The 109,761-nt window shown below is 44.4% G+C and overlaps 1 pseudogene; it reads left to right on the forward strand.

The window, feature by feature from the left end:
• The first annotated feature begins 5,963 nt into the window (after window positions 1–5,963).
• LOC147725087 (zinc finger BED domain-containing protein 5-like) lies at window positions 5,964–105,912 on the forward strand (annotated as a pseudogene).
• Window positions 105,913–109,761: the final 3,849 nt, after the last annotated feature.

Consider the following 109,761-nt stretch of genomic DNA (forward strand, 5'->3'; position numbering starts at 1 on the left):
ATCTCATTCCTGGACCAGAATCAAGCATCCTAGGACCGGTTTCTGGTTATCAGCCGTCTTCAGCCAAGATAGCTTGACTCCAGTGGTGTGGAGAGCATGGGACTCACGTCTGAGCATACCCATCCCACTCGGGGTGACAATTGTAAAAACAACAGTTGATGGACAGAATGCAGAACAATGTCATACATTCACCCCAGTATAGAGATCTGGGCCTAAATCCATCGTTTTTTAGCATTCCACACCACCCCAGTTCAGTCATGGCCATATGCAAATCAGCCTTGACCCTGTGAGACGTGGGTCCCATGCTCACTAAGCCACTGGAGTCAAGCTATCCTGGCTGAAGACTGCTGGAACTGTTCCCATAAGGCACAGGGCCAAGGCTGATTTGCATATGGCCATGTCTGAACCGGGGTGGTGTGGAGTAAAAAAAAATGATGGATTTAAGCCCAGATCTCTGTACTGGGGTGAATGTATGACATTGTTCTGCATTCTGTCCATCAATTGTTGTTTTTGCATTTATCAGCCGTCTTCAGCCGGATAGCTTGACTCCAGTTGCTTAGTGAGCGCGGCACCCAAGTCTGGTCATACCCTTCCCACTTAGGGTGAACAGCAAAACACACAAGATGATGAACGGAATGGTGCACAATGGAAAACCATTCCCCCCCAGTCACTAATCTGGGTTTAATCCATCATTATTTTACTCACCAAGCCACCCCAGTTCAGAAATGACCATATGCAAATCAGTCTTGATCCTGTGCCTCATGGGAACCATCCCAGCCGTCTTCAGCCAGGATAGCTTGACTCCAGTGGCTTAGTGAGCATGGGACCCATGTGGGGGATGGGACTCCGTTACCCCATCCCCAGGTCCCACGTATCCAAAAAAGGCCCTGAGCCTAAAATGTCCCCAGGGCGACTAATGCGACTAATTAAATATAGGGAGGGCTGCACCTGGCTCCATTCCCAGAGCAGACCTGGGTCCCAAGGACCCCATCTCCTGTAGACAACATGAATAAAACAAGCATTGGATCAAGCAATTGATCTCAGCAATGGGAGTGTCTATTTACAGAGACCTTGGATTGGTGCTTCCTTTTATCTTTCCCAGCCTTTATGGGGTCCAGTAGATTCTGTGCAAGGTAAAAAAGTGTTTTTCTTTAAAGCAGCAGGTTTAACCACCAAGTAAAGTGTAGCGCAAGATACTTGCCATAAATCTGCCAGCTCTGTGTTCGACAAGCATCCATGCCATACACTATATGGTATTTTCATTTCTACCGGCTCTGCATCAAGAAGAAATTGATACCATAGGGCCACCTCTTTTTTTCATGCCGTAGCGATCTGAAGTTCCAACTCCATTTGTTTTGAGACTCGTTCCAGCCCGTCCAGACTATTAAGCCAGGAGTTGATCTGGTAGATTTTAAATCTAGATATTGCCCCATCTGTCTTGTCAAACCAGTAGCTCCAAGTTAACTTTGGTCCCTCATCTATAAGTTGACCCCACTGCCTAAAATATAACTTATTCAGTGGTTTTGCTAGGCTATCTAATAGACATTCAGAGGTGCCTGGAGAGTCCCATGTAGGGGAAAGTCTGATGTAATAGGGTATCACTAGGACCAATCTTATCTCATACCAAGCTTTTGCCGCTGGATGGAGACATTTTAGTCTGACTTTTTAAAAATATATTGAAGCCCATATTTATAAGAGAAACTCTCCTCGGGAAGGGCAACCAGCATAGATTTGAAAATAACCCCTATTAAAGAGTCATCAGGCCTTTGTAAAAGCATTCTGCCGTTTTTATGTTGGAACGCCCAGCAATAGATCTGGAGGTCGGGAAGACCGATACCTCCAGGTCCAATTTTCTGTCTCAACTTTTTCCACTAGCAGCGTATTCTTCTACTTGCCCATATGAAGGAGGAGATCTTCCCCTGCAACTTCAGAAGTGTTTTTTTTCCGAAGTGCAAGGGGATATCGTTAAATAGAAAGGTAAGTTTTGCTAGGATGGACATCTTCACCAAATTAATACGGCCATATATCGTAAGTGGGAGATTCTGCCATCTTTTTGATAGTACGTCTATCTCTTTTCCAACTTTCTCCAGATTAACAGCCAATATCTTCCCAAATTCTTTAATGATTTTAATCCCCAGTTATCTCAGTTCCTCCACACATTTTATTTCTCCGCTGTCTTGCTTCCATATCATTACTTCAGTATTTTCTTCATTTGTCGCATATCCTGCCAAATTCCTTCACTTCCCTCATGAGTTGAGGTAGAGTTGATACTAGGTCCGAAGTGTAAACCATAAGGTCAGCAGCATAAAGCGAGATCTTCCTAAATTATTTCCACAATTTCAAAGGGTATAATCTCATCATTTAGCCTTAATCTTTGAGCAAAAGGCTCTATGTAGATATCAAACAATACAGTAGATGGAGGACAACTGTTGGAAATGGCCCTTTTTGCAGGGTTATGCCCAAACATTTTGCTTGTTCCTCCTATTTTTCTCTGACCTGTTTGTGTTGGTTTTAGGACTCTGGGCCCTTTACCACTGCTATTCAGTGCAAACATGTACATGCTTTCTGTGTACATTGTGTTAAGGATTGGTCTTTCCATGATATGATATTTCATTTACCTGTTAGCCCCTAGTAAAGTTCACTTCATGTGCCAGGGCAGGTCAATCAAATGCTACCCGTGGGACTGCAGCACTGGTTGTGCCAAACTGTTTGTAGCCCTGAAAACGGTAACTCAGACCTGCCATTGCAAAGTCTGCACCCAGTTTGTAACTGCCATGTCGACTATGCCAGTGCACAAACTGACCGGTCCCTAACCTTCCCGTTTCTTACATGTCAGACATCCCTCAGGTAGGCCTAAGATACCCCTGTAGGCAGGGTGCAATGTATGTGAAATGTAGGACATTCCCTGGTGTGTTTGGCATGTGCTAATAGAGAATTACAGCCAATTTAGTTTTTCACTATTGCAGGGTTACCAGTTCCCCATAGGTTAGAATGGGAGTTTGTTTATAACATCTTATAAACTTAACTGGCTCAGAGAATTCGGTAAGAAAATAAAATGTAATATGCCTGAACCCAGAACCTAAAGATTCATCTTTTAGTGAAGGTGATTTTTTACATTCTGCGTTTGAAAATACCACTTTTAGAAAGTGGGTATTTTCTTGCTCAGTCATTCTGTGTGCCTCTGCTGGAATGTGGACTGCCTGTCTGGGTTTTGGATGACAGAAGGCTGGGGGCCAGAGGGGCTCCAGATAGTCTAGGTAGGTGAGGAAAGGGCTGAGTAGCCCTGGGCTGGGATGGGGATAGGGGGAGGATATTTCCTTGCACCTCAAAGGGCTTGGTCTGCCTCTGACAATGCCGTCTCCACCTCCTGCCAGGAATTCACACCAGAGAAGGCAGAACTGGTTCTGGACGGGCACAGGCCCTCTCTGCCTAAGAATCCAAAGGAGTTTTGGACAAAATCTCTGGGTCTCAGACCCCTGAACTTTAGAACCCATCTGGATCAGGAAAACTGCCAAGAAGAAGAGCCGGAGAAGCTTCGAAAAGGAACAACTGATTTTCTGCATGCTTTGCTGGGCTGACCTGCAGTGCCTGCTTCTGTCTTGGGCAGTGAAAGGCCTGGACTGGACAATCTGCAACCCAATTTGAGAGTCTCTCCAAGGGCTTGAGGTAGAGCTTTCCCCCTGTTCACAAAGTCTCAGGAACAACAAAGACTTCAAGCTCCTCTGCCCGCAGCACTGGGGACAATGTGTTTTGTGCTGCAAACAAGGGAAAAGCAACTCAACAACATCTACGATGGTGCTGCCCTCTCTGTGTCTTCAAAGCACTGCAGAGGGCACTGCGACAATGCGGCACTGCAACATTGGTCTCACCGACTATGCTTGTTGATGCCGCCAATGAGCCACTGCTCGCACCTCGACCTGTGGGCACCCTACTCCGCACCGCCTCATTTCAATCAGAAGCTTTGTCACCGCAGAGAGAACCGCCTCACCGTGACCTTGGTCTCACCGATGATGCCTGTTGATGCTGCCAACAAGCCGCTGCTCGCACCACGACCTGTGGGCCCCACACTATGAACCGCCTCGCTTCATGCCAAAGCTTTGGCACCGGCACAATGCTGCACGCCGACCTTTGTCTCACTGACGTCGCCTGTTGATGCCTCAACTGAGCCGCTGCTCTCACCGCAACCTGTGGGCACTGCACTCCGCACTGCCTCCCTGCATGCTGAAGCTTTGGCACTGCAGAGGGCACAGCCGCAGTGCCACACTGCGACCTCTGTCTCACTGATGACACCTGTTGATGCCGCCACCGAGCCGCTTCTCGCACTGCAACCAGTGGGCACAGCCCTCGGCACTGCCTTGCTTTACGAGGATGCCTTGGCCTCCCTGACGCTATTGTGTTTTTATCTAGGAACCTATATCGCTATTCCTATTTTATGCCTTTACACGGGTATAATCCATAATATCCCTATAACGGCATAAGAATTATATCCATATCTAGCAGTAGCCCGTGCAGTCATATTAAGCAAGGCTAATTCCCCGGACTCCTAGAAAGCACAAAGAGTTCTCTAAACGCATCAAACCTCCAGAAACCTGGGAAATCCCCGTTTGCCTTTGTTTTGATTTGTAATAGAACTCCTGCGAGCACTGTAAGAATGGCCAGTTCTTGGTGACATCTTTATTGACGTCTTATGTCCACACTTACGTCAAACCCAGCACCTTTCAGGTATAAATATACCAACGTTGCCTTAAGCAAACACGCGGTGGTGGTTTTGGAGCAGAGCAGTATCAACTTGCCCGAGAGCCCAGCTGATGCGAGAGCCCACGGATGCTGCCCCTCCTCTTTGACACGCTGAGAAAGACGCTGTCTTTTTCTCCAGCCGAGAAAATCCAGCTCAGGCGTTCCCAGCCTACCCTCGCGGGTTGCTGGGATATCGAGTCCTGACAAAGAGATACCGGACCTCCTGCTTTCCAATACCAAGGTACAGAGCTTTCTAAACCCTTAAAGAGAATTCTTGATTCAGATCCTTGGCAAAACAAACTTAACTTAAACTGCTACTTCCTTACTCCTTCCCCCGTATTAGGCTTAGGTCAGGTACACCGGGGTAGGCTTAGTTAGAAGCACCAGTTGAGTACGTTAGCCAATGTAAATATGTATGTATAAGATTTTATCCATTTTAAGTATTTTATGGCTAAGAAACAATATCAATGCTTTTACAGTATTATTTTATAATACTCCTTTTACTGTACTCACTTTACTTTACATTGAGTATTGCAATTGTGGCAATTCATTTCTCTTGCATGAGAAGGAAGACTGCTCAATAAATTATACCTTTTATTGAAAACGCCTGTCTCTCTCTTATCTGCACTCTGGTGAAACTAAGTACGCACAATTGACTGAGTGAAATAATTGTCTATTGTTTTCACACAACTCTAAAGATACACTCTTATTCTGGGAGAGCAAAGTTGTCATGTTATATGGTTGTCAGAAGCTAATCCCTTCTTGTCTATTCAGGAAGTTAAACTCTTCCTCGTTTATTCGAGAAGGTTTCTAGTGACCTCTGAGCTAGCTGGCGAAACTTAAGTCTAATATAGTCAGTAGAGACCTAGTCAACCTCAGTCCTACGTCTACACTGCTGAGTATATTATTCCAACGCGCAGAGCCTATTGGGAATATAGGAACTACACTACATGGCGCCCAATGTTTGGTAAGGCGATAAAACTAACGCAAGATGTTAGAGTAAGTCAGTCGTGCTTTTTCACACAGACCCTTTTTCCCGTAAATACTCCAATAGACGTCTGGAGTGGGTGAAAGGTTAAAATCCACCGGAACTTAGTAGGAAGAGATTCCTATGTATAGTTTCTGGTTTATTCAACTTTGAAGGATACAGTGTTCCAAAATATTGTGCACCTAATCTTTGTTTCCTTGAAACTTGATCTGCAAAAAAAAAACTTTCTGTCAGTAAAATGCCTGACGGAGACGAAGAAAGGGATACTGCTACAATAGCAGCTGAACCCCTAGAGGAGGACACAAGTCTCCTTCAGAGTGACCCGAATGCTATAATCATTCCGGTCCACGTAAGAGCCTTAACTCTTAATCTTATAAAACATTGACTGACATCACGAGGTGTTACAGTCATATTTGTGGTAGAGGCCCATGAATATCGGCAGACAGAGGTATTCTACACATGGATATACTTTCCAGCAGTAAACGCTGTCACACACGACTTCCACTATTACAAAATAGAGGAACCTCCGGAAGAATATACTCCTTTCGAGGATGGTGAAATCCCATTAAATTACCAAGAGCACCTGCTCTGGTTTAAAGGCGCCCTAAAACATAACGATCACATCACAAGGCTCGGTCCACTAGGGATCCCAGGAGCAACGTGGCCGGTTCTAGCCAGCTACGCACCAAACACCGACATTGATAAAATGTCAAAGAAAGAAGTCTTAGTTAAAATGAAAGAATTAACAAAGGCATTTAGAGAGTTATTTCAATTGGCAACTGTGGCTATCCGCCAGAAATTGAAAGAAACAGATATAACAGACCAACCAATTGAACTTGCCAGAATCATAGAAAAATGCTATGAAGAACTGGGTAGAGATAGTTTGGTTGGAAAACCAGTGAAACTTCAACTAATTGAAAATCCTGAAAAAGTATTTATAAAAAATAATCAAAATGCACCAAAAAAGTGCTGGGATGGAAACAAACAATCCACTCCCAAAGGGAAAAAATTCCAGTCCAGAGGAAGGTTTCCTCAGTGCCGAGAGCGATCTCTAGGCCGAGAAGACAAGTCTCTTTAAAGGGAACCCTCTGAAAAAAGATATAACCTTAGAAATAGGGACAATCTGAAGAAACCTGATAGATATCAAGATATTGATACACGTTCTTTTCAGACTTCCTCGCAGAAATCGGAAAGAAGAGGCCTTTAGAATACAGGGAAGAGCACGTCAAGTCCAAAGACAAGGAACCTGCTCAAAGTAAAAAATTACATTTTACGAAAAAGAAGGTAGCCAGTATTAAAGTAATCAAACATGCCGAGGATACTGAGGACACAGTTGAAAAACGGAGAGTGGGCTCAGACAATGCTAGATAGCGGAGCAGAAGTGACCATAGCTCACAAGACCCTGATGAATCTTCTGGAGACAGTGGACACAAATGAATACATTCAAGTGGAAACTGCAGACACACGAGTTAGTGTGCCCCACAAATTATATGACATAACATTACGTGTAGAGGGAGATAAAACCAGGAAAGTAAAAAGTCTATTTTGGGAAAAACTTTCAAAAGGCTATGATATTCTGTTAGCTGAGAAAGATTGGCCACCAGAGTTTGTCAGGGAGTGCCCTCATGGCGAAGAAATGATTATGCCTGCCTTCTCTGATCATATCCCAATTCATAAGAAATACACATATGCAAGAAAATGGGCAGTGGCCCAAGCACCTGCATTATATAAGAATCATGTAGGATGGGATGAGGACTCTCCTCCTCACAAGATCCAGTTAAAATGTCAACCAACTGCACATAGGCAGTACCCAATTAAGCAAGAAGCTAAAAACAAGTCAGGGAGATTTTACATCAACTTGAATACCAGGGGGTGATTGAAACATGCACCTCTCAAATGAACAATCCTTTGTTTCCTGTCTCCAAGCCAGACGATACAATTGTCTAGTCTTGGACTACAGACATCTAAACTCATGTTGCAAAACATTTGCAGTACAAAGCTCACACAGTGCAGCACTATTGAATAACATCATGCGCAAAAAATACAAAACTATGTAAGATATTTCTAATGGATTCTTTTGTCAAAATATTTCACCAGAAAGCAGGTATTTGACCACTTTCTTAATAATGGGGTCACAGAAAAACTTCTGTCGTCTCCCACAGGGATTCAAGAATAGCCCTGGATTATTCTCAGCAAGGGTAACAGAGTTACTTCAAATGTACGATGATGATGCACTATCCTATGTAGATGACATTTATCTCACAGATGACGACCTGGATACTCACTTGAAACGAGTGAACACCATAATACTTGGGTTCGCAGCAGAGGGTTACAAATTCAACTTTAAAAAGTCACGAATTGCCCATCTCACTGTCCTGTTTTTCGGATACGAATTATCAAGTGAAGGCAAAAGCCTAGCAGACAACTTCTTAGAGAAGTGTGCGGTACTCCAGGCACCAAAAACGCTGAGGAATTTACAATCAATATTAGGTTTTCTGAATTTCGGAAGAACGTACATTCTAAATTATGCGGAGAGGGTAAAACCTCTCTGTGAATTAATAAAACCTGATTTCAAACCAATCAATTTGACTCAGAAACACACAGAAATTTTGAGATCTTTGCAAACAGACAAGTTAGCTAAAACAAAATTCGAAACTCGTGACAACACACGCAACCTTGTAATCCGAGTCATCCCAGGAAGATGCAGATTCACATACCTGACCTCTAATGAGGGAGAAACTGTACCAATAGCTTACAAAACATATTTGTATACACAAGCAGAAAAAACATTCAGTATTTCAAGAAATACTGTGAATGCGGTTCGGACTGCTGTAACAAGAGAAAGAGCCCTAGCTGAAGGCAAAAGAATAACTGTTTATACAGCAGAATCAGCCTTTGAGGCGTTATTCAGCCCAGTTAATCTTCAAACTGTGGCGCTAGATCCAAAATGGATACAATGGGAAAATTCTCTTACTGCAGAAGACGTAAAGTACTATTTTGACCCGAACATGAAAAAATTGAAAGATTTGAAATTTGAAGAATATCCTCTGCCAATCGAAATTCTACCTCTCCAACAGTACTCTTGTATAATCTATACAGACAGATTTGTACAACATTACGATGTGGATAATAAATCCTACAATGCAGCAAGCGCGATCGTTAAAGGTCGCTGGCTCTGTGGTATATTCAGACCAAAAGTAACAAAAACTGCATCTACAAGAAATTGTTCAGCTCAGCGAGCTGATATCAGATGTTTAAAGATGGCGCTTGAAAATGCCGATCGTGAATTCCCGACACTAATAGTGTGCGATTTGCATTTCTGCGTAAAATCTTATAATCAGGACTTGCAGAACTGGGTTCAAAACGGCTACAAAGATGACACAGGTGCCACAATCAAGCATAAAACGCTTTAAGAACAAGTAGTTCTTTTACAGAAGGAACTACTTTAGACTCACGTGATACATACACTGAGTCACCAACGTGATGGCGTTCACGTTGCAGGGAATTCATTGGCTAATACAGCCAAAGCGGAAGCAGCTCAACCGGCTTCTATAGCCACAAAAATGCGTTCAGAAAAATACATTGACGTGGAAACCATGCTTGCAGTAAAAACGTCTTCAAAAGGCAACTGTGCAGAGCTACCCGTGAACTATCCACTCAATTATACATGCATCATTGATGCGAACTCCGTTCCTTTTGCTTGAATCCCTGAAGTGGGGTTAGAGTAATTCCAAACACGAACAGGAGAATCTTCCTAATAGCAGATGCACAAATGGGATTGGGTCCGAGGCACCAAGGGATCAAAGAATCACTGAGAGAATTACAATCAGAATACTGGTGGCCGGGGATGAGCGTGCAACATCATAAGTTTGCAATGAACTGCCAAGACTGCAGCGGAAATCGCAGTGGTGAACTTCCATGCCCCTTGGTGTAGTTAGCATAAGTCTATCTACACGTAAAACCCAGCATCCCATTAATCCCATTTTTAGTCTAATATTCACTTAAAAGATGTGGCCCCAGCGCTCGGCTGACGACGGAACTGTTATAAAAGATTTGCGAGTCTTTATCGGCATATACGCAATTGGCATGCTACATTCTGATCAAGGTCCTGCTTTTAGCTCTCAAGCTTATAAGGAGGCCATGACCAGCATGGGCATCGCATTGCGGTACTCTTGTCCCTTCCATCCTGACGGAAATGGGATTGTGGAAAGAAAAAAACGAGACATAAAGCAATCTATAACGGCAAAGGTATTAGGTTCGGGTGATGGGTGGGTCAAACATTTAACAAGTGTCCAACGTAGTCTTAACAATCTGCCAAGAAATTCTCTAATAGGTTTCAGTCCGTACGAACTATTGTTCGGTGTTAGAATGAACACTCACGACTTAGATAGTCAAATCTCAGTGGTAGATAAGAAATGCTTTGATATCAAAGATCGTTTGGCTGTTTTACAGGACTTAGATGAAACAAGAAAAGCTCTGAGCAACATAAAGTTAAAACAACAGCCAACAGCCACTGAAGATACACCACCTGTCCCAGCAAGGCCTGTCTGGATTCCAAAGATTGGGAATCTGGTCAGAGAAAAGATCGCAGTGAAGAAGGAATTTGGGCCTTCTTACAGAAAAGCAGTACCTGTCTTAGCCGTCAACGGAACAAGATCTGTCGTACTACAGCCCCTTGCTGGTAAAACGGAGAACCGAGTTGTATCCATCGACCTGGTAAAACCACAATCATGTGGCCAATAATAAATAGTAGGCCCAGTGGTCTCCCAAGAAGTAGCAGAATACCAAAATTTGCTACAATCCAAGAGGTTCAAACTGAGAGACTAATCACATTTGATAAACCTGCAGTGAGAGAAAAAGGACTATGCAATAATGCAATGAAACTTGTGCCTCTTGAAACCCAAATCACAACAGTTCATCATGAAACACCTGTCTACAACGATGTAGCCTCAGACTATGCTAATGGAAGAAGAGGTGATAAAGCAAATGAAAATTCAGAAGCAATTCTACCAATAGACAGAAAGGGATACTGCTACAATAGCAGCTGAACCCCTAGAGGAGGACACAAGTCTCCTTCAGAGTGACCCGAATGCTATAATCATTCCGGTCCACGTAAGAGCCTTAACTCTTAAACTTATAAAACATTGACTGACATCACGAGGTGTTACAGTCATATTTGTGGTAGAGGCCCATGAATATCGGCAGACAGAGGTATTCTACACATGGATATACTTTCCAGCAGTAAACGCTGTCACACACGACTTCCACTATTACAAAATAGAGGAACCTCCGGAAGAATATACTCCTTTCGAGGATGTTGAAATCCCATTAAATTACCAAGAGCACCTGCTCTGGTTTAAAGGCATCCTAAAACATAACGATCACATCACAAGGCTCGGTCCACTAGGGATCCCAGGAGCAACGTGGCCGGTTCTAGCCAGCTACGCACCAAACACCGACATTGATAAAATGTCAAAGAAAGAAGTCTTAGTTAAAATGAAAGAATTAACAAAGGCATTCAGAGAGTTATTTCAATTGGCAACTGTGGCTATCCGCCAGAAATTGAAAGAAACAGATATAACAGACCAACCAATTGAACTTGCCAGAATCATAGAAAAATGCTATGAAGAACTGGGTAGAGATAGTTTGGTTGGAAAACCAGTGAAACTTCAACTAATTGAAAATCCTGAAAAAGTATTTATAAAAAATAATCAAAATGCACCAAAAAAGTGCTGGGATGGAAACAAACAATCCACTCCCAAAGGGAAAAAATTCCAGTCCAGAGGAAGGTCTCCTCAGTGCCGAGAGCGATCTCTAGGCCGAGAAGACAAGTCTCTTCAAAGGGAACCCTCTGAAAAAAGATATAACCTTTGAAATAGGGACAATCTGAAGAAACTTGATAGATATCAAGATATTGATACACGTTCTTTTCAGACTTCCTCGCAGAAATCGGAAAGAAGAGGACGTTCAGAATACAGGGAAGAGCACGTCAAGTCCAAAGACAAGGAACCTGCTCAAAGTAAAAAATTACATTTTACGAAAAAGAAGGTAGCCAGTATTAAAGTAATCAAACATGCCGAGGATACTAAGGACACAGTTGAAAAACGGAGAGTGGGCTCAGACAATGCTAGATAGCGGAGAAGAAGTGACCATAGCTCACAAGACCCTGATGAATCTTCTGGAGACAGTGGACACAAATGAATACATTCAAGTGGAAACTGCAGACACACGAGTTAGTGTGCCCCACAAATTATATGACATAACATTACGTGTAGAGGGAGATAAAACCAGGAAAGTAAAAAGTCTATTTTGGGAAAAACTTTCAAAAGGCTATGACATTCTGTTAGCTGAGAAAGATTGGCCACCAGAGTTTGTCAGGGAGTGCCCTCATGGCGAAGAAATGATTATGCCTGCCTTCTCTGATCATATCCCAATTCATAAGAAATACACATATGCAAGAAAATGGGCAGTGGCCCAAGCACCTGCATTATATAAGAATCATGTAGGATGGGATGAGGACTCTCCTCCTCACAAGATCCAGTTAAAATGTCAACCAACTGCACATAGGCAGTACCCAGTTAAGCAAGAAGCTAAAAACAAGTCAGGGAGATTTTACATCAACTTGAATACCAGGGGGTGATTGAAACATGCACCTCTCAAATGAACAATCCTTTGTTTCCTGTCTCCAAGCCAGACGATACAATTGTCTAGTCTTGGACTACAGACATCTAAACTCATGTTGCAAAACATTTGCAGTACAAAACTCACACAGTGCAGCACTAATGAATAACATCATGCGCAAAAAATACAAAACTATGTAAGATATTTCTAATGGATTCTTTTGTCAAAATATTTCACCAGAAAGCAGGTATTTGACCACTTTCTTAATAATGGGGTCACAGAAAAACTTCTGTCGTCTCCCACAGGGATTCAAGAATAGCCCTGGATTATTCTCAGCAAGGGTAACAGAGTTACTTCAAATGTACGATGATGATGCACTATCCTATGTAGATGACATTTATCTCACAGATGACGACCTGGATACTCACTTGAAACGAGTGAACACCATAATACTTGGGTTCGCAGCAGAGGGTTACAAATTCAACTTTAAAAAGTCACGAATTGCCCATCTCACTGTCCTGTTTTTCGGATATGAATTATCAAGTGAAGGCAAAAGCCTAGCAGACAACTTCTTAGAGAAGTGTGCGGTACTCCAGGCACCAAAAACGCTGAGGAATTTACAATCAATATTAGGTTTTCTGAATTTCGGAAGAACGTACATTCTAAATTATGCGGAGAGGGTAAAACCTCTCTGTGAATTAATAAAACCTGATTTCAAACCAATCAATTTGACTCAGAAACACACAGAAATTTTGAGATCTTTGCAAACAGACAAGTTAGCTAAAACAAAATTCGAAACTCGTGACAACACACGCAACCTTGTAATCCGAGTCATCCCAGGAAGATGCAGATTCACATACCTGACCTCTAATGAGGGAGAAACTGTACCAATAGCTTACAAAACATATTTGTATACACAAGCAGAAAAAACATTCAGTATTTCAAGAAATACTGTGAATGCGGTTCGGACTGCTGTAACAAGAGAAAGAGCCCTAGCTGAAGGCAAAAGAATAACTGTTTATATAGCAGAATCAGCCTTTGAGGCGTTATTCAGCCCAGTTAATCTTCAAACTGTGGCGCTAGATCCAAAATGGATACAATGGGAAAATTCTCTTACTGCAGAAGACGTAAAGTACTATTTTGACCCGAACATGAAAAAATTGAAAGATTTGAAATTTGAAGAAGAATATCCTCTGCCAATCGAAATTCTACCTCTCCAACAGTACTCTTGTATAATCTATACAGACAGATTTGTACAACATTACGATGTGGATAATAAATCCTACAATGCAGCAAGCGCGATCGTTAAAGGTCGCTGGCTCTGTGGTATATTCAGACCAAAAGTAACAAAAACTGCATCTACAAGAAATTGTTCAGCTCAGCGAGCTGATATCAGATGTTTAAAGATGGCGCTTGAAAATGCCGATCGTGAATTCCCGACACTAATAGTGTGCGATTTGCATTTCTGCGTAAAATCTTATAATCAGGACTTGCAGAACTGGGTTCAAAACGGCTACAAAGATGACACAGGTGCCACAATCAAGCATAAAACGCTTTAAGAACAAGTAGTTCTTTTACAGAAGGAACTACTTTAGACTCACGTGATACATACACTGAGTCACCAACGTGATGGCGTTCACGTTGCAGGGAATTCATTGGCTAATACAGCCAAAGCGGAAGCAGCTCAACCGGCTTCTATAGCCACAAAAATGCGTTCAGAAAAATACATTGACGGGGAAACCATGCTTGCAGTAAAAACGTCTTCAAAAGGCAACTGTGCAGAGCTACCCGTGAACTATCCACTCAATTATACATGCATCATTGATGTGAACTCCGTTCCTTTTGCTTGAATCCCTGAAGTGGGGTTAGAGTAATTCCAAACACGAACAGGAGAATCTTCCTAACAGCAGATGCACAAATGGGATTGGGTCCGAGGCACCAAGGGATCAAAGAATCACTGAGAGAATTACAATCAGAATACTGGTGGCCGGGGATGAGCGTGCAACATCATAAGTTTGCAATGAACTGCCAAGACTGCAGCGGAAATCGCAGTGGTGAACTTCCATGCCCCTTGGTGTAGTTAGCATAAGTCTATCTACACGTAAAACCCAGCATCCCATTAATCCCATTTTTAGTCTAATATTCACTTAAAAGATGTGGCCCCAGCGCTCGGCTGACGACGGAACTGTTATAAAAGATTTGCGAGTCTTTATCGGCATATACGCAATTGGCATGCTACATTCTGATCAAGGTCCTGCTTTTAGCTCTCGAGCTTATAAGGAGGCCATGACCAGCATGGGCATCGCATTGCGGTACTCTTGTCCCTTCCATCCTGAGGGAAATGGGATTGTGGAAAGAAAAAAGCACGACATAAAGCAATCTATAACGGCAAAGGTATTAGGTTCGGGTGATGGGTGGGTCAAACATTTAACAAGTGTCCAACGTAGTCTTAACAATCTGCTAAGAAATTCTCTAAAAGGTTTCAGTCCGTACGAACTATTGTTCGGTGTTAGAATGAACACTCACGACTTAGATAGTCAAATCTCAGTGGTAGATAAGAAATGCTTTGATATCAAAGATCGTTTGGCTGTTTTACAGGACTTAGATGAAACAAGAAAAGCTCTGAGCAACATAAAGTTAAAACAACAGCCAACAGCCACTGAAGATACACCACCTGTCCCAGCAAGGCCTGTCTGGATTCCAAAGATTGGGGATCTGGTCAGAGAAAAGATCGCAGTGAAGAAGGAATTTGGGCCTTCTTACAGAAAAACAGTACCTGTCTTAGCCGTCAACGGAACAAGATCTGTCGTACTACAGCCCCTTGCTGGTAAAAAGGAGAACCGAGTTGTATCCATCGACCTGGTAAAACCACAATCATGTGGCCAATAATAAATAGTAGGCCCAGTGGTCTCCCAAGAAGTAGCAGAATACCAAAATTTGCTACAATCCAAGAGGTTCAAACTGAGAGACTAATCACATTTGATAAACCTGCAGTGAGAGAAAAAGGACTATGCAATAATGCAATGAAACTTGTGCCTCTTGAAACCCAAATCACAACAGTTCATCATGAAACACCTGTCTACAACGATGTAGCCTCAGACTATGCTAATGGAAGAAGAGGTGATAAAGCAAATGAAAATTCAGAAGCAATTCTACCAATAGACAGAACTGCATCTGGCTACTTCATCAACTTTGATAATTTTTCGGAAGATCCAAGTGAGCATGAAGAAACGCCAGCATCAAAAAGTTTTAAAGACAAAGTAATTGAACTCTTTAATCAATTTAAAGAAACATATCTGAATCCCCCATGGATTGAAGTATGGTTGGTGTTAGGTGTACTTTTCCTCCTGCTTTGACTCATCATGGTCCTTTGCCTGGGAAAATTCATTGAAGGGAAATACAGTACAATGGACACAGCAAGCCAGAATATCAACTTGGTCCTGAAACCACAGAAATCGTCTCACATCGAGAAAAGTGAACTTTCATCAGTAAATGTCACAGTCATTCCAATACCCGGCGGGGTAGCTTGCGACAGAACAGATTACGAAATATATGGCCCGGTTGAACTCTTGAAGTATCCATATCAGTTCAAGGTTTCATTAAGTGACTTTGTAAAACCAAGTACATTCTCTGATGATTGGGACTTTGAAAGTATAAATAATATGATGTCTGATTTAGTAATGTCAGCAAAATTTACAGAACATGATTACTTACAAGGTTCATCGAATTATGAACAGATGTATTGCTACAACCACTATGCACATCACTACTTGCATAAATCTGCACAACCTAGAAATGTTTTTAACTCTAATCAATGGGAACATTGTGCAGCTCCAACAAAAAGCAGTTCAAAGACATTTTATGAGAAATTTCCATACTTCTCAGGGTTTAACACAAGTGATGCAGAAATGTTTTATTTTAGACTGTCAGAAAAAACAGGGTTAAAAACAATGTTGACAAATACTAAATTAACATATTCAGAAACATTTTATGAAAAAATGATTACATCTGGTTTTGATTTTTGGAAAAACAACATTGGAACAAAAACAATCTGGGGTTCAAAATATTGGCAAGTGCAAGGTTTAGAAGCATTATTTAGAGCCTGCATGATCCCAGAACAAGTTATATTCCTGAATGACACCATTCAACAAACAACCGGTCTTGACCTAGCCAAAATTAAAGACTTGAATCAACCGTCTATTCCTAAACCAGTATCTGACAGTAATAGCACTACTGATATTGAGATAGACGTATCCGATATTTTACACCAAAACAGAACACATCCTGATTGGAAAAAATGGTTGATCTGGCCCACAGACACTAATAACTGTCAAGATAGATTCCTGAACAAAAAAGAGGGATTTAAAATAAACAGGCCAGAACCTAGGTACTCCCAGAGACAACATCCAGGGATAGTTACAACATATAGTGTAGGGAAACTATACCTTGAGTGGCTAGAGAAATCCACACTGGCTGAAATTAAGCAACACTTGACTTTACTTAAAGACGGTGCTGACTTGCGTGATTTCTTAATGGGACCACGCAAACAGCGTAAAAAAAGTTTCATAGCGGCCAGTATATACGCTGCATACAACGAAGCATGGAAAATAATGCAAATTGAAACTGCTGAGAAAATACGAGAAATTGATCGTATTAATTTGGAAAAATCACTTTCTGTTGTGGACAATGGGTTAATGACTCTGTCCTCCAGAATATATTCACTGGACAGTATTGTATCATCCGCTATCGATATAATAGATAAGGACTTACTAATGTTACAACACGGTCAGTCCCAATTACGTTCTATTGTACAGCTTGGCTGGACGTTGCAAAATCTGTGTTCAGGCTATGTGCCTTGGCGTTTAATCAACACAACGTCATTGTTCTCTATCTTTAACCTTACTGATAAACAAATCAGTTTGGCACAGAAAGGAGCAGACTATACGATTCTGAGCATTGAAAAACTTCAGAGATTAACATTGACAATGTCAGAAAGACCTGTTATTGAATGGATAATACACGGAATAATCACAATTCCGATAACTTTCCAATTTAAAAATTGCCAAGAGTATGAAAGGTTGGGTAAAGGGTACATTAAGTCATCATGGAAATTACCATATACACACACATGTTACAGTAACAAAAACCAGAATGTATTTCTTAGTGGTAACAATTGTAAACGATCTCTGAGCGGTATACTTCTGTGCCAAGGTATTAACTTGCATGGGGCCTGTGAGGGGACTTCAAATAACCTTTCATGCCACCAGCACGGCACACCTGCAGAACAAATAGAGCCATTCTTTAAACAACTTTCTAACAGGAGTTACGTTCTAATAACGGACCACAGCTGTTGTGGCATGGTGCCAGGGAAAGCCTATCTCATAAGTGTTAGTTCCATGGTCAACTGCTGTATGCAAGTATTGTATCCAAAGGCCTCTCCTGATACGGAGTCGACGATTTGGCCTTCTTTGAATATCTCTTCTATACGGATTGATACTTTAAGCAGAATGAAGTCTGTTTTCTTATAGACAACAGTGCCTCTTACGTCATCAAAAGAAACGTATGATCTGCAAGTCGCAAGGACAACAGCAGAGATACATACCCTTTTATCTACAAATTGCCCTGTGCATTTCGTAGAAATGCTTAGCCAAATCCTAAACATGTCAGATGCCAGTGGGATCGCACATGTATTTAAGACAATTTTTTCGGGACTGTTGACACCCTTCGAAGCAGTCCTGGGCATCTTTCCCAATTTTGTCCATTCTGTCTTTTTGGCGGTCTACCTCTACTTTTGGGACTCGTAGCAGGAATTCTATTTTTGATACTTCTGCTCCGATATGGCAAGCCAAGTTGCAGACAAGACTGCAGCATCGATGGAAGAAACGATCCTAGCCATACGCTATCGGGACCGCTTAACTAGAGTCCGTGGGTTAGCCTGGCTAAGAGATCTGAATGTGACCTGGTTTCTTTCATTCAGACCAATCTGACAAAATTGCATCTTACCTGTGCTTCGATGTATGCTATGCAGAGAAGAATGCGTGTTGGACACCTGTCTTACACTACAATCAGCAGTACCAATGGATATAGATACTTTGCTAAGTCCTGTAACGGCTCATGCATCGTGTTGTCCCCAGCGGTTACCAATCCTGATGACGGCATTAATTGAGACTTCACCACTACGATTAGTTGGGAGTGAAGTACGAGATGAGAGCAACATCACCCAGGTACGACCTTCTGTGATCATTGCTGATCCAAACATCGATGATAGCAATCATGCAGAAAATTGCACTGTTTCAGCATTTTCAAACTTAGTCGAACTTTCACCTGAAACTGTCAACTGCTTTTTTGCACATCTGTCTGAAATGATGTTCTCTCCTGAACAGAGAGAATAATTTTTAAAACGACGAGCACACAGCGTTCCTCTGAACTCTGAATTTGGCCTTCGATTTTGATAACAAAAGCTACTGAACACGTTTGGAACTTTTTTTTTCTTTTCCCCTGAAAACGTTCAAAACTTCCAAAATATTTACCTTTTTCCTGGCACATATTATCTGCTTAAAGTAGAACTATTCTTAAAGAACAGAGCTTCTATTTTTGGTGAACTCTAGAGACAATAAATTACCTCAGCCTCTAGCATATTTACAGCAACTGTATTTATATGTGATGGAATGGTCTCGTCCTTTTTTTTCTGTATTGAAGAGCCATTTCATGTGTAATTTTTGCAGATCGTTCAGCAGATATTTATGCAAAAATTTTATTTACTGAATGATTACCCTGCTTAATAAGCGTACAGTACCTATAATCTTTTCCATGTATTTCGCATACACTGTTTCAAATGCAAAAAAAAAATGTATTTTGGGGCGGGTTGGAATACACATGCACCTTTAATATGTTTACTATTGCTTAGTTTTAGTAATGATGGACATTAGATCGTGGAGTGTTTTTATCTAGGAACCTATATCGATATTCCTATTTTATGCCTTTACACGGTTATAATCCATAATATCCCTATAATGGCATAAGAATGATATCCATATCTAGCAGTAGCCCGTGCTGTCATATTAAGCGAGGCTACTTCCCCGGACTCCTAGAAAGCACAACAAGTTCTCTAAACGCATCAAACCTCCAGCAACCTGGGAAATCCCCGTTTGCCTTTGTTTTGATTTGTAATAGAAATCCTCCGAGCACTGTAAGAACGGCCAGTTCTTGGTGACATCTTTATTGACGTCTTATGTCCACCCTTACGTCAAACCCGGCACCTTTCAGGTATAAATATACCAATGTTGCCTTAAGCAAACACGCGGTGGTGGTTTTGGAGCAGAACAGTATCAACTTGCCCGAGAGCCCAGCTGATGTGAGAGCCCACGGACGATGCCCCTCCTCTTTGACGCGCTGAGAAAGACGCTGTCTTTTTCTCCAGCTGAGAAAATCCAGCTCTGGCGTTCCCAGCCTACCCTCGCGGGTTGCTGGGATATCGATTCCTGACAAAGAGATACCAGACCTCCTCCTTTCTAATACCAAGGTACGGAGCTGACTAAACCCTTAAAGAGAATTCTTGATTCAGATCCTTGGCAAAACAAACTTAACTAAAACTGCTACTTCCTTACTCCTTCCCCCGTTTTAGGCTTAGGTCAGGTACACCGGGGTAGGCTTAGTTAGAAGCACCAGTTGAGTACGTTAGCCAATGTAAATATGTATGTATAAGATTTTATCCATTTTAAGTATCTTATGGCTAAGAAACCATATCAATGCTTTTACAGTATTATTTTATAATACTCCTTTTACTGTACGCACCTTACTTTACATTAAGTATTGCAATTGTGGCAATTCATTTCTCTTGCATGAGAAGGAAGACTGCTCAATAAATTATACCTTATATTGAAAATGCCGGTCTCTCTCTTCTCTGCACTCTGGTGAAACTAAGTACGCACAATTGACTGAGTGAAATAATTGTCTATTGTTTTCACACGACTCTAGAGATACACTCTCATTCTGGGAGAGCAAAGTTGTCATGTTATATGGTTGTCAGAAGCTAATCTAATATAGTCAGTAGAGACCTAGTCGACCTCAGTCCTACGTCTACACTGCTGAGTATATTATTCCAATGCACAGAGCCTATTGGGAATACAGGAACTACACTACAATGCCGCCGCTCCATGCCAAAATGGATACCGCTGCTTGCACTGTGGTTTGAGGGCACCGCTCGTAATTTACACGACGGATCGCCCTCATCCCGCAACGCAGCCTTGGCTTACTGATGACTGTGCCATTGATTCCTGTTCATCGGCCGACGACAGTGCTTCAGCAATGACGACACCGCTGCTTGCACCTTGACCTGCTAGCACCATCGCGAGCACCGCCTTCATCTCGCATTGCGACCCTGGTCTCACTGACGACGCTGTCTGACGCTGTCACCGAGCCGCTGCTCGCACCGCAACCTGTGGGCACCGCGTGCCACACCGCTGCTCTTTGCACAGCATCACCCGATGCCTGCAAGCACCAGCACTCCTGATTCCATCAGAGAAGAGCTCAACCTGCAACCCGAGTGACTTTAAGGGTCTCAATGTCCTGCATTTCTCACAGGTACTGTTTGCGGGTCTTACTGACACCGTAGTTGGTCCGTGACCAGCCAGAACTGTTGAATTTGTTGTTCACAATGCCGTGATAGCCTCGGATGGAGCTATCGACATCAAGGAACTATTTTTAAAGCATATTTTGATAAGTGAATATTTTGAAGTATAGTATTGTGGATTTTTATCGTATTTGGTCTCATCTTAAGTATATTAAAATTGGAAATTTTTCTAAACTGGTGTGGTGTCCTTTTGTAGTACGTGCACTATTTTACTGTTGGTAATGTGCAAATACCTTACACACTGTCTCTAGGATAAACCTAGCTGCTCGTGCCAAGCTACCAAAGGAGTGAGCAGGGGTTATTTTAGGAGTGTAACTCCCTTATCCAGACTAGAGTGGTGGTTTCTGCCCAGCTTTGGTGCAAGTCTCAACTAGCCAAAAAACCCATTTCTAACAACAAACCTGTCTTGTTCCTCTCTCAATTCACACAGGGGTAGACAGGCAATCATTAACTGCAATATTAGCCTTTGGAGCTCTGTAGATTTTAAAAAAGAGTATCTATCAGATTTTTACTGAGACCAAAATATTCTAATGTGATCTTTAAATACTTCCAATTAACGCAATCACATGCTTTTGCAGCATCTAGTGTGACAATTGCAAGAGGAGCCTAACACTATAGCTAAATCTATAGAGCCAATCAGGGAGTGATTAAGCTCATACATGTATCTCCCAGGAAGGAAACCTTTTTGACCTTTGTGAACCAGCAGCCCATTACCTTATTCAAATGTGCGACCAAAGCCTCCAAAAATATCTTGTAATCATTATTGAGTAAAGATATTGGGCAAAATGATTGGCCATGTGTCGGGTTCTTGCCTTGCTCCCAGATTAAGGAGATAGCTGCTTCATTCCATGTCATCGAGATGGGGCCCCCATCTATCAGGAGAGAATTAATTAATATGACCAACACCGGGATAATCTCTTCCCGTAGTATAGAATACATTTTGATAGGGATCCCCTCTGGGCCTGCAGCTTTCCTCTATTTTTGCTTTTACAGAATGTCGAGAATTTCGCTGCTATCTATTTCTTGACCTATATAGAGGGCTTGTGCTTCTGTAAGTTTAGGAAATTACTTACTTAGGAGCCATCCTTGTATTTCTTGCTCGGTTACCTCTAGATCTTCTGTATACAGCTCCTGTGAAAAAGTTAGTAAATGCGGCTCTAATTTTTTTGCTTTCCTCAACTATAAGTGCTGTATCTTCTTCTAGGACTTTCCCTAGTTTCCCTAGTTTTCCCTAGTTTTGGTTTCTATCCAGCCTTGATTTCCAGGCCAGGAGCTTTCCACAGTATTTCCCTTGCATAATATCCCTGGATCTGCTCACCTCCCACTGTTGAGCTACTTTCTCATCCAATGTGGTTCTGAACTTCAGCTGTAGCTCTTCAAGCTGATCTACCCATTCCTTTATTTTTCTTTCCACGCCTTTATTATCTTTTAATAGATTTTCCATTTTACCTATCTGCTCCTTTATTTTATTAAGGTGTTTTTTCTCTTACCTAACCCAAGATACAGTTAGGTTTTTAACTAACCCGCTCAACCATGCCTTGTAAGTATCCCATACCGTATGCACGGGGCTGACCCCAAATTCCATGAGAAAAAATCCTCAGTGTTGCAACACACCTTCTCAATTATCTCAGGTTGTAGCAGAAGCCTTCAGTTCATCGTCCATCTACTAATTGTTTGGGTCTCTTTACTCTCAATGTTTAATAACAATGCTGCATGATCCGAAAGATGTATAGGCAGATGGTCTATCCCAACTACCAACTCCACTTCTTACTTATCCATACACAAGTAATCTATTCTAGAGAAATGCCTATTATTTTACTATAGAAGGAATAGACTCTGGTTTTATCATTGACTCTACAAAAGAAATCACACAAATTAAAATTCTCCATCATATCTAATAGGCATGCCCTCATCTTGGGTGAAGTAATTTGAGTCCTAACTGATGACTGTCAAGATCATTATTCAATCAAGCATTAAAATGCCCACCAAGAATGATAGGAGATTGAAAGTCAACCAGATTAGAGAAACGCTTAGTCAAAGGAGTTATGTCATCTGTATTTGGGCCATAATAGCTCGCTAGTGTATATGTAAAGCAAGACTGTTCAGGTACTATTTATTTGAAGGACTTAACACAAGACCACAAACGTCAAAAATCCACAATACTGTGCTTAAGAGTGACTTAAAAGATGGTAAAAGTTGCTTAGTTTAAGCTGGTGATAAATGTGACACAGTTCTCAACAAAGTACCTGGATGTGTAACGCAAAATAAACAAAAGGCTCGCAGAGGGAGATGCGTTGCTTCTGTGCTCCGGGGGAGTTGTTGCCTTGTGCCTCAATGCTTGTGCAGAGTAGGGAATGCATTGTGATCCTTACTGATGCAGGAGTGATGCGTAGGTTCTTGGCCTGCAGCCCGGTTGTGAGAAGATGATTTACAAAAAGGGGGTGGTGATGAACAGAGTGTCTGAGTTAAACAGACAGCTCTTACCCAGTTCAAAGATCAGGGCTTGATCCATCACCGTTATTTATCTCACTGCCCCATCCCAGCTCAGAACCTGGCTATATGCAAATCAGTCTGTCCCTGGCCCAGTGCATCATGGGAACAGGGCAGACTAAACTACCAAGCCAATTCTTCACCAGAAAGGAGACAAGCTACCGGGGACCGGTTTCTGGCATTTCAGCCTTCTTCGGCCCGGCTTGCTTGAATCCTGATGGAGCAGTGAGAAAGGGACTCATGTCTGAGTATACCCTGCCACACCTATAGTGGCCAAAAACGATTTACAAAAAGGGGGTGGTGATGAACAGAGTGTCTGAGTTAAACAGACCACTCTTACCCAGTCCAAAGATCAGGGCTTGATCCATCACCGTTATTTATCTCACTGCCCCATCCCAGCTCAGAACCTGGCTATATGCAAATCAGTCTGTCCCTGGCCCAGTGCATCATGGGAACAGGGCAGACTAAACTACCAAGCCAATTCTTCACCAGAAAGGAGACAAGCTACCGGGGACCGGTTTCTGGCATTTCAGCCTTCTTCGGCCCGGCTTGCTTGAATTCTGATGGAGCAGTGAGAAAGGGACTCATGTCTGAGTATACCCTGCCACACCTATAGTGGCCAAAAACGATTTACAAAAAGGGGGTGGTGATGAACAGAGTGTCTGAGTTAAACAGACCACTCTTACCCAGTCCAAAGATCAGGGCTTGATCCATCACCGTTATTTATCTCACTGCCCCATCCCAGCTCAGAACCTGGCTATATGCAAATCAGTCTGTCCCTGGCCCAGTGCATCATGGGAACAGGGCAGACTAAACTACCAAGCCAATTCTTCACCAGAAAGGAGACAAGCTACCGGGGACCGGTTTCTGGCATTTCAGCCTTCTTCGGCCCGGCTTGCTTGAATCCTGATGGAGCAGTGAGAAAGGGACTCATGTCTGAGTATACCCTGCCACACCTATAGTGGCCAAAAACGATTTACAAAAAGGGGGTGGTGATGAACAGAGTGTCTGAGTTAAACAGACCACTCTTACCCAGTCCAAAGATCAGGGCTTGATCCATCACCGTTATTTATCTCACTGCCCCATCCCAGCTCAGAACCTGGCTATATGCAAATCAGTCTGTCCCTGGCCCAGTGCATCATGGGAACAGGGCAGACTAAACTACCAAGCCAATTCTTCACCAGAAAGGAGACAAGCTACCGGGGACCGGTTTCTGGCATTTCAGCCTTCTTCGGCCCGGCTTGCTTGAATCCTGATGGAGCAGTGAGAAAGGGACTCATGTCTGAGTATACCCTGCCACACCTATAGTGGCCAAAAACGATTTACAAAAAGGGGGTGGTGATGAACAGAGTGTCTGAGTTAAACAGACCACTCTTACCCAGTCCAAAGATCAGGGCTTGATCCATCACCGTTATTTATCTCACTGCCCCATCCCAGCTCAGAACCTGGCTATATGCAAATCAGTCTGTCCCTGGCCCAGTGCATCATGGGAACAGGGCAGACTAAACTACCAAGCCAATTCTTCACCAGAAAGGAGACAAGCTACCGGGGACCGGTTTCTGGCATTTCAGCCTTCTTCGGCCCGACTTGCTTGAATCCTGATGGAGCAGTGAGAGAGGGACTCATGTCTGAGTATACCCTGCCACACCTATAGTGGCCAAAAACGATTTACAAAAAGGGGGTGGTGATGAACAGAGTGTCTGAGTTAAACAGACCACTCTTACCCAGTCCAAAGATCAGGGCTTGATCCATCACCGTTATTTATCTCACTGCCCCATCCCAGCTCAGAACCTGGCTATATGCAAATCAGTCTGTCCCTGGCCCAGTGCATCATGGGAACAGGGCAGACTAAACTACCAAGCCAATTCTTCACCAGAAAGGAGACAAGCTACCGGGGACTGGTTTCTGGCATTTCAGCCTTCTTCGGCCCGGCTTGCTTGAATCCTGATGGAGCAGTGAGAAAGGGACTCATGTCTGAGTATACCCTGCCACACCTATAGTGGCCAAAAACGATTTACAAAAAGGGGGTGGTGATGAACAGAGTGTCTGAGTTAAACAGACCACTCTTACCCAGTCCAAAGATCAGGGCTTGATCCATCACCGTTATTTATCTCACTGCCCCATCCCAGCTCAGAACCTGGCTATATGCAAATCAGTCTGTCCCTGGCCCAGTGCATCATGGGAACAGGGCAGACTAAACTACCAAGCCAATTCTTCACCAGAAAGGAGACAAGCTACCGGGGACCGGTTTCTGGCATTTCAGCCTTCTTCGGCCCGGCTTGCTTGAATCCTGATGGAGCAGTGAGAAAGGGACTCATGTCTGAGTATACCCTGCCACACCTATAGTGGCCAAAAACGATTTACAAAAAGGGGGTGGTGATGAACAGAGTGTCTGAGTTAAACAGACCACTCTTACCCAGTCCAAAGATCAGGGCTTGATCCATCACCGTTATTTATCTCACTGCCCCATCCCAGCTCAGAACCTGGCTATATGCAAATCAGGCTGTCCCTGGCCCAGTGCATCATGGGAACAGGGCAGACTAAACTACCAAGCCAATTCTTCACCAGAAAGGAGACAAGCTACCGGGGACCGGTTTCTGGCATTTCAGCCTTCTTCGGCCCGGCTTGCTTGAATCCTGATGGAGCAGTGAGAAAGGGACTCATGTCTGAGTATACCCTGCCACACCTATAGTGGCCAAAAACGATTTACAAAAAGGGGGTGGTGATGAACAGAGTGTCTGAGTTAAACAGACCACTCTTACCCAGTCCAAAGATCAGGGCTTGATCCATCACCGTTATTTATCTCACTGCCCCATCCCAGCTCAGAACCTGGCTATATGCAAATCAGTCTGTCCCTGGCCCAGTGCATCATGGGAACAGGGCAGACTAAACTACCAAGCCAATTCTTCACCAGAAAGGAGACAAGCTACCGGGGACCGGTTTCTGGCATTTCAGCCTTCTTCGGCCCGGCTTGCTTGAATCCTGATGGAGCAGTGAGAAAGGGACTCATGTCTGAGTATACCCTGCCACACCTATAGTGGCCAAAAACGATTTACAAAAAGGGGGTGGTGATGAACAGAGTGTCTGAGTTAAACAGACCACTCTTACCCAGTCCAAAGATCAGGGCTTGATCCATCACCGTTATTTATCTCACTGCCCCATCCCAGCTCAGAACCTGGCTATATGCAAATCAGTCTGTCCCTGGCCCAGTGCATCATGGGAACAGGGCAGACTAAACTACCAAGCCAATTCTTCACCAGAAAGGAGACAAGCTACCGGGGACCGGTTTCTGGCATTTCAGCCTTCTTCGGCCCGGCTTGCTTGAATCCTGATGGAGCAGTGAGAAAGGGACTCATGTCTGAGTATACCCTGCCACACCTATAGTGGCCAAAAACGATTTACAAAAAGGGGGTGGTGATGAACAGAGTGTCTGAGTTAAACAGACCACTCTTACCCAGTCCAAAGATCAGGGCTTGATCCATCACCGTTATTTATCTCACTGCCCCATCCCAGCTCAGAACCTGGCTATATGCAAATCAGTCTGTCCCTGGCCCAGTGCATCATGGGAACAGGGCAGACTAAACTACCAAGCCAATTCTTCACCAGAAAGGAGACAAGCTACCGGGGACCGGTTTCTGGCATTTCAGCCTTCTTCGGCCCGGCTTGCTTGAATCCTGATGGAGCAGTGAGAAAGGGACTCATGTCTGAGTATACCCTGCCACACCTATAGTGGCCAAAAACGATTTACAAAAAGGGGGTGGTGATGAACAGAGTGTCTGAGTTAAACAGACCACTCTTACCCAGTCCAAAGATCAGGGCTTGATCCATCACCGTTATTTATCTCACTGCCCCATCCCAGCTCAGAACCTGGCTATATGCAAATCAGTCTGTCCCTGGCCCAGTGCATCATGGGAACAGGGCAGACTAAACTACCAAGCCAATTCTTCACCAGAAAGGAGACAAGCTACCGGGGACCGGTTTCTGGCATTTCAGCCTTCTTCGGCCCGACTTGCTTGAATCCTGATGGAGCAGTGAGAGAGGGACTCATGTCTGAGTATACCCTGCCACACCTATAGTGGCCAAAAACGATTTACAAAAAGGGGGTGGTGATGAACAGAGTGTCTGAGTTAAACAGACCACTCTTACCCAGTCCAAAGATCAGGGCTTGATCCATCACCGTTATTTATCTCACTGCCCCATCCCAGCTCAGAACCTGGCTATATGCAAATCAGTCTGTCCCTGGCCCAGTGCATCATGGGAACAGGGCAGACTAAACTACCAAGCCAATTCTTCACCAGAAAGGAGACAAGCTACCGGGGACTGGTTTCTGGCATTTCAGCCTTCTTCGGCCCGGCTTGCTTGAATCCTGATGGAGCAGTGAGAAAGGGACTCATGTCTGAGTATACCCTGCCACACCTATAGTGGCCAAAAACGATTTACAAAAAGGGGGTGGTGATGAACAGAGTGTCTGAGTTAAACAGACCACTCTTACCCAGTCCAAAGATCAGGGCTTGATCCATCACCGTTATTTATCTCACTGCCCCATCCCAGCTCAGAACCTGGCTATATGCAAATCAGTCTGTCCCTGGCCCAGTGCATCATGGGAACAGGGCAGACTAAACTACCAAGCCAATTCTTCACCAGAAAGGAGACAAGCTACCGGGGACCGGTTTCTGGCATTTCAGCCTTCTTCGGCCCGGCTTGCTTGAATCCTGATGGAGCAGTGAGAAAGGGACTCATGTCTGAGTATACCCTGCCACACCTATAGTGGCCAAAAACGATTTACAAAAAGGGGGTGGTGATGAACAGAGTGTCTGAGTTAAACAGACCACTCTTACCCAGTCCAAAGATCAGGGCTTGATCCATCACCGTTATTTATCTCACTGCCCCATCCCAGCTCAGAACCTGGCTATATGCAAATCAGGCTGTCCCTGGCCCAGTGCATCATGGGAACAGGGCAGACTAAACTACCAAGCCAATTCTTCACCAGAAAGGAGACAAGCTACCGGGGACCGGTTTCTGGCATTTCAGCCTTCTTCGGCCCGGCTTGCTTGAATCCTGATGGAGCAGTGAGAAAGGGACTCATGTCTGAGTATACCCTGCCACACCTATAGTGGCCAAAAACGATTTACAAAAAGGGGGTGGTGATGAACAGAGTGTCTGAGTTAAACAGACCACTCTTACCCAGTCCAAAGATCAGGGCTTGATCCATCACCGTTATTTATCTCACTGCCCCATCCCAGCTCAGAACCTGGCTATATGCAAATCAGTCTGTCCCTGGCCCAGTGCATCATGGGAACAGGGCAGACTAAACTACCAAGCCAATTCTTCACCAGAAAGGAGACAAGCTACCGGGGACCGGTTTCTGGCATTTCAGCCTTCTTCGGCCCGGCTTGCTTGAATCCTGATGGAGCAGTGAGAAAGGGACTCATGTCTGAGTATACCCTGCCACACCTATAGTGGCCAAAAACGATTTACAAAAACGGGGTGGTGATGAACAGAGTGTCTGAGTTAAACAGACCACTCTTACCCAGTCCAAAGATCAGGGCTTGATCCATCACCGTTATTTATCTCACTGCCCCATCCCAGCTCAGAACCTGGCTATATGCAAATCAGTCTGTCCCTGGCCCAGTGCATCATGGGAACAGGGCAGACTAAACTACCAAGCCAATTCTTCACCAGAAAGGAGACAAGCTACCGGGGACCGGTTTCTGGCATTTCAGCCTTCTTCGGCCCGGCTTGCTTGAATCCTGATGGAGCAGTGAGAAAGGGACTCATGTCTGAGTATACCCTGCCACACCTATAGTGGCCAAAAACGATTTACAAAAAGGGGGTGGTGATGAACAGAGTGTCTGAGTTAAACAGACCACTCTTACCCAGTCCAAAGATCAGGGCTTGATCCATCACCGTTATTTATCTCACTGCCCCATCCCAGCTCAGAACCTGGCTATATGCAAATCAGTCTGTCCCTGGCCCAGTGCATCATGGGAACAGGGCAGACTAAACTACCAAGCCAATTCTTCACCAGAAAGGAGACAAGCTACCGGGGACCGGTTTCTGGCATTTCAGCCTTCTTCGGCCCGGCTTGCTTGAATCCTGATGGAGCAGTGAGAAAGGGACTCATGTCTGAGTATACCCTGCCACACCTATAGTGGCCAAAAACGATTTACAAAAAGGGGGTGGTGATGAACAGAGTGTCTGAGTTAAACAGACCACTCTTACCCAGTCCAAAGATCAGGGCTTGATCCCTCACCGTTATTTATCTCACTGCCCCATCCCGGCTCAGAACCTGGCTATATGCAAATCAGTCTGTCCCTGGCCCAGTGCATCATGGGAACAGGGCAGACTAAACTACCAAGCCAATTCTTCACCAGAAAGGAGACAAGCTACCGGGGACCGGTTTCTGGCATTTCAGCCTTCTTCGGCCCGGCTTGCTTGAATCCTGATGGAGCAGTGAGAAAGGGACTCATGTCTGAGTATACCCTGCCACACCTATAGTGGCCAAAAACGATTTACAAAAACGGGGTGGTGATGAACAGAGTGTCTGAGTTAAACAGACCACTCTTACCCAGTCCAAAGATCAGGGCTTGATCCATCACCGTTATTTATCTCACTGCCCCATCCCAGCTCAGAACCTGGCTATATGCAAATCAGTCTCATTGCACCATCAGGATTCAAGCATACCGGGCCGAAGACGGCTGCAATGCCAGAAACCGGTCCCCAGGAGCTTGTTTCCTTCCCAGTGTAAGAATTGGCTTTTGTAGTTTGGTTTGCCCTGTTCCCATCATGCACTGGGACAGGAACAGACTAATTTGCATACAGCCAGGTTCTGAAACTGGGATGGTGCAGTGAGCTAAAAAACGGTGTTGGATCTAGCCCTGATCTCTTGACTGGGTGAGAGCTTTCTGCTTAATTCAGAGACTCTGTCCCTCACCACCCCTTGTTGTAAATATTTTTGTCCACCCTAAGCGTGGAAGGGTATTCTCAGATGTGAGACCCTTGCTCATTGCACCATCAGGATTCAAGCATACCGGGCCGAAGACGGCTGCAATGCCAGAAACCGGTCCCCGGGAGCTTGTTTCCGTCCCAGTGTAAGAATTGGCTTTTGTAGTTTGGTTTGCCCTGTTCCCATCATGCACTGGGACAGGAACAGACTAATTTGCATACAGCCAGGTTCTGAAACTGGGATGGTGCAGTGAGCTAAAAAACGGTGTTGGATCTAGCCCTGATCTCTTGACTGGGTGAGAGCTTTCTGCTTAATTCAGAGACTCTGTCCCTCACCACCCCTTGTTGTAAATATTTTTGTCCACCCTAAGCGTGGAAGGGTATTCTCAGATGTGAGACCCTTGCTCATTGCACCATCAGGATTCAAGCATACCGGGCCGAAGACGGCTGCAATGCCAGAAACCGGTCCCCGGGAGCTTGTTTCCTTCCCAGTGTAAGAATTGGCTTTTGTAGTTTGGTTTGCCCTGTTCCCATCATGCACTGGGACAGGAACAGACTAATTTGCATACAGCCAGGTTCTGAAACTGGGATGGTGCAGTGAGCTAAAAACTGGTGTTGGATCTAGCCCTGATCTCTTGACTGGGTGAGAGCTTTCTGCTTAATTCAGAGACTCTGTCCCTCACCACCCCTTGTTGTAAATATTTTTGTCCACCCTAAGCGTGGAAGGGTATTCTCAGATGTGAGACCCTTGCTCATTGCACCATCAGGATTCAAGCATACCGGGCCGAAGACGACTGCAATGCCAGAAACCGGTCCCCGGGAGCTTGTTTCCTTCCCAGTGTAAGAATTGGCTTTTGTAGTTTGGTTTGCCCTGTTCCCATCATGCACTGGGACAGGAACAGACTAATTTGCATACAGCCAGGTTCTGAAACTGGGATGGTGCAGTGAGCTAAAAAAACGGTGTTGGATCTAGCCCTGATCTCTTGACTGGGTGAGAGCTTTCTGCTTAATTCAGAGACTCTGTCCCTCACCACCCCTTGTTGTAAATATTTTTGTCCACCCTAAGCGTGGAAGGGTATTCTCAGATGTGAGACCCTTGCTCATTGCACCATCAGGATTCAAGCATACCGGGCCGAAGACTGCTGCAATGCCAGAAACCGGTCCCCGGGAGCTTGTTTCCTTCCCAGTGTAAGAATTGGCTTTTGTAGTTTGGTTTGCCCTGTTCCCATCATGCACTGGGACAGGAACAGACTAATTTGCATACAGCCAGGTTCTGAAACTGGGATGGTGCAGTGAGCTAAAAAACGGTGTTGGATCTAGCCCTGATCTCTTGACTGGGTGAGAGCTTTCTGCTTAATTCAGAGACTCTGTCCCTCACCACCCCTTGTTGTAAATATTTTTGTCCACCCTAAGCGTGGAAGGGTATTCTCAGATGTGAGACCCTTGCTCATTGCACCATCAGGATTCAAGCATACCGGGCCGAAGACGGCTGCAATGCCAGAAACCGGTCCCCGGGAGCTTGTTTCCTTCCCAGTGTAAGAATTGGCTTTTGTAGTTTAGTTTGCCCTGTTCCCATCATGCACTGGGACAGGAACAGACTAATTTGCATACAGCCAGGTTCTGAAACTGGGATGGTGCAGTGAGCTAAAAAACGGTGTTGGATCTAGCCCTGATCTCTTGACTGGGTGAGAGCTTTCTGCTTAATTCAGAGACTCTGTCCCTCACCACCCCTTGTTGTAAATATTTTTGTCCACCCTAAGCGTGGAAGGGTATTCTCAGATGTGAGACCCTTGCTCATTGCACCATCAGGATTCAAGCATACCGGGCCGAAGACGGCTGCAATGCCAGAAACCGGTCCCCGGGAGCTTGTTTCCTTCCCAGTGTAAGAATTGGCTTTTGTAGTTTGGTTTGCCCTGTTCCCATCATGCACTGGGACAGGAACAGACTAATTTGCATACAGCCAGGTTCTGAAACTGGGATGGTGCAGTGAGCTAAAAAACGGTGTTGGATCTAGCCCTGATCTCTTGACTGGGTGAGAGCTTTCTGCTTAATTCAGAGACTCTGTCCCTCACCACCCCTTGTTGTAAATATTTTTGTCCACCCTAAGCGTGGAAGGGTATTCTCAGATGTGAGACCCTTGCTCATTGCACCATCAGGATTCAAGCATACCGGGCCGAAGACGGCTGCAATGCCAGAAACCGGTCCCCGGGAGCTTGTTTCCTTCCCAGTGTAAGAATTGGCTTTTGTAGTTTGGTTTGCCCTGTTCCCATCATGCACTGGGACAGGAACAGACTAATTTGCATACAGCCAGGTTCTGAAACTGGGATGGTGCAGTGAGCTAAAAAACGGTGTTGGATCTAGCCCTGATCTCTTGACTGGGTGAGAGCTTTCTGCTTAATTCAGAGACTCTGTCCCTCACCACCCCTTGTTGTAAATATTTTTGTCCACCCTAAGCGTGGAAGGGTATTCTCAGATGTGAGACCCTTGCTCATTGCACCATCAGGATTCAAGCATACCGGGCCGAAGACGGCTGCAATGCCAGAAACCGGTCCCCGGGAGCTTGTTTCCTTCCCAGTGTAAGAATTGGCTTTTGTAGTTTGGTTTGCCCTGCTCCCATCATGCACTGGGACAGGAACAGACTAATTTGCATACAGCCAGGTTCTGAAACTGGGATGGTGCAGTGAGCTAAAAAACGGTGTTGGATCTAGCCCTGATCTCTTGACTGGGTGAGAGCTTTCTGCTTAATTCAGAGACTCTGTCCCTCACCACCCCTTGTTGTAAATATTTTTGTCCACCCTAAGCGTGGAAGGGTATTCTCAGATGTGAGACCCTTGCTCATTGCACCATCAGGATTCAAGCATACCGGGCCGAAGACGGCTGCAATGCCAGAAACCGGTCCCCGGGAGCTTGTTTCCTTCCCAGTGTAAGAATTGGCTTTTGTAGTTTGGTTTGCCCTGTTCCCATCATGCACTGGGACAGGAACAGACTAATTTGCATACAGCCAGGTTCTGAAACTGGGATGGTGCAGTGAGCTAAAAAACGGTGTTGGATCTAGCCCTGATCTCTTGACTGGGTGAGAGCTTTCTGCTTAATTCAGAGACTCTGTCCCTCACCACCCCTTGTTGTAAATATGGTTGTGAGAAGATGGCGCCTTGATGCGACAATGTGATGACGATGCATAGACGCCCTTGCAGCCTTGCGACGACTCTGTACTTTGGGACCACGACAGGCCCTGCAAAACACTTCTCCCGTGATGCGATGGCGACTCTCTCAATGGCTTCACGCTTCTCTGATGATGCGACAGCAGACAGCTTTGATGAAGACATGCTTCCTGGGAGATGCGGTGGCGGCACACTTCTCTAGCGATGTGATGTTTACAGCTGCGGCGGTGAAATGCTTCTTATTGTTGCATCACGCTTCCAGCTCCCAGGGGCACGCCGACTTCTGCATTTAGAATTCTCAGCAAGGAAATTCAGTGGGGAGCTGGAGATGACGTCTTTTGTCCTGAGACTTCAGAGGGCGCCAAGCACAAGTTCAAACCCTTGGAGTAATATTCTGCAGGATGATGAAAGTTTTTTAAAAGTTCCTTCTCCTTTCCTTGGCAATGAAGAAACCACTGCAGGCCAACCCAGCAAACAACACACTGGTAGAGGGGTCCAAACTCCTGCAGCATCCTTGGTTTTCTTGGTTTTTCTCCTTGGCAAAAGGTTTGTCTTGTTCCCAGAAGTGATTTAAAGTCCTTGTGTCTGGGTCCCAATATTTATACTACTTTTTTCTTTGTTCTCGGAAGGCAGAGAAGCCTCTGCCTAGACCAAACCAGTTCTTGAGCACTTTGTTTACAGGACTCCTTCTCTCCTTTCACAGTGTAGGGCAGAAACATCAGACGCCCCACAGGAGGTGGAGCCAGCATTGTGGAGGGACAGCACAGCCCTGGAGCACTTTGATGACATGATTCCTTCTCTTTTTTCACAGTGCATCAGCTGTACCCAAGGGGGTGGAGCCAGCATTGTAGAGGGAAGGCCCAGCCCTATTCAGGTCCCATGTGCAACTCCTTCCTCCCATCTAGATGCAGATCTCCCTATTCACCATTGGGCTGACTCATTCTGTCTCTTGGAATCCCCCAGACCTGTCACTCAAACTCCAGACAAGGAATACACAACCTAGCGGAGGCAGGCTTTGGATATTTAGACAAGAAAATACCTACTTTCTAAAAGTGGTATTTTCAAACGCAGAATGGTAAAATCAACTTTACTAAAATATGTATTTTATCATTCTGAGTTCAGGCATACTAAATTCGAAATTCTACCATCTTCCCTGAGTCAGTTAGGATTATTAAGATTAGGACTAGGATATTAGGATTATAAGATTATAAAATGTAATAATCTAACTGCCCATTCTGGTCTATGGAGAACAGGTAGCCTTGCAATAGTGAAAAACGAATGGCCGTAATTCGCCATTAGGATGCTACACACTCCAGGGCATGTCCTACCTTATACTTACAATGCACCCTGCCCTTAGACCTAACATAGGGGTGTGAGATATGAAGAAAAGGGAAGGTTTAGGGACCGGCACATGGGTGCACTGGCCAAGTTGACATGGCAGTACTAGAATGCACAAAGTCTCTGCAATGGCAGGCCTGAGACATACTTTACAAGCTGCTCATTTGGCTGGCACAACCAGTGCTGCAAGCCCACCAGTAGTATTTGATTTACAAGCCCTGGGCACACATGGTGCACTGTACTAGGGTCTGACAAGTAAATCAAATTTGTAAGACAGAATAAGAAATAGAATGTGTACAGCATTAGCAGTATTATAAAATAATATTGTAATAGCATGGTTTGCGGCTATTACCTATTCATAAAAATACATACATAAATAACACAAGCTAACATACTCAACTGGTACTTCTAAAATATGCCTACCCTAGTGTACCTAACCCAGGTCTGGAACGAGAGAAGAAGAAGGTGTTGGTTTTAGTTTTGCCAAGAATTGCCAAAAGTTTCTCTAGGTTCTAATCAGCTCCATACCTTAGAATGAGAGAAGTTGGTATCTCTTTCCTGGGACTCGATCCCAACACCCCGCAAGGGGAGTCAGAAATACTGGAGCTGGATTCCCAGCAGGAGGATGGCAGCTTCTGTTCAGTGTGTCAGCTGGGAAGTTGGCTTCCTTCAGCACTAGCTGTGGCGAGCTGTGTCATGCAAGTAGGTAGTCGAACTGCACCGAACCACACTGTGCTTTGCCATAGCAAGTGAAGGTATATTTATACTTTGAAGGTGGTTTGGATACCTGCTTTGACCTAAAATTCAGGCATATGAACGTCATGAATGAACCCCTAAAGAATAGATGTTCATGTATAATAGCCGAGTTCTTGGAGAAATCAATATTCAAGCAGAAGGCTTAAGAGACTGTTTTTTCAATAAATCTTTCTGACGTGGATGAACGGATGTAAGTAGCCATGCCTGTATTTGGGTAGCATGGACTATGCCTAAATAAGGACTGAATTGCTATGCCTATATAAGGGCAACGTGAATTATAGCTATATAAAACCATGAATCGGGAAATGCATACGGAATCTAAATAGAAACACAACACCCACTCCACTTTCTTATGTATGACGTTACTACATTCTAAACCTGTGTAACATAACTAAAACATATCTAATTCATAAAAATGCATAGGTGATGTACTCATTAAATCAATGATCATTGTAAGCATATTTTCACGTTGAAATGCTAAATGAATGAATTATGAAGATATACAATTATGAAATGGCTCGTAAATTCAGAAGAAAAAAGGGCCAAACCATTTCATTTCAGATTACATGAAAAACTGTTTGTATGTGGACAAGGTAATATGTTGTGCCTGGAAAGAATTCTTGTTTTTCAAGAATAGTTCTACTTTAAGCAGATTACTTGTGCCAGGAAATGACAAATAAAAATATGGAAAAAAAATTAAGCATAGGAAAAGTTCCAAAGTTAGTATCTTGTTTTGAAAAAATGATGGTCAAATTCAAAGTCTCTCAGAACACTGTGTGCCAAAGTCAAAAGTCAGTGTTAGGGCTTGGAGAAAACATGAAATCTTCCATGTTTGTAGACAAAAAGTCATCTACCATAGTAGGTGAAAGTTGGAGTACCTCATTTAGAAGATGAACCGCACATAGATGAGAAGCATCGCCTTCAGCATTGGTTGCATCAGCAATGTTCGAATTGGTTGTTACCTGCTCACCTGTCAGAGAGTCTTACTTGCAGTATCCAGGAAACTCCTCAGTAACTTAATGACAAACTTTCTCCAATGCCCCTCCCCGAGTCTACCCCCACGCACCCAATATAAACCTAGCTGCATGAAAGAATTCCTGCGGGGGAAAGAGGATGGGACAGAGAAGAGACTGCTGGTCTTCTAGTGGATGTCTTCACAGCTACTCTCTAAAATGTTCTTGAGCGCTATTCTCACTGAAAATACATGAGCAGAATTAACTACACTACTCTAAGACTCTACTCTAAAGGCTACTCTCTCTTTACTTTCCCAAATGAACATTAACTACTAAATGCTAGACCAGTTTTTGCCTTTCTTCTTTTTGGATATAGTGGTTTGATGTTACATTTTTTCTTTTTTCATTTTTTCTAATGATACATTAGGTATTTTCTATATCCTGTAATTAAAATACAATTTAATTAGGGTTTAACCCTGTCTCTAATCTCTTTACTGTCTATTAATTAATGCAGGGAAATAATGTTATTGATTAACCTTGGTTTTTTCTTCCAGTTTTCTTGCTACTGAAAACAAACTTGGACAGACTCACGCTAGTGATAAGTATAATTCTTAACCAATGCAGACCTCACAAAGAAGAACCTTCCCAAAGTCAATAGTTTTACCAATGACCTTTTCTTTTGTTTTTACAGTGTGAACAGATGCTATTTTAAACAGGAATGCTGCAAGGTAAATATTTAGCACTCTTTGACCTTTTAAATGACTGAAGATTAAACACAGTTCTTTTAAACTAACGTCTTCTAAATAAATTCTTTCTTTCCACAGGATACTTGCATGACCAGAATATATTCAGGAAAGGTGCGAGGTTGCAGAGGTCAAGGTCGCCTGGAAAAATCTTCTGCCAAAAGCTGATCTCGAACACCGATGCATAGAAGAAGAAACTTACTACCGACGGTATGAATTTCCTCAAATTTATCGCCTTACTACACTATACTACACGAACGCAGGTTGAGGCCATCCGACCTCCGTAACAGTCTTGGTGAAGTGCGCGGGACCCAGAGCCTGCGCGAGCCTCAGCTGGGCTCTTGGGTCACGCCCCAATCACAAGGAATACTGCAACGCTGACTTAGAGCTGCGCCGCCTTGGAAAGGTATTTTCTGACCAAGGCGCGCCAGCTCTCATGCCCAGAGGACGGGGAGAAAAAGGTAGCCCCAACGCAAGGGCTTTGGCAAGGATTGAGTTTCCTGACATCACCTGTTCTTTCCTCTCGTACCTCAGCACAGCATTTTGCATCTGTGAGATCTCAATGAATGCCGTCATCAGAATTGGTAGCCGCTGGGGACAACACAGATGATGGGCTGTTACCGGTTCAAGCAAAGTATCAACATCCGTTGGCATGACTTATGGGAGTGTTAGACTAGCATGCATTCTTCTCCACATAGCTGGCAGCGTACTACAGGTAAGGTGCAATCTTGACAGATTAGTCTGAAAGACAGAAACCATGTGGCATTTAATTCTCGTAGACGAGGTAACCCCAAAATTTGGACGATGCGCTTAAAACACTTCATCTCAAATAGAGCTTTCTCTATGGTGCTTGGAGTGGTGCTGGTGATTTGGCTTCCCATATCGCAGCAGTAGGAGCAAAAAAAGTATCCCTGCAACAAGTCCCAAAAGGAGGGGCAGTCCGCCAAACACAGAGTGGACAAAATTTGGAATTATTTCGAGGACTGCTTGAAAAGGTGCTAACAGTCCGGAAGATACGTTCTTAAACCGATGTGCAATACCGTTCGTATCAGACATGTTTAGGATACGACTTAACATTTATGAGAAATGTATAGGGCAATTTGTATTCAAAAGGGCATGTATCTCTGCAGAAGTCCTTGTGACTTGTAGATCATAGGTCTCTTCGGCCGAGGTCAGTGGCACAGTTTTTTGCAAAAGAATGGCTTTCATTCTTCTTAGAGTATCAATTTGAATAGAAGAGATGTTCAGTGAAGACCATGAAGGTGACTCCCTGGCTCTCTTGGTTTTTGGAAAAAATACTTGCATACAGCAAGTGACCCTGGCTGACACAGTTACTAGATATGGTGTACCTGGCAAAATGCCACAGCAGCTGTGATCATTCAACATAATGTAACTTCCATTTGAAAGTTGTCCAAAATTTGGATCAATCAAAGCAGCCTGTGAACCTTGCAGGTGACAGGATAAGTTGTTAGAGGAACCATTGCAGTCCCCGTGTAAATTAATACCCTGACAAAGGAGAGAACCACTTAGTGCATTTTCACAGTTTGTACCGCTAAGAAACACTTCACGTCCCCCACTCCAACATTTATGTGTGTATGGTTAATTCCAGGAGTTATTGATGTATTCTTTACCAAAGCTGTCATGTGTTCCTGCTGGTATGTGTTTTAGGCAATACTGAAAATGAAAAATTGTAACAGGCAGAGTGATTGTACCATGTATTATCCGTTCAGTAGCTGTTTTTTCTGCTAACGTAAATGGCAATCTTTCCAGTTTTTAAATGCTCAGCACTGTTTAGTCTACTCCCCTTTGTGCCAGTTTGATCTGTTTATCAGTGAGGTTGAATTCTGAAAACTGTAACGTAGTATGGATTAAACGCCAATGAACATAGCCTAAATGCAGGTTTTGGAGCGTCCAACCTAATGGCATGATAGAACTTAGTTGTGACTGACCATGTTGCAGCATGACCAAGTCCTGTTTCATGATGTCTATGGCAGAAGATACTATGCTGACCAATGTACATATCCTGGACGACAGAGTTGTTAACCCATTGTCAACTACAGAGAGAGTTTTCTCTAAATGAATACAATCAATTTCTCGTATTTCTGCAGTCTTTGCTTGCATAATCTTCCATACTTCGTGATATGCAGCATATATACCGGCATATATGAAACGTTTTTGACACAGTTTTCTTGGTCCTAGCAAGAATTCCCTAAGATCAGCGCCATCTTTAAATAAAGATAAGTGTTGCTTTACATCCTTAAGTGTAGATCGTTGTAGCCAATTAGGGCAGAGCATCCCTACACTGTATGTTTTACTATTCCAGGATGCTGTCTTTGAACATTTCTTAAGTCTGTCCTATTGAATTTGAACCCTTGTATTGTATTCAGGAGTCTGTCTCAAAAGTTGTTTATTTCTGTGAGCCAGATTAACAATTTTTCCAATCTGGATCTGTTCTGTTGTGATGCAAAATAGTATGTACGTTGACCTTCCCCTCTGAAGCATTATTACTATCAGGTGTAGGTGTATGTATGGACGGATTGTTCATGTCCTTGATCTTGGCTAACCCAAGGCAAGACGTCTGTTGGACAGTGTCATTTAAAAACATAATTTGATCAGGGATGATGCAGGCTCTATTTAAAGCTTCTACCCCCTGCATTTGCCAAACTTTTGAACCCCAGACAGTTTTCGTCTCAATGTTGTCTTTCCAAAAGTCAAAACCTTGTCTAGACAGTTGGGAAAAAAAGGCTGCAGAATAAATCTATTTAGTATTTGTTAACATACTTTTCATTCCTGTTCTGTTTACATTTTTAAAGTAAAATGTTTCTGCATTTGATACATTGAACCCTAAAAAGAATGGAAACGTATTCGCAAAAGTTTTTGAGCTACCCTTTGGTGGTGTAGGACAATGTTCCCATTGGATATATATATATACACATTTCTAGGCATTGTTGATCTGTGCAAGAAATGCAATGATGACCATAATGGTTATAACAATACATTTGTTCATAGTCTGAAGAACCCACTAAATATTCATGATTTTTTGAATACTGCAGACATTTCTAAATATGAAATCATATTAATAACAGTCTCAAAGTCCCAATCATCAGAAAAGGTACTAGATGAAACAAAGTCACTCAAAGAAATATTGAATAAATGTGGAATTTTCAACAGCTCCGACGGCCAAAAATGACATATTCTGCTTTGTCCCAAGTTATAACATCAGGTATAGGAACAGCTGTGATGTTCACTGTTGACAAGTCTCTTTATTCACAATGGGATGATTTGTGTGGCTTGAGGAGTAAGTTGATGTTCTTACTTGCTGTGTCCATTTTTACATATCTTCCATTTATCAGCATACCCAGAGTTATTAGCAGAGTTAACCAAAGTGGAAGAAAAAATATTCCCAACATTATCAATAGTTCAATCCATGGTGAAACCAGATACGTTTTTTCCAGGTGATGAAAAAAGACTTGTGCTTGTTCTGTGAAAGTTCTTTTTACTGGCGTTGTTTCTGGTTCTCTGGGGTCCTCAGAAAACGTATCAAATTTAGTGAAATAGCCAGAGGCAGTTCTGTCAGTGGTTGGAATTGCTTCCAGATTTGTTGATATCGCTGGAACCACTTGATCACTTGTTACTTCATTGTGCATCAGGACAAACTGTTATTTGGGTTTCAAGAAGAACGAGTTCTATAGCTTTGTTGCTTAGTCCTTCTTTTCTCACTGCAGATTCTTCAATGGTGATGAGTCTCTCAGTTTGAACCTCTTGGCTAGTAGCCAGTTTTGCAAGAATCTTTAAGCATTATTTTGGGCTACTTTTGGTTGGCTTTGGCTCTAGCCCAAAGCCAACCAAAAGTAGCCCAAAATTGCTACTTCAAGGAAGAAGGGGCAGGGACAGCTTCAAGCAGGCTATGAATGCTTTGGAATTGATGTTGCAGCAGGCTGCCAAGTAAATGTTTGTCTAGTAAAGCCCTTTAATATAATACTTTGCTGGAGCGCTGTATATATATTTATAATCTGGCAACTAGCACAAACCGAAATGTTACTGCACAACCAGAAAAATATAGCCCAATTGTGTGTGATCTAGCCCAATCCAGCAACACTGATGCCAAAGACCCTCCCTCATGGCTGGTATACACACCCATACAGCACAGGCGTCACAGAACACGTGAACCTGCTAATATAAAAGACCAGGCGCACATGCTTTACGGCATTTTAGAATTGCTCGCAATGCATGCACTGTGGCTGGCACACTTACACCGCCACAGTGATGGCCTGTCCCGGTGGTCCGGACACCTGATGTTTTTATGTCCTCTGAAACCGCAGTGTAGGTCTGAGTCCAACAGCGAGGGCCTACGGCCACGTATGTGGCCTCACTTCTTATGAGTTAATAGCGCCGCAAGCACTGAGCAGGTGTACAACCTGCGATGATGATAGGTGCACTAATAAGTCCTCTGCCATGGCGATATCAAGACTCGGTGCCAAATGTGAGACCTGTTAGCTTGCCCTGAGGGTGCCCTGACTGTGAAAAGGCGCAGGATGGCCTTGGTGCGCAGTGTCCGGCAGAAAGACTGCAGAGCGATTTAGGCGTACGGACTCGTAAATACTCTGTCACAGCTTCGGATTGGTAACACGGGCACTGGTGCAATGCCCGAGAGGCAGGTGCTGAATTACAACTGTGGACTGCTTTTTGGAGCAGGCTGGCGGGCAGATTTTGGCGGTGTCACTGTTGTTTGGATATAGCCAGTGGCCCAGTGGGTGTCCAAATGGCCTTTGTGGAGGCAGAAGGGCGTCATTACCTCACTTGATTTTAAGTCACCAGTGTAAACAAATTAGTGCATTTTTTTGTATCTCCCCCACCCCCCTTTTTCAAATAAAAGTGTTTTGAAGAAAGGCAATATACAAATGTGGGCCACTTTTTTTTAGCGTGCCTGGGCCAATTTTGAATCCTAATCCAACGCTGTGCTACCATTACTAATTCTCTACTATCTTTCAGATGAGGGAGCTTGAGAGTTCCACTAAGTCCCGGCACATGGTTGGAGACAGAGCGGTGGCATCAAGGTAAGCTGTGACAGTTTTGTACACAGTGTCGGCACTCAGTGTCCCTCCTCATCTCTTTCTCTCCCTCACACTCTTTCTATCTCCCTGAACCTCTCACACTGTTTGTCTCTTTCTCTTCCTCTCTCTCTTTTTCTCTCTCTCTCACTCTTCCTCTGTTTCTCTGTTCCTCTTTCTCACACTCTTTCCCTGTTTCTCTCTCTCTCACTGTTTCTCTCTCCCTCTTTGTCTTTCTCTATGTCTTCCTCTCACTTTCTTTCTCTCTCTCTCTCTTCCTCTCACTATTTCTCTCTGTCTTCTGCTCACTCTTTCTTTCTTTCTCTCTCTTCCTCACTCCTTTTAAAGATGCATGACGCACAATCTTATCTTGCTTTTTATCTAACAGGCTGTGGATCACAAATCGACATTCACCCTCCCAACACCACCAGAGCTGAACGCGCGAAAAATCTGTGATGATTCATTGCCATCCTCAACGCATGAAAAAGTTTGGCACGTGGTGTACCCTCTTACATACACACCGGTGGCGGAAGGTGAGCAGAGAAACTTCTTTCCTCAGCAGCATGCAGTCACCTCTGGGCAGTGGGAGTAGATATTGTGCAGCAGTCTGGGTGCACACGAGCGCACAGACACCTCGGAGCAGTGGGAGTGGATGAGGTGCACCAGCCTCATTGTGCATTCCTAAAACAGACAATTACGCATGTGCAGTGTATGTACTCTGAAATTACTAATTCTATACTATCTTTCAGATCACTAAAATCAAGGGCTGCACAATCTCCTGGCACATATTTGGAGACACATCTGAGGCACAAAGAAGAACTGCAAAGATTTTATCCAGTGTCAACACTGCCTCTCCATCTCTTCCATTCTCTCTCTCACACTTTCTCCCTTTCTCTATCTCTTAGCCTCTCAATCAATCAATCAGAAAAATGTGTAAAGCGCGCTACTCACCCGCTAGGGTCTCAAGGTGCTAGGAGGAGGGGGAGACACTACTGCTCAAACAGCCAGGTCTTGAGTTGCTTCCTGAGGAGAAATGGTCCTGGGTCAGCCAAAGGTGGGTGGGGAGGGAGTTCCATGTCTTGGCCGCCAGGTAGGAGAAGGATCTTCCTCCGGCGGTGGTTCTGCGGATTCGGTGGATAGAGGCGAGGGCGAGGCTGGCGGATCGAAGCTGGCTCGTGGGTGTGTAGAATGTGAGGCGGCTGTTGAGGTATTTGGGGCCCATGTCATGGAGAGCCTTGTGTGCGTGGGTGAGGAGCCTGAACGTGATCCTCTTGCTGACGGGGAGTCAGTGCAGGTTTCTCAGATTGGCCGAGATGTGGTTGTGGCGGGGGATGTCCAGGATAAGTCATGCAGAAGCGTTCTGTATGCGCGGGAGTCTTTTCTGGAGTTTGGCTGTGGTTCCCGCGTGGAGGGTGTTCCCGTAGTCCAGTCGGCTGGTGACGAGGGCCTGGGTGACCGTCTTCCTGGTTTCGGTGGGGATCCACCGGAAGATCTTACGGAGCATGTGCAGGGTGTTGAAACAGGATGACGAGATGGCGTTGACTTGTTTGGTCATTGTGAGCAAGGAGTCCAGAATGAAGCCCAGGTTGCGTGCATGGTCCGTTGGCTTGGGGACTCCACCAGGAGTCGTCCCAGGCAGAGGGGGAAGGTCCCAGGATGAGGACTTCCTTCTTGTCTGAGTTCAGTTTCAGACAACTGAGCTTCATCCATTCTGCGACGTCTTTCATTCCTTCCTGGAGGCTGGTTCTGGCGGTGGTGGGGTCGTTGGTGAGGATGAGTATCAGCTGGGTGTCGTCAGCGTAGGAGATGATGTTGAGATGTGTTGGCGTGCGATGGCCGCAAGGGGGCTCATGTAGACATTGAAGAGGGTGGGGCTGAGCGATGATCCATGCGGAACGCCGCAGATGACTTCGGTGGCCACGGAGCGGAACGGGGGGAGGTGGACTCTCTGGGTTCTTCTGGCGAGGAATGAGATGATCCACTCCAAGGCCGTTCCTTGGATTCCGGTGTTGCTGAGGCGCTGTACTAGGGTGTGGTGGCATACGGTGTCGAAGGCTGCAGAGAGGTCTAGGAGGATGATGGGGGCTGTTTCGTCGGTAGCTGCGATGAGGGCGGTCTCGATGCTGTTGTTTGCTCGGAAGCCGAACTGCGAGGGGTCGGGGGATCCATATGTCTTGAGGAAGGCGGAGAGTTGTTTGTTGACGGTCTTCTCTTTGACTTTGGCAGGAAAAGGCAGGAGCGAGATGGGGCGGAATTTCTTGAGGTCCGTGGGGTCCGTGGTGGGTTTCTTCAGGAGGGTGCTGAGCTCGGCATATTTCCAGCTCTCCGGGAAGGTGGCGGATGAGAAGGAGCAGTTAATGATGTCCCGGAGATGGTGTGCAATGATGGTGTCTGCTTTGTTGAAGATGTGGTGTGAACAGGGGTCGGTTGGGGAGCCGGAGTGGGTGGTGTTCATCATGCGGGTGGTGTCTTCGGTGCTGACCGGGGTCCAAGTGCAGATGGTGGTGGTGGGGGGTGCTGGTTCGGTGGTTGGGTGCATGGACTGTGCGCCAAAGTTGTTGTGTATGTCGGTGATCTTGCGGTGAAAGAACGAGGCGAGTGAGTTGCAGAGGTCTTGCGAGGGTGTGATGTCGTTGTTTCCGGCGCTGGGGTTGGAGAGCTCTTTAACGATGCTGAAGAGTTCCTTGCTGTTGTGGGTGCTGTTATCCAATCGTTCTTTGAATGTTGTCCTCTTGGTGGTACAGATCAGCATGTGGTGTTTGCGGGTGGCGTCCTTGAGGGCTGACATGTTTTCTGGTGTCTGGTTGTGGCGCCATGCTTTCTCGAGGGTGCGGCAGGTTTTCTTGGAGTTTATGCAGTCGTTGGTTTACCATGAGGCCCTCTTGCTGCTGGCTCTGCTGGGAGGGTTCTTCAGCGGTGCGTGGTCATCGGCGCAGTTGGTGAGCCACTGAGTTAGGTTGCGGGCTGCTTCATTGGGTGGGAGGGTTCTGGCTGAGGGAGTTGGTGAGCTGGTCAGTGGTGATCTTGCTCCAGCTTCTGCAGGGAACCTGTTGCGGGTGGTGGTGGGTCGTGGTTCTCTCGAAGTTGAAGTGGACGCAGCTGTGGTCTGTCCAGTGTAGTCCGCTGGCGTGGCTGAAGGAGATGTGCTTGCTGGAGGAGAAGATGGGGTCTAGCGTGTAGCCGGCGTACGTGCCTCTTTCTAATTCTTTCTTTCTCTCTTCCTCTCTCTCACTGTTTCTCTCTCTCCCTCTCTCTCACTCTCTCTTTCTTCCTCTCTTTCACACTGTTCTCTCTTTCTATCTTCCTTGTATCTTATCTTTCTATCTTTTTCTCTCACTCTCTCTCTCCCTCTCTCTCACTCTCTCTTTCTTCCTCTCTTTCACACTGTTCTCTCTTTCTATCTTCCTTGTATCTTATCTTTCTATCTTTTTCTCTCACTCTTTCTCTCTTCCTCTCTCAATCTTTCTCTCTCTCTTCCTCACTCTCACTCTTTCTCTCACACTGTTTCTCTCTTTCTCTCTTCCTTTAAACAGAGAATTAAGCTTGTGCAGTTGTATGTACCCTACAAAAACTTAATCTATATTATCTTTCAAATCACTAAACTTGAGGGTGTGCTATATCCCTGCATGTGGTTGAAGAAACACCAGTGGGAAACAAAGGTGAGCTGCAAAAATGTTCCCCAGTGTCAACACTCCCTCTCCATCTCTTCCTTTCTCTCTCTCATACTTTCTTGCTTTCTCTCTCTTCCTCTCTCCCTCATTTATTCTTTCTCTCTCTCACTCTTTCTCTCTCCCACGTTCTCTCTGTCTCTTCCTCTCTCTCACTCTTTATCTCTCTCTCTTCCTCTCTGTCTCACTATTTTTCTCTTTGTCTGTCTTCCTCTCTCTCACTCTTCCTCTCTCACTCTTTCTCTCTCTCTTCCTCTCTCTCACACTGATTCTCTCTTTTTCACTTCCTCTTTTCTCACTCTATATCTCTTCCTCTCTCTCACTGTTTCTCTCTCTGTCTTCCTCACTCTCACACTGTTTCTCTCTTTCTCTCTCCCTTGTATCTTACTCTTACTCTCTCTTTCTCTATCTCTCTTTCTCTGTCTTCTTCTTTCCCTCACTCTTTCTCTCTTTCTTAGTCTTCCTCTCACTCACTCCTTCTCTCTTCCTCTCTTTCACTTTCTCTCTCTCTCTCTCTATCTCCTTTGCAGGACGCAGGACGCATGACGCACCATCTTATCCTTCATTTTGTCTTGAAGGTTGTGATTCACAAATGTACCAGCGATGACATGACACGGCTGTACGTAGTTTTATTTGTTGTTGTTTTGTATTAATAAAATGTTGTATAAGTAAATCTATACATGACTAAGATTCTTATTAGTCCAACCTCACAAGCATCTTCTTAGTAATAGTTCACAGCGGGACACTTCTGGGCCCAAGAAGGTTGTTGGGTGTATGCTGGTGATGAGGGAAGATGGTGCGTTACCTGCTAAATTGGGGAGACGCAGCGTGGAAGGAGTATCTCTCACAGAAAAAGCTCCGGTATGTTTTCAGAAATGCTTGGACAGATGCCTGCTGACGAACTGAATAACAAAATGGCTTTTCAATGCTCATATAGTGTGACTTATGAACAGTTGGAAACCAGGCTAGCAGAGGGACAACTGCGGCCTGTGTGCTCAACTCACAGAGGCAGAAATATGACCCGTCCGCTCCCAAAGGAACAGCAGCTTAGTAGATAACAGATGTAGAGGCACAGCAGCCAACTAGGTCGCAAAGGTAAAGAGCTGCGATTCGTCGGACTGGCTTCTAAAGGCATAGCTGTGAAGTGGTGATGTTGGGCACAGGGAGCGTGAAAGAGTTATCTTCCTACTGGAGTCATGGAGTGGAAGTTGTGCTGCCTGGCACTAACAGGTTTCTGTTTTATTTAAAAAAAATCATAAACCTTCACTGCGTCCAAATCATCATTGCACAGAGCTCCGCTGTATTAAATTGCCCCCAGAACCTTTAGAATATATTTTCACTTGATGCGAGGCACAAGACGGCTGCTAACACTTCCTGGTTTGAAGTGTTAGAAGCCAATCAGAGGCAAGCTCTTGCTCGACAGTTAGGCTCCAACCAGATATATATAAATATTTTTCCTTTAATATCTCAAAACACTACTGAACGGATTTACACCATTTCAACAAAAGCACGCTTTCTGGACCAAAACCTTTCTCCTGGCCAAATTTGTCATAATTCAGTTCAGCAGTTTCACCTGTAGCCTAGTCTAAAGTTTTGTATGGAAAATGCATTGAGAAAACACATTTTGGGACTCCCCTTTTTTCTCAACCCCCTTCACCAATCACCCCTAAACTTTCAAGGTAGGAGCTGATCAAAAAAGAGAAATATTTTGAAAAATTTCATAAACATTTGTTAAACGACGCGAAAGTTATAAGCACATGGAGGGCTCCAGAAGAGGGCCCGCGCAATACCCCACCCAACATGAGTAAACCTCGGCACTGCAGGGACCCCAGTGGTCCCCCGCAGCCCCAGCAAGCCCCCACTATTTTTTTTAAAAAAATCTGTGAGACCTAGCCCCCTGGGCTCTCATTAAAATAAATTGCAGGAACCTGCGACCCCAGCGCAAATTGCGCTGATTTATTTTCTCATAAAAATGCTTTCTTGTACCTGGGGGTCCTTCTGAGACCCCCTAAGCATTCTTATGGGGTCAGGATGTTTCTACCCTACTACCTTCCCTTCTTTTATACCTTTATTTCTCTGTTTTCTGGTGACTCGCTACTACCGAGTCACAAGATGGCTGCCAACATTTCCTGGTTTGGAGTTTGGAGTGTTGCTAGCCAATAACAGTGTAGGTCGTGCACAGGTCTTAGGCTCCGCCCAGATATCAAAACTTTTATTTTTCTATTTTCTCAGCAACTACTGAACGGATTTACACAATTTTTTTAAAAATAGGTCGCTTTCGGATCCAAGCACTACCTTTCTGCCACATTTGGGGTAATTCTGTTCAGTAGTTTTGGCTGTAGCCTTGCACAAAGTTTCCTATGGGAAATTGATTTTTTGACTCTTATTTTCTGAATTCCTCAAAAACTACTGAACGGATTTAAACCATTTTAAAAATGGCCGCTTTCTGTACCAAGTTCTACTTTTTTGCCAGATTTGGACTGATACAGTTCAGGCTATAGTTCAGCGCAAAATTTCCTATGGAGAAAACGCTTTTTGGTATCCCCTGTTTTTCTCAGCCACCGCTTGATGAATCACTCCCAAACGTTCAGGATAGGAGCTGACCTGGATAGACTTTTTAGGAGAATTTCAGGAAGATTCGTCAAACGACGACAAAGTTATTAGCAAAATCAAAAAATGCTTTTCCTATGGAAACTAGCTTCTAACTATAACTACCTACTGGCAACCGCCAGTAAGTTATATATATATATATATATATATATATATACTTAAATAAAGGAACATAACTTTAACCCAGGAAGAAAAAAAAACAGCAGTGGTATAGAAATGATACATTGAATTGGAGATATTCAGGGAGTCAAACATTGATGGAGAATGTTCAAATGATACACAATGTAACCCAATAACATCCCATTTCCTCATCATGCTCACAAAAACTGATATTTGAGAAGATTTAAGGTACTGTAGGCTTTAGTCGGGGGAGACGCTCAGAGGGATCACCTCCTTCCTCACTAGAAGAACTCAGAGAATCTACCACCCACCTTTCACCTCTGATTCCAAGGGGTCCCCTGTGGAGTTCCCCAGGGCTCATCCCTGAACCACAAGCTCTTCAGCTCATATATGACCCCGCTGGCCAACACTGAAAGATCCCACGGTCTCAACATATTTTTCTATGCAGAGGACACCCAACTCATCCTTTCACACACGGACAACACTACCACCACCAGAACCAACTGACACAGATGCATGATAAACGTCGCTGACTGGATGAAGAACAACTCAGCTGCACACAGACAAGACAGAGGTTCCCACCTCAGAGAACTCCACTGGCTCCCCGTACTGAAGAGGTGCAAATTCAAGCTGCTGACCCACGTACACAAGGCTCGACACAGCAAAGGACCCTCCTATATTAATCACCACCTGAACTCCCACCAGCCATCAAAAAGACTACACTCTGCCTCTCTTTCACTTGCCCATATTCTCCACATATACCGAAACAGAAGTGGAGGACGTTCCTTCTCCCACATCAAAGACCTGGAACAGCCTCCCCATGCACCTCTGGACCATTACCTCACTTCAGGCATTGAAAATGGCATTCAAGACCTGGCTGTAGAAGAGACCTCCTGGGCCTGTAAGCATCTGGATACCCTATCAGGATATTTGCCGTCCTTTTTAAATCCTGATTGATTTGAGTGAAGCCTACACACCCTCGTGAGAGAAGGTACGTCAGTGGTGTAGGCCTTTTCATGTATTTTTGAGTATATCATGGTCACCTTCTATTCCCAGAGATACAAACTCAATAACTGGAGATAGGCGGGCACCTAAAAAACAGTCACTACTGCAATCATTGAATTTAAATCCCAGCAGAGCCATTTCAAGTCACAGTCAGAGGATTGAAACTGAATTCATTTAGAAGGCAGCCAGGGCAGGGCATTGTCTATTGTTGAAGCACACACCCGGACAGATCTGGGTGGGGAGAGCCATTAATTATATCCTCGCCCTACATTAACATCTAACTTGAAAAAACAGTTTCATGTTTGAATGTGTGCTGGACAGCACAAGCAGAAAGGTTTGGGAAGGAATGGGTGCAACATCACCTGAGCAGAGTGCATCTGAGGCAGAAAGAGGCCAGTAATAATAGACATATCTATAAGTGCCCTAATCCACACTAGAAACTACAGACTTCTAAAAAATAATGTAGCCCTGCCAAGTTCCACGCATCAGGCGTTAAACTTTGCATTTCAGTGCAGCGGTCAAGCATTAATGCGCCTCCTCAGCTGTCAAGACTGGGCACTACGGTAATGCACCACTCTGACTGAAAGCTGCAGCAGCAGGTGCTCCCCGCAGGTTAAGGAGCCTGGCTCAGCTGTTCGCAGTTCTAGCTGCTACTAATGTACCTCGAGGTAACACTTCTATTGTTGTAGGAGTGAACACAGGCAATTTAGCATTTTTACAATTCTGTAGAAACAGACCCACGCGACTGTTTAAAATGAACATTGAAAAACCCTTGACCCCAGTCAATTTTTTCAATTCCAAAACTTTTATTCGATTAGCACTTAGCAAATCATAAAAAGTACATCATAATTACAGTACATGTTTAAATCATAGTATATATTACAAATAAAAACTGATTGACTTTAACAACTATAGATAAAAACAATTATGACAGTTTGTGAAGAGAAGGGTATAAAATCATGAAAAAGGTAGCTCAAACTGTACAGCGAATTTTCAAACATGATTTCAAAAAACGAGCTACGCATTTAGCGGCATTTTGTGAGTCTAACGACTGCAGGGCCAGATAAGCTGGACGAAAAGTTCTCAGGCCCATTGCACGAAGAAAGGGGATAATCCAGCGCTTACGGTGTTGTTCGTAGTATCGGCAGAACATAGTTACATGTAATGTGGACTGAGATGATATTCCATCACACGGGCACTTAATCAAATCGTGGGACCAGTTTAATTCAGTGGGGAAGGTAACAAGACGAAAGAAAGAATTAAAACGAAACCTGGTTAAGACAAACTTTTCATAGTTGGACAGGAAAAAAATTAAATATGGTTGAATACCAACAGTGGTATGGACCATTAAAATGTGCACATTAGTTGGTTTAATTGCTTCTTGAGAAAGCCGCAAATCTCTGAGATGGTTTAAACAGAGATTTTTTAGGGCACTCCTTGAGATGTCTGATGTTGAAGTGGGCTCCGAGAAGTAAGATGTGCAGTACAAATCCTTTAGAAAATTGGAGACATAAAAGAGCCAAGGAATTTTGCTCCAACAATCCAAGGATAAACACTCAGTTATTAATGAACGGGTTAAATGGCATTGCGGTTTATTCCAGATACGGTGCCTTAAAAGGATTGGTTGACATCTGATGTTATCTATTAAATAGTCGATGCCCAACTTGATGTGGCAGCCGTAAATTGGGGCGCTTTGAGGAAGTGCCAAGATGTATTTTAAAAACCCGTTTTGGACCTTTTGTAGATCGTCTACGGGAGCGTAGCCCCAAACACCTGCGCCATATGTTGCTACACTGTGACATTTAGTGTGGTAGATTTTAAGCAACTCGGCTGGAGCTGGTTTACCCAATTTACTTGAAAAGGAAACAAGAGCAGAAGTCGCTCTCTGATAGAGTAGCTTTTTACTAGACACTGCTTGTTTCCAGGATAGTTGGTCATACATTAAAATACCTAAATAGGGATATTCCCTGGCACGTTCCAATCTGACTTGTTCTATAAAAACAGGTTTAGGTTTCTTCGCCTTGGGCCCGAAATGCATAACAAATGTTTTGCTTTTATTTACTTTCAACCCCAAGGAAAGCATGAACTGGCAGTATTTGTCTAGTTGCCTTTGTAGCTGTATCAATGTTCTTGCTAAAATGACTAGGTCGTCCGCATATAATAGAGCGGGAATAGGGCAATGGTTGATAGATGGAAGGTCCTGGCTCCCTACTAGCATGGCCGCTTCCAGCCCGTGACCCCAGTCAAAGATTTGGGTTTAATTCATCATCATTCTTTAGCTCACTTCACCACCCCAGTTCAGACCCAGTCATATGCAAATCAGTCTTGACCCTGTTCCTCATGGGAATAGTCCAGCCTGAACTGTCAGGCCAGTTCCTCCCTGGACCAGAAACAAGAATGCTAGGACCACTTTTGGGATAACATCCCTCATCAGCCAGGTTAGCTTGAATCCAGTGGCAAGGTGAGCAAGGGACCCTAGTCTGGGCATACTCTGCCAACCTAGGGCAAACAAAAAAAACACAAGTAGATGATGGACTGGAAGCTGAAACTTTTCAGACGCTTAACCTCAGCCATAGATCCATCATCTGTCTTTAGCTCACTTCACAACTCCAGTGCAAACCTTGTCAATGTAAATCGGTCTTGACCCTGTTCCTGATGGGAACAGTCCTGCCTGAGCTGTCAAGCCAGGTCCTCCCTGGTCCGGAAACATACATCCTGCGACCAGATTCTGGGTAACTCTACCCTAATTATATTCCAGTGACAAAGTGAGCAAGTGACCCATGTCTGGGCATACCCTTCCAACTTAGGACAAAAAGAGAAACAGCAGGAGATGAGGTACGGAGTGCTAAAATGGCTCAGACAGGCCTTCCTCGACTTGAAACTGGCATCTTGTGACCGGTTCCGGGGTAATACCGCTCATCAGCCAGGCTAGGTTGCATCTAGTAGCAAAGTGATCAAGGGACCCACGTCTTTGCAACCCTGCCAACTTAGGGTGAACAAAGCAAACAAAAGGAGACGATGGACGGAACAGTGATACTTTTCAGACACTCATCCCCAGTCACAGATCTGGGTTTATCCATCATCATTAAGCATAGGCGGAAAATCCGTTCCGCTCGCGGATTTTGCGGATTTTTGGTAAATTCGCAATCAGCGAACGCTCGCGAATTTACCGAAAATCCGCAAATTCGCACGCAGCGGATTTTTTTTTCTTGGTGATACAATTTTGCGGCGTGCGGTGTAAGTTCGCAATTGCGAACATGTAGGTGCGGCGGGCAGCAACAATCTCGCACTCGCGAAATTACAAAAATTGCAATTCTGCTCAAGAAATCTACTAGCAAGCAGCATAGACCTTCTGAAAATGATGATTTTTATCAGAATAACTCCTCAGGTTGACATTTGCCTGCACTTTTTTGGGTTTGAGGCCTTTTGACTTTCTTTGGATCACTTTTGGATTAGAAATCAACTTTCTCAAGTAAGCTTGTTTGGGGCATTACAGTTGCTGTAATGCTGTTCTGCAGAAAAACGAGTTTTGCAAAAGTGAAAGCATTCAGCAGGTTCAAAAGTTCAAACTCATCATTAGTAACCATTCCCTGTAGTGCTTCCTGACAAGGGCCCCTCCAGAGTTCAGTTGCTAGTTGCAACAATTGTATGACCCTGCTCTGACCCTCACAGCAGGCTCATACAATAGCTACAAGTAGGCCACAAAGGTCCTGGAAAAAAAATTGCACTGCAACAGAAAGCAAATTACAGATAAGGAAGCAGGTGCCAGACTGGAATTTTAAAACAGTGACACATTAATAAATCAACCCCAAATTAATTCATGTCAGTTAAAGCAGGGCAGGTGTGCTTGCTTTTTCCCCCCATAATCTACAGTGATGATGAACCAGAGGGTGGCATTGATGTACCAGAGGGTGGCATGGGTGAAACAGAGGGTGGCAGGGGTGAAATAGAGGGTGCTGGGAACCTGTGATGATGAACCAGACGTAGAAACAACATAATCGCGACCGTTGCGAGCCGACATGTAAGTTCGCAATTGCGAACTGGTACAAAACCCTCGCGAACTGGCAGAAATCCTTGCGAACTGGCAGAAATCCTTGCGAACACAAAACAAAAAAATCTGCAAATTCGCGAGAATTCACGGATTTTGCGGATTGCGAGTTCGCAAATTGGCAAAATTTGCGAACGCCAGATTCGCAAAATTCGCCCATGCTTAATCACCATTCTTTAGCTCACTTTGCCACCCCAGTTCAGACATGACCATATGCAAATCTGTCTTGACCCTGTTCTTCATGGGAACAGTCCAGCCCAAAACTGTCAGGCCATAACCTCCCTGAACCGGAATCAAGCATCCTGGGCCCGGTTTTGGAGTATCATACCTCATCAGCGAGGCTAGCCTGAATCCAGTGACAAAGTAAGCAAGGGACAACGTCTGGGTTTACCCTGCCAACTTAGGGCTACCAAAGCAAATACAAGAGATGATGGATGGGGTGCTGAAACTTTTCAGACACTTACTCCCAGTCACAGATCTGGGTTTAATCAATCATCTTTCTTTAGGTCACTTCGCAACCCCCGTTCAAACCTAGTCAGTGTAAATCGTCTTGACCCTGTTCCTGATGGGAACAGTCCTGCCTGAACTGTCAGGCCAGGTCCTCCTTGGTACGGAAACATGCATCCTGGGACCGGTTTCTGGGTAATTCTAGCCTAAATATATTCCAGTGGCAAAGTGAGCAAGTGACCCCTGTCTGAGCATACCCTTCCAACTTAGGACAAAAAAAGAAAACAGAAGGAGATGAGGGACAAAGTGCTGAAACGTTTCAGACACTCACCCCCAGTAACAGTTCTGGGTTTAATCCATCCTTGTTCTTTAGTTTGCTTCGCCACCCTAGTTCAGACCCAGCCATATGCAAATCTGTCTTGACCCTGTTCATCTGGGTAACAGTTCAGCCCAAATAGTAAGGCCAGGCCCTCTTTGACTGGAAACTAGCATCCTGTGAACAGTTTCGGGGTAACACCGCTCATCAGCCATGCTAGCTTGAATCTAGTAGCAAAGTGAGCAAGGGACCGACGTCTGGACAACCCTGCCAACTTAGGGTGAACAAAGCAAACAAAAGGAGATGATGGACGGAGCGGTGAAACTTTTCAGACACTTATCCCCATTCACGGATCTGGGTTTATCCATCATCATTCTTTAGCTCACTTTTCCACCCCAATTCAGACACGACCATATGCAAATTAGTCTTGACCCTGTTCCTCATGGTAACAGTCCAGCACGAACTGTCAGGCCATAACCTCCCTGGAACGGAATCAAGCATCCTGGGACCAGTTTTGGAGAACACACCTCATCAGCCAGGCTAGTGTGAATTCAGTGGCAAAGTGAGCAAGGGACCCACGTTTGGGTATACCCTGCTAAATTAGGGCTAACAAAGAAAATACAAGAGATGAGGGACGGGGTGCTGAACCTTTTCAGACACTCTCCCCAGTTAAAAATCTGGGTTTAATCCATCATCATGCTTTAGTCTACTTTGCCACCCCAGTTCAGACCCAGGCATATGCAAATCAGACATGACCCTTTTCATCATGGGAACAGTGCAGCTTGAACTATCAGGCCAGGTCCTCCCTGGACCAGAAACAAGCATCCTGGGACCGGTTTCAGGGTAACAGCCCTCTTCAGTCAGGCTAACTTGAATCCAGCAGCAAACTAAGGAAGGCATACCCTGCCAAATTAAGGCAAACAAAGCAAACACAAGGAGATGATGGACGAAGTGCTGAAACTTTTCAGACACTCACCCCAAGGCACAGGTCTGAGTTTAATCCATCACCGCACATTGGCTCACTTTGCCATCCCAGTTCAGACCCAGCCATATGCAAATCAGTCTTGACCCTGTTCCTTGTGGGAACAGTCCAGCATGAACTGTCAGGCCAGGTCCTCCCCGGACCAGAAACTAGCATCCTTTAAACAGTTTCAGGGTAAGACCCCCTTATCAGTCACACTAGCTTGAATCCAGTGGCAAAGTGAGTAAGGGTCATACATCTGGGCATACTAACTTAATGAAAGCAAACCAAACAAAAGGAGATGATGGATGAAGCACTGAAACTTTTCAGACGCTCACCCCCAGTCACAGATCTGGATTTAATCCATCATCATTCTTTGGCTCACTTCGCAACTCCAGTTCAGACCTAGCTATATGCAAATCAGTCTTGACGCTGCGCCTCGTGGAAGTGTCTAGCCCGAACTGCCAAGCCAGGTCTTCCCTGGACCGGAAAAATGCATCCTGGCCTGCCAGGAGTTGCCTTTTCCAGTTCTTGGACTCTGGAGGTTGTACTTAATACTGGGAGCTGGAAGAAATTTGAAGAACAAGAAAATTGATGCATCGCTCTTCTTGCGGTTGTTTTTCTGACACAGCACAGCTGTGCAAGAAGAATCTCCATACATCATTGCACCACTGCCAAAACTGGTTGAGCGCCTTTCGTGCTCCAAGAACTGATCCATCTAGGGATCGCTGCTTACGAAACTGATTTAGCACCGTTGGCCGCAGCCCGCCACCGCCAAATCAATCACCACTGAATCCTGGATTGCCATGCATTTCACCTGCATTCTACCTGCATCATACCTGTGCGGCAAGTTTTTCCCAATGCATCACCCTCGGAAATGACACATCACTTCCCCCTACAGACTGGATTCAACACATCACTTCTGCTTGAAGCTGAACTGTCGCATTGCCTCCCCATGGACTCAGAAACGAATGCATCTCTCGGTTTCCATTTCTGTGGCTGGTTGGCCTTGTGAATTTTGACACATCTACAGGTACTTTGTGAGAATTCACACATCTATAGTTTTCTATGGACCAAGTTGTTTGAAGCCTTTTTAAAGTCATATTCTTATTTCATGTAAGTTATATTTTTGTCGTTTTGATCTTGTTGAGTTGAGATAAATATACTTTTTTCTTTCCAAAACTGGTGTGGTATTCATTTTTGATGTTATCACTGTATTACTGAGTGTTTTGAGAACAAAATCTTTACACTTTGTCTTTGAGATAAGTTTGTCTGCTTGGCCAAAGCTACCCAGGGGGTGAGCAGGCGTTATCTAAAGTGTGTATCCCCCAACACAGATTAGAAGCAAGGGTCCCTATGTGGACAAAGGTACCTACCTCTGTCACTTAGAGAACCCCATTTCTAACAGCACAAATATAAAAAAACATTAGATACGTTAAGTGGCTTTTTTTGCAAAAATATAGCACCTGAAAGCAGGTACTTGACCGCATTTACTTCCCTAGCATCACAAAAACAATTCTTCAGTTTGGCACAAGGGTACAAAAAAAGCTATTTTTTTTGTCAGGCCATTCAATAGAACTACTATAAAGATTGAACAATTAATTGATGACATATACCTTACAGATGATGACAGATGCCCATTTGGTCAGATTACATTGCATAATATGGGACACTCTTTATGGATGGATACAAATTAAATTTAAAAAATGTTTTAATTGTGTATCTCAGTGTCTGTTCTTGACTATTTTCTTGAGAAAAGAGTTTGCTAAAAATAGTCTATAGGATGATAGTCACTTACTTGACCCACTTCTCATGATGCTGCCACTCATGGCTCTGCGCCTTAGTGACGCACACTAAGTTTATGGGATCACAGAATAAAAATGTTCTACTTATAATACTGTATAAGGATGTGCTGTGAGGTTAGAAAAAGAGCCGACTTATGGTGCCCACATATTCTAAGCCCCTGTGCATCGTTGAACACCGCTGTCTTTACGAATGGTAGTAGTTGAGTTGGATTCTCAAAAGAAAGCTTGACTGTTGGGAAAGGTGAGTGAAAATATACAGAAAGTCAAAATATATAGCTAGTTAGAAAGTTCTGTGAATTAATAGCGAAAAATATCTATGTGTAGTTGATAAGTCACAGATCAACATGCAGGGTCCACTCAGCTTTTAATCCACCTGAGATTGAGAAATTGAGGCAACATTAACTGGGTCTCACTAAAACCTTTTATTTACAATATTGAAGTCACAAGAACTACATAAAAACATAGCCCTTACTCCCCAACGCACGGTAAGCAGAGGGGGGATCTACAAAATGCAAAGTACAAAAGATGTAACTTTTACAATACTGTCAAAGTAACTTGTTGTTGCGGTTCATACAGCTCAAACTCACTCCTATTTATAAGGCATGGGGAGATCACAACCATTCTTCCAGGTCATATGGAGGAATAAATGCTGGAATTGAAGAGCAGGACAGAGCAGCAAGTTACCTTGCTGCACTACCCTGCATCACTGGGAAAGGGCAGGAATGCAACTTATTTATCCAATATGGTGCATTCCTGTCCTTTCCTCCTGTGCTGTCTTCGCTTCAGCAGCCCAGCACCAATGCAGGCACCCTTGCACCTTGGTTACAGGCAGGATTTGTTTTGTTGAGGAGGGGCACCATCCTGCACACAAACAATCCATGGAGGCGCTTTCCTCTTTCTAGGTGTGCTACACAATGTACCACACAAAGAAAGAGGAAACCACAAGGAGAAATAAGCATATTTCTCTGTGTTATGCCTCATCTGGCGATGAGTATGATCTTGACACATTCCCAGATTTACAAGTCCTTGTGAATCTTAGAATCCATTAAAAACCATGGGAGTTGCATGGAAACACCCACTGCAACACCCATGGAACACCACATTTGTGCAGAACAAGACAACCCAAACATTTTTGCTGCTTTGCATTACTTAATTTTTTAAAAGACATTCAAAGCTATTCAAAGTGGTTGTGCGTGACTCCATAAATATGACTGAGAGGTTTGTGTCATGGATGTACCACGTTGTGAGGTGCTAGAATGAATAAAACACCACATGAATATGCCCCGGCATGTGGAACCCAGGCAGGTATTTTCAAACATGTATCTAATCGGCAGCTCTGGCAGTGATGCCACGTCTCATCCCAAAGTAGTTTTGGATTTATAATAGTAAGTTTATAAACATATGGTCATGCTTACCTTCACAATGTTGTGCAAATCAACAGACTGGAGTCAATATTGTTGCAGGTCAAATTTTTGTGTTTGATATTTTGACATACAATAGTCAGAGGATTGAAACTGAATTCATATAGAAGGCAGCCAGGGAAGGGCACTGTCTATTGTTGGAGCACACACCCGGACAGGTCTGGGAGAGGAGCCCCATTAAATATATCCTCACCCTACATTAAAATCTTACTTGAAAAACCAGTTTCATGTTTGACTGTGTGCTGGACAGCACAAGCAGCAAGTTATGACGAGGACTGGGTGTGACATCACCTGAGCAGAGTGCACCTGAGGCAAAAAGAGGCCAGCAATTATAGAAAGATCTAGCAGTGCCCTACTCCACACTAGAAACTATAGACTTCAGAAAAATAATGTAGCCCTGCCAAGTTCTACGCATCAGGCGTTAGACTTTGCATTTCAGTGCAGTGGTCAAGCATTGATGCGCCTCCTCAGATGTCAAGACTGGGCGTTGCTGTAATGCATCACTCTGACTGAAAGCTGCAGCAGCGCACGCTCCCCGCAGGTTAAGGAGCCTGGCTCAGCTGTTCGCAGTTCTAGCTGATACTAATGTACCTTGAGGTAACACTTCTAATGTTGTAGAGTGAACAAAGGCAATTTAGCATTTTTACAATTCTATAGAAACAGACCCACGCAACTGTTTAAAATGAACATTGAAAAACCCTTGACACCTGTCAAAGATCCGGGTTTAATTCATCATCGTTCTATAGCTCACTTCACCACCCCAGTTCAGGCCTAGACATATGCAATTCAGTCTTGACCCTGTTATTCATGGAAATAGTCCAGACTGAACTGTCAGGACAGTTTCTCCCTGGACCAGAAACAAGAATGCTGAGACCGCGTTTGGGGTAACACCCCTCATCAGCCAGGCTAGCTTGAATCCAGTGACAAAGTGAGTAAGGGACCCGGGTCTGGGCATACCCTGCCAACTTAGGGCGAACAAAGAAAACACAAGTAGTGGGGTACCGCAGCTTAACGGCTCTGCTGCGCAGGGTACGCCTAAAATCCCCGGGCTTCACCTGCCTTGTCAGAAACAGAGACACGGACTCTTCGTCTGGCGTAGAAGATAGAATTTATTAGCTGCAGCTAGTACAGTGGTCTTAAAAGTCGTTGGTGTAACGAAGTTCAAAAGAGACTGCCACCTAACTCCGTGGCGCACAAGTTTATATATGGTATAATACAATGCAAAATGCAATAACCTAAGAGCATGAGACATAGGCAAACGTTACAGACAATACTTTAAGTCTTAAAGCAACTCAAGTTCCCGGTTATGTTTGTCACTCGACCCCTTAAGTAAATTACAAACAAATCCACACAATCCAATTTACAAGCAGAGAAAATACAGCTGTATGTGGTCTAAGGACAATCGTGAAACAGGAGAATGCACGAGACGTGTAGCGAAAGACAGCAGATAATATAATTTGGAGGAAAGAATGATGTGAACCAACAGACAGTCCGGACGGGGATCAATTAGCTCAGACAGGAATTAGTGTACTCGGCCAGACCCTGACACTTGTTAGTAAACAGAGGCAGAGAAGCCACCTGACACGTAAATGCAGAAACAACAGAAACATCGCGTTCGCCACGCTGTCTGAGTGAGGGCAACACAAAATGGCGGCGATCACAAAATGGAGGCTGTGCATGAACAAATTCGTAATTTACAGAACCTCAGAACCTCCTTTTGCCATTACTCAGGCAAAAACAAACCAACTCATGCTAACCCGAGTCGGAATCAGCATCGATGTTCATAAAATCCTCAAGCTGTTGCTGCATCATCATCCTAATATTCTCTGTCCTCTGAGTTGCAGGTTGTGGAACACATAAAGTAGCCAACAGGCCACATACTGTTGGACCACATTGCACACATAGACAACAAGGGAATATGATGGCCAAAATTGCTCCAAGGAACGTTAAGATCTTCCATCCCCAAGTTGACAATATTCCCCAAAACCATCCCATAAAGGACCAATCCCCTTCGTCCTGATGAATCGACTCGGAGATTGTATGCAATTCGGAAATTGCCTGGTATACTGCCGGAGCGTCGTCTGGATTATAAATGCAGCAGCTAGTTCCGATCTATCTACAGACGCCTCCTCGGTCTGCTAAGATCACATCTAGCACAATTCGATTCTGCAACGTCATGAGACGGTCAGCCTGAAGCTCTGCTGTAATGTTACCTATTGCACCTGCAGTAACATTAATAGTGGTCTCAACCACGCGAGTCAATTGCCTGATGTTTCTGCTGTTGACCATGGGGCCCCAAAAGGGAAGGAATCCTTTAAGGAAGTCTCCTCCCTCTTGTCCTGCCATGTCCTTGGCATCAAATATACCTCGGCTGTATCTAACTTTGTGGTGGTCTGACGGAGCCGTATATGTAGGGGGGACAAGGAAAGCTATATAGCATGTTCCAGAAAAGTTGGAAGGGAGCCATGTATAAGCTCTATCGCTACAAACAAAATTTGTTCTTTGAGACGGAACCATCGGAGGGAAATCAAGGGATGAGAAGTTGTAAGTGTATGAACACCTTTGCTTGGGGTCAGCTTTCTTACTATTTATCTGGAGACAAAGATTACCTTGATGGGGTACAGTCCATACAGGAGAAGACTGACTCTTCTTAGTTTTGTCACCAAGGCTAGAAACATAGTGGGTAACATTCCATCATTCATAAGCTCTCTTCTCACCCAACGGAATCTTGCTCTTCTCTACAATCTTAGCCATAACCACTATACCTTTAATCAAGGAGCTATGGCTAAAGTCCAATCCATTCCCAGAAGTCTTCACAGGGCTTCTAAGTATGTTGCGGTATGCATAGTAAAGTAAGCCCAAGCTGAACCTTCATATGAAAAGGGAAGAACAAAATATGGCATCCCTTTTTTTGTATTGCGTGGCAAAAGTCCGCACACCCAACAGTCAGTCATATTAATAACCCACTAATGTTGGTGTAACAACTGAATGAACGTATTGTTCATATATTCAGCTCTCCTTATCTGTTCGTGAGGGGGTAGAGAATGCATTTTATGTGAGAAGACAGAAAGACGAGAAGGCAAAGAAGTCATAGAATTGGTGACATTTTTCGGTTGCAAAATATGTACGATCCACCTATGCAGGCTTATAAAATACACAAAAGCATAAAAACACACAAAGTTATGCCAAATCGACTACGCAATAATTTACAATATTTTAATCTCATTTCCTGTTTCCTATTTTCCCTACCTTTGATTGTTGTACCATCCATCTTTACCTGAAAAAAAATGTTGCTCACAGCAATCTTCCTCAATCACTCAGCTACTTACTTCTGTATAACCTGAGGCACTAGCCACTTGCTAAAGGAACAAAACCAGGTTACAGTCTGAGTCTCCTACCGTGACCCTGCGACGGAGACAGATGACACATCTAGTACTAAATATCACAAAACAAAAAGGTCAAAAAGGACCCAAAAGAATGTCTCTGGGCATTAAAGAGAAAACAAAAAATGTTCAAAGTGTTCAGTTCCTCTGATTAGCCCTCGGCCTCAGGTTGTAACGTGTTTTGCTCGACACGGTCTGGTCCTTGAACAAAGTTTGTGGATTGGTAGTGTCTATTCGACGATGCGCAGGCACAGCGACTTGAAGAATGTCATCATCTGCTTTTTCAGACTAAGTTCCATAAATTTGAGCGTCACTGAATGGCACAAAACAAGGAACCGCTGCAGTGTCCGATTCTCTCAAACCACTGCGAATCCACTGGTCAAAGGGTAACGGCAGTGGCACCTTCTTACAGTGTACGCCATGCACCGAGTTACGCTTGCTGACCACTTTCACAGCTGTGCGGGTGACGAGAAAAACTTGCGTAGGCGTAGACCAACAAGGCTCCAGGTTCTTAGTCCGCTGAAAATCTTTGGTGCGGACCCAGTCACCGGGCAAAATGGTTTGACTTGGGCCTGTGGAAGCCTCCGGCAAAGCACTTTGTACCTGTTGACGAATATTACTTAATTTAAAAGTCAAATCATGTAAATAATCAATCAACAAAGGATATAGTATGTCAGAATATTTCTTGGGACGAGGGACACCCCAGATATTAGCTGGGCGTCCAAATACCACTTCATAAGGGCTAAGTCCCATACGAGAGTGCACAGTAGTTCTGGTTGACAGAAGAGCTAGGGGTAAGGCATCTGGCCAAGCAAGACCCATACTGGCTTGAATCTTAGCTAGTTTAAGCTTGAGTGTACAATTATAACACTCAACTAAACTTGCTGACTGTGGATGGTTTGCTGCATGAAATTTCTGTCTAATACCAAGACCAGAACACACTTTCTGCATAATTTGACCAACAAATTCACTTCCGTTGTCACTCCAGACAACTCGCATCAAACCAAATATGGGGAAGAACTCTTTGAGTAACACTTTAGCAGTCGATAGACAGTGTTATCTTTCAAGGGGTAGGCCTCTATCCAGCGGGAAAAGGCACATACCACCACCAGAACATACTCAAGGTTGTTGCATTGATCCATATGGATGTAATCCATCTGAAACACCTCAAAAGGATATGATGGGGGAGCAAAATGACCTGCCGGAGTTGGGGTACCCTTTCCTGGGTTATGCATTAGACAAACAATACAATGCTTAACCACATTCTCTGCACATTTCGTAATTCCTTAGTTCTGCCACACAGGAGGCAAAAGTTTATAAATGCCTTTCGCGCTAATGTGCGGTGGACCATGAGCCATAGTTACAACCAGCAATACGTAAGCATCCGGCAATAACCATCGCTGATGTTCCGAAAATTCCATCCAACAACCCGTCAAGTCTAACATTCCCGTACTTTCTTTCCACGTCCTCAATTCATTCTCAGTAGCCTCTCCCTGAACGTTTTCACACTCTTAATCGTGTCTTCACACATTCCAATTTCCCCAACCCAATTTGCAGGACCAGCCACATACATTCGACTAGGGATGTCTCTAGCTGTAGTTCTTGCTACCTCATCTGCAAACGCATTTCCACGGCCCACATCATCTGTGACTTTCTTATGTGCACTGCACTTTATGATCGCTATCTGTGCAGGTAGGGTAAGTGACTCAAGAAGATCAGTCACTAACTGACCATGCTGGATCTTTGTCCCGTGAGAGGTAAAAAATCCTCTCTCCCTCCATAACTTACCGAAAATATGTGCAACACCAAATGCATACTGACTATCTGTATACACATTCACTCTCTTTCCCTTCGACAACACGCATGCTCTAGTTAAGGCTATCAATTCAGCTGCTTGAGCTGAATTATGTCCAGTACGTCCCGTCTCAACAATTGTGCATAAGGTGGTGACAGCATAAGCAGAAGTAGTTTCCCCATTTGGAAGCTTGAAACAAGAACCATCCACCCATAGGATCCCATCCGGGTCCTTGAGCGGAGTGTCCTTTAAATCAACCCTACCCTACGTTTCTTCTTCCATTCGAAGGAAACAATCATGTTTTTCTTGAATGTCTCCCTCCTCTGGGAGTGGCAACAGTGTGGCTGGATTTAACGTGTTACATCTTTTGATATGTACATGACTTGCTAAAAGTGTCAACTCATATCCAGACAAACGAGCACTCGTGAAGTGCTGCGTTCTCGTCCTATTCAGCAAAGTATCCACTGCATGTGTAACCATAACAATGAGTGTGTTATCCAACACCAATCCGGTGGACTGTCTAATAGAGATCGCCACAGCTGCCGTAGCTCTGAGGCAACCGGGCAAAGCTTTAGCTACTGGGTCTAGTGTAGCGGAGAAATAGGCACATGGCCTCTGCTTATCCCCAAATGGCTGTGTCAAAACTGATAATGCCCAACCCTCTCTCTCGTGTACGTACAGTGTAAAGGACTTGCTATAATCCGGGGTACCCAACACTGGAGCAGAACATAGAGCAGTACGTAGGTCAACAAAGCTTTACTGACATTCATCTGTCCAAGGGAGCGGATGGGGCGTATCTTTCAATGTTAGTGCCAGCAATGGTTTCGCCAAAAGTGAAAAATTGGGAATCCATTGTCTGTAATAGGAAGTGATACCCAAAAAGGCCCGCACTTCTCTCTGTGTGGTAGGTACAGACATCTGTGAAATAGCATGAATACGTTCTGGGGCCAATCGCCTTCCATCCTTCCACAAGAGATGACCTAAATAGGTAACCTCTTGGCGGGCATATTGCAACTTAGAGGGAGACACCTTATGATGTAGAGTAGACAAATGACGCAACAATGCAACAGTCACATGCTTACACACAATTTCCGTATCAGCAGCCACCAGCAAATCGTCCACATACTGAATAAGCGTAGCACCTGGAGGTAAAGAGAAAGCATGAAGTTGTGATTTAAGAGCTTTGCTATAGATGGAAGGACTCTCACAATAGCCTTGAGGAGCTCTCTTAAATCTGAAACTTCGGCCTCCTAGAGAGAAACCAAAGATGTCCCTACTTTCTTCAGCAATAGGAATACTAAAGAAAGCGTTTTTGAGGTCAATGACTGAAAACCAAGCTGCTGAAGCAGGAATCATCGTCAACAAAGCAGTAATGTCTGGGACAACAGGAAACTGTGGCACAACTATTTTATTGACCTCTCTAAGGTCAATAATAAATCGATAAACAGGGGGCTGTGAAGGATCAGTCCTCTTAAGGATCGGAAGAACGGGGCTGTTACAAACATTTCTAATAAAAGAGAGAGGGACCCTCTACCTAAGGGATGGGGTACCAACTATTGACTTTGTCAAGAAAGCAATTCCCTCTGGCCACATTAATCAAAACAACATAACATACAACATAAAATGCAGGCAAACTTAAGAGCAGTGCAGTAGTGACCCAAATTCTGAAACAACAAATAAATTACCAAATGCACAAGTTTATTTAAAATATTGTTAAAAACCGAATTAAAATTATATTAATCACAATCAAGGGAAAACAGACAATATAAGGAACAAATAATCTTCACAATTCATCACACAAGTTCCTAAAGTTCAAAGAAAGGAGGAACTCAGTAAGGTTATATTCAGCATCAGTCAGAATAGTCCTTAGTTAATATTGTGAATTCTCTCCCCCAATCCTCAACGCGTTTCGACGGGCCAGAAAAAATGCAGCCGTCTTCTTCAGGAAAGTTATTAGCTGTCTTCCCCAGAAATACTATGATTTAAAAGAGAAATAAGTCTCATCATCAAATTCAAAATTATAAACAAAAATTATACACAAGGCTAAAATCCATCTGCTAACCAGAATTTGAAAATTTTCACCACTGCTCAATACAATACAACACCTTTCATCGACATTTACATAATAAACATTACAAAACATATAAATAGTCATATCATTGCTGTTCTTCAGTTATTTCCAGTACATCACATTTTGGATAATAACAACATATAACCACTACCTAGTGTATTTTATAAGCCACCGTATTGTTCAATCGGTTACCACACAGGAGTAATATCAATGTGAGCGTTTCTGGCCCGTCGAAACGCGTTGAGGATTGGGGGAGAGAATTCACATTATTAACTAAGGACTGTTACAAACATTGCCTCTCGTTTGTTCAACCACACCCTTCTGAATAAAATCATCCACAATAGCCAAAAGTGCTCTCTTTCCATCACTTGAGATACGGTATTGGGGAATGCGTGGCATTCTAACATTCTCTTTAACAGTGACAACATATTGTGGGATCGCAAGGCGACCCACGTAATTCAGGCCTGTAGCCCAAAGACTTTCAGGAAGAGAAAGCAACTCAGGTGGAAACTTGTCTCGGGACAAATACATGGAAGATGTTAATTTCTTCCCTAACGTGAGATGCACACCAGAAGGAGAACAATACAATGTTGCATGTAGTCTTTTCAACAAATCCAAACCTAGCAAATTCTCGCCACAACCAGTTGTCAAAATAAGCGGAGAATTCATATCGTAGGGACCATTTGAAACGGGCAAGGGAAAAGAAACCGGATTACGGACTGGAGCGTCAGAAAATCCTACAGAAGTATTTATTAAGCCAGACAAAGGTGCCCCAGGGAGTTTAGAATGCATAATAGAACTTCTCATCGCACCAGTATCCAAAAGAAATGGTTCTGAAACACCCATAGTTTTAATAGTGACATATGGCCCATTTTGATCTACTGGAATCAACACAACTCCCTCACTTCGTCCATGGCAGTCCTATTCGATCTGAAAATCGCCAGCCCTTTCTTCACAATAATCATCATTATAATACTGCGTGAACTGAACTCTCTGTTGATCAAAGTAATTCGTAGTAGATGGAAAAAAAGAACGCTGGTCCTGAGAGGACACACCTTGTCCTCTACCTCTAGATCCCGTTTGATAATTACCACAACCTCGTGGAGCAGACATCCCATTATTACGCTGTAATAAAACCGGACAACCATTCTTGAAATGTCCCTCTTCACTACCATACGCACAATGATTAGGACCCAGCGAAGGGCGAGGTGCAAAATACTCAGGTTTCTGGAACACTTTCTGAAACTGTGGGTGTTGAGAGAACTGAGGCTGTGCAGGGCGCAGAGGAAAAGCTTGCTGTAAAAAAAACTTTGTTTTCAAATCCTTATTTTTCTTGTCTTGTTTCTCCTTCTCCTCCTTATCTCTATTCTCATAATACTGTGCAGTAGCCAATATTTTAGCAGGGGAAGAGACAGCCCATGCACTTTCAGAACTTTTTAATTTATTTGATAATTCGGGAAGCAAGTTATACACAAACTTATCCACGAACAACTACTGGCCATCCGCCACACTCAAATTCTGACCCCTATGATCAATAAATGTCTCTTCAAAACGAGTGAAGAAGTCTGAGACACTTTCGTCTTTCTTTTGTCTGCATGCAGCCAGCTTGTCCCAATTTACTTGCACCACAGGCATCATAGTTTTCATTAAGTCAATTATTCTGCCTGGTAGGGCTGTAATCAGATCTTCAGGCTTTGTGCCACCCACTTGATTAGCATCAGCAGCTCGAATAGCAGCCCAATCACCACCCAATTCCCCAGCATGATTTTCCCTACGAATCCGTGCCCACAATGCTTGCAGGACAACGTTTCCAAACAACATATCAATATCGGCCAAATTCATAATACATGCCTCAACTGTTTGAGACAACTCCTTATAATATCCATCAGGATTTTTACAAGGGTCCTGGAGAGTTTGCTTAAGCACCAATACTTCAGATCTTTTCCATGGTTCGTGAAACCATATACGCTGAAAATGAGCAGGGACAGGAGGCGGATCATTCACTGCTTCTCTCCATACTGGAGGAAGTTCATGCATCAGATAATTCTTACTACCTTGCTTATTAGTAGGATCAGCCTCGAAAAAAGACAGGGACAAAAACATGGTTCGAAACGCAATGAGTCTATTCACTGCCTCTTCAACTCACGGTCCTACAATAAAACCTTTATCAAAATCAGCTTGTAATTTCAGTAACTCTGAAGGGACCGTGTCCGACTCCATATCTTCCTAACCTCTAATAAGAGTCTGACACATAACATTAAAAACATATCTCTGCGTTGGCTCTACCCATTGATGGAAGCAATTCATAATGTATTTGGTACTATATTCTAATCCATGCTCAATCCATTTGCGAGCGAGGGAACCCAAAACTACTTTCTGGTTCGTAAGAATAAGTTGACAACGAGATTGTTGTTTAGAGAAAGCGGGAGACAGATTTAAAGACCCAAGAAGAGGAGAAAAGAAACTCGAAACAGCATCTGCTATTCTCCTCTGTGGAGTGGGAGAATCCCTCAAGAGAATAGGAGGCATGACAAATGTAGAACGCAGCGGAGACTGAAACGTAGCTGAATGAGGAGCAAGAGCAGAGGATTGTAGAGGAGGTGGGGGCTGAATTACAGACTGTAAGGACGGAGCAGAAGCAGGCAAGGAAGCATTAGTAGGCTGCGCCAGTTGCTGAACAATCGGTAACTGAGCAACCACAGGTTGAGCAACAGGAGGAGGTAACGGAGGTGCCTTAGCATTTTGGGCATAGGGCGGAGGTGAATTCAATAAGCAAGACATCAGGGAATCTTCTTCCAATTCCTTACTTTTATCTGAAGAGGAAGTAGGCAACATCAGATAGCATCTATCTATCGCCATGCGATGTTGTCTCTCCAGCATTTCATTCGCACTATCTACTTCATTATTTTTAAATTGCTGGGCAGCCTCTATAATCAACATATATTGCGCTTTCTTATCCTTTTTCGCTTGTTTAATGTCTTTCTGTTTGGCTTCCTTACGCCACAGGCGGAAAGAGTCAAACATTGCCGGCTGGGCTTTTCTTCTGAATAGTATCGTCTCCAAATTATCTAATATGGCGGGATCAAGACTACCATTTTGGGGCCATCTTAAAACTATTTTTCGTGTATCGGACCCATGTCTCGTTAAAGGTAATGGGACCAATACCATGTTTCGAATAGAGCTCATAAGTGGGAGCTCCAACCGGAGGAATCGGACATGATTCCTCCAACTGGGAATCCCTCGTACAACCTAAACAACAAAATCTTTTGAACTTACTCAGTCCAGGCATCGTTATTTCTCTAGACTGTTCCCAAACAACAAGGGGTATAAATCAAGGAAACAGTACAAACATACTTACCCCTTGGCTTCGGGTATTGCAATACCAGAATAAAAAAAACAAAAAACAAAGCAAAACAAAGGTTTGTGAGAGCGACCCACCAAATACTTAACTAAGGATCGTTCTACACCAGCGAAGGTCTGTCTATCGTCTCGCTTTACCAAATCTCATCAGAAGGGTGCAAGTCAGGGCGACAGTTAGGGCAGCAGTCATCAGCAGCCGTCGGAGAGTGTAGCCGCGCTGTCAAAGACCTTCGTTCCACTTCCGACATACAGGGGTTGATCGTGTGGTGCGCTTCCTCCGGAGTTTTCTTGCGGGTCTCCTCATGACCCTCGGGCTCAACCGCTACCGCTGAAGTCGCCCCACGTTGGGTGCCAGTTGGGTAACCGCAGCCTTAAGGCTCAGGGGCGCAGGGTACGCCTAAGATCGCAGGGATTCACCTGCCTTGTCAGAAACAGAGACACAGACTCTTCGTCTGGCATAGAAGATAGTATTTATTAGCTGCAACTAGTACAGTGGTCTTAGAAGTCATTGGTATAACAAGGTTCAAAAGAGACTGCCACTTAACTCCATGGCGCACAGGTTTATATATGGTACAATGCAATGCAAATGCAATCACACAAGAGCATGAGACATAGGCAAACGTTACAGACAATACTTTAAGTCTTAAAGCAACTCAAGTTCCCGGTTATGTTTGTCACTCGACCCCTTAAGTAAATTACAATTGAATCCACACAATCCAATTTACAAGCAGAGAAAACAGAGCTGTATGTGGTAGAAGGACAATTGTGAAACCGGAGAATGCACAAGACGTGTAGCGAGAGACATCAGATAAGATAACTTGGAGGAAAGAATGGTGTGAACCAACAGACAGTCTGGACGGGGATCAATCAGCTCAGACAGGAATTAGTGTACTCGGCCAGACCCTGACACTTGTTAGTAAACATAGGCAGAGAAGCCACCTGACACGTAAATGCAGAAATGACAGAAACATCGCGTTTGCCACGCTGCCTGAGTGAGGGCAACAAAAAATGGAGGCGATCACTAAATGGAGGCTGAGCACGAACGAATTAGTAATTTACAGAACCTCAGTAGATGATGACAGAGCACTGAAACTTTTCAGACACTTAACCCAGTCACAGATCTGGGTTTAATCCATCATCATTCTTTAGCTCACTTTGCAACCCCAGTACAAACCTAGTCAATGTTAATTTGTCTTGACCCTGTTACTGATGGGAACAGTCCTTCCTGAACTGTTAGGCCTGGTCCTCCCAGGTCCGGAAGCATGCATCCTGGGATTGGTTTCTGGGTATGGCTGGGTCTGAACTGGTGTGGCAAAGTGAGCTAATGTGCGATGTTGAGCTAAAGTGCAATGGTAGATTAAACCCAGATCTAATTCTAGCCTAATTATATTCCAGTGGCAAAGTGAGCAAGTGACCAACATCTGGGCATACCCTTCCAGCTTAGGACAAAAAAAAGAAAACAGAAGAAGATGAGGGACGAAGTGCTGAAAGGTTTTAGACACTCACCCCCAGTAATAGTTATAGGTTTAATCCATCATCATTCTTTAGTTCACTTTGCCTCTCCAGTTCAGACCCAGCCATATGCAAATCAGTCTTGACCCTGTTCATCCTGGGAACAGTCCAGCCCAAATTTTCAGGCCAGACCCTCCTCAACCGGAAACTAGCATCTAGCGACCAATTTCGGGGTAACACCACTCATGAGCCAAGCCAGCTTGAATCTAGTAGCAAAGTGAGCAAGGGTCCCACGTCTGGGCAACCCTGCCAACTTAGGGTGAACAAAGCAAACATAAGGAGATGATGGACGGAGAAACTTTTCAGACACTCATCCTCCGTCACAGATCTGGTTTATCCATCATCATTCATTAGCTCTCTTTGCCACCCCAGTTCAGGCATGGCCATTTCAAACTCAGTCTTGACCCTGTTACTCATGGGAACAGTCAGGTGCGAACTATCAGGCCATACCCTCCCTGGACCGGAATCAAGCATCCTGGGACCAGTTTTGGAGTAACACACCTCATCAGCCAGGCTAGCCTGAAACCAGTGGCAAAGTGAGCAAGGGACCCACATCTTGTATTCCCTGCCAACTTAGGGCTAACAAAGCAAATAAAATGAGATGATGGACGGGGTGCTGAAACTTTACAGACACTCTCCCCCAGTCACAAATATGGGTTTAATCCATCATCGGTTTTTAGCTCACTTCGCCACCCCAGTTCAGACCCAGGCATATGCAAATCAGACTTGACCCTTTTCCTCAGGGGAACAGTCCAGCCCGAACTGTCAGGCCAGGTTCTCCCTGGACCAGAAACAAGCATCCTGGGACCGGTTTAAGGGTAACAGCCCTCATCAGTCAGGCTAGCTTGAATCCAGTGGCAAACTGAGGAAGTCAGGGACATCAGGGTATACCCTGCCAAATTAAGGCAAACAAAGCAAACACAAGGAGATGACGGACAAAGTGCCAAAACATTGCAGACACTCACCACAAGTCACATATCTGGGTTTATTCCATCATTGCACATTAGCTCACTTTGCCACACCAGTTTAGACCCAGCCATATGCAAATCAGTCTTAAACCTGTTACTCATGGGAACAGTCCAGTCCAAACTGTCAGGCCAGGTCCTCACCGAACCAGAAACAAGCATCCTTTAAACAGTTTCAGGGTAACACCCAATCATCACCCAGACTAGAATGAATCCAGTGGCAAAGTGAATAAGTTGAATGGAGCACTGAAACTTTTCAGCCGCTCACCCCCAGTCACAGATCTGGAATTAATCCATCATCATTCTTTAGCTCACTTTGCAACCCCAGTTCAGACCCATCTATATGCAATTTAGTCTTGACCCTGTGGAAGAGTCCAGCCCAAACTGCCAAACCAGGTCTTCTCTGGGCCGGAAAAATGCATCTGGCCTGCCAGGAGGTGCCTGTTCCAGTTCTGAGCCTCTGGAGGTTGTACTTAATACTAGGGGCTAGAAGAAATTTGAAGAACAACGAAAATTGTTGCACCACTCTACTTGTGGTTATCCTGACACAGCACAGCTGTGTAAGAAGAATCTCCATATATCACTGCACCTCGCCAAAACCAGCGCAGCGCCTGTCGTGCTGCAAGTACCGATGCATCAAGGGATTGCGGCTTACGAAACCGATTTTGCGCCGCTGCCCGCCGCCCGCCCCTGCCAAATCAATCACCACTTTGTCCTGGATTTACATGCATGATATACTGGCATGCTACCTGCATCATACCTGTGTCAGGATTCACAAACGCTATCGCGCCTGCCTAGTGTTTAGAACTACATCTCCCAGAATTCCCTGTGCTTCAGTGTGGGATAAAAGAGGGGGCGTGGCATTGAGACATTGCACGTAATTTGTATTTGCTGGAGTTTTCCTGGATGAAGGTTGTGTCGCTGTATCCAGAGCGACTTCTGAGGACCTAGCAAAAAGAAGGGTAGAAGTTTCCTTCGGCTGTGGGAACGGAGTTCTGCCAGTAGCTGAAAGGTACCGTTGGGCGGACTGTGAATTGAACAGCCACGCTCTTTGCCAGCGTCTCGTTCTTCCAGAGCAGGAAGAAGGGAGGAACCTCTGTTGTGTGTTACAGCGGGCTCGCTGTGATTGTGCTCGATCTGTTCATCTCCGCACTGGTGACACGGTAAGCTACGCCAGTGTTCTTGTTTTCCGTGGACGAAGGGAGGAAGTAGCAACAAACACACCAGAGCGGAGGATAGTGGGGTAGCGCCCTACATTCTGCCGTGTTTGGTAAATTGGAACATTGTTCTTTGTACCTGGAGGTGTATTGGATATCTTATTTGACTGCATCGCGGATGATAGTAGTAGGAAGCTACATCATACCGTGTACAGAGTGTGGCAGCTCGTATTGATTTCTATTTGGGACAACAGTTCGTTTTCTTTGGAGCACGTTGTTGTGGGGGAACCACTTATCATTTCTAAGGAACTACTTCTTATAGAGTGGAATATATAATTTGGGAATACCTTCGATTTCACACATCAAACAAACCAGGAGGGTATGTATGGTTTTAGGTGTGGTCTTAGTTATACTTATTCCCGTGAATGTTTTCCGTAACAATAACATGTGTCTTTATTTCGTATAGGGGGCTGTTTATTCGTGATAGTACTTGGTGCTAATCAAAGAGTGGAGCAGAGATTTTCTATGATACAGGTGACTATAGGAAAAGGGGAGGGTAGGGAGAATGAAATGAGAGTAGGATTATTGCCTGTGTAGTAACCGTGTGTATTTTCTCATTTCAGCCATCCCTTCCCAGCTGTCCCCTTCCATCCCCTCCTGGTTATTGTTTTGTTATCTTATTATCCCTTGCTTGATCACTCGAACACCCTGTGCTCAAAAAGGGGTGTTGGTGCGGTCAGGAGGTGGACGCCAAATTGCTTCAATCGGATCCTGCGGAGTCCAGATCTGACAACCTGTGCAGCAAGTTTTTCCAAATGCATCACCCACGGAATCGACACATCACTTCCCATTACAGACCGGATTTGACACAATAATTCTACTTCAAGCTCTACTGTTGCCTCGCCTCCCCATGGTCTCAGGCACTGATACATATCTTTGTTTTTCAATGGTTTCCATTTCTGCGGCTGGTTGGCCTTGTGACTTTTGAAACATCTACAGTACTTTGTGAGTATTCACACATCAATGGTTTTCTATGGACCAAGTTGTTTGAAGCCTTTTTAAAGTCATATTCTTATTACATGTATGTTGTATTTTTGTTGTTTTGGTCTGTTGAGTTGAGATAAATACACTTTATATTTCCTAAACTGGTGTGGTACCCATTTTTGGTCTTATCACTGTATTCTTGATTGTTTTGAGTACAAAAACTTCACACATTGTCTTTGAGAGAAGTCTGTTTGCTCGAGCCAAGCTAACCAGGGGGTGAGCAGGCATTATCTAAAGTGTGTATACCCCTTACACAGATTAGAAGCAAGGGTCCCTATGTGGACAAAGGTACCTACCTCTGTCATCTAAAGATCCCCGTTTTTAACAGCACAAATATAAAACAACATTAGAGATGATGATTTAGATGCCCATTTGTCAGATTATATTGCATAATATGGTAATCTCAATGGATGGATACAAATTATTCAATTTTAAAATGTTTTAAATGTGATATCTCAGTGTCTATTCTTGGGATACTAGGTGCCAAATGAAGGCAAAAACTTAGCGCCACACCTCTCAGAAAAGTGTGCACAACCCCAATATAAATGTTCCATTCTCTTTTAGGTTTTCTAATTTTTGGTAGAACATACATACCAGATTATGCCCAACTGGTAAAACCATTTAAAGAACTGATTCATCCAGACTTCTCAATCACACATTGGACACCCAAACATACACAGATTGTTGCAAAAACATACACATAAGTATGAGCTCAAAAAACTTGCAGGATTCACAAGATACACATATGTCACATTCAATGAAGGTGACACAGTACCAATAGCATATAAATCTCATTTATATTCCAATGCAGAAATGCGTTTTGCACCTACAGAAAATATTCTGACAACAGTAAAGACTGCTGTATAGAAAGAGAGATCATTGGCTCAGGGGAAATGCCTGATTGTCAAATGTCATCACAGCCTTGAAGTCTGTCACAAAGGCCAATTTTTCTTATGCGAAAGCTTTAGATCCTAGATAGATACAGTGGGCCAGTTCACTCTCAGCAACAGAAGCAGATTACATATTTGACTCTACTCTGCAAACACAAGCTTTCCTACAATAGGAACAAAAATAACGTCTTCCCAGTGAAATATTGCCTATAGATCAGGATGACTTTATAATCTATATTGATTTTCTGCTCAGCCTGAGGTGAGAACAAAACACCAGTACTCTCCTGCTTGCTCATCGGTAAAAGGTAAAGAGGGATGGAGAATTCCAGCCTCTGAAAGCATTAACACAATCACTAGGTGATTGCCTTGCACAGGTGGCCAAAATGAAAGTTCTGATTCTGACACTAACAAATACAGATCGCAAATTCCCAAAACATATTGCATATGATTCTTATTACTGTGGTCAGTCTTTTAATGAGTCCTTACAGTATTGAAGTCAAAATGGATTCAGAATCTCAAAAGGTAACACTATCAAGCATATACTGTTTTGGTGAGAGATGGCAAACCTCAAAGTAAATTTGCCACAAGGTCATGATTTTAACACACTGAGCCACCACTGAGCCACACTGAGCCACCGTTGTGTTGTGTCTATCAGGTGTAAGCCAATTTTACCATGTTTTAGGGAGTGAGCACAAGCACTTTAGCACTGGTTAGCAGTAGTAAAGTGCAAAAAATCTTGAGGCAATAAAAGCAAATTCAGGAGTGGAGAAGGCATAAACGTTTTAGGGAAGATCACTCTAATACTGCCATGTCTAGGTCTAACAATTACTTTGTTTGATGATGTCACAGTCCAATGTACAGAAAAATTATCTTTTTAATTAGCCCTGCATAGCTAATAATCACCAAAGATAAATCTTCTGGAATGTTCAATTGTTTGATGCATGCTTCAGTAATGTGACAGCTTTTATTGCGAGGCCTTTAAAAACAATAATGCCTCTCTCAGATAGCAGAAGTACATGAACTAAAAGCATATAGAAATTGCAAATAAGGAACAGAACTTACGCCAAGAAAAATGTGATGCACTGAGTCGGATATATTCAAGGAGTCAAACATTAATGGAGAGTGTGGTAATGATGGCCAGCATAACCAAATAACACCCCCTTGCCTCCTCATACTTACACAAGATTTAGGAAGATTAAAAGTACTTTAGAGTACATTTAACCCCTTCCGTGCGGCCGCGATTTTTCCCGTGTGCGGCCGCCGGCCGAACACGGGCGGGCCATGACGAACCCCAGCCGTCATCAGCACACGAGCACCGTAGTGCATGACGGCTGGGGTTCGTCACCAGCATGGAAGGGGTTAAGCCAAAATATGGATAATTCCTTTTTGAAATATAAAACCAAAAGTCCAAATTGGTTTAGATAGAGATAGTCATTTAATTTAGAGTTCACCACTTTGTAGATCCATTGTAGATATTTTTCACGCTTTTCATGGTTCTTTATTAGAGCGTAATTTAGTTTTTTATGAAAAGAAGAAAACGGCCAACACATGTTTCGCCCTATGTGGCAAGTTTTGCAATCGCTTTTTCAAGGCTGTGAAAGTAAAAGTTTCAGTGAATAGCATTCCTTCTGCCTTTTAAATAATGAATAATAAATATATAATATTAAATCCTTTTCTTTACCATTTTTATCATCTTTCTCACTTGGGCACCAGCCGGTGTTTGGAGGTTCATCACCCTGTGATACTTAGTACTCACTGCAACTTTTTCTTTCACACCCTTGAGAAAGCCCTGGCAAAACCTGCCGCATAGGGCGAAACACGTGTCGGCTGTTTCTCTTCTTTTCACAAAAAACTAAATTACGCTCTAATAAAGAGTCATGAAAAGAGTGAAAACTATGTACAATGGATCTGCAAAGTGGTGAACTCTAAATAAAATGACTATCTCTATCTAAATCAATTTCGACTTTTGGTTTTATATTTCAAATATGAATTATCCATTTGATCTAAAAAGAGATTCCCTGCAATGGAGGAAGGCAATCTCCTATCCCTACTCTAACTAATACCCATTTGGAAATCCTGGGTGTGGTTTTCTCTATTTCCTTTTTAGATTATAAGGGCACCGAAGGTTTGTGATATTTTGTTAATTAAAGATGCAGTTCCCATAGATATAATTTAAAGTGCCTCACATCTGACAGGAGTCCAACATTCGAAACCCGCTCTACCTGAAGGTCCCAAGGTAGATACCAAATGGTAAAGATAAAGAAGAAGGAAAAAGGTGAGGCATTATATGGTACATTACATTATGATTATAACAAATGCCCAGGTAGAACCAGGGGACACGCCCACAGCAATGTGATGATTGCATACTTTAATTGATAGAAGCAGAAACAGATATCAACATTATTATAGAAGCACAAGTGATATCCCACAACAGATACATGCATTTTAAGAATAAACAGTCATTAGCATATCATAGTTGTCAATCATTACAGTCTTTTACAGTTAATATGTAGGCATTCATTCTAATTGATTCAATAAGTAGACTTTGACATAAAATGCTAGCTTGCTACACACTGGTGACCTGACTGTAGATCATTTGAATCCAATATTCAATATCCTTATACAGCTAATTCATCTCCCAATGCCTTCTCCTCTTGTCCAGTGAAACCAGTTAGTGTTCCGTCTCCTTAAAAAAGGTTTCTGTTCAAATCAGTGAGATGTATATCTAGTTAATCGCAGGGTGTTTTGCCCTGCCTCCCAGGAAAAACTCCTATCATGTAGGAAGGAATTACTGGCAACATATATTGTTTGCTTTGAAAACGCTTTTCAAAGTATATTCTAGTAAAAGCTACACCGTTAACACTCTCTCTGGAAACAGTTAAAGAGGGAATTCATCTTTGGGCAGAAAAAACTAGGGGGGCAGGGAGAGACTGCACAGGTAAGAAAGCAGCTGAGCCAAGATAGCTCTGAGGGAACAGGGAGGAAAAACACATTCATTGACATGGAAATTGGGCAGTAAGCAGGCTAGAAGAATACATTGGAGAAGATTTATGAGAGAAAATGTAGAGATACCTCTTAAGAGGGGGAGAAGTAAAGGAAAAGACAAAAAAAACAGATGAACATTTACAGAAGTGACTTGGAAGCTTGTGGGAAAGTAGGCAAATAGAAAATCATCGAATTACCATGGCAGGGAGTAGCTAAACCGTGTAGATAGATTGAGGGGCATGTAAAGAAGCAACTTGAAGGGATAGGGAGAGGAGAAAAATCATAAAATCAGAGGAGAGAAGCATTGCTAGTACATGTTATGTTATCTTATGTTATGCTATGTTCTATGTATTTGTGCCCTATCACCTGGGATGGTATCCTGGTGCTGAGAATGAGTGAGTCTGGCCTTTCTTTGTATCAGACAGCCGTTCCAGGCTTTAGGAGGGATATAGCAGAAGGTGCGACTGCCGGTTTCGGTACTGCATACGTGTGGATATGTGCAAGTTGAAGTCCTGCCATACAGAGATGTCTGGAAGATTTGTCAAAGGAGATACAGCTATTGATATAGGCTGAGCGGTATTGTGTAGTGCTTAGAAGGTGTGTGAAGAGTATAAGCTGTGTGCTTTTTTGTATACTGGGAGCCAGTGAAGCTCCCTAAGGTGCTGTTTGATGTATGTGCAGTGCGGAAGGTTCAGTGTGTTTCTGGCTGTCCAGTGCTGATTGGTTTATAGTTGTAGGGTGAATTTTTTGCTAATCATAGCATTGGGTGTTCTTGTAGTTTGATTTGCTTGCAGTGATCCAGTGGTGACAGTTTTGGGGGACCTGTTCTGAGGCCATTTGAAGATTTACCTCAGCATCATCAGTGCGAGAAAACAGTAGGTTGTGATGTTTTGAATTGGTAGGTTTGAGTTTGCTGTCTATTACGATCCCGAGGTTTTTATCGTGAGTACTGGGTGTCGGTGAAGGTCTGAATTCAGCCATACACCAGTTGTAGTCAATAGCGAGGAGTTCTTACTGAAAATCATGACTTATTTGGGTAATGTTTGAGACAGTTGTTCTCTAGTCTTTGAAGTCGGTCATGTGATATCAATGTCGTGGGTGCGGATGATACTAGCAATTGGGATCATGTAAGGATCGAAAAAAGTCAAGCTCTTGTGGCACTACACAGGTAGGGTTGCGGGCAACCAAAGATTGGGTGGCCAGGCTGACTGACTGTGTCCTTCTGGTCAGGAAGTAGCAAATTCAGTGGAGAGTGGTTCCTTGGATTCCTATCTTGCACATGCCTAAGGATAAGGATGGGGTGGGCTACCATGTTGAATGCTGCAGAGAGGTCCATCAGTATAAGGGCTGACATTTCTTCTCTTTCCAGGAGCTTACAGATGTTGTCTGTGACAGCGATGAGAGCTGTTTCTGTGCTATGGTTGGTGAGTTTCTCTAGTACTTAAGTCAGGTATGGTAAAAGGGAGCTGGGTCTGCATAAAATGGTCTGAAGATGGCTTTTTTAACCTGATTGAGAACTAGTTCATGATTCATATCTGGGCAGGTGGCCAAAGAAGCGGATGCGCACAACATGAGAGCTGTACTGACGGGTTAGGTCCACTATGAGATGCATGGTTGGGGCACCAGTCTGCTGAGCCTACGGAGTGGATGGATTGCATGGTTCGGAGGTTAGTCTGTGAAGAAGGTAGGCCATATAGTCAGAGACATGTGTGTGATGCACAGGTCCAGTTAAGGGCTGATGCTGGTTGAGGTGGCCTCCGGTGAGATTAATTCTTTCACAATGGTACAGATCTATTTGCAGCTGTTCAAGTAGGTGTCAATGTGGGCTATGAATGCAGAATGTTAGATGATCTGTAAGTGCTGTGCAGGTGATAGCATCCTAGGGTGGTTTGAAAGGTGTTCATGTCCGCATTGATTTAACTCATTTTAAATATGGACTGCAGTTGTGTGTAATGTTGCTTCGTTATCATGAGTTCCTGCGTGTACAAATTGGTAGCTTTGGTGGGCATGAGGTGTGGGAGAACATGTCTTTAGTGTTGTAGGGTGCCGCGAGAGGCGGGCAGGATAGAGAACATGGAGGGTCACAGCAGGGTAGCGGTTGGTGTGTGAAGGACTAGGGTTCCTGGAGCTGAATGCAGTTGGGAAATGGATGGATAAAGATGGGCTTTCCTGTGGCTTGCCTTCAATGCGGCCGCAGCATGCCAGGTGTGTACATTGGTTGCTGCTTCATTCTGCTGCTGCCAATAAGTATGTCCATCAAAGGGGGTGGAGAGCAGGAGGCAGTGGCAGGACTGCAAATAATAGGGGCGTTGGAAGAAAGATAAAACTGGAGGTGGAAAAAACAGCTAAGGATGGCATAGAGAGGAAGGGAGAGGAAAAGAGTGGGAGAAGGGGAGAAAGAACAAGAAATAGCAACAAAGTTAAAAAGAATAAAAGTGGCAAAAGAAAAACAAACATGAGTTAAAGTTTGTAAAGAGTGGAATAAAGTATAAATGGGTGTGAGGTGTTATAGAGAGAGAACTTGGTGAAATGAGAAGAGAAAATGTGAATCGTGAGCAGAGATGAGGGAGAAAGTGGCATAGAGAAAACCAAGCTGAGAATATCCAAATAGAAAGCTGTAACAATAAAGATCGAAAGAGAAGTGGATGTTGTGTTAATGAAGGGACCGGCATGCTTGGGCAGATGGTACAGGGCAATTAGAAAAGGAGAAGGAGGTGAATTGGAAATAAGCAGAAGGAAGCCTGGAAGAAGTAGCTGACTGGCAAAAAGGAGCAGGAAGCATTCAGAGAAGGATGTGGATGAGAGCAGAAGTGTCAAAAAGCACAGGGAGAAGGATCTTCCTTGGAAGAGAAGTGCAGTGAGATTATGAGAAGGCAAAAGGTGAAAAGCAAACAGGAGCTTCAAGGAGAGACCGTTTGTAGACGCAGAACAGGTGGTAAGCAGAAGAAGAAGCAGCTCTAAAGGCAGATAGAACGGGTGGAAATTAGCTGAAATAAGGGAGAGCTGCCTCTGAGGAGAGAGAGAGAAGCAGTGGGGATTACTGAAGAAGTAACCCAACTAAGAGTAGACGGACAGCATAATTGGGCACTGCTGAACAAGGGAGAAGTAATGGTGAGCAAGAAGTCATCCACTAAAGGAAAAGAAGCAGAAGGGTAGAGGAGCAGGCTGGCACAGCGGAACACAACAGCCAGGGAAGAGAGCAGCAGCAGCCGTCATGGGTAGAAGCATCAGTGGGCAGCAGACGTGTCTCATAAATAAGCAGCAAAATAAAGAACCATTAATGGAGTGCAAGGGGTGATGGCAAAAGGGAAAACAGCACAGTGTATAACTATGGTATAGGAAGTGAAGGGAAATTTAACAAAGGGCGGAGAATTAGTGGTGCAACAACCATAAAGAAAGCATAAGGACATGCAACAAAGGGTGGAGAATCAATAGAGCAACAACCATATAGAAAGCAAAAGGACATGCAACAAAGGGTGATAATCAATGGAGCAACAACCATATAGGAAACATAAGGAAATGCAACAAAGAGTAGAGACTTATAGGGGCTACATCTTTAGGAAGGTGGATATCTGACTATATGGTTGCCCCAACATTTTGCCTAGTGTTTTGCTGGTTATCAACTTAGTTGGCCTGGGATCCTGCTATTTAGGGCCCCAGGCTATCAGCTATCCGTATAAAATGGACTCCATGTACTTCAGGTACATACCATATTAGTTACTGGATCACCTTTGTTAGCCCCTGTATAGTGTACCATAGGTACCCAAAGCATATGTGCCTCCAAGCCCTACCAGGGGCTGCAGCAGGTATTATGCCACCCCTGCTGGCCCTACAAACTGACACCACAGGCTGATCACTCAGCTTGGGTAAGGTGGTGTAATCACCCCTTACTTATATATAGTATATCTATAATCTACCTTATATATAGACACATAGTTACCTATAAGTGACTCCTATTGTAGGCCTCGACAATCCTGGAGGCAGAGTGCTTGGTTTTATGTGAGAGGGTGCCCTAGCATGAGCTGAGCCTCTCTGCAGCTTTCGGAACTTATAGCTGTTCTATGATATAGTCATACCACATACTCTTAAGTGCATTATAATCCTCGCAGTTAATGCTAACTTTGGTTTGGCTTTATCGAAACATGTCCTGTAAGGTATCAAAGACTTTAGAATACTACCCTCCACCAGTTCTGGTGGCGGGGGTAGCATTCCACACTTCTAGAGGGAGAAGACATGTAGTTACTGCTAACTTCGGTTAAAGTAAAACAGAGCCTCAGCATCACAAAATGGATGCTGCTGCAACAGACACGAGTCTGACCTCCTGTTGCTAGGGGAAACTCCAGCAAGAGCAGCCTGGACAATAGGTTTCCTGTCCAGGAAGGTGCCAGCACCTCCCCAGAAGGGTTTTGTGTATTGGGCCGGGGGAGGCTGCATCAGCAGATGCTTTTGGAGACACTGCCTGGGACACACAATGTGCTCCATGCGTAGCCCAGTTCAAACCAGTTAGGGGGTACTCCAGCCCTGCTCTGGCACGAAAATGGACAAAGTCCACCCATAGGAGGGACCTAGCAGGTAATCCAGCCCCTAAAATCAGTATAGGTATAGGAGGTGTGTCCCCAGCACTTTGGATTATCATGGAACGAAACTTTGAAACAGAACTCTTGGACCTTCGACATTCTATTCTGACTAGAAGATGGAAGGCATCTTCCTTGTGGTCAAGGAGTGACCACCCTGTGCAAACAGGCACAACCAGTAACTTGCCGGTCTGCTTTGTCGACGCTCCCGCCAAAACCCAAAGACTCAGCGACATAAGAACTGGACTTCCAGACTTCTTTTACTCCGACCCACATCCACAGCAAAGTTGAGACCCGTGACAGACACGAGAGTTTTGGGACCGGACACCCTGGACATCCTGCATTTTGCTAACTGAATCGACTCTTGAGGTAACTCAAAGTTGTACATTGGAGTTCAAGAAGCCCCAGACACGAGTACCATTTGCACCAAAGCTCAGCCCTCCACACTCCACAGGTGCCGCGTGGGGCCCGCTCTTGCATTTCAACTCGACGTGACTTCCCAGTTGCTAGCCCATTGGCTAGTAAGCCTCTTGAAGACATTCTTTTGAAACCAAACTGCTTTCCTGGTTGCTCCAGGCTTGCTCCAGATTCCTAGCAAAGACCTTGCTGGTCTGCACCAAAGCCAATCTTCACTTTCTGCGTGGGATGCATTTGCCAATGCTTGTTGGGTCCAATCCAGATACCGACACAGCAGTCAACTAGATCCTTTGTGGGATAGCTCGATTACAGCTCCTGGTTGTCGTTGACACCTCCTGGTCCTCGTGGCTACAGAGACAAGCTTCACCTCTTCACCTCTTCACCTGAGACCATCGCAACATCACCTGGTTCCTTCCTGGTACCTTCCTGGTCACTGGCTAGTGACCCAGACTCTGTCCACTCTGCTTTCAGGTTCTTCACATCTTTGATCGACCCTTGGATCCACCCGGACACTTTTCCTCTGGTCGTCTGCAGCATTTCTTTGCAGATCTCCATAGAAAACATCGACAAAACCCGACACCAAAAGGCACCTATGCTCCCGGCTTCCCTGGGTGAGGTAACACAAGTACTCCGGTGCTCCCGTGGGTATTGACTCTCCAAGTGTCCTACTCTAAAGGGGTTTTGTTGTAGTCCATCTGGAAGTGCCCTTAATCAGTAACTTTGTAACTTTTACGTTTCCCATTATAAGTCAGTGGTAACTCGCAACTATGTTTAGACAGTGCACGCGACTCCCATGGGCCTCCTACTTCCTAACCTTTGTTTTTTTAGTGTAGCCGCAGCGATTCTATAGGCCCTAGGCCTACTCACTATTTCTGTTGTGGTTCTTATACCACTATTTTAGTATATGGTTCGTGAGGTCTCTAGGGCAATACCGTTTTTTGTGCAACTTATCGTATGCTAATTGAGTAACTTGTGATGTACTTTTACCTCCGACCTCATAACGAGTACAGAGGGGTTGTGTTAAGAATAAATACATATATGTTTGATATATACCTTGTGTGGTGTCCTTTCATTTGGTATTCAAGGGAATATAATTGGTAAAACAGCTTGCTTTACATGCTCTCTGCAGTCTTAGCCTATGACTGCTGGTCCACACTACCACTAGGATAGTTTGTCTATAAGGTTGACTTTACAACTACCATCAATAAGGTTTGATTAGACTGGTGCAAGGTGCCCACTAGAATTAGTGGACATCATATGCCAGGTTAACTTCTCACAACATCCATATAGGAACCATAAGGACATGAACAAAGGGCGGAGCATCAATCCGGCAGCAAACATATAGTAAGCACAAGGACATGCAGCAAAGGGTGGAGAATCAATATGGGAACAACCAGATAGGAAGCACAAGGACATGAACAAGGGGTGGCTAGGGAGATGCAGCACAGGGAAGAACAGTAATTTGGGAAGGATGAGGGAAGTAGCAGTGGGTGGGGAGATATGCGGACACAGAAAACATTGCAGCAAATGATGGGGAATCATTGGGGCAACATTTGCAGCAACGAAAAAGGTTGCAGCGAATGATGAATAAAAACTGGTGTGAATCGTCTTCGAGAGGAGTAGCAAACTAAGCTAAAACAGTGGGTTATATGGGACGTGGAAATGGGGAGTAAGTGTACAAGCATGTACAGAAGCAATCATGAGTGGAACATCAGTAGGAAGCTGGATAGGTTGGGGAATCAGTAGACAGGGGAAGCTGCAGTGGATTGAGAAACAATGAGGCAACATCGGGAGTAAGAGTTGGAAGAAGAATCAATGAGGGAGAATATAGAGGACAAAAGAGGATATGCTGATGAACTACCAGTGCTACCATCAGGAACATACAGACCACTCCACAGCCCAGGGATCTGTCCAAAATCAGTGTTAGAAGCCATGCTGAGTGTAAAGTGAAGGAACATTATTGAGAAAGGACAAGGATCAAATATGAAAGCTACAGAAAGAGGGCTGGTAATGCGAAGGAAGGATCAAGGCACAGAGAGATGGAAGAAATGTAGGAACAAGCATTGTTGGAGTTAGAAAAGGGGAAAAAAGGCATGCCTGGGGCAGTGGAAGGGAGCTGTGCCATGCACACGAGAGAGGCAAGGATGTAGGAATGAGAAACAAGACAATCAAATGGATATATGTCAGTGATTGGGAGGGAAGGCAAGTCTAAAGCAGCATGAGACATAAACAAGGCCAAAGGAGAGAGATGCCTGCTTTTACTCTGTCTGTCAAACAATAACTCAGGACCTACACATGTTCACAATTCTAAATCTTATGGAAAGGAATTATTAGAATGCAGATTCCCATAAACATCATCCCAGGCAGAAGACACACAATGGAATCAGTTTGTAAAATGATAATTGTGGGTGTCAGTAGCAGGTCCATATCTGGCTTTGGGTGTGGTCAGTCCTCCTCACAGCAACCTGAGACTCAGCAGTGCCAGCAAGGAGCTCCCTACCACGGCCAATATGGAGACATCTGGAAGCAAAAAGGAAAATGCTCATGTGATGTCTTGGTACACAAGACAATACAAGTGTCTTAGAACACACCAGCTTCATCTCCTCAGCCTTCCCTTTGATGTCTGCAGCCCCAACCCTTTGCCTATCCCACCTCAGTAGGGTTTGTCCTTTAGGTTTTACAGTCCCAGCTTCCCTTGTAGGAGAGGCTTGAGAGTAACAACTATCCTTAGCCCAGCTACCTCCAAGGCATGCATTATAGTGGAGATGTCCTCTTTGATGAGGAGAGAGCTTAGTCGCTGACAAACAGATCTGTGATCCAAACCTGGCAATGCCCTCCTGTCTATATCAGGACTGTGTCCAACCAGGCGAACTCGCTTGTGCCCAAGTTTGAGATGGTGATAAACAGTTCAGGGCCTTGGCAAAAAGAAATCCTTCCTTCAAAGACGAAAACCCCACACCGTAAAATATGATTTCTATAGTAAAGCACATTCATCAGAAACAGGTGAAAGACACAACCATCTTCTGACTTTCAGAGATCAGGGATTAGATGGATAAACTTTAACCCCAGGAGTAAGAACGGGAACAAACTACAATGTGTTGTTTACCTGTGTGCGATCCAGAGTTTACATCCACGGATGCTGAAAATAAACAAAAAGTAGCAGGAGGTTAATATTTCCTTTCTTCACTTCTGGTCAAAATGTCAATTTGAACTGCACTTTAACTTGCTGTAGTCATAGGGATCTAAAAATATTATAGCCAGACTGTTGACACAGGGCTAACTTCATCCTGCGCGACTAGCTCTTTGGAGAGACTGTGCCTGTTATTCTACACTGACCATCCTACAGCTGTGCTAAAATTACACTCTAGTAACAATGCACTACTGATGCCGCACCCACAGTGCTGTCATGTTTCCGGTCCGGTAGTGCTATAGAGAGACTCACCGGAAGTGCAGCAATGCACTACTGATTGCGCACCCAGAGTCCTGGTTCCCAAAGTGTGCGCCTAGGCACCCCGGTGCGCCGCTTTGAGGTGCCAGGGGCGCCGCTCTCACAATGTGGGAAAGTGCACTTTTTGTCAGCTGTAGTGCAATTTAGGTGCCCCCTGCAACCCCTGCTTAACCTCGGAACATGGTTTGGCCGAGAGTACTGACGCGATACATGCGTACGCATGCGCGCCGGACGTACGTGCTTCCACGGGCATTGTCTCGCCTCCATTATATACGCAGCTCTGATCGTTTCAGGTGCGTTGTTGCTGTCCGCCGTGCCTCGTGAGAGCCTCTCCTTCACACCATAAGGTTAGTTACAGTTAGTTGTGCTCCGTTTTGTTTTTGACTGTGACTTTGACTCGCTCCATGGAGCCCGCCTTTTTACAGTAACATTATTAATCAAGTACCATGCTGATCTTCGGCCCAACCTCCGTTTTACACTCGTATCACAGGCATTTTTTTTACTGTAAAATTTACAGTAAAAATAATGCTGGTGGTACGGGTGTAAAATGGAGGTTGGGCCGAAGATCAGCATGGTACTTGATTAATAATGTTACTGTAAAACGGCGGGCTCCACAGAGCTTGTTTCATCGTTGGACTGCATTTTATAAATGTTGGCTACAGCATGCCATACATAGTATTTTAATGTTTCAGCTTTTTTTGTTCCAAACAACCCTCATTTCTGTGGGGAAACTGGTGCACACGTTAGGGGGGACAGTCAAAGCAAGAGGAACGTAGAAGTGAAGCAGGATGTTATATTTGTTTTAAATAGACGGGCCATTTTAAAGTGCATGGTCAAGATTTTCTGAAGTGACTGAAGTTCCTTTGGACATTTTATTGATTTCTGTCAGCAAACGGTACTGTGAATTGTATAATTTTGCCACGATGGTTTGTGTTTGTGGCAAGAGTGAATTCTCAACATTAAATCAAATTGATCAATCGATATTTCATGTGCCTTTCTTCAGAGTCAATGACTTTGTTGTCAATTAATAATGTGAAGATTGTACTGTGAGGTGCACACATTTTTTTTTCAAGTTTTCTCCCCCCTCTTAATTGCCCACAATAAGTAGGATTCTCCTGCCTGATACAAATCACGACGGCCAGTTATTTATTTCACACTGCTTTCAAAGATTACACAAGTCTATATCCCAAAGCTTATCTCAGAGCCCTGGAAGCATAAGAACAAGAAAAGTGTGTGTAAAGGGCTGTGGTGGGCCCTAGGCCCTCATGCTGGCAGGCACTCATGCACTGACGCAGGACACACTGGAGGTATGGTGCAACTGGCCCAGAGCACGTGGGCTCGGCCTCTTTTATTACTGCTGTGTCACCTGACCAGTGACATCAGTGGTGGGTGGGTGTTCAGTGTGAATACAGGCTTCAGCACTAGACTGCTGACTTGTGCTGGGCATTACATCCCTTCCCAAATTGGTAAAAAAATAAACCAAACAGAAAAAGTCCAAGAACCTGTGTGGGACAGAAAACACAGAAAATAACATTGGACTTGCACTTTCAAAATGAGTCTCTTTGGCTGCTTGCAAGCAGCAGACAGTATAGATCTTGTATTCTGGACTAACAGTTCTCGGAGGCATTGTTCGCAGTTGTTCGGCGGGTTCTTTCTTTGTCTGTGCTGCCTGTCTGCTGTTCTCAGCCCTGCTTTTGCTTCGTTCCGTTGGTGATGAGAGATACATGGATGACACACGTGTCAACAGTCTTCTGGGCTTGTTCTCTCTTCTGGCTTTGTGATGTTTCCGGGTAGGCTTTAATGTTGACTCTTGGCAGATGAATAGAGTAGGCGTACACATCCCTCTCACTAGGATACCCCTCTCGCCGGTATTCTTCTCTCACCAGATGTCTGGGAGGACCTCTTTGCCAGGCGTCCACTGGACTGGTGTTCTCGGTCGTGGTGCTCCACCATACACTTCGGGCCGTGAGCAGGGCGCTCCACGAGCCTCACCGTAGTGTCCTAGTTCCACCTGAAGGTTTGGTTGTAGACTCCTCTCATTGCTCGCGAGGCTTTCATCCCCTTGGGTCCTGCAGACGCGCTTCTGTAGACCTGTCTCCCGTGCGGGACTTGCTGCCACCAGAGTCCCGTGTGGCCTCTGATTCTGGTTTGCCACGGGCTGGTGCGAGGTAGGTCAGGTCCTCAACTTTCGGAGGCCTGAGTAGTCTCGCCATCCAATTTTCTGCTCAAACCCCAGAAGTAGATGTCGCCAACAGTCTAGCTTGCTCTATTCTGCGGTCGCCATGTGGATGGATGGCTCGTAGGTGGTAGTCCTTGTTCTGCGCTGCCGGTGCTCTTGCCATGCTTGTCTTCCATTGCACTCTGGTGTTCCAGTGCCTGTCACCTTGCTTATTTCCGCAGGGGCGGCTTCTTCTTGCAGTGGCAGCGAGCCATTCTGATTTCTCCTTTCTTCCTTTTCCTGGGTGGCGGTGTGCCACTCCGATCTTTCTTCTTCTCTTCTTCTCACGACGTACCCTGGTCCCCTTTTCTTCATCTTCTCTGGCCAGGCTTCCCCATGCAGTGCGCGCACTCTGCACATCCTGGTCTTGTCCTAGTCCTAGGACACTGTCTTCTGGTCACTCACTTCCCAGGGTTAGCGTAGCGCCCTTCACTTCCTCTCTGTTGCTTTCAATAATTACGGGGTTGAATTTCGTGGGTCCATGTCCTTTACTTTATGGCGTCCCGCCCTTCTTCTCCCTGTTCCTTCTTGCAACGTGATCCGGTCACTGTACTGCCTTGGTCTTTCCAGTCAGTCTTCTCCAGGTAGTGTGCACTCCACCTGTTTCTCTCTGGTCTGGGCATGGCTCTCAGACACTGGTCTTCTCTTCTAGTGACTGAACCGGTTGTCGCCATCTTCTCAGTTGCTTCTTTTCTTTCCTTGGCGACCAGACTGGGTGGTCGGCTTTCACCTTCGGCATGAGTCGTCATGCTGTGCTATCTTTTTCCTGGTCGCTATTCACCGTCACGGTGTTTTGGCGTTGGCGCGTCGCCGTGTGGCGTCACTCTGGCGCTCCGATTCCTGACTCTCCTGGCACGTTCCGGCGCAGTGCTGCGCGGTCCTGTAGTGCGGGTGTGGAGTTCTTGCACTCCTGTCGAGTTCCTGCGCTGTCTCCTAGCGTCTTCCTTGCGCTTTCTGGAGAGTTCCTGCGCTTCTGGCGTCGCAGTGCTGACCTTCGTTCCTCGCTCTCTTCTTTGAGCACTTAGGGTACTCCTGGTGCTTTCCTGCGTTTGACTACTGCCGTCTTTTCCTTTGCGCAGCTCCTGGGGTGTTCTTTGCACTTCTGTTTCTTCGGATGCTTGCTGCATACCTTTCCCCAGTGTCTTCCTCCGTTCCATGCGCTGACATGTATTTTCCGCGTCTGGCGCACTCTTGCGCCGTCTCTTTTGACTTGCGTGCCTGCCGTCGCTTCGGGATCACAGACGTGTTCTTTGTGAGCTTCTGGCGTGTCAGTTCTCTTGTGCACAGTTATTCTTTACTTGGCAGTATTCACTGTGTCTTAGTATTTCCCTTCTAAGATAGCCTGGGTCTCCTTTACCATTGTCTCACAGACAGAACTGTTGCTTTTCCTAGGTTGGACATCATCTCTGTGCTCTCAGCATTCTTGGCTATGTTCCCAGTTCTGCTGTACTGTGTTTTGCATCGCGGGTGCAGTACTGGTAACTTCCACGAGGTGGCAGTGTTGCTTTATTCCCGTCAGCTTCAGAGCTTTTCCACCTGTTTCTCTCTTCATGCACTTTTACCTTCGGGCAGCCAGTGCAGACCGGGCTAGTTGGGGTCAAGGAAGATGGAGGACAATTTGTAGCGGGTGCTGTCCCACTTACAAAGTAATGTCCTCACCTTCCTGCTGGGACAATCTGATAACCTCCAATCTGCTCTTTGTCGACCCGCACCTCGTCAGGATCCCTCGCTTCTCTGGACGCCACACCTCCCCAAGCTCACACGGTAAGTAGGATCTTTATTTATTTTGTCCTGAGGGGGGAGGGTTGACTGCGTGGTGGCACCGGTCTTCCTCTACTCGGGGCAATTTACATTTGGCTCCTCGGCCTCGCTGCCACATTCCTGCCACACAGTATGCTTTGGGCAGTTCCCTCGTTCTCTTTTCACTTTGCGGCCGCTGCTCCAGTCAGCCGCAGGTTTCACTCACTCCAATACCTGCCGCGCGGTGGGGGAGGGGTGCCGGCGCTGGAGTCCGGGCCGCTCCTTTGCCGACTCTTCACCCCGCCGCAGCTCCACAGCACACACGCTGTGCGGCGGGGCATCAACGCAGGGCCCAGACCGGGTGCAGCGAGGTGGGCTCTCGCTGGCTTTGGCTTCCTTTGGGGGCACTTGCCGACGGCCGCTGCGCCCTCAGTTCATTATTTTCAGCGGGTGGGCTCCGCTTGCAGTTGGTTCTTTTCTCCGGGTACCCGGCAGCTCCCCTCACGCTGCGGGTGCTTTCATTTACATTCTTCGCCCCCACCGCCGCATTTTCCACTCGCTGCGCGGCGGGGAGGATGCTAGGCACTGCTCCGGGGGCGAGGTTGGCGATCCCAGCGGGTAGGCTCCGCTTAATTACTTACACTTTCCCTGCTCCTTGCGATCGCGGGTGGGCCCTGCTTGAATTACTTTCACTCCCCCCCCCCCAGGCAGCTTCACTCCTCACACGCTGCGCTGGGCGGGGGACAGGGGACACCTCAGGCAGGCTGCGGGTGGGCTCCGCTGGCGCTGCTTCACTTAAATGTCATTCACCCTTGCCGCAGCTGCCTCTCGTCACACGCAGCGCGGCGGGGACAGCAGACGCTGCAGGCAGGCCGCGGGTGGGCTCCGCGAGCCTTGCTTTATCACTAGCTATAGCTGGTGCCGCTCACACTGGGGCACAGTTAATGCTTATTGTCCATAGCGGGTGGGCTCCACTTACGATCACCGTCCCAAGGGGGGGGTCGCATCAAGCTTCAGCGGCCCCTCAGGCAGTCCACATCGCCCGGGCTCACCTCCGGCCTACGGGCCTTCCTGTCTCGCGGGTGGGCTCCGCGTTGGTCTCTTTTCACTCCAGGCAATGGGGCACACACGCTGGGCACGGGATGTGCTGGGTGAGCTCCCGATCACCTATTCCTATTCCTCTAGCCCGAGGCTCTTCACATGCCTCGTGGGCCTCGCGGCGGCCGGTTTCCTTCTCAGGGGGTGTTCCTTTGCAGCAGGCAGCTCTCTCTTCCCCTTTTCCTCGACGTTTTCTTTTAGCTGGCACGCATGAGCACAGCTCCGCTCTCGTCGCCAATGTAAGAGGCTGTGGTGGGCCCTAGGCCCTCATGCTGGCAGGCACTCATGCACTGACGCAGGACACACTGGAGGTATGGTGCAACTGGCCCAGATCACGTGGGCTCGGCCTCTTTTATTACTGCTGTGTCACCTGACCAGTGACATCAGTGGTGGGTGGGTGTTCAGTGTGAATACAGGCTTCAGCACTAGACTGCTGACTTGTGCTGGGCATTACAGTGCGGTCTTGTAATGCTTGTGCTTTTCATGTGAGTGCATTTGTGCTGCCCAGTAGCATTATTTCCATGCACACATTGACTCGAAACTTGCATTCTCCCGTTTCTTCCCATGACATGACAGATCAGCCTGAAAAGGAGGGTTTTTGAGTTTACAGTGCCATCTTGCGGCCACTCTTCACTTTGAAATAAGCACTGCGACACGTGGATTGAAGTCAACATTATTAGATTGCCTTGGATTCAATGTGGGAATCAGTGTCTGGGCCGGTGTAGGCTAGCAGAAAAGCTGAAATTCTGCTACTTCTCATGTATTAATAATTTTTGGGAAGGAAGGCTTACACTGATGCTGACCTGCTGTATCTGTTTTGTAGAAGCAGGTTGGAGCAGACCTAAAGATAAGAAATAATTGTGCTTAAGTAAGACCAGGCAAGTGGGAGGTCACCCGCAGAACCTGGAAATTGATATCACAAATGATAATGGTAGTTTTTGCCCATAAATAAACTTTAGTGTAGCCTTGTAATACATTATACACAGGACAGCATATTATTTACAGCAAAAAGAAATAGTAAAAATGTGAAACTAAGCATTGACAACATTCAAAGCAAGAGATGAACCACCTTAAAATCTGCAATTTTGCACAATTTAGGGCAGGCCATGTCTTCAATTATTTATTTTTTACAATTTCTGGTGCGTTATTTCATTTTCATGTTGCACCACGTTCTCCAGGTCCCACCTCCGGTAATATCTTAAAAACCAAAGTGGGTTAGTAGTTGTTAGTGATTGCCAGTGGATGAGATTCATGAATTAAGCATTCCAACCATCACGTTGTTCTTTGTACTACTCTTTAGGAACGGATAATAATTAATGAGGCTCTCAATAAATGTCAAAGTAATTTTTTGTTACATTTGCCATTTGAAGCATGTACAGATCATTATTTATTTAGATGGCATGCTGCATTAACACAATTGATTGCTTTGGTCGGTGAAAGAAAACTAGAGTATAGTTCTCATTGTCTCATTGCTTTTAAATCCTGGTTGTAGGGAAGAAGCAGGTTGCGGAGGAAAAGCCGAACTCACCAGTTGAACCCACTGAAACAGTTCTTCCAGGCAGAACAGACATTGTTGACGTGCGAGCAGGTACGTGAAGTGATTTCTACCCAGCTTATATGAACTAAATCAGAGTTACTCATATGTTCTATTGTTGGTTGCAACCACTGCACTCAATTGCAGCAAACTTTCCATTTGCCATTTTATTGTTCTGTATGTATTTCTATTCTTACTCCTGTGGGCCTGGGACTTGTAAAACTGCCATGATTTTTATGAAAAACCATATGTCTGTGCTGTAGCTTACTCTGTACTACTGTGATATGTCCTTGGATGGACCCAGGAATTGTTGAAGTGTGATATTTGCTGTTACTAATCACAGTCTGTTGTACACATAGCTGCAATTTGGCTTTCTTCATTGTTTGCAAAAATGTGCAACCTTAGATTTAATTAAAAAACAGAATGTTCTTTCTGTCTGTGCGGGGTACCAATAAGAATAATAAGTCCAGATGGTCCCTATCATCATGTGCTACTATTGGGAAATAACAGAAATAACAGATCCATCATTAGAAAGAGAATAACTTTGGTTCTTCTTATACGTGTCTTACCTGGATGTTTTGTACTTCAGGCTTAATATTCCGTGGAGACTGTGGATGAGGCTCGGAAGAAACCTGGACATACTTGAGTAAAGGAAAAGTAAAGAAGACCAGGACCTTTACAGATAGAAATACCTTTCTTAGATATTTCTGTTATTTCTTCTTTTATCCATCTGATTAATTCAGACAAGTGGAACTTTTGTAATTGAGAATGAAGAGATTTCTAATGCCAAGTTCGTCTGAGCAAAGTGAAGTTGCGGGTCCTTCTGAGAAAAAAGATGACGGGAAACGAGAAGCCAAGTACAGAAAGTACGATGACAAGTATCTGGATTATGGTTTCACTTGTGTTCTGGTTAATCATGAGGAGAGTCCTCAATCTGCAATCTGTTTAAAAGTCTTGGCTGTGGAATTCATGCTTCCAAGTAAACTTAAGCGGCATCTTTAAAGTCTTCACCCAAATGTAGTCGGAAAGCCAGGGGAATTTTTTGTAAGAAAAGTTGCAGAAGCCGAGCTACAAAAGTCCACTTTCTCAAAACAAACCAAAATTAAAAGCAACGCCCTCCTGTCTTCATATAAAGTGGCCTATCTAGTTGCACAGAGAAGAAAAAAAACACACAATTGCAGAAGAGCTGATTTTGCCTGCTGCTGTTGAAATGATAACAATCATGCTTGGCGAAGATGCGGCCAAACAGCTACTGAACGTGCCTCTTTCTAATACCACTATAACCCTGAGGATAAATGACATGGCTGAAGATATTAATGATCAACTCATCTGCAATCTAAGAGGCAAAGACTTTGCAATCCAGTTGGATGAGGCAACACACAACCACAAAGACATCTATCTTATTTGCTATGTCAGGTTTCTATGCAAAAAACTGATTGATGAGGATTTGTTGTTCTGTAAAGAAATCAAAGGTGGAACTACAGGTCAAGACTTGTATGCAGTTGTGAATGATTTTATGCAACAGAATCAATTTGCTGCTCCCGCTAATCGCGTTCTGCCGTCCGGACCACCAGGCAGTCCGTGCTCCTGCTCCTGACCCCTCCCGCCTACTCCGGGACCAAGGGACTATATTACCCGGTTGATCTTGGAGCCAGGACGCCGCCTACGTTGTCCCGGGGCCCTGTGGCGCTCAAGTACACCTGGGAGCCCCGGCGAAGCGCAGAAATTGCAAGAGTCATTGGGGGCACTAACCTGCGGGACGCTGCTTCCACTAACCGCGTTCTGCAGTCCGGACCACCAGGCAGTCCGTGCTCCTTCTCCTGACCCCTCCCGCCTAATCCGGGACCAAGGGACTACATTACCCGGTTGATCTTCCGGCCAGGACGCCGCCTACATTGTCCCGGCGCCCGGTGGCGCTCAAATACACCTGGGAGCATCGGTGAAGCGGGGAAATTGCCAGAGTCATTGGGGGCACTCACCTGCAGGACGCTGCTCCCGCTAACCGCGTTCTGCCGTCCGGACCACCAGGCAGTCCGTGCTCCTGCTCCTGACCCCTCCCGCCTACTCTGGGACCAAGGGACTACATTAACCGGTTGATCTTGCGGCCAGGATGCCGCCTACGTTGTCCCGGCACCCGGTTGCACTCAAATACACCTAGGAGTTTCGCCTCACGGGACGCGCGCGGGACGGACGCGGGATGCGCGCGAGAGGCACCAGGCTAAGCCCGGGCAAAAGAGGGGCAGTCTGTGGCAGTCCGGGGCTGGACGAGGCTGGGCTGGGCCATAAACCCTGGCTCTGGACTCCTAGCGCCTGCTTCTCAAATTCGTGAGACATTTTATTATATTTTTATGTTAATGACTGCAACACAAAATCTTTGGATGATATAATTGCAATGTATAATTCATGTTAGCCTTCGGTTTTTAATTTAGTTTGGAAAACCTTGTAGGTGGTAGGTGGTTCATTCGCTATGTCCAAACAAAAATCAGTGAAGAACCCCCTAGTGCCTGCCACATTGGATAATTATTTAGTCAAAGTAGTGAAGAAAATTAATAATGATCGTCGACTATCACTAGGACCTGGTAGTCCACCGACTGTGCCAACTCCTTTGAGTGTATCTGCATTAAACGGTACTTATGAGGCGGAAAATGTGGACGTTATTGATAATGAGGTCCCTATATTAGTAGCTACTAGACAGGCTGTGCATTATTCCCCCGACTCCTCAAATATTTCAGTACATGCCTCCCCACCACGTAGAGTAGTCAGAGCCTGTAGAAAAGTTCCAATTAGACGTGGGGGAAACCAGAATTAAAAAAGAGTTGGAACCCCCCCAAAGAGTACACCAAGGGAGGAGGATGATACAGAAAAGGAAGGTACAACTATACTGAATACATGCCAACTAGATCTATTGGTAAACATCATTAATGCAAAACTAGAAAGTATTATTAAACCCTTAGAGGAAAAATTAGATATGCTTTCTGCTGAAGTAGTCAGACTAGGAGGCCTCCTGGACTCACATATTGCTCTGCCTGGAAAACCTAAGACTATGTGTGTGTGTGTGTTGCGACTTATATAGCGCACGTATCACCCGAAGGCATCAAGGCGCTTGCCTTGGGAACCCGTCCTAGCTTTTCCCTGTGAGATAACCCCTACTGGGCATCCCCAAGGTGAAAGCCAGGCATCCCGCAGCGGGTGGGCCGCAGTAGTGGAGATTAAGCAAGCTATTGCCCAGAGTTGCAGCGTGGGACCCCATGATTAGAATAGGCACCGAGGTGAGAATTGTCGAGTCCGTGGACATTTTGGGCTCAGGACCCTGCCGCGTCGGGAATTGAACCCTGGTCCCGGGCCAGACCTCTGCATCAGGGTCTGCTGCTCTAATCAGTGAGCCACGCTCCTCCACTACGGACTACGGAGTGGGGCCCTAGTGGGAGTGCAAAGGAAAATACCCTAGTGGAGGGTGCAAAGGAAAATCCCCTAGTGGAGGGAAGGCTTACAGTTAATATGACAGCGTCTCAAGCTAGCCCTGCTAGTATCGGACAGGCAAATAAGACCATTACTGTGGCAGAGAATAAAGAAGGGTGGACAGAGGTAAGAAGGAAGTGTTTTATTAATCTCCCCCCTGACTGTGATCTTATGTTGTTGTCCTGACTAATGTACCGCCTATTGAAACCAGTAAGACTCAGCCCCAGCTAGAAACACATGACTCCCTAAAAAACAAAACAGTCTCTTGGTTACATAGGCAATGTGGGTTTCCAGTGGAATGTTCCGATCGGATTCTAACAACTAGAAGGGTCAACTGGATTGGCAATTCCACAAAGAGTAGCAGGGGGGATTGTGTAATTATTAATTTTAAACACCCCCAACATGCTGCTACTGTACTACTGAGAGCAGCATCCCTACCGTTCAACGATAATAATGTTTTTGCCCGCCCACTTGGTTTTTTTCTATAGCCACCTCAGTAAAGCTACCCCTAATTATAATAGGAATACTAGGTATAGGCAACCGCCATTTATATATAGGCCCAGTTTGGATACCCCATTACAAAACCAATTCCATGTACTGAGCAGCCTAGACGCCAATGACTGACTTCAACAGGCTTATGAGCCTCCCCTTTGTGAGACCCTAGGTGCATCAATGAACACGATTAGAGATAACCCTATGGCAGACGAGGTCCTCTTTATTGCAGAATCCCCGATCTGTGAGACTACAGATGCGTTGGTGACCAAGGTTAGTAATAACCCTGTGACAGTTGATCTGATCTTGGTGGCAAACCCAGATTTGATCAATGACCCCAGGGTCTCGTCTAGCGGGAACCAAAGGGTGGAAAATTTTGGCAATGGAACTGTTATATCTGCTTGTACTGGGACAGGTAGCAAAGGGATAACAATCGCCAGCTGGAATATTGCAGAGCTGAAATCAAAGAGAAATGCCTTAGGGTGGTTGGATATGATTAATACATATGACATATTGTGCCTCCAAGAAACTTGGTGCAGGGATGATGTTAATTGTGACGTGTTTGTCTCATATAATCTCCCGGCGCAGGGGACTGGACCAGGGAGAGCCAAAGGTGGCCTATTGATACTTCTGTGGATTAATCGTATGATTGTAGTTAAGAGGTATATAACTGTGGGAGCACATGTGCAGATTCTTTGGTTATATGAGGACCAGGGACGAAATATTCTGCTACTAAATTACTATAATAATATTTTTGACAGCTCAAAGGTTACAGTAATATCCGATCTGGCAAGCACTATTGAAAAGTTAATTTTAGAAGTAAATGTCTGTTTTGATTTCATATGTGTCGGTGATTTTAATACTTCTTTACGTGAATTCTCCAAGCAAAAAGTTTGTAGTTTCACAAACAACGCCAGATTTGACGATTTGCATTTTGGTCATAACAGTTATGGTGAGGTCTTAAATTTATTTATGGGATGCTATGACCTGGAAATTTTAGGGGCACAATGGGCACTTTAGTTCTGTAATAGATCATGTTGTCATTCCCTCCAACATCAATTCCAGTTGTGCCGTTCCAAAGATCGTATACACATCGATTAGTGATCATAATTGTATTATCCTGGAAACAACCCTCTGGCTTGGAAACTCTGCCAAAACAGGCATTACAGTTAACAATGTGGAACCACATAGACCCAATGGGGTCAGATTAAGATGGGCAGGGGACAAAGCCAATGCTCTAATTAGCTCCATTTTCAGGGATTGTATGCTAGATATTATTTTTATCCTTAACAATGGCCACGTTCACACACATGTTTTATCTTCTTTTAACAATATTAATAAACTAATTGATGCTAGGTTTACTAGGCCCAAACGTCCCCAGACTAAAAATGGACCAGGATGGTTTGATCACACATGTACTAGGCTATTAATTGAATTAAAACATGCACTCGCCAAAAAACCGAGGGACGCTAATTTTATAAGTATGTTAAGAACAGACTACAAGCGCCCTCTGAAACGTAGAAGGGCTGAGTTACAGCAGTCGGCTTGGGATTCTCTTAACCAACCCGCTAAATTATCTAACACAACTCTGTTCTGGGCTACCATTAATTCGCCTTTCTTGAAAGATGAAAAACTGCCAGAGCTAACCTCACATATTACGAGTGATAGTTTTGTTGCCCATATTTCAACCATTTTTTATTCAAACAACTGTGCGGATCCCAAACCAGGGGGATGGCCTGTATTACCTTTAGACTTTTCACCAACAGAAGTTGAACTTGCCATACGTGCTAGTAAGGGGGGGAACGCCCAGGGCCTTGACGGTGTCCCCGTGGATGTTTTTAAAGCAGCCCCTGAGATGTGGAGCCCCATTTTGGCTATTACTTTTGACGCCGCAATATGTACTGAGGCACCCAAATCTTGGGGGGAATCCATCATCATCCCAATATACAAAAAGGGTAACGGATCTGATGCGAAAACCTACCGCCGCATCTCCCTCCTTGAGTCCTCAGTTAAAATCTTGAGTAGAGTCATGTTGGTTAGGTTAGAGGAATGGGCGGAGCAAAAGGGTATTCTTGCCGACAGCCAGTATGGTTTCAGAAAGGGTCGGGGAACACTAGATCAGTGTATTAACCTTGATTTATTGATCGGGAAATACACTGAAGCAAAGCGAGAATCGCTTTGCAGACTTGAGTAGTGCCTTCGACATGGTTGACCACTCTATTTTGTGGCCAACACTGTTACAGTTAGGAGCACCAGAAGGTATCATCTTTTTCCCCGCCAGGCTGTACCAGAAACTAGAAATATCTGCGCGCTATGGTGTTAAAGGTGAATACACCCCGAAATTTGCTGTAAAAAGAGGTATTAGACAGGGCTGTGTTTTGGCCCCGTACTTTTTATCTTATTTATTAACGGTATCGACTTGATCTTAAAAAATGTTAAAGCGGATGCCCCCAAGATCAATGGTGTATCTGTCCCTGTGTTGCTATATGCTGACAATGCTGTTTTGCTCTTCAGAACCCCCCGGACTACAGCGCCTACTTAATAGATTCTCTGATTTTATCAATGATAGAAAACTAATCATTAATAAGGGGAAAACGCATACAATGACACTCGAGGCAAGAAGCACATTTCGTAACACCTTTTTTATTGATCAGGTTAAGGTGCAACAAGTAGACAAATTTTGCTATCTTGGTATAACCTTCTCCAAAGATAGAAGATGGTCCGATGAATTTGGTAATATCCGTAACAAAATGGCTAAAAGTGCTCATGGTGTCTTCAGATTTGCAGCTAAAGTGGGGGATAGACGGACTAAAAATATGCTTAATATATATCAAGCAAGATGTATTTCCATAGTTGTGGGGCAGGTGTATGGGGCCATAGAAGTGACCACCCTTTGCAGCAGGAGGAAAACTCTTTTTAAAAAAAGCTCCTGTCTTTACCAACTTCTGCCCCAACCGAGTTAATTTACCGGGAATTGTATATTAACTTTCTAATGGATCTGTTATCCCTGATACCACTTATGATTTAGCGGTCAATTTGGCTTCAGGAGGAAAAAACTTTTAACAGATTGATTATTGAGGATTGTATCTTACTGGATAAACATTTAAATATATCCTGGTTAAAATATGTCATTGTTTGTTTTTCTGAGATTTTCGATTTAAATATCTTGACTGACCCCAGTGCAGCTTCTAAAATACCTAAAACTGAGTTTAAAGCTACATTTCTGGCTTATAAATCAAAGAAACGAGCCCTAGCCTGTGGATCTCTAACAACTGTTATGTTCTATAACCGATATATCATAGCTGGAGGTTTTCCTAATTATCTAGTAGAGGTGACAAGACCATCCCACAAGTTTGTGCTGACTAGACTGAGGTTCGGAAAAGCACATCATCTAGTGGCCCTGCCGAATCTCAAGAGACATCCACTAGGGCCTTGTATGTGTGATGGCGTATCGAAACAGAGCACTGTGCACTTTCTACTGTTTTGTAAACTGTATACGAATCTGTGTACTGTCTACCTGAAACCCGTACTTGTTAAACATGGCGTACGCACAGTCAATCAGGCAATGAGCTTACTTTTTAACCTACGAACTGTTGATATCTGTTTTTATACTGCAACATTTTTAATTAAGAGTATTAATAACAGGAAAAGTATGCATTTTTAAACGATCACGTTTTTATTTTTATTGGCTGTTCACTGCCCTGAAATCTGATGTATATTTTATACTATATGTGACCTGTAATTTGATGTACATTCTATCCCATGTGTGACCTTCTGTTCCTTTTTTCTTGTATGTGCTTTTATGGTCATATTATATGTGCTGAATAAAGCTTCATGAATTGAATTGAATTGACTGGGAGAGATGTGTTGGAGTTTGTACAGATGGGGGTTGTTCAATGTCAGGATGCTACCAAGGACTTCAAGCTTGCATACGATCTAAAGCGCCTAATGCTGTTTGGACACACTGTATAATTCACAGAGAAGCACTGGCGGCAGGAAACCTCAGTGAAGAACTGCATGATATTCTGAAAGTAGTCATCAAAGTGATAAATTATATTAAAACAAGACCATTGTAAGCAAGATTCTTTGCTTAACTGTGTGAGGATATGGGTGGCGAACACTCATGCCTCTTGTTCTACAGCAGTTCTCGGTGGCTGTCTCTAGGTAACTCCCTGCTTAGAGTGTATGAGCTGAGGAATGAAATATACTCATATCTACACAGTGATGAACATTGTTTGGCTGACAAGTTTATTGATGCTGACTTTCTAATTCAAATGGCTTTTCTTTCTGATCTGAAAAACTGAATGCACTGAACAAGCCCTTGCAAGGCAATAATACTATCATCTTGCAACTGTCAGACAAAGTTTCAGGCTTTAAGAAGAAAGTGATCCTTTGGAAAAGCAGTGTAAGCAAAGGTGACTATAAATGTTTTCCTTCATTGGACCTGTTTCTGCAGGACAATGAGATGGTGTTAAAAGAAGAACTGAGAGCAGTTTTTCTTCTGTAATTGTCTCAACTACGTTGTTACCTTGACAAATATTTTCCAGAGGATGAAGTAGAGCCAATAAAATGGGTGCGAGACCCCTTCAATGCTGAGATACCTCAGCATTTCAACAATGAGGAAGCAAAACAGCTTATTGATGTTTCAAGTGACTCAGCATTAAAAGTAAAGTGTCAGTCTCAGTCACTGCTTGAGTTCTGGTGCCAAACTGGAGATGAATATCCAATGATAAGCAAGGAAGCCCTGCATGTTTTGATCCCGTTTGCTACTTCGTACCTTTGTGAAGCTGGTTTCTCAGCAGTTGCAGTGATCAAATCAAAATATAGGGCAAAAATTTACCTTGAAAAAGAAATGCGTGTTGCGATTGCAAAAATAATTCCAAGATTTCAGGAGCTATATAAGGAAAAACAAGCACATCCATCTCACTGGGATTTTTACGGTACATTTGGACGATATTTTATTAAACAGAAGTTTAATTTAACAATTGTTGTGTGGTTAAAAATAGGTGCATGGAAACATATGGCTATTAATCTTGTAGTATCGTTTCTCACTTAACGAGTTCCTATTAAACAACCGTTATCTTTTTATTTTGTTACAAATATGATTATAATACCTTCATTGCATCCCAATTACTTTAGGAAGCCGACAGGAAGTACTCCCAAGGTCGTGTTTACACCCCCCCAACCCCTCCCGCCCTTTGGTAAAAAAATGGTGGGGAGCCACGGCCAACTGCCAATTAGGTCAAGGGAGCCACAGGTCCAAAAAGTTTGTGAACCATTTCCATAGAGAGACTCACCAGAAGTGCTACAAAGCACTACTGATGTCACATCCACAGTGCTGTCATGATGCTATAGAGACACTCACCAGCAGTGCCACAATGCACTACTGATGTCGCATCCACAGTGCTGTCATGATGCTGGTCCAGTAGTGCTATAGGGTGACTCACCAGCAGTGCTACATTGCATTACTGATGAGGCACCTGCAGTGCTATCATGATGCCGGCTTTAGGTGCTATAGAGAGACTCACTGGCAGAGTACTAGAGATCTCGCACCCACAGTGCTGTCATGCTACCGGCCCAGTAGTACTATAGAGAGAATCACCAGCAGTGCTACATTGCACTACTGATGTCGCGCCCACGATGCTGGTCTGGTAGTGTGATAGAGAGACTCATCAGCAATTCACCAGCACTGTCATTGTGATAATCGTGACAGCAGTGTAGTCTGTGCATGATTTTTCTAAGACCCATTCTCCTTCAATGTTGACCAAGTGTATCGCCAGAAGTGATAGTGATGACAAAATGATATGCTAGCAAACACCATATTGATCCATGTTTAATAAATTAAAGTACATTTATTTTACACATTCACATAATAAAATATTTTAAATTTTTTGTGTGTGAATTAAATAAAATATTTCATAATTTGTATTTGTGTGATGTACTCTTAATTTAATATTTCGTTTTGAATTTAGAACACGGAATTCTTCGCCTGCTCATTTTATGCCATATGAATCTCGTACCTTTAAATGACCTAACAGCAAACTGGTCCCAGAATCTGAATAATGGAAAAACTTGGAACTTGTCTATGCTGAGTTCTCAGACTCTGGCCCATTGGCATTGAGTTGTTATCGTTGGCTTCGACCGATGTTTTTACAAAATAGTGTTAAAAACTTAGCATCAGCCCGAGACTATCTCTTTTGTCCAAAAAATGAAGGAGTGTGTGTAAAACTTTTAAATTACTTTAAGGAGTTTATTTATATATTTTGAATTTTAGCATAGCTTTGTATTGGGCTGGTATTCTTTCTGTTTGTCATCTTTTTAGGAAGTCTCATTTTTTTATTTGATCAATTTTGCATTTTGCACACTGATTGGCTGCTATTTACTGCTATTTTGCTCTATATGGGTTTGGTTGTTTCTTTTTTCCACCATGCTCTTGTTGCCAACCTCAAATTTTAATTGAAGTGGGTCTCAGTGTGTATCTTGCGCATGAACTGGTTGCCACTGAATTGCTCTTGTGCACAGGTCTGGACATTCTCAGCAACTCTTTTTTTGCTGCTAATTCCAATTTGAACATTTAAGTCAAATATGAACTTTGCTCCGTATGACCTGGCATATCTATACTGCCCTTCGCATTTTTGGGGGGAGTTGTTTGTCACTCCTTTTTCCTGCTGCAAATTCTAACTTCATTTTTTAGCTGAAATTGAACTTTTTGATTTTATTTTGTTTATGAACTGGCAACTTTCTAATGTCCTATGTACATTCCAGGAAAAGTAATGTTGTCAACCTCAAGTATTTTATGTTTCATGATTATTGATATTATTGTCTTATTTTACTTAAAAAAATTGTATCCATCCTAATTCAGGTTCTTGATAACTATATGATGCCTTGTGGATTGAGCTTGTAATGTTTTATTACCTGTAATAATACGTTTGTATTTTTTGTCGACCTGCTAGGAGTTCCATATCTTTAATACATTTTGAATTGAATACACTTAATTTTCCTTTTTTCTGTATTGTTTTGAGGTTATAATCATTTATATTCTCAGGGGGAGGGCTCCGGTCCAGCATTAACTGAGGGGCCATGTAAGACACAATTGTCAAGAAACTGCAATACATTATAGTTGGAAAGGTCAAGTGAAGCTGAAAAAAAATCACATTTTTTATATTTTCTCTCATAACCAGAGGTGTGAAAATCTCCAGGTGTTTTGACATCCTTCTCTTGTGAGCCAGAAAACAAGAACTGACTCTGGCAAGAGTTTGATGGTGCAATGCATCCTGGGTATTTGAAGCTTCTGGAGACCTAAAGAGACAGAAGCCCATCAGGCTGCTGTTTTTCCTAAAAAAGAATCAGATTTTTAACTTTTGTCTTGAACAAGCCTTTTTTAGGAATATATTATTATATATTTCGGGATTATCTTGCCTTGGATATTCCTGAATAGGTGGTACTCTAGCGCTGAAGGGTGCTTCTCACCACAGGAACAGGTGGACAAAGGCACCCTGTGTACAAGTTCTGTGGACAGATCAGCAGTGGTTAATTTGTAAAAAATTAAGTGCCAGGGTGCTTCTTGGAAGGCCACTGCAGTCTGCAGCATGCATTGGCACTGCCAGCTCTGCCTATGACAGTACCAACATAACACCTAACCATCACAATCCTACAAGTGTGATAATTCAGACGTTTTTAGGCCACACAAATAATGGTGTGAGAGGCTAGTTGTTATTCATTTTCAATGTGAGTTGACTTAATAAACATGTTTGTAGTGCATATCCCAAAATTAAACAGACATCGCCACCAGGTAGTAGACTCCCATTAGAGCAGGTTCTGACAATTAAGTATGGAGCTGAGCACCGGAAAACCACTGGCTCATATGAAGCACTGGGAGGATATTTAACATTAAAGATCAGAATACAATCCTCCGACTGAGATTGCCGGTTTAGAAACCGACAGCCTCATTACAATGGAGGCTGTTGGTTTTTAAACCGGTCTGATGTTCCAGCTGGCTTCCAAACGGCATGTCTACTAGACGGATACGGCATGTAATCCATATGGACGGCATTTCAAACCGATCAGATTACGATGCTTGGTTTCTGAAAGGCTTTCCTTGCCGGGCTTTCCGACATGGAAAGCCTGTCGGAAACCAAGTTTGGAAGCCCCTAGCAGGCCCCCTACTTTCTGCAGCCTCCATTTAGGGGCCAAGGTGTTGATCACAGCACCATTTGGCAGAAGTACCTACCAAACAGTGCAGGGATGGACACAAACTCACTTTTCTGTATGAGAGTTTGTCTTCCGGCCAGTTTCCGACTGCAGCACAAGCTCCCATACAGAAAAGGGAGCTGGCGACCGCAACGTGTGCAGTTGCATCAAAATTAAGCGGTTGGGACTGCCGACTGGTGGATGGTCAGACCTGTACCAATGATGGTGTTGGGGAGATGCAAGTCAGCCCAACATCATAATGAGCCCCATAGTGTTCTAGGACCCACACTCTCTCTTCAGGGAATTGTTTCAACAATTATAATTTCAGTGAAGATCTCTGTGATGCAGAACGAGGATTAAAAGTAAGTGGCCATTTCATTTAAAAAAAAGAATCAATTTAGAACACCACTTGCTAGGCTACATTGGGGTCATCTATGACACTCTTGTCTGTTGTGCTACTTGTCTTTACATTTTTATAAACTCTGTTACTTTATAATATGCCGGAGTTAATCTCTGCATTAATGTTTTACCTCCATTTTTACAGTTCTGAAATGGTCTCTTTTTTTATACACAATTTATAGATTTTTAACAATATGTGAAAGGTTCTGTGATACAATAAGTTGTTACAGGTACTTGTTTTATAGTGAAGTTTGCTTTTCATACAGTTTTCATTAAAACTAACTACCACATCTTCAAATATTGAAACAGGGTTTGTAGCTAGTGTCCCACCAGGATCAACAGAAACACTAGAAAGCAGCAGCTAGTGGGACATCAAGGGCTCCCATGCTTCATCAGGAAGAGGGAGTACTTTCTCACTTGTCCAGCTAGTGGGCAATTAAGGGCGCCCCATGCTTCATCGGGAGGAGGGAGTAATTTTTTACTTGTCCAGCTAGTGGGACATCAAGAGCTTCATGGGAGGAGGGATTAGTCTCTCAGTTGTCCAGCTACTGGGACATCACTTACTCCTATGCTTCATCAGGAGAAGGGAGTAGTTTCTCACTTGTCCAGGTAGTGGGACATCAAGGGCACCCCTTGCTTCATCTGGAGGAGGGAGTAGTTTTGTACTTGGTGAGCTAGTGGGACATCAAGGGCGCCCAAATGCTTGATTGGGAAGAGGGAGGAGCTTCTCACTTGGCCAGTTGGTGGGATATCAAGGGAACCCCATGCTTCATCGGTAGGAGTTTCTCACTTGTCTAGCTAATGGTTTATCAATTACTCCCATGCTTAATCTGGATGAGGGAGTCATTTCCCACTTGGCCAGCTAGTGGGACATCAATTAATCCCATGCTTTATCGGGAGGACGGAGTAGTTTCTCACTTGTCCAGCTTGTGGGACATCAATTTCTCATATGCATCCTCGAGAGGAGGGAGGACTTTCTTACCTGGTAGTGGTACATCAAGGACCTCCCATGTTTCATCGGGAGAAGGGAGTAGTTTCTCATTTGTCCAGCAGGCGGGACATCTAGGGTGCCCCATGCTTCATCGGGAGGAGGGAGTAGTTTTTCATTTGTCCAGCTAGTGGGACATCAAGTACTCCATTGCTTCATCAAGAGGAGTTTCCCACTTGTCCTGCTAGTGGGAAATCAAGGTCTTCCCATGCTTTAACTGGAGAAGGGAGTAGTTTCTCGCTTAGCCATCTAGTGGTACATCAAAGGCGCCCCACGCTTCACAGGGAGGAGGGAGTAGTTGCTCACTTGTCCAGCTAGTGGGACATTAAGGGTGCCCCATGTTTCATCAGGAGGAGGGAGTCGTTTTTTACTTGTCCAGCTAGTGGGACATCAAGGACATCTCATGCTTCATGAGAGGAGGGATTAGTCTCTCAGATGTCCAGCTGGTGGGACATCAATTACTCCTATGCTTTATCAGGAGGAGGGAGTCGTTTCTCACCTGGTTAGCTAGTGGTACATCAAGGGCACCCCATGTTTCATCAGGAATAGGGAGTAGTTTCTCACTTGGCCAGCTGAGGGACATCAAGGGTACCCCCATGCTTCATCAGGAGGACGGAGTACTTTCTCACTTGTCCAGCTAGTTCGACATCAAGGGTACCCAATGCTTAATCTGGAGAAGGGAAAGGTTTTGCGTTTGGCCAACTAGTGGGACATCAAGGGCGACCCAAGCATCATCTGGAGAAGGGAGTCGTTTCTTGCTTGGCCAGCAAGTGGTACATCAATGACACCCCATGTTTCTTTGAGAGGAGGGAGTTGTATCTCACTTGTCCAGCTAGCTGGACATGAAGTGCCCCCCATGCTTCATCTGGAAGAGGCAATAGTTTCTCACTTGGACAGTTCGTGGGACCTCAAGGGCACCCCATGCTTCATCTGAAGGAGGGAGCAGTTTCTTGATTGACGAGCTAGTGGGACATCAAGGACGCCCAAATGCTTGATTGGGAAGAATGAGGAGCTTCTCACTTGGCCAGCAGGCGGGACATCAAGGGTACCCCATGCTTCATTGGGAGGAGGGAGTAGTTTCCTACTTGTCGAGCTAGTGGGACATCAAGGGCACCTCACGCTTCATCTGGAGCAGGGAGTAGTTTCTCACTTGTCCAGCTAGTAGAACATCAAGGGTACTCCATGCATCACAGGAGGAGGGAGTAGTTTCTCACTTGTCCAGCTAGTGGGACATCAAGCGCACCCCATGCTTCATTGGAAGAAGGGAGTAGTGTCTTACTTGTCTAGCTAGTGGGACATCAAGGGCACCCCATGTTTCATGAGAGGAGGGAGTAGCTTCTCACTTGTCCAGCTAGTGGGACATCAAGTGTGCCCCATGCTTCATCGGGAGGAGGGAGTAGTTTCTTACTTGTCCAGCTAGCTGGACATGAAGAGCCCCCCATTCTTCATCTGGAAGAGGCAATAGTTTCTCACTTGGACAGTAAGTGGGACATCAAGGAGTGCGAACCGTTGTAGTGTCATTTCGGTCGGGAATGATGTCCTCACATGCACACAGAAAGAATTTCCTTTGTAATTTTGTATTTTCCAAATAAAGTTTTATTGAAACATTTGATTCAATTTTAATCCCATTTCTTTCATGATTTTCAAAGTATTTAATACATGGCCCAATGCATTTCAGGCCCTCTGCCCTTTCTCAGGGGAATAAATTGAGCTGTAGAAGAAAATAAACATGACTGTAATATATTTGTATATGTTAACACAATGTTTAAGTTGAAGAAGCAAGCGTCTTTTTAGAAACCTTATATCCCTTGGAATCATTGTATACACACGATAGTATCAGATCAACATATAAAACAAAGCATGGTGATTACCCATAATACCACATAAAATCAACATGAAAATCAATTTGTATGCACATTTATCAACTAAGTCATTTAAGTGTCGTTCATGGTACATATCATTACTTCAGTTATTGCCAGTTAATGAAAAGCACCGGTATCACAAAAATACTACATATTTCCCCTCCGATTTTTAAAGACTACCACTCCTCGTTTTATTTGATAGCAACCATCCGATTCCAATTTGTAAAAAATGTAGAATGGAGGGAGTAGTTTCTCAATTATCCAGCTAGTGGGACATCAAGGGCACCCCAATGCTATATTAGAAGGAGGGAGTAGTTTCTTACTTGTCTAGCTAATGGGACATCAAGGGCACCCCTTGTTTCATGAGAGGAGGGAGTAGCTTCTCACTTGTCCAGCTAGTGGGACATCAAGTGTGCCCCATGCTTCATCGGGAGGAGGGAGTAGTTTCCCACTTGTTGAGCTAGTAGGACATCAAGGGTACCTCACACTTCAGCTGGTGCAGGGAGTACTTTCTCACTTGTCCAGCTAGTGAGTCATCGAGGTCCCCCATGCTTCATCTGGAGGAGGGAGTAGTTTCTCTCTTGGTGAGCTAGTGGGACATCAAGGGTGCCCAAATGCTTGATTGGGAAGAGGGATGAGTTTCTGACTTGGCCAGCAGGCGGGACATCAAGGGAACCCCAGACTTCATCGGAAGGACAGAGTAGTTTAACACTTGTCCAGCTAGTGGGACATCAAGGTCGCCCCATGCTTCCTTGGGAGGAAAGAGGATTTTCTCACTTGTCCAGTTAGTGGGACATCAAGGGCGCCCCATGCTTCATCTGCAGGAGGGAGTTGTTTTTTACATGTCCAGCTAGTGGGACATCAAGGGCACCTCATGCTTCATGAGAGGATGGATTAGTCTCTCAGTTGTCCATCTATTGGGACATCAATTACTCCTATGCTTTATCAGGAGGAGGGAGTAGTTTCTCACCTGGTTAGCTAGTGGTACAACAAGTGCACCCCATGCTTCATCAGAAGGAGTGAGTAGTGTCTCACTTGGCCAGCTGAGGGACATCAAGGGCACCCCCATGCTTCCTCAGGAGGAGAGAGTATTTTCTCACTTGTCCAGCTAGTGGGACATAAAGGGCACCCCATGCTTAATCTGGAGAAGGAAGACGTTTCTCACTTGGCCAGCTAGTGGGCCATCAAGGGCGGCCCATGCGTCATCTGAAGGAGGGAGTAGTTTCTTGCTTGGCCAGCAAGTGGTACGTCAAGGGCACCCCATGCTTTATTTGGAGGAGGGAGTAGCATCTCACTTGTCCAGCTAGTGGGACATCAAGGTCACCCCATGCTTCATCGGGAAGAGGGAGGAGTTTTTTACATGT

Source organism: Lissotriton vulgaris, chromosome 4_1 (genome assembly GCF_964263255.1).
Source record: "Lissotriton vulgaris chromosome 4_1, aLisVul1.2, whole genome shotgun sequence".
Taxonomy (NCBI): Eukaryota; Metazoa; Chordata; class Amphibia; order Caudata; family Salamandridae; genus Lissotriton; species Lissotriton vulgaris.